Source organism: Mya arenaria, chromosome 6, assembly GCF_026914265.1.
Source record: "Mya arenaria isolate MELC-2E11 chromosome 6, ASM2691426v1".
NCBI lineage: Eukaryota > Metazoa > Mollusca > Bivalvia > Myida > Myidae > Mya > Mya arenaria.
Genome location: NC_069127.1, coordinates 16,535,389 through 16,679,567, shown reverse-complemented (window position 1 = coordinate 16,679,567; position 144,179 = coordinate 16,535,389). Strand labels below are relative to the sequence as shown.

At 38.1% G+C, this 144,179-nt stretch overlaps 9 protein-coding genes across 12 annotated transcripts; 5 read left to right on the top strand and 4 right to left on the bottom strand.

Annotated features, from left to right (window-relative positions):
* Positions 1 to 16,041: 16,041 nt before the first annotated feature.
* LOC128237587 (aerolysin-like protein) lies at positions 16,042 to 17,052 on the bottom strand. Its single transcript, XM_052953177.1, has one exon. The coding sequence runs from the start codon at positions 17,050 to 17,052 to the stop codon at positions 16,042 to 16,044; it is 1,011 nt and encodes a 336-aa protein (XP_052809137.1).
* A 30,505-nt stretch (positions 17,053 to 47,557) lies between these two features.
* On the bottom strand, positions 47,558 to 53,387 carry LOC128236870 (ATP synthase subunit O, mitochondrial-like). The gene is made up of 8 exons (XM_052952000.1): positions 53,310 to 53,387; positions 51,930 to 51,974; positions 51,461 to 51,571; positions 51,152 to 51,224; positions 50,742 to 50,801; positions 50,372 to 50,484; positions 48,807 to 48,893; positions 47,558 to 47,847 (listed from the first exon to the last, which is right to left on the bottom strand). The coding sequence occupies exons 1-8, from the start codon at positions 53,337 to 53,339 to the stop codon at positions 47,734 to 47,736; spliced, it is 633 nt and encodes a 210-aa protein (XP_052807960.1). The 5' UTR covers positions 53,340 to 53,387; the 3' UTR covers positions 47,558 to 47,733.
* Positions 53,388 to 55,077: 1,690 nt separating this feature from the next.
* LOC128237586 (bifunctional endo-1,4-beta-xylanase XylA-like) lies at positions 55,078 to 55,548 on the top strand. The gene has a single exon (XM_052953176.1). The coding sequence runs from the start codon at positions 55,078 to 55,080 to the stop codon at positions 55,546 to 55,548; it is 471 nt and encodes a 156-aa protein (XP_052809136.1).
* A 261-nt stretch (positions 55,549 to 55,809) lies between these two features.
* On the top strand, positions 55,810 to 57,081 carry LOC128237585 (bifunctional endo-1,4-beta-xylanase XylA-like). The gene is made up of 2 exons (XM_052953175.1): positions 55,810 to 56,515; positions 56,657 to 57,081. Exons 1-2 carry the CDS (start codon positions 55,810 to 55,812, stop codon positions 57,079 to 57,081), a joined length of 1,131 nt encoding a protein of 376 aa, XP_052809135.1.
* Positions 57,082 to 57,757: 676 nt separating this feature from the next.
* LOC128238439 (1-acyl-sn-glycerol-3-phosphate acyltransferase delta-like) lies at positions 57,758 to 76,155 on the bottom strand. Of its 2 annotated transcripts, XR_008261703.1 has the most exons (10): positions 76,085 to 76,155; positions 71,002 to 71,183; positions 70,024 to 70,193; positions 68,490 to 68,657; positions 67,673 to 67,826; positions 66,252 to 66,357; positions 65,417 to 65,492; positions 64,996 to 65,197; positions 60,645 to 64,882; positions 57,758 to 60,310 (listed from the first exon to the last, which is right to left on the bottom strand). XR_008261703.1 is itself a non-coding variant. In XM_052954361.1 (9 exons), the coding sequence occupies exons 2-9, from the start codon at positions 71,180 to 71,182 to the stop codon at positions 64,752 to 64,754; spliced, it is 1,188 nt and encodes a 395-aa protein (XP_052810321.1). In that variant the 5' UTR covers position 71,183; positions 76,085 to 76,155; the 3' UTR covers positions 57,758 to 64,751. The 2 variants fall into 2 exon arrangements, 1 of the variants encoding a protein (XP_052810321.1); XM_052954361.1 differs by having other exon boundaries at positions 57,758 to 64,882.
* Positions 76,156 to 78,045: 1,890 nt separating this feature from the next.
* On the top strand, positions 78,046 to 90,066 carry LOC128236403 (tyrosine--tRNA ligase, cytoplasmic-like). Its single transcript, XM_052951251.1, has 13 exons — positions 78,046 to 78,173; positions 78,360 to 78,422; positions 81,313 to 81,459; positions 81,857 to 82,032; positions 82,412 to 82,541; positions 83,360 to 83,440; positions 83,854 to 84,088; positions 84,533 to 84,618; positions 87,010 to 87,142; positions 87,570 to 87,673; positions 87,894 to 88,087; positions 89,034 to 89,172; positions 89,642 to 90,066. The coding sequence occupies exons 2-13, from the start codon at positions 78,360 to 78,362 to the stop codon at positions 89,750 to 89,752; spliced, it is 1,599 nt and encodes a 532-aa protein (XP_052807211.1). The 5' UTR covers positions 78,046 to 78,173; the 3' UTR covers positions 89,753 to 90,066.
* A 2,374-nt stretch (positions 90,067 to 92,440) lies between these two features.
* Positions 92,441 to 93,370, bottom strand: LOC128236450 (C1q-related factor-like). The gene is made up of 2 exons (XM_052951311.1): positions 93,155 to 93,370; positions 92,441 to 92,982 (listed from the first exon to the last, which is right to left on the bottom strand). The coding sequence occupies exons 1-2, from the start codon at positions 93,351 to 93,353 to the stop codon at positions 92,537 to 92,539; spliced, it is 645 nt and encodes a 214-aa protein (XP_052807271.1). The 5' UTR covers positions 93,354 to 93,370; the 3' UTR covers positions 92,441 to 92,536.
* Positions 93,371 to 96,365: 2,995 nt separating this feature from the next.
* LOC128237017 (uncharacterized) lies at positions 96,366 to 102,359 on the top strand. The gene is made up of 2 exons (XM_052952186.1): positions 96,366 to 96,559; positions 99,569 to 102,359. The coding sequence occupies exons 1-2, from the start codon at positions 96,555 to 96,557 to the stop codon at positions 102,093 to 102,095; spliced, it is 2,532 nt and encodes an 843-aa protein (XP_052808146.1). The 5' UTR covers positions 96,366 to 96,554; the 3' UTR covers positions 102,096 to 102,359.
* Positions 102,360 to 106,075: 3,716 nt separating this feature from the next.
* Positions 106,076 to 123,020, top strand: LOC128237020 (con-Ins Im2-like). 3 transcript variants are annotated; one of them, XM_052952194.1, is made up of 4 exons: positions 106,076 to 106,248; positions 117,810 to 118,077; positions 119,530 to 119,784; positions 122,858 to 123,020. In XM_052952194.1, the coding sequence occupies exons 2-3, from the start codon at positions 117,822 to 117,824 to the stop codon at positions 119,775 to 119,777; spliced, it is 504 nt and encodes a 167-aa protein (XP_052808154.1). In that variant the 5' UTR covers positions 106,076 to 106,248; positions 117,810 to 117,821; the 3' UTR covers positions 119,778 to 119,784; positions 122,858 to 123,020. The 3 variants fall into 3 exon arrangements, with proteins under 3 accessions (XP_052808154.1, XP_052808151.1, XP_052808152.1); XM_052952191.1 differs by lacking the exon at positions 122,858 to 123,020 and having other exon boundaries at positions 119,530 to 122,269; XM_052952192.1 differs by lacking the exons at positions 106,076 to 106,248; positions 122,858 to 123,020 and adding an exon at positions 114,420 to 114,650 and having other exon boundaries at positions 119,530 to 122,269.
* The last annotated feature ends 21,159 nt before the right edge of the window (positions 123,021 to 144,179 follow it).

The following is a 144,179-nucleotide window of genomic DNA, read 5'->3' as shown; positions in this document are numbered from 1 at the left end:
GCGGCTACTGGTGAGCAATACTGGTGACTACGTGTGTCACCCAGACTGGAGAGTATTGGTGTTTCTCATACTGACGACTACAGGTGTGCAATACTTGCGACTACGTGTGTCCCGCACACTGGAGAGTATTGGTGTTTCTTATAATGGCGGCTTCTGGTGTGCCATATTCGCGACTACGTGTGTCCCCCAGACTGGAGAGTATTGATGTTTCTTAACTGGCGGCTACTGGTGTGCCATATTGGCGACTACGTTTGTCCCACAGACTGGAGAGTATTGATGTTTCTCATACTGACGACTACAGGTGTGCAATACTGGCAACTACAGGTGTGCAATACTGGCGACAACGTGTGTCCCCCAAACTGGAGAATATTGGTGTCCCTCATACTGATGGCTACTGGTGTGCCATACGGGTGACTACGTGTTTCCCCCAGACTTGAGAGTATTGGTGTTTTTTATACTGGCAACTACTGCTGTGAAATGCTGGCGACTACGTGATTTCCCCCGACTGGAGAGTATTGGTGTTTCTTATACTGGCGGCTACTGGAGTGCAATACTGGCGACTACGTGTTTCCACCAGACTGGAGAGTATTAGTGTTTCTAATACTGACGGCTACTGGTGTGCGATACTGGCGACTACGTGTGTCCCCCAGACTGGAGAGTATTGGTGTTTCTCATACTGGCGACTACAGGTGTGCAATACTTGCGGCTAAGTGTGTCCCCAAGACTGGAGAGTATTGATGTTTCTCATACTGACGACTACTGGTGTGCAATACTTGCGACTAAGTGTGTCCCCCAGACTGGAGAGTATTGGTGTTTCTCATACTGGCGACTACAGGTGTGCAATACCTGCCACTAAGTGTGTCCCCCAGACTGGAGAGTATTGGTGTTTCTCATACTGACAGCTACTGGTGTGCAATACTGGCGACTACGTGTGTCCCACAGACTGGAGAGTATTGATGTTTCTCATACTGCCGAATACAGGTGTGCAATACTTGCCACTAAGTGTGTCCCACAGACTGGAGACTATTGGTGTTTCTCATACTGACGACTACTAGTGTGCAATATTGGCGACTACGTGTGTCCCCAAAACTGCAGAGTATTGTTGTTCATCATACTGATGGCTACTTGTGTGCAATACTTGCGACTACGTGTGTCCCCCAGACTGGAGAGTATTGGTGTTGCTCATACTGACGACTACTGGTGTGCAATATTGGCGACTACGTGTGTCCCCCAGACTGAAGAGTATTGTTGTTTCTCATACTGATGGCTACAGGTGTGCAATACTGGCGACTACGTGTGTCCCTCAGACTGGAGAGTATTGGTGTTACTCATACTGACGGCTACTGGTATGCCACATTTGCGACTACGTGTGTCCCACAAACTGGAGTGTATTGGTATTTCTCATACTGACGACTACTGATGTGCAATATTGGCGACTACGTGTGTCCCCCAGACTGGAGAGTATTGGTGTTTCTCATACTGACGGCTACAGGTGTGCAATATTGGCGACTACGTGTGTCCCCCAGACTGGAGAGTATTGGTGTTTCTCATACTGACGACTACTGGTGTGCAATATTGGCGACTAAGTGTGTCCCCCAACTGAAGAGTATTGTTGTTCCTCAAACTGATGGCTACTGGTGTGCCATACGGGCGACTAATAGTGTCCCCCAAACTGGGGAGTATTGGTGGTTCTCATACTGGCGACTACAGGTGTGCAATACTGGCGACTAAGTGAGTCCCCCAAACTGGAGAGTATTGGTGTCCCTCATACTGATGGCTACTGGTGTGCCATACGGGTGACTACGTGTTTCCCCCAGACTGGAGAGTATTGGTGTTTTTTATACTGGCAACTACTGCTGTGAAATGCTGGCGACTACGTGATTTCCCCCGACTGGAGAGTATTGGTGTTTCTTATACTGGCGGCTACTGGTGTGCAATACTGGCGACTACGTGTTTCCACCAGACTGGAGAGTATTAGTGTTTCTAATACTGACGGCTACTGGTGTGCGATACTTGCGACTACGTGTGTCCCACAGACTGGAGAGTATTGTTGTTTCTCATACTGACGGCTACTGGTGTGCAAAACTTGCGACTAAGTGTGTCCCACAGACTGGAGAGTATTGGTGTTCCTCACACTGGTGGCTACAGGTGTGCAATACTGGCGACTCAGTGTGTCCCACAGACTGGAGAGTATTGGTGTTTCTCATACTGACGGCTACTGGTGTGCAATACTGGCGACTACGTGTGTCCCACAGACTGGAGAGTATTGGTGTTTCTCATACTGACGGCTACTGGTGTGCAATATTGGCGACTAAGTGTGTCCCCCAGACTGGAGAGTATTGTTGTTCCTCATACTGATAGCTACTGGTGTGCAATACTTGCGACTACGTGTGTCCCACAGACTGGAGAGCATTGGTGTTTCTCATACTGACGGCTACTGGTGTGTAATATTGGCGACTAAGTGTGTCCCCCAGACTGGAGAGTATTGGTGTTTCTCATACTGACGGCTACTGGTGTGCAATACTGGCGACTACGTGTGTCCCACAGACTGGAGAGTATTGATGTTTCTCATACTGGCGACTACAGGTGTGCAATACTTGCGACTAAGTGTGTCCCCCAGACTGGAGAGTATTGATGTTTCTCATACTGACGACTACTGGTGTGCAATACTTGCGACTAAGTGTGTCCCCCAGACTGGAGAGTATTGGTGTTTCTCATACTGGCGACTACAGGTGTGCAATACCTGCCACTAAGTGTGTCCCCCAGACTGGAGAGTATTGGTGTTTCTCATACTGACAGCTACTGGTGTGCAATACTGGCGACTACGTGTGTCCCACAGACTGGAGAGTATTGATGTTTCTCATACTGCCGAATACAGGTGTGCAATACTTGCCACTAAGTGTGTCCCACAGACTGGAGACTATTGGTGTTTCTCATACTGACGAATACTAGTGTGCAATATTGGCGACTAAGTGTGTCCCCAAAATTGGAGAGTATTGTTGTTCCTCATACTGATGGCTAATGGTGTGCAATACTGGCGACTACGTGTGTCCCCCAGACTGGAGAGTATTGGTGTTTCTCATACTGACGACTACTGGTGTGCAATATTGGCGACTACGTGTGTCCCCCAGACTGGAGAGTATTGTTGTTTCTCATACTGATGGCTACAGGTGTGCAATACTGGCGACTACGTGTGTCCCTCAGACTGGAGAGTATTGGTGTTACTCATACTGACGGCTACTGGTATGCCACATTTGCGACTACGTGTGTCCCACAAACTGGAGTGTATTGGTATTTCTCATACTGACGACTACTGATGTGCAATATTGGCGACTACGTGTGTCCCCCAGACTGGAGAGTATTGGTGTTTCTCATACTGACGACTACAGGTGTGCAATATTGGCGACTACGTGTGTCCCCCAGACTGGAGAGTATTGGTGTTTCTCATACTGACGACTACTGGTGTGCAATATTGGCGACTAAGTGTGTCCCCCAACTGAAGAGTATTGTTGTTCCTCAAACTGATGGCTACTGGTGTGCCATACGGGCGACTAATAGTGTCCCCCAAACTGGGGAGTATTGTTGTTTCTCATACTGACGACTACAGGTGTGCAATATTGACGACTACGTGTGTCCCCCAGACTGGAGAGTATTGGTGTTTCTCATACTGACGACTACTGGTGTGCAATATTGGCGACTACGTGTGTCCCCCAGACTGGAGAGTATTAGTGTTTCTCATAGTAACGACTACATGTGTGCAATACTGGCGACTACGTGTGTCCCCCAGACTGGAGAGTATTGGTTGTCCTCATACTGACGACTACAGGTGTGCAATACTTGCAACTATGTGTGTCCGCCAGACTGGATAGAATTGGTGTTTCTCATACTGACAACTACATGTGTGCAATACTTGCGACTAAGTGTGTTCCCCTGACTGGATAGTATTGTTGTTTCTCATACTGACGGCTACTGGTGTTCCACATTTGCGACTACGTGTGTCCCACAGACTGGAGAGTATTGGTGTTTCTCATACTTACGGCTACGGGTGTGTAATACTGGCGAGAACGTGTGTCCCCAGACTGGAGAGTATTGGTGTTCCTCATACTGACGACTACAGGTGTGCAATACTTGCGACTATGTGTGTCCACCAGACTTGAGAGTATTGGTGTTTCTCATACTGACGACTACGTGTGTCCCCCAGACTGGAGAGTATTGATGTTTCTCATACTGACGACTACAGGTGTGCAATGCTTGCGACTAAGTGTGTCCCCCAGACTGGAGAGTATTGGTGTTTCTCATACTGGCGACTAAAGGTGTGCAATACCTGCCACTAAGTGTCTCCCCCAGACTGGAGAGTATTGGTGTTTCTAATACTGACAGCTACTGGTGTGCAATACTGGCGACTACGTGTGTCCCACAGACTGGAGAGTATTGATGTTTCTCATACCGCCGAATACAGGTGTGCAATACTTGCCACTAAGTGTGTCCCACAGACTGGAGACTATTGGTGTTTCTCATACTGACGAATACTAGTGTGCAATATTGGCGACTAAGTTTGTCCCCAAAATTGGAGAGTATTGTTGTTCCTCATACTGATGGCTACCTGTGTGCAATACTTGCGACTACGTGTGTCCCCCAGACTGGAGAGTATTGGTGTTGCTCATACTGACGACTACTGGTGTGTAATATTGGCGACTACGTGTGTCCCCCAGACTGAAGAGTATTGTTTTTTCTCATACTGATGGCTACAGGTGTGCAAAACTGGCGACTACGTGTGTCCCTCAGACTGGAGAGTATTGGTGTTACTCATACTGACGGCTACTGGTATGCCACATTTGCGACTACGTGTGTCCCACAAACTGGAGTGTATTGGTGTTTCTCATACTGACGACTACTGATGTGCAATATTGGCGACTACGTATGTCCCCCAGACTGGAGAGTATTGTTGTTTCTCATACTGACGACTACAGGTGTGCAATATTGACGACTACGTGTGTCCCCCAGACTGGAGAGTATTGGTGTTTCTCATACTGACGACTACTGGTGTGCAATATTGGCGACTAAGTGTGTCCCCCAACTGAAGAGTATTGTTGTTCCTCATACTGATGGCTACTGGTGTGCCATACGGGCGACCACGTGTGTCCCCCAAACTGGGGAGTATTGGTGGTTCTCATACTGGCGACTACAGGTGTGCAATACTGGCGACTAAGTGTGTCCCCCAAACTGGAGAGTATTGGTGTTTCTCATACTAATGAATACAGGTGTGCAATACTTGCGACTAAGTGTGTCCCCCAGACTGGAGAGAATTAGTGTTTCTCATAGTAACGACTACATGTGTGCAATACTGGCGACTACGTGTGTCCCCCAGACTGGAGAGTATTGGTTGTCCTCATACTGACGACTACATGTGTGCAATACTTGCGACTAAGTGTGTTTCCCTGACTGGATAGTATTGTTGTTTCTCATACTGACGGCTACTGGTGTTCCACATTGGCGACTACGTGTGTCCCACAGACTGGACAGTGTTGGTGTTTCTCATACTTACTGCTACGGGTGTGTAATACTGGCGACAACGTGTGTCCCCAGACTGGAGAGTATTGGTGTTCCTCATACTGACGACTACAGGTGTGCAATACTTGCGACTATGTGTGTCCGCCAGACTTGAGAGTATTGGTGTTTCTCATACTGACGACTACGTGTGTCCCCCAGACTGGAGAGTATTGATGTTTCTTATACTGACGACTACAGGTGTGCAATACTGGCGACTACGTGTGTCCCCCAGACTGGAGAGTATTGGTGTTTCTCATACCGAAGACTACTTGTTTGCAATATTGGCGACTACGTGTGTCCCACAGACTGGAGAGTATTGGTGTTTCTTATACTGACGGCTACTGGTGTGCCATATTGGCGACTACGTTTGTCCCACCGATTGGAGAGTATTGATGTTTCTCATACTAACGACTACAGGTGTGCAATACTGGCAACTACAGGTGCGCAATACTGGCGACAATGTGTGTCCCCAAAACTGGAGAGCATTGGTGTCCCTCATACTGACGGCTACTGGTGTGCCATACGGGTGACTACTTGTTTCCCCCAGGCTGGAGAGTATTGGTGTTTCTTATACTGGCGGCTACTGCTGTGCAATGCTGGCGACTACGTGATTCCCCCCGACTGGACAGTATTGGTGTTTCTTATACTGGCGGCTACTGGTGTGCAATACTGGCGACTACGTGTTTCCCCCAGACTGGAGAGTATTGGTGTTTCTAATACTGACGGCTACTGGTGTGCAATACTTGCGACTAAGTGTGTCCCACAAGCTGCAGAGTATTGTTGTTTCTCATACTGACGGCTACTGGTGTGCAATACTTGCGACTAAGTGTGTCCCACAGACTGTAGAGTATCGGTGTTTCTCATACTGACGACTACAGGTGTGCAATACTGGCGACTAAGTGTGTCCCCCAGACTGGGGAGTATTGGTGTTTCTCATACTGGCGGCTACTGGTGAGCAATACTGGTGACTACGTGTGTCACCCAGACTGGAGAGTATTGGTGTTTCTCATACTGACGACTACAGGTGTGCAATACTTGCGACTACGTGTGTCCCGCACACTGGAGAGTATTGGTGTTTCTTATAATGGCGGCTTCTGGTGTGCCATATTCGCGACTACGTGTGTCCCCCAGACTGGAGAGTATTGATGTTTCTTAACTGGCGGCTACTGGTGTGCCATATTGGCGACTACGTTTGTCCCACAGACTGGAGAGTATTGATGTTTCTCATACTGACGACTACAGGTGTGCAATACTGGCAACTACAGGTGTGCAATACTGGCGACTACGTGTGTCCCCCAAACTGGAGAATATTGGTGTCCCTCATACTGATGGCTACTGGTGTGCCATACGGGTGACTACGTGTTTCCCCCAGACTGGAGAGTATTGGTGTTTTTTATACTGGCAACTACTGCTGTGAAATGCTGGCGACTACGTGATTTCCCCCGACTGGAGAGTATTGGTGTTTCTTATACTGGCGGCTACTGGTGTGCAATACTGGCGACTACGTGTTTCCACCAGACTGGAGAGTATTAGTGTTTCTAATACTGACGGCTACTGGTGTGCGATACTTGCGACTACGTGTGTCCCACAGACTGGAGAGTATTGTTGTTTCTCATACTGACGGCTACTGGTGTGCAAAACTTGCGACTAAGTGTGTCCCCCAGACTGGAGAGTATTGGTGTTCCTCACACTGATGGCTACAGGTGTGCAATACTGGCGACTCAGTGTGTCCCCCAGACTGGGGAGTATTGGTGTTTCTTATACTGGCGGCTACTGGTGTGCAATACTGGTGACTAATTGTGTCCTCCAGACTGGAGAGATTTGGTGTTCCTCATACTGATGGCTACAGGTGTGCAAAACTGGCCACTACGTGTGTCCCCCAGACTGGAGAGTATTGGTGTTTCTTAAAATGGCGGCTACCTATGTGCCATATTGGCGACTACGTGTGTCCCACAGACTGGAGAGTATTGGTGTTTCTCATACTGACGACTATAGGTGTGCAATACTGGCGACTAAGTGTGACCCCAGACTGGAGAGTATTGATGTTTCTCATACTGACGACTACAGGTGTGCAATACTGGCGACTACGTGTGTCCCCCAGACTGGAGAGTATTGGTGTTCCTCATACTGACGACTACAGGTGTGCAATACTGGCGACTACGTGTGTCCCACAGACTGTAGAGTATTGGTGTTTCTTATAATGGCGGCTACTGATGTGCCATATTGGCGACTACGTGTGTCCCACAGACTGGAGAGTATTGGTGTTTCTCATACTGACGACTACAGGTGTGCAATACTTGCGACTACAGGTGTGCAATACTGGCGACAACGTGTGTCCCCCCAGACTGGAGAGTATTGGTGTTTCTCAAACTGGCGCCTACTGGTTTGCCATATTTGCGACTCCGTGTGTCTCCCAGACTGGAGTGTATTGTTGTTTCTCATACTGTCGGCTACTGGTGTGCAATACTGTCGCCTACGTGTGTCCCCTAGACTGGAGTGTATTGTTGTTTCTCATACTGATGGCTTCTGGTGTGCCATACGGGCGACCACGTGTGTCCAACAGACTGGAGAGTATTGGTGTTTCTCATACTGTCGGCTACTGGTGTGCAATACTGTCGCCTACGTGTGTCCCCCAAACTGGAGAGTATTGGTGTTTCTCATACTGGCGACTACAGGTGTGCAATACTTGCGACTACGTGTGTCCCCCAGACTGGAGAGTATTGGTGTTTCTCATACTGGCGACTACAGGTGTGCAATACTGGCGACTACGTGTGTCCGCCAAACTGGAGAGTATTGGTGTTTCTCATACTGGCGACTACAGGTGTGCAATTCTTGCGACTACTTGTGTCCGCCAGAGTATTGGTTTTGTGTTTGTCATACTGACGACTACAGGTGTGCCATATTTGCGCCTACGTGTGTCTCCCAGACTGGAGTTCGCTTACGTCCGATAATGGATGTTAGTTACTTAGACCTTACGAGTGTAAATACGAGTATATACACGATAAACAACTCGTATGAACAGGTACTGAACACTTTTTGACCTACGATGGAAAATTCAAATATTTGTTTCATCCCTGTGTTAAACACTTGATAAAAAGTATTACCATTTTGTGTCCATTCCCTGTTATCTCAATTTACAAAGCACCCAGAACGCAAACAACCAAGATATTGAGAACGATTAAATTGACATCAAGTATATGTGTGTTTGCTATTTGCTTGACAACACTAGATTTTACGGTCCAAATAATAGACACAAAAAAAGGAGAACTAGTTGTTATGGCAGAGATACTTGATATTTTTGACAGGTGCAAGTACTTATATTTTTCATATTTTTAAACAACCACTTGATTTCTTAAAAGACACAATACCTGTCATCTTGCAGACATACTTAATGTTTTCGACGACTGATGCATTTACACATATAATTAACAACCACTTTATTTCGTGAAGACGTCTTACTTGTCATCTAAATAGCAATTGTTCCCTGGTTTCTAGTTTGCATGCACTCGCAAGCGACATCATTCATTGATATAAGTACACGCTACTTGTTGTTTTAATAGCAATATTTCAATAAGGCATGGTGTTGTATAATATTGCTCTATATGCCCACAGTCACCTATAGCCTAGGTCCATCTCACAACCAGTGGCTGCAAGAAGTTTAAACAGGTTGCTGCAAGTCATTTACAGATCTCCTGATCTGATCAGTATTTTGACTAATAGCGTAACACAAGTCGACGAAAAGGAAATCTCTGTGCAAAAGTATGTTCAATAATACAATGAATATTATATAACAATCCCAGTAGAAACCATATAGTATAGAGAATTTGGGTTTGTTCCTCGGAGGACAAATTGCTGGATTGCTGTCAATTTTCTTTAAAAATATTACAACAATATCATTTGATATTATAACTGATTTTTTTATGTACTTTTGAAGAATAAAATAATACCAATATGTTTTACCTATATATTAAGTTTGATTTTCCAATCGCTGCACATACTTATTCTGTTGCCAAATATTTGCTTCATATCAAAAACGTCGTTTTAATAAAGTATTTGTTTAAAAAGTATTTTAGTATACACTGTCCGGTGATTTAGAGGGATTAACCAGTTATCAGTGAAATAAAATTTCACTGTTTCAAACAGTGACATTATCAATTTTCCGGTTTGAAATTTAAGCCAGTCATGCTATCCCAAACAAACATGAGCGCGCACAGGGCTGGGACACAAGACGTCATTTCCGAAATGACGTTACTTCCGCATGCAGTTGGGCGCTTTTTGAGTCATTTTTTAAATGATATCCTCCTAAGACTATAGTCCTTTGTGCGATATATACGACTATAACGAAGGTAATACTTGACATCCATGTACATTTCGTTACATTTATTTCCAAAATATCCAATAAAACAGAAAACATATTGTGATTTCATCAAAAACTAACCAGCATATATTTGAAATGTCTACATATTTTTGTTGACCCCCGATTGGCTGAAAAAAGCCCAGGGATGTCGACATGCATTCGGTTTACTGCAGGATTAAATTTCATTAAACACATGCCCTATTGGCCCCACAAGTTACCGACGCAGCGTCCAGCGACATAGGTCATTCATTACGAATACTACTCCTACTGATTTACCATCATACATCCGAGGCTAAATTGGATGGAAAATGGTGGAGTGGAGGTGTTCCGAATAGACTGATTCATGTCATGAGCTCTAGGCACAAGTTATGAAGCAACGATGATCGTTTTAATATATTTTTTATAAGATCTTCATAAGAATATTCTTAATTAATGCGTTAAGTTTATTATTTTAAACGGATATACGTTTGGGAGTCAATACAATTATTTACCAAGTCATGTTATTGTCTATTTCCATGCCAGTACGAAGAAGTCCAAGGCAGAAGTGAGGACAATGAAGAATCATTTTCGCAGACAAACCTTTTGATCACATTGTCGAAATGGGGATAGTATCTATTTATAAAGTCGCAAAGTGTGGATAATCATCAACACCAAATCCACCTTATTACGTCTGAATTGTAAACTTCTGAACAAAAACACGCTCTGACGTTTCATTAAATTCAAGAACAGAAACTTATAGAACATACGATGAATTGTGGGAGTGACTCCGAACACTTTCCGGTGTGAAACTCGCCATTTGTTTTGAACACAGAATATATCAATCTTAATGTGTTATTACCACAGTTAAACTTTTGTACGTAAAGATTAAACTTACATATTTTATCCTATGCGTTATTTCATATTTCCCGAATTGTGTTAGACAAAAATCAGAATTTACTGATTCGTTAATAACTTCATTTTAGGTATTTGCTATTTGTTAACGAACTTTTATGCAATATTATGTATCCATTTTTTTTTTAATTCAGTTGTTTCAAAGTTCAACTAAAATCTGAATTTATATAAATTAAAGTAACATTTAAAACAAAATTGAATGACGTCACGTAACTTTGACAATCATCACGTTATATGTTCGATAACAGTTACTACTGTACTGCAAATCATACTAGACAACGCATCCACAGCTCCAAAGCGCCATCATTGGAACAACAGCGCCACCACTATTTATTAATAGGTGCATATTTCATTAAGAAAGAGATCTGTGCACCGAATTGTCGTTAAAATTCTAACAGATATCATATATGCAAAAGTACCGATCGGGAGGAACACTCCTTGCATCACTTAATATCATTATATATCCTAGCCAACCTATAGATTAAGTGTTCTTACACGGTACCACATTCTCCGATGTTCGAAATACGTCCATGATATGAACAATATCAGTTAAAATATAAGTCATAGTCACTTGTGTACAAATAAACAGAAGACACAGCTGCACCACGGAAATGTCCACATCTCATTTTCTTTACACCACCGATAAGTGAGGGAGATTTACTTTAAAATAACCATTCATGCTAACGGTGTCCTGTTTTTAAACTTGTGTACTAATAATGTGTTGGTGTTGAGAAATGTACATGCAAACTATAAGGGCAATGGATATTTGTAAGTTCATTGAAGCTAGCCTGTTCAAAACTATTGGCTAGTTCAAAGAACGTAGTAACCAACTAAATAGTTGATGTTTTAAGAAATTCTTGTTGTCCTATGTTTCAGGTTTTCGATTGTTTGCTTTTGAGTTCTATGTCATTGGCGTCGACCCTGTGTCATTAAAAGAAGTTTATGATAAAACATTTGACTATTGGACTTGTTTCTGTAGTTTTTTATATAATCACTGCAAATAAAGAAGAATAAAGTAAAAAATAACATAAAAACGACCGGATGCAAACATCACATGTGAACAAATAAATCAATCAGGCGCTAAAGAACTAGCTCTTAAGAGGTACGATAAAGACTTTCAAAGACAACAAGCTGACTTAGCTCGCCTAAACAAGGTTTCGAATTATGTCTCCTTTAAGTCTAATTAGAAAAAAATCGTTAAGCAAACAAGGAGAAAACAAAAATATGAAACAAAAAATAGAAAAAGAAATATATAAATACTGTGTAAAAATCTTCGAAATACAAAACGAAATAAATTGAAAAATGCCAACATTCATCAGGAAGGCAACACACGTTTTGAATAATTTGAAATGGGGGATTTTTTTGGTAAACACTATCCATCAACTATATTTTTACAACCATTAAAAGACCAACGAAAATGAAAACAATAAAAGTTCGGTACTAAGCTATCCTAATATAAACAACATATGATATAAAAATTATCGATGATAAACTTTCAGATCTGCTCGGAGGACTGACGGCCTTCACACGAGCAGATCTCCCCTTCAAACACCTCAGTGGACGGCCTTCACACGAGCAGATCTCCCTTTCAAACACCTCAGTGGACGGCCTTCACACGAGCAGATCTCCCCTTCAAACACCTCAGTGGACGGCCTTCACACGAGCAGATCTCCCCTTCAAACACCTCAGTGGACGGCCTTCACACGAGCAGATCTCCCCTTCAAACACCTCAGTGGACGGCCTTCACACGAGCAGATCTCCCCTTCAAACACCTCAGTGACCTGGATATCGATCAACCTCAGTTATGCGAGAGGCATAATTGGTCTATGTTGTGCTCGTATTACAAACCGTCCATATCAGATACAGACTTTGAAAATCAAAGTTTTTGGACAAAATGAACATATCATCTGCATAGGCATTGGAATTATGACTTAATGAAAAAGAATTATGTAAACCTCTCAATAACATCTTTGATAATTTTAGCCTGGAAAATATTATCTCTGCACCTACGTGTTTCATGAAGAATTGCAGGCCAACACTTATTGATGTCATCCTCACCAATGTCTTTTATATGAAAAACTGTCAACTTTAATTGCGTCGAAAGTGATGGTCGCAGCCTCATAGCAATTAGTTTAAGAAATCAATGTGAACCATTAATTGAAACGAACTTCACTTCTATCCCTACAGGTCATACACACATTTTGACAACAAGACTCTCAGGAACATCTTTCCAATGTACCGTTTCATCTCGCCCACATTTTTGAGGACATGTATTATATATATTGGGCTCACGAACATCTATTAAAACAAGGCATTGACGAGCATGCCTCTGTAAAACAGGAAACACCAATAGGGAATCCACCATCTAACATGAACTCTATGTAACGTAAACATATTTGCAAGGTAAAAAACACATAAAAACAGAAATCATAACATGGCAAACTGGTCTTTAAACAAAGAACAAAAGAGAATCTATAGCTGTTTGTTTTCAATAACGATACCGTGGATGAACCAAATTTTAACATCTCTGACCGACAATTAAACATATTGTCTCACAGAACCATATAAATGAATAAGATGACCCAATAATACTCAAAGACAACATAGTATTTTGGTTTCTGACCAAAATCTGGTGTCGAATAAAATGAACTCATTTTTAGATCAAAATAGCCGATAATATTGGAATCTGCAAAAAGATAATTTTAATGTTCCCATTAGAAACATAGCCAATGAAATCATAAGATAATGATCATTTGAAAAAGGCTTAAGCTAGCGCGAGTTAACCCTATTTTCAAAAAATTATATGAAAGGTTCGTAAGTAAGCAACTGATCAGTCATTGTGATAATATTTTTCATCCTTTTCTGGCATTTTTCAGAATAATATATGGACATCAACCCTGTTAAGGCTTGTAGGACTAGAAATATCCCTCGATGAGAACAAATATATATTGGTGCAGTTCTAATGGACCTCTCAAAAGCAATCGAATGCCTGCCCCATGATCTCATCTTAGTCAAGCTTAATGCATATGGTCTCTCAGCTCCAGCATGTAAATATATGCACAGCTATCTTACAAACAGAAAACAACGGGTCAAACATGGTCAAACATGGTCAAATTACCAGTGGTTGGTTTGGATTTGGTTCTAAAAGGCGTGCCACAAGGATCAATATTAACGACTCCAGTCCAACATCCTTCTCATTGACTTATTCGACTTTATCAATAAGGCAGCCTAGTATAATTGTGCAGATGACAATACTCTGTGTGTGATAAAAATCCTGATTTTGTTAAGACCACTCTCAGATCTCAGTTGTCTCAAAGTATGTTTCAGAAATTAAACATTTTAATAGACTTAATCACATTATTGTTTGTGAAGAGCAAGTTAAACACTTAAAGACGTTGAGGTAGATAAAAAATACAACTGCATATCCTTCAAATCTAAGCAACGTTTTGTTAATCAATACTAACTAATTATCTTTAAATCAGATCTAATTTCAACAAATGTCCTGTTGTTTGGCATTCTTTTAGCACGACCAAAACAGAAAAATGAAAAATAACCAAAACAGAGCTTTAAAAGTTGTTTTAAAGGATTACATCTCAACTTACGAAAATCTTCGTCAGAGAGTTCATTTGCGCCAGTCAGAGAGTTTATTTGCGCCAAGATTACATATGAGCAGGGAAAGAGGCATCGCTATTGAAATTTACAAATGTATGTACGGTTTATACCAGAATATGTTCAAAACCTTAAGGTAATTAAGACATTTAATTTCATTCTCAAATACGAAAACTGAGTATTGGTATTGTGCCAATAGTAGGAACAACTTAACATGGGAAGAACTCCTTCCGTTTTGGGGCTAGTCAGATATGGAACAGCCTCCCAAAGGAAATAAGGTGTTTTCAAAACTACATGAGATTTAGGAGGCTGATCCGCTCTTGGACAAGCCCCTCTTGCAAATGCTCAATGTGCATATAATCTTTTATAACTTCAAAAATAAGAAAATAAATGAGAATTGTAAGGTATTTAACTGAAATTGTATTTATTTTCTTTATTTTATGGTTGGAAAAGGAGTTATGTTTTAAGTGGAACAGACTACACCCCTTGGGCAAGATGTGGCAATCAAATACTAGAATAAAAATATCAAATTAAATAACACGGGCTTATATATATTCATGAATGTTTCAGTATCATATTTCATTTAAATTTGTCATACACATTCAATTGCGTGTGTGGTCTTGTTAAGGTGTTACGATTTAGCATTTTCAATTGATATTCTTACACAGTTGAAGGTACTGGCCGAGCAGCGGTTTTGATGATTACCTGTAGGGATTGAACCAATCATAGAAACGTCTATGTCTCCGCACGTTTCTGTTTCTGACAATTTCTGACAATTTCAGCAAAAACTAATAGAATTTAAATTACATGATGAAATAAATACCTCATCTTAACAATATTTATAAAAGCGATAATGCCATTTGTACCAACGTAACATCACTGTACCATGCTGTAATTCCTGTGTACATAATGTTATTTACAATTTTCTGCTTTAAGCTTAACCAAATTTATACTCTTTAAGAACTGACCATTTAACAGTGATATGTCATCTATAGGAACCGTGTGCTTGTAGATTGCCCGTACATGCAGGAAAACTAGTTGATGTTACCATTGTATACAGTGCTCCAATAAGCTTACATAATGTTATGTTTTGCATGAATGTATTAAGAAACGGCTATTGTAAAAAAATGTTCAAATTTTGTACCGTCTTAAAACTATATGCTTTTATTTCCAGGTCACCAGCTCTCTGTTATGCTTTGATATGTTATCTGTTTGTTATTTATGTCGGAAAATAGCTCATTGAGCTAATTGCTCTTGTTAGCATATACCCAACTTAAAATAAAGATTCTTGTATTTTGTATCTTGCTACGGGATATGAGCGGAACGAATCGTGTATGGTGTTGACACGATATTTTTAGTCGCGTTTGCAAGAAAAAGTTGAAATTAAATATACAAGACAAGCTAGACATAATCACAGATATTTATTTCGTTGTTATCTAACAAACAAATACAACTTGTAAATAAAATGTTATATTTTGATCAGAGTATTCACATATTCAATTTCAAAGATAACAATAGAGAAAAGTTTGGTTAAATGGAAATCATATAAAATGAAACATACTTCATTAAGAGTTGAATTGTGCACTGTTATACATATCACGCCTATATGTTATATTTCGATTTCGATTTAACACCTAATTGCCTTGATATGGCCCTAGGTCATCAATTGTGACGTTCCCGGATCTGGCATTCAGCCCGTTGTAAACGCCATTTGCTTTGTATCGATAGGTATTCCCATTTGTCAACCGAAGCTCCATCTCGGCCTCGTACTCGGTGTCAATGTCGTCTGCGTACATTGTGGCATTTCCAAGGATTCTCTTATGCGGTGGGCAGACAAGCGGCCACTTCCAGGTCTTGGTTTCCGTATGGGATGTGGATACAGAATGCGTGGCCGATGAAGACACTGTCCAGCTGAATCCCTGCGTGGTTGAAGCGACTGCCGGTATTCCGGCTGTTACTTCAACGCTTAGGGTCATGGAGAGTGTGGCGGTCATGCTCCATTCTCTCTTCATTGTCACGCTCCTGGATCCACTCAATTCGAACGTTTGCTCACGATCTGTGCCGTTACTAAATACCTGATGCGCAACTGTTGTTGGTGTACTTGCAACAATCTCCATATCTAACTTTGGATAGTTCACGTTCGTCAAAGTCGCCCGAGAAATTGGACAAAGCATTGCAAAGCCCAAACGGTCAACGTCTTCACCTGCTGCGCCAAATATTCCACAGCAGATACCGGAGCCTACTTCCGGCCAATAACGACCGTCTTCCCTTAGATTGCTAGAAAATATTCCCCAGGATCTTTGTTTGTCGGTTTCAAGGAAAATCGCACCTAGTCGCCGGCGCCCTAAGACCGAAGAGTACGGGCCACTGGCTTGGATGTTGAGCTTCGTGATCAGTTCCCCAGTCCGGAAAGTGAATTCACCGGACGTGCCCCCACGCTTGCCGACCAATTTGCTGCTTCCATCGCTCATAGAAACCTCAACGCCTATAATGCGCCAATCATCTTTCCATGCTTTTATTTTAGTCAATACCGCTCCTTTGTCCAATTTAACGAAATCAAACTGAACTCCACCCTCACCACCGGAAGCATTGTTGTCCGTAAAATAATCCCTACTAATAGAACTCTCTGGAAAAACAAACGGCATCCTTGCTTTCAGACAGACCAATGTATAGTGAGGAGGGCTATCGTAATGGATGTAATCTTATATAAGTAAGGTCGCTGGGCACAACCAGGCGAACATGCAGTCGGAAAAGATAAAGTTTGTTCAAGTGGTTAGTATCAGGTATAGGACATGGATAACACTCTTAGCTTTCGAACAGCTGAAGTAGTTTTATAACACTAAAATGCTGACAAACATATTTTTTTTACTGACGGGAACGTTAGTTGTATTCAACATTGGTCTATTTATCATGATGAATATCATGTTCCCTTCTGAATTATTCTTTGAACAGACTGTTCAATTAAAATATTGTTAAATAAGCATGTACAACTTTTCAAAAAAGAATGAAAAAAAGCACTAAAATAAAACGTACAAAATGTATATCTGTAAATGATTTGTTGATGACGGTGGGTGATTCAGACGCTTGAGAGACAATAGCAGTATGTAACCTTTGAAATTTATTCTCGTTTTCGTTTCCAGAAATTTTAGTTCATGAGGTTGATTCAGGTGCTTAGATCCGTTTTTCTAACACTACCAGTAACATATCTTTCATATATAGGCTCAATAAACAAATCTCGGGAACGACTTGATGTCCGACGATGTTTTGTTGCATATTTTCATTCACATTATTTTGCCTACGTGTTTTTGACCAACATCTTAGCTTGAAATTTGCTGACAAAGAGAATACTTACAAAACAGATTTCATCATTCTATCACCGCTTTTTGATGTCTTACTTTCACGTGCCAATGTCCTTATTTAAGGTCATTATGATACTTGTCGACTGCATGATTGGTGTTTACTTGTAACCAGCGTGGTAATATAAACATAGGTGCAGGTCGATTGCAGATCATGATCCCTTAAAGTCCATATTACATTACTTTCATTTGGATATCAAATTATCGTTATAGACATCGATAGGAATTAACTGTCTGACACTCGGCCTAATAACTTCTTCTTAATGTAGCATTGGTTTGATGAGCATCGTTATATAGAAAGAAGGATGTTCAATGGCATGTTTATTAAGTCTGTTTAGATTAGATAAATCAGAGGAAAATATGACGCATATGGTTATTGCAAGATCTCAATTTGAAATATGTGTACATCAAAGAAAATTAAATTATGATTAAGAACCAAAAAATAAGTTAAATGAGTCTAGATTAAGAAATTGCAAAAATATTCTGGAATATGTTTAAAGGTTGGGCTAATATCAAGGCTACTAATATATCAATAGATACCTTTAAACATTATTTTAAGAGTGTGAATATATTTACTGAGCCTTTTCCAGCGTAGACGATAATGTTGTTGATTTAATATTTATATTTGAGAAAAATGTTAGCTTAATTGAATACGCCCCATATCATGATTTTTCAATAGATGCTATACCACCATTGAATACTAACAAAATTGGGGGCCCAGATATGCATAGAAATGAATTTCTCATTCATGGGAAATTCGTCTTGTTGCCACATGTTCTTACTTTGTTTAATAAGCTTTTTGAAATAGAGTTTATTCCACGGGCATGGTCTGAGGGTTTTGTTATACCATTGCATAAAAAGAGAAAAATCAATGATGAGAATAAGTAAAGAGCAATCACATTGCTCGGTAATATTGGTGATTTACTAAAGAGAATAATACACAATATATTGACTGTTTGAGCAGAAACATACACTGTATATATAGAAGCACAGGTGGATTTTGATCACGTTGTTTATAGATTATACAAAAGTCTTTGATTATGTAGTGAGAGATAATTTTTGGTAAATTGATAAAGCTTGGAATTTGGAGTAATATGTTGAATATAATTAAATCAATGTACGACTCGGTCAAATGACAGCTGACATATAATAAAGCGTTGGTTTAAATTGTCCTCTTAGTGTAAGACAAGGAGAAAGTATGTCGCCTGTCCTTTTCTCGATTTTCTGAATGACATTGTGTTTAGTAAAAAAGGATCCCTTTTGGATGCCCAAACTTTATTAGCAGGCCAAGCGCTTAAAGCGAATTTTTAAATGAATAAGTATCTTTATAGGGTCACCTGTCTATAAGTTAAGCATATAAGTGATGCATTCGACAAACTTATTGCCCAAATTTTGAATTATGCAGGAGAAGTTTTGGGTTTGTACAAGGTTATACATTTACGTTTCTGGCCACTTAGAGACACTAAGATCAAGCATAATCACCTTCCCGACGCATTTACCTTTTATTCATGTATTCATGCTTAGGGCGGTAAAAAAAATGTTTTATCTCAGATATTGCTCACACATAATGCGCAAGTGTATAACAAGCGCATTACTGAAACGAGTTGGTTTCTCGGCGCTCACATACCGAACATGTTCCATTTTGTTTCCATTCACAGACGATTTCGTTTTTCTAGATTATATGCATTAAGATAAAATATATCTCTGTCGATCAATTATTTTATAAGCCACCAATTCAGATATGGTTAGCTGTTCTATTATTATGACTTGTTTAATTCAGTCATCTGTTTTTCTTCAGTCAGAGCGAACTTATTTTACAGATGATGAGTCGTCACAAAACCATACCAAAAAAGGCAAAAGGGCGGCACGGATACTTCCGTTTCCAAATAACGTCATCTTTTGTGGTCAGCATAGACATGTCAGACCGTTCTGAAGTTGATTTGGACAGCGAACCTGATACTGCATATGTGTATATTTAGGCCTGTTCTCTGCTTTTCACCTGTCATTGGATAAAAACGATCAAACACGCATTCAGCTCATACAACGACTATCGAAAACACGAGTACATCGACGATAACAGAAATCAAAATGAGAGCGCTGACAGAGTTGAAGCTGTAGGAGCGACAATTTGTTCGCCATTCTGTTAACATGAAATAACAATCGAATCCAAACTTTCTTTTGAGTATTAACATAATTAAAAAGTCCTCCCTATTTTCCAGTCACCAGTCAAGGAAATGAATGTTCACGGACCTACAGTATTACATGAAATGACGTCACTGTCCTTTTCGACGGTGTCACAGAATAAGCCCTTTTGCCAATTTGTTCCTAACCAACAATTTGTTGGTGCCTGAACGTAGGTAATAAAATTAGAAGTTTATAACGATTCATTATAGGGGCATTCATGCTTTTTAAGCTTTTAAGCCTTGAAGGGCACATGTGAGCCTCATAATTAAGATTACAGATAAGCCGCCTATTAGATACCAGGGCCATGCCTAGTCATACGCCAGTACGCCCGTGTGTACAAAGCACACTAGAGACTACTAGTGCGCCTCTTAATGGTGACTACTTGTGTGCCTTATACTAGAGAAGACTAGTGTCCCCCATACTAGAGTCTACTGGTGTGCCTCATAACGGCGACTATTGGTGTGCATCATACTGCAGACTACTGTTGTGTCTTGTATTGCATACTACTAGTGCGCCTCGTACTGGAGAATAAGGGTGTGCATAATACTGGAGAATACCTTATGCCTCATACTAGAGACATTTCTGTGCCTTATCCTGCAGACTATTGGTATGCCTTATAATGGAGACAATTTGTGTGTCTCATACTTAAGACTACAGATGAGCCGCATATTAGAGACCAGGGGCATGCCTAGTCATACGCCAGTACGCCCGTGTGTACAAGGCACACTAGAGACTACAGTGCGCCTCCTAATGGTGACTACTTGTGTGCCTTATACTAGAGAAGACTAGTGTCCCCCATACTCGAGACAACTGGTGCGCCTCATAACGGCGACTATTGGTGTGCATCATACTGCAGACTACTGCTGTGTCTCGTATTGCATACTACTAGTGCGCCTCGTACTGGAGAGTAAGGGTGTGCATAATACTGGAGAATACTGGTATGCCTCATATTAGAGACTATTTCTGTGCCTTATCCTGCAGACTACTGGTATGCCTTATAATGGAGACAATTTGTGTGTCTCATACTAAAGACTACTGGTGTGTATCATGCTTGAGACTACTTGTGTGTCCTATACTAGAGACTGCTTGTGAGCCTCGTACTAGAGACTACTGGTGTACCTCATATCGGCAACTATTGGTGTGCATCATACTGCAGATTACTGTTGTGCCTCATACTGGAGAATACGGGTGTGCATAATACTGGAGAATACTCGTATGCCTCATACTAGAGACTACTGGTATGCCTCATAACGGCGACTATTGGTGTGCATCATACTGCAGATTACTGTTGTGCCTCATACTGCATACTTCTACTGTGCCTCATAATGGAGAATACTGGTTTGCATTATACTGAACAATACTGGTATGCCTCATACTGGAGACTAATTGTGTGTCTCATACTGGAGAATACTGGTGTGCATCATACTGGAGAATAAAGGTGTGCATCATGCTTAAGACTACTTGTGTGCCTCATATTTGAGATAAATGGTGTACCTCATAATGAAGACTCCTCGTGTACCTCATAATGGAGACTTCTGGTGTGCATCAAAAGGAAACTTACTGGAGAATGCCTTTATGGAGAAAGCCTCTTACTTATTACTACTTGTGTGTCTCATAATTAAGACTGCCGATGTGCCTCTTACTAGAGACTAGGTGTGTGTTTCAAATTGGAGACTACTTGTGTCCCTTAAAATAGAGACTGAGTATATGCCTCTTACTTGAGACAACTGGTGTGCCTCATGCTGGAAACTAGAAACTAGATGTTCATGCTAGAGACTATTGGTGTGTCTCATGTTAGAGACTACTGGTGTACCTTATTGGCACCAATGATGTGCCTAAAACTAGATGTTCATGCTAGAGACTACTGGTGTGTCTCATATTAGAGACTACTTGTGTACCTCATGGGCACCAATGAGGTGCCTAAAACTAGATGTTCAAGCTAAAGACTACTGGTGTGTCACATGTTAGAGACTACTGGTGTACCTCATGGGCACCAATGAGGTGCCTAAAACTAGATGTTCATGCTAGAAACTACTGGTGTGTCACATGTTAGAGACTACTGGTGTACCTCATTGGCACCAATGATGTGCCTAAAACTAGATGTTCATGTTAGAGACTACTGGTGTGTCTCATATTAGAGACTACTGGTGTACCTCATGGGCACCAATGATGTGCCTAAAACTAGATGTTCATGTTAGAGACTACTGGTGTGTCTCATATTAGAGACTACTGGTGTACCTCATGGGCACCAATGATGTGCCTAAAACTAGATGTTCAAGCTAGAGACTACTGGTGTGTCTCATATTAGAGACTACTGGTGTACCTCATGGGCACCAATGATGTGCCTAAAACTAGATGTTCATGCTAGAGACTACTGGTGTGTCTCATATAAGAGACTACTGGTGTACCTCATGGGCACCAATGATGTGCCTAAAACTAGATGATCATGCTAGAGACTACTGGTGTGTCTCATATTAGAGACTACTGGTGTACCTCATGGGCACCTATGATGTGCCTAAAACTAGATGATCATGCTAGAGACTACTGGTGTGTCTAGTACTAGAGACTATGGATGTGTCTCATACTGGTGACTAATGATGTGCATCATAATTGAGACGACTTGTGAGCTTTACCCTGGAGACTTATGGTGTCTTATACTGAAGACTAATTGTGTGCCTTATACTGGAGGCTACTTGTGTTTTTTTAATACTACTGGTGTGCCTAATAAATGAAACTACTTGTGGGACTCATATTTGAGCCTACTTGTGTGCCTCATATTTGAGCCTACTTGTGTGCCTCATATTGGAGACAACTTGTGTGCCTCATATTGGAGACTACTTGTGTGCCTCATATTTGAGCCTACTGAGGTGCCTCATACTTGAGACTACGGTTGTATCTAGGTCTGGAGATTCCTGCTGTGCCTCATTCTGGAGATTCCTGCTGTGCCTCATTCTGGAGATTCCTGATGTGCCTCATTCTGGGGATTACTGGTGTGCCTCATCCTGGAAACCACTGATGTGCATCATACCCGATACAACTGGTGTGCCTTATACTGCAAACTCCTGGTGTGCCTGATAGACAGCACTGGTGTGGCTCAAACTCGATACTACTGGTGTGGCTCATACTCGATACTAGTGGTGTGGCTCATACTCGATACTACTGGTGTGGCTCATACTCGATACTACTGGTGTGGCTCATACTCGATACTAGTGGTGTGGTTCATACTCGATACTAGTGTCGTGGCTCATACTCGATACTACTGGTGTGGCTCATACTCGATACTAGTGGTGTGGCTCATACTCGATACTAGTGGTGTGGCTCATACTCGATACTAGTGGTGTGGCTCATACTCGATACTAGTGGTGTGGCTCATATTCGATACTACTGGTGTGGCTCATACTCGATACTAGTTGTGTGGCTCATACTCGATACTAGTGGTGTGGCTCATACTCGATACTACTGGTGTGGCTCATACTCGATACTACTGGTGTGGCTCATACTCGATACTACTGGTGTGGCTCATATTCGATACTACTGGTGTGGCTCATATTCGATACTTGTGGTGTGGCTCATACTCGATACTAGTTGTGTGGCTCATACTCGATACTACTGGTGTGGCTCATACTCGACACTACTGGTGTGGCTCATACTCGATACTACTGGTGTGGCTCATACTCGATACTAGTGGTGTGGCTCATACTCGATACTTGTGGTGTGGCTCATACTCGATACTAGTGGTGTGGCTCATACTCGATACTAGTGGTGTGGCTCATACTCGATACTAAACGTGTGGCTCATACTCGATACTACTGGTGTGGCTCATACTCGATACTACTGGTGTGGCTCATACTCGATACTACTGGTGTGGCTCATACTCGATACTAGTGGTGTGGCTCATACTCGATACTAGTGGTGTGGCTCATACTCGATACTACTGGTGTGGCTCATACTCGATACTACTGGTGTGGCTCATACTCGATACTAGTGGTGTGGCTCATACTCGATACTAGTTGTGTGGCTCATACTCGATACTAGTTGTGTGGCTCATACTCGATACTACTGGTGTGGCTCATATTCGATACTTGTTGTGTGGCTCATACTCGATACTACTGGTGTGGCTCATACTCGATACTAGTTGTGTGGCTCATACTCGATACTAGTTGTGTGGCTCATACTCGATACTACTGGTGTGGCTCATACTCGATACTACTGGTGTGGCTCATACTCGATACTAGTGGTGTGGCTCATACTCGATACTAGTTGTGTGGCTCATACTCGATACTACTGGTGTGGCTCATACTCGATACTACTGGTGTGGCTCATACTCGATACTAGTTGTGTGGCTCATACTCGATACTAGTGGTGTGGCTCATACTCGATACTAGTGGCGTGGCTCATACTCGATACTACTGGTGTGGCTCATACTCGATACTAGTGGTGTGGCTCATACTCGATACTAGTGGTGTGGCTCATACTCGATACTACTGGTGTGGCTCATACTCGATACTACTGGTGTGGCTCATACTCGATACTAGTGGTGTGGCTCATACTCGATATTGCTGGTGTGGCTCATACTCGATACTAGTGGTGTGGCTCATACTCGATACTACTGGTGTGGCTCATACTCGATACTACTGGTGTGGCTCATACTCGATACTAGTGGTGTGGCTCATACTCGATACTAGTGGTGTGGCTCATACTCGATACTACTGATGTGGCTCATACTCGATACTACTGGTGTGGCTCATACTCGATACTAGTGGTGTGGCTCATACTCGATACTGCACGTGTGGCTCATACTCGATACTAGTGGTGTGGCTCATACTCGATACTACTGGTGTGGTTCATACTCGATACTAGTTGTGTGGCTCATACTCGATACAAGTGGTGTGGCTCATACTCGATACTACTGGTGTGGCTCATACTCGATACTACACGTGTGGCTCATACTCGATACTAGTGGTGTGGCTCATATTCGATACTTGTGGTGTGGCTCATACTCGATACTACACGTGTGCCTCATACTCGATACTACACGTGTGCCTCATACTCGATACTACTGGTGTGGCTCATACTCGATACTACTTGTGTGGCTCATACTCGATACTAGTGGTGTGGCTCATACTCGATACTAGTGGTGTGGGTCATACTCGATACTACTGGTGTGGCTCATACTCGATACTACACATGTGGCTCATACTCGATACTAGTGGTGTGACTCATACTCGATACTAGTGGTGTGGCTTATACTCGATACTAGTTGTGTGGCTCATACTCGATACTAGTTGTGTGGCTCATACTCGATACTACTGGTGTGGCTCATACTCGATACTACTGGTGTGGCTCATACTCGATACTACACGTGTGGCTCATACTCGATACTAGTGGTGTGGCTCATACTCGATACTACTGGTGTGGCTCATACTCGATACTACTGGTGTGGCTCATACTCGATACTAGTTGTGTGGCTCATACTCGATACTAGTGGTGTGGCTCATACTCGATACTAGTGGTGTGGCTCATACTCGATACTACTGGTGTGGCTCATACTCGATACTAGTGGTGTGGCTCATACTCGATACTAGTGGTGTGGCTCATACTCGATACTACTGGTGTGGCTCATACTCGATACTACTGGTGTGGCTCATACTCGATACTAGTTGTGTGGCTCATACTCGATACTACTGGTGTGGCTCATACTCGATACTAGTGGTGTGGCTCATACTCGATACTAGTGGTGTGGCTCAAACTCGATACTACACGTGTGGCTCATACTCGATACTACTGGTGTGGCTCATACTCGATACTACTGGTGTGGCTCATACTCGATACTACTGGTGTGGCTCATACTCGATACTACTGGTGTGGCTCATACTCGATACTAGTGGTGTGGCTCATACTCGATACTACTGATGTGGCTCATACTCGATACTACTGGTGTGGCTCATACTCGATACTAGTGGTGTGGCTCATACTCGATACTAGTGGTGTGGCTCATACTCGATACTAGTGGTGTGGCTCATACTCGATACTACTTGTGTGGCTCATACTCGATACTACTGGTGTGGCTCATACTCGATACTACTTGTGTGGCTCATACTCGATACTACACGTGTGGCTCATACTCGATACTAGTGGTGTGGCTCATACTCGATACTAGTGGTGTGGCTCATACTCGATACTAGTTGTGTGGCTCATACTCGATACTAGTGGTGTGGCTCATACTCGATACTACACGTGTGGCTCATACTCGATACTAGTGGTGTGGCTCATACTCGATACTACTGGTGTGGCTCATACTCGATACTACTGGTGTGGCTCATACTCGATACTACTGGTGTGGCTCATACTCGATACTAGTGGTGTGGCTCATACTCGATACTACACGTGTGGCTCATACTCGATACTAGTGGTGTGGCTCATACTCGATACTAGTGGTGTGGCTCATACTCGATACTAGTGGTGTGGCTCATACTCGATACTACACGTGTGGCTCATACTCGATACTACTGGTGTGGCTCATACTCGATACTAGTTGTGTGGCTCATACTCGATACTACACGTGTGGCTCATACTCGATACTACTGGTGTGGCTCATACTCGATACTACACGTGTGGCTCATACTCGATACTAGTGGTGTGGCTCATACTCGACACTACTGGTGTGGCTCATACTCGATACTACTGGTGTGGCTCATACTCGATACTACAGGTGTGGCTCATACTCGATACTACTGGTGTGGCTCATACTCGATACTACACGTGTGGCTCATACTCGATACTACTGGTGTGGCTCATACTCGATACTACACGTGTGGCTCATACTCGATACTAGTGGTGTGGCTCATACTCGATACTACTGGTGTGGCTCATACTCGATACTACTGGTGTGGCTCATACTCGATACTACACGTGTGGCTCATACTCGATACTACTGGTGTGGCTCATACTCGATACTAGTGGTGTGGCTCATACTCGATACTAGTGGTGTGGCTCATACTCGATACTAGTGGTGTGGCTCATACTCGATACTAGTGGTGTGGCTCATACTCGATATTAGTGGTGTGGCTCATACTCGATACTACAAGTGTGGCTCATACTCGATACTACACGTGTGGCTCATACTCGATAATACTGGTGTGGCTCATGCTCGATACTACTGGTGTGGCTAATACTCGATACTACTGGTGTGGCTCATACTCGATACTACTGGTGTGGCTCATACTCGATACTAGTTGTGTGGCTCATACTCGATACTACAGGTGTGGCTCATACTCGATACTACACGTGTGGCTCATACTCGATACTAGTGGTGTGGCTCATACTCGATACTACTGGTGTGGCTCATACTCGATACTACTGGTGTGGCTCATACTCGATACTAGTGGTGTGGTTCATACTCGATACTAGTGTCGTGGCTCATACTCGATACTACTGGTGTGGCTCATACTCGATACTAGTGGTGTGGCTCATACTCGATACTAGTGGTGTGGCTCATACTCGATACTAGTGGTGTGGCTCATACTCGATACTAGTGGTGTGGCTCATACTCGATACTACTGGTGTGGCTCATACTCGATACTAGTTGTGTGGCTCATACTCGATACTAGTGGTGTGGCTCATACTCGATACAAGTGGTGTGGCTCATACTCGATACTACTGGTGTGGCTCATACTCGATACTATTGGTGTGGCTCATATTCGATACTACTGGTGTGGCTCATATTCGATACTTGTGGTGTGGCTCATACTCGATACTAGTTTTGTGGCTCAAACTCGATACTACTGGTGTGGCTCATACTCGACACTACTGGTGTGGCTCATACTCGATACTACTGGTGTGGCTCATACTCGATACTAGTGGTGTGGCTCATACTCGATACTTGTGGTGTGGCTCATACTCGATACTAGTGGTGTGGCTCATACTCGATACTAAACGTGTGGCTCATACTCGATACTACTGGTGTGGCTCATACTCGATACTACTGGTGTGGCTCATACTCGATACTACTGGTGTGGCTCATACTCGATACTAGTGGTGTGGCTCATACTCGATACTACTGGTGTGGCTCATACTCGATACTACTGGTGTGGCTCATACTCGATACTAGTGGTGTGGCTCATACTCGATACTAGTTGTGTGGCTCATACTCGATACTAGTTGTGTGGCTCATACTCGATACTACTGGTGTGGCTCATATTCGATACTTGTTGTGTGGCTCATACTCGATACTACTGGTGTGGCTCATACTCGATACTAGTTGTGTGGCTCATACTCGATACTAGTTGTGTGGCTCATACTCGATACTACTGGTGTGGCTCATACTCGATACTACTGGTGTGGCTCATACTCGATACTAGTGGTGTGGCTCATACTCGATACTAGTTGTGTGGCTCATACTCGATACTACTGGTGTGGCTCATACTCGATACTACTGGTGTGGCTCATACTCGATACTAGTGGTGTGGCTCATACTCGATACTAGTGGTGTGGCTCATACTCGATACTAGTGGTGTGGCTCATACTCGATACTACACGTGTGGCTCATACTCGATACTACTGGTGTGGCTCATACTCGATACTACTGGTGTGGCTCATACTCGATACTACTGGTGTGGCTCATACTCGATACTACTGGTGTGGCTCATACTCGATACTAGTTGTGTGGCTCATACTCGATACTAGTTGTGTGGCTCATACTCGATACTACTGGTGTGGCTCATACTCGATACTACTGGTGTGGCTCATACTCGATACTAGTGGTGTGGCTCATACTCGATACTAGTTGTGTGGCTCATACTCGATACTACTGGTGTGGCTCATACTCGATACTACTGGTGTGGCTCATACTCGATACTAGTTGTGTGGCTCATACTCGATACTACTGGTGTGGCTCATACTCGATACTACTGGTGTGGCTCATACTCGATACTAGTGGTGTGGCTCATACTCGATACTAGTTGTGTGGCTCATACTCGATACTACTGGTGTGGCTCATACTCGATACTAGTTGTGTGGCTCATACTCGATACTAGTGGTGTGGCTCATACTCGATACTAGTGGTGTGGCTCATACTCGATACTAGTGGTGTGGCTCATACTCGATACTGCTGGTGTGGCTCATACTCGATACTTGTGGTGTGGCTCATACTCGATACTACTGGTGTGGCTCATACTCGATACTACTGGTGTGGCTCATACTCGATACTAGTGGTGTGGCTCATACTCGATACTAGTGGTGTGGCTCATACTCGATACTACTGGTGTGGCTCATACTCGATACTACTGGTGTGGCTCATACTCGATACTAGTGGTGTGGCTCATACTCGATACTGCACGTGTGGCTCATACTCGATACTAGTGGTGTGGCTCATACTCGATACTACTGGTGTGGCTCATACTCGATACTAGTTGTGTGGCTCATACTCGATACTAGTGGTGTGGCTCATACTCGATACAAGTGGTGTGGCTCATACTCGATACTACTGGTGTGGCTCATACTCGATACTACACGTGTGGCTCATACTCGATACTAGTGGTGTGGCTCATATTCGATACTTGTGGTGTGGCTCATACTCGATACTACACGTGTGCCTCATACTCGATACTACTGGTGTGGCTCATACTCGATACTACTTGTGTGGCTCATATTCGATACTAGTGGTGTGGCTCATACTCGATACTAGTGGTGTGGCTCATACTCGATACTACTGGTGTGGCTCATACTCGATACTACACATGTGGCTCATACTCGATACTAGTGGTGTGACTCATACTCGATACTAGTGGTGTGGCTTATACTCGATACTAGTTGTGTGGCTCACACTCGATACTAGTTGTGTGGCTCATACTCGATACTACTGGTGTGGCTCATACTCGATACTACTGGTGTGGCTCATACTCGATACTACACGTGTGGCTAATACTCGATACTAGTTGTATGGCTCATACTCGATACTACTGGTGTGGCTCATACTCGATACTACTGGTGTGGCTCATACTCGATACTAGTTGTGTGGCTCATACTCGATACTAGTGGTGTGGCTCATACTCGATACTAGTTGTGTGGCTCATACTCGATACTACTGGTGTGGCTCATACTCGATACTAGTGGTGTGGCTCATACTCGATACTAGTGGTGTGGCTCATACTCGATACTACTGGTGTGGCTCATACTCGATACTACTGGTGTGGCTCATACTCGATACTAGTTGTGTGGCTCATACTCGATACTACTGGTGTGGCTCATACTCGATACTAGTGGTGTGGCTCATACTCGATACTAGTGGTGTGGCTCATACTCGATACTACACGTGTGGCTCATACTCGATACTACTGGTGTGGCTCATACTCGATACTACTGGTGTGGCTCATACTCGATACTACTGGTGTGGCTCATACTCGATACTACTGGTGTGGCTCATACTCGATACTAGTTGTGTGGCTCATACTCGATACTAGTGGTGTGGCTCATACTCGATACTACTGGTGTGGCTCATACTCGATACTACACGTGTGGCTCATACTCGATACTAGTGGTGTGGCTCATACTCGATACTAGTGGTGTGGCTCATACTCGATACTAGTTGTGTGGCTCATACTCGATACTACTGGTGTGGCTCATACTCGATACTACTGGTGTGGCTCATACTCGATACTACTTGTGTGGCTCATACTCGATACTACACGTGTGGCCCATACTCGATACTAGTGGTGTGGCTCATACTCGATACTAGTGGTGTGGCTCATACTCGATACTAGTGGTGTGGCTCATACTCGATACTAGTGGTGTGGCTCATACTCGATACTACACGTGTGGCTCATACTCGATACTAGTGGTGTGGCTCATACTCGATACTACTGGTGTGGCTCATACTCGATACTACTGGTGTGGCTCATACTCGATACTACTGGTGTGGCTCATACTCGATACTAGTGGTGTGGCTCATACTCGATACTACACGTGTGGCTCATACTCGATACTAGTGGTGTGGCTCATACTCGATACTAGTTGTGTGGCTCATACTCGATACTAGTGGTGTGGCTCATACTCGATACTACACGTGTGGCTCATACTCGATACTACTGGTGTGGCTCATACTCGATACTAGTTGTGTGGCTCATACTCGATACTACACGTGTGGCTCATACTCGATACTACTGGTGTGGCTCATACTCGATACTACACGTGTGGCTCATACTCGATACTAGTGGTGTGGCTCATACTCGATACTACTGGTGTGGCTCATACTCGATACTACTGGTGTGGCTCATACTCGATACTACAGGTGTGGCTCATACTCGATACTACTGGTGTGGCTCATACTCGATACTACACGTGTGGCTCATACTCGATACTACTGGTGTGGCTCATACTCGATACTACACGTGTGGCTCATACTCGATACTAGTGGTGTGGCTCATACTCGATACTACTGGTGTGGCTCATACTCGATACTACTGGTGTGGCTCATACTCGATACTACACGTGTGGCTCATACTCGATACTACTGGTGTGGCTCATACTCGATACTAGTGGTGTGGCTCATACTCGATACTAGTGGTGTGGCTCATACTCGATACTAGTGGTGTGGCTCATACTCGATACTAGTGGTGTGGCTCATACTCGATATTAGTGGTGTGGCTCATACTCGATACTACAAGTGTGGCTCATACTCGATACTACACGTGTGGCTCATACTCGATAATACTGGTGTGGCTCATACTCGATACTAGTTGTGTGGCTCATACTCGAAACTACACGTGTGGCTCATACTCGATACTACTGGTGTGGCTCATACTCGATACTACACGTGTGGCTCATACTCGATACTAGTGGTGTGGCTCATACTCGATACTACTGGTGTGGCTCATACTCGATACTACTGGTGTGGCTCATACTCGATACTACAGGTGTGGCTCATACTCGATACTACTGGTGTGGCTCATACTCGATACTACACGTGTGGCTCATACTCGATACTACTGGTGTGGCTCATACTCGATACTACACGTGTGGCTCATACTCGATACTAGTGGTGTGGCTCATACTCGATACTACTGGTGTGGCTCATACTCGATACTACTGGTGTGGCTCATACTCGATACTACACGTGTGGCTCATACTCGATACTACTGGTGTGGCTCATACTCGATACTAGTGGTGTGGCTCATACTCGATACTAGTGGTGTGGCTCATACTCGATACTAGTGGTGTGGCTCATACTCGATACTAGTGGTGTGGCTCATACTCGATATTAGTGGTGTGGCTCATACTCGATACTACAAGTGTGGCTCATACTCGATACTACACGTGTGGCTCATACTCGATAATACTGGTGTGGCTCATACTCGATACTACTGGTGTGGCTCATACTCGATACTACTGGTTAGGCTCATACTCGATACTACTGGTGTGGCTCATACTCGATACTAGTTGTGTGGCTCATACTCGATACTACAGGTGTGGCTCATACTCGATACTACACGTGTGGCTCTTACTCGATACTAGTGGTGTGGCTCATATTCGATACTACTGGTGTGGCTCATACTCGATACTACACGTGTGGCTCATACTCGATACTAGTGGTGTGGTTCATACTCGATACTAGTGTCGTGGCTCATACTCGATACTACTGGTGTGGCTCATACTCGATACTAGTGGTGTGGCTCATACTCGATACTAGTGGTGTGGCTCATACTCGATACTAGTGGTGTGGCTCATACTCGATACTAGTGGTGTGGCTCTTACTCGATACTACTGGTGTGGCTCATACTCGATACTAGTTGTGTGGCTCATACTCGATACTAGTGGTGTGGCTCATACTCGATACAAGTGGTGTGGCTCATACTCGATACTACTGGTGTGGCTCATACTCGATACTACTGGTGTGGCTCATATTCGATACTACTGGTGTGGCTCATATTCGATACTTGTGGTGTGGCTCATACTCGATACTAGTTGTGTGATTCAAACTCGATACTACTGGTGTGGCTCATACTCGACACTACTGGTGTGGCTCATACTCGATACTACTGGTGTGGCTCATACTCGATACTAGTGGTGTGGCTCATACTCGATACTTGTGGTGTGGCTCATACTCGATACTACTGGTGTGGCTCATACTCGATACTAGTGGTGTGGCTCATACTCGATACTACACGTGTGGCTCATACTCGATACTACTGGTGTGGCTCATACTCGATACTACTGGTGTGGCTCATACTCGATACTACTGGTGTGGCTCATACTCGATACTACAGGTGTGGCTCATACTCGATACTACTGGTGTGGCTCATACTCGATACTACTGGTGTGGCTCATACTCGATACTACTGGTGTGGCTCATACTCGATACTAGTGGTGTGGCTCATACTCGATACTAGTTGTGTGGCTCATACTCGATACTAGTTGTGTGGCTCATACTCGATACTACTGGTGTGGCTCATATTCGATACTTGTTGTGTGGCTCATACTCGATACTACTGGTGTGGCTCATACTCGATAGTAGTTGTGTGGCTCATACTCGATACTAGTTGTGTGGCTCATACTCGATACTACTGGTGTGGCTCATACTCGATACTACACGTGTGGCTCATACTCGATACTAGTGGTGTGGCTCATACTCGATACTACAGGTGTGGCTCATACTCGATACTACACGTATGGCTCATACTCGATACTAGTGGTGTGGCTCATACTCGATACTAGTTGTGTGGCTCATACTCGATACTACACGTGTGGCTCATACTCGATACTAGTGGTGTGGCTCATACTCGATACTAGTGGTGTGGCTCATACTCGATACTAGTGGTGTGGCTCATACTCGATACTAGTGGTGTGGCTCATACTCGATACTACTGGTGTGGCTCATACTCGATACTACTGGTGTGGCTCATACTCGATACTAGTGGTGTGGCTCATACTCGATACTACTGGTGTGGCTCATACTCGATACTAGTGGTGTGGCTCATACTCGATACTACTGGTGTGGCTCATACTCGATACTACTGGTGTGGCTCATACTCGATACTAGTGGTGTGGCTCATACTCGATACTAGTGGTGTGGCTCATACTCGATACTACTGGTGTGGCTCATACTCGATACTACTGGTGTGGCTCATACTCGATACTAGTGGTGTGGCTCATACTCGATACTACTGGTGTGGCTCATACTCGATACTAGTGGTGTGGCTCATACTCGATACTAGTGGTGTGGCTCATACTCGATACTAGTGGTGTGGCTCATACTCGATACTACTGGTGTGGCTCATACTCGATACTAGTTGTGTGGCTCATACTCGATACTACTGGTGTGGCTCATACTCGATACTACTGGTGTGGCTCATACTCGATACTACACGTGTGGCTCATACTCGATACTAGTGGTGTGGCTCATACTCGATACTACTGGTGTGGCTCATACTCGATACTACTGGTGTGGCTCATACTCGATACTAGTTGTGTGGCTCATACTCGATACTAGTGGTGTGGCTCATACTCGATACTAGTGGTGTGGCTCATACTCGATACTACTGGTGTGGCTCATACTCGATACTAGTGGTGTGGCTCATACTCGATACTAGTGGTGTGGCTCATACTCGATACTACTGGTGTGGCTCATACTCGATACTACTGGTGTGGCTCATACTCGATACTAGTTGTGTGGCTCATACTCGATACTACTGGTGTGGCTCATACTCGATACTAGTTGTGTGGCTCATACTCGATACTAGTGGTGTGGCTCATACTCGATACTACACATGTGGCTCATACTCGATACTACTGGTGTGGCTCATACTCGATACTACTGGTGTGGCTCATACTCGATACTACTGGTGTGGCTCATACTCGATACTACTGGTGTGGCTCATACTCGATACTAGTTGTGTGGCTCATACTCGATACTAGTGGTGTGGCTCATACTCGATACTACTGGTGTGGCTCATACTCGATACTACACGTGTGGCTCATACTCGATACTAGTGGTGTGGCTCATACTCGATACTAGTGGTGTGGCTCATACTCGATACTAGTGGTGTGGCTCATACTCGATACTACTGGTGTGGCTCATACTCGATACTACTGGTGTGGCTCATACTCGATACTACTGGTGTGGCTCATACTCGATACTACTTGTGGGGCTCATACTCGATACTAGTGGTGTGGCTCATACTCTATACTACACGTGTGGCTCATACTCGATACTAGTGGTGTGGCTCATACTCGATACTAGTTGTGTGGCTCATACTCGATACTAGTGGTGTGGCTCATACTCGATACTACACGTGTGGCTCATACTCGATACTACTGGTGTGGCTCATACTCGATACTAGTTGTGTGGCTCATACTTGAAACTACACGTGTGGCTCATACTCGATACTACTGGTGTGGCTCATACTCGATACTACACGTGTGGCTCATACTCGATACTAGTGGTGTGACTCATACTCGATACTACAGGTGTGGCTCATACTCGATACTACTGGTGTGGCTCATACTCGATACTACAGGTGTGGCTCATACTCGATACTACTGGTGTGGCTCATACTCGAAACTACACGTGTGGCTCATACTCGATACTACTGGTGTGGCTCATACTCGATACTACACATGTGACTCATACTCGATACTAGTGGTGTGACTCATACTCGATACTAGTGGTGTGGCTCATACTCGATACTAGTGGTGTGGCTCATACTCGATATTAGTGGTGTGGCTCATACTCGATACTACAAGTGTGGCTCATACTCGATACTACACGTGTGGCTCATACTCGATAATACTGGTGTGGCTCATACTCGATACTACTGGTGTGGCTCATACTCGATACTACTGGTGTGGCTCATACTCGATACTACTGGTGTGGCTCATACTCGATACTAGTTGTGTGGCTCATACTCGATACTACAGGTGTGGCTCATACTCGATACTACACGTGTGGCTCATACTCGATAATACTGGTGTGGCTCATACTCGATACTACTGGTGTGGCTCATACTCGATACTACTGGTGTGGCTCATACTCGATACTACTGGTGTGGCTCATACTCGATACTAGTTGTGTGGCTCATACTCGATACCACAGGTGTGGCTCATACTCGATACTACTGATGTGGCTCATACTCGATACTAGTGGTGTGGCTCATACTCGATACTAGTGGTGTGGCTCATACTCGATACTACACGTGTGGCTCATACTCGATACTAGTGGTGTGGCTCATACTCGATACTACTGGTGTGGCTCATACTCGATACTACACGTGTGGCTCATACTCGATACTAGTGGTGTGGCTCATACTCGATACTACAGGTGTGGCTCATACTCGATACTACACGTATGGCTCATACTCGATACTAGTGGTGTGGCTCATACTCGATACTAGTTGTGTGGCTCATACTCGATACTACACGTGTGGCTCATACTCGATACTAGTGGTGTGGCTCATACTCGATACTAGTGGTGTGGCTCATACTGGATACTAGTGGTGTGGCTCATACTCGATACTAGTGGTGTGGCTCATACTCGATAATACTGGTGTGGCTCATACTCGATACTACTGGTGTGGCTCATACTCGATACTAGTGGTGTGGCTCATACTCGATACTGCTGGTGTGGCTCATACTCGATACTAGTGGTGTGGCTCATACTCGATACTACTGGTGTGGCTCATACTCGATACTACTGGTGTGGCTCATACTCGATACTAGTGGTGTGGCTCATACTCGATACTACTGGTGTGGCTCATACTCGATACTACTGGTGTGGCTCATACTCGATACTACTGGTGTGGCTCATACTCGATACTAGTGGTGTGGCTCGTACTCGATACTTGTGGTGTGGCTCATACTCGATACTACTGGTGTGGCTCATACTCGATACTAGTTCTGTGGCTCATACTCGATACTAGTGGTGTGGCTCATACTCGATACTACACGTGTGGCTCATACTCGATACTTGTGGTTTGCCTCACACTAGAGACCTCTTGTGTACCCCACCCTAAGAACTTCTGGTATGCCCAATACTCGATACTTATGTTTTGCCTAAAACTAGAGACTCCTTGTGTGCCTTATACTGGATATCTCACTTTGCTCTTTAGAAATATTAGCGATCAATATTTCCAAACTGCATGGGTATATCTTCATGAAAATATAAATCGATAACAATCAACACTTGAGGCTCGCATACAAAACCCGATGATTGAAATTTGCTATCTTTTCAACGAAGGCGTCGGCGGGGGCCTCTGTCACACTCCTGTGACAGTTATTGTGTTCGGTGTAATTGATTGTGAAATATAGCTAAATATGATGAAACGTTTTATTTTGATATATGCGAAAAACATTTCTCTAAATGATAATGTGGATAATGTGGCCACAAAGCTTAATTGACATTCATCGCATGCATGTGAAGTATGCTCTCATTTTTAACCTTCAAGCTTTACAGACAGAAACTTGATAAATATAAAGATTACGTGATGTTGTTGAATAGGTAGACCGGCAGTTACCATTCGCTCAAAATCGTTAATTAACTGAAGTATCTAAAACGCGAACAATTAAAATATTGAGAACATTGAAATTGATATCAAGTATACGTTTGGTTGCTATTTGCTTGATACCACTAGAAATGCACGGATATAGAACAGGATAGAGATAAACTAGACGAAGTTGTTATGACAGAGATGCTCGAGGTTATCCATGACAGGTTCATGCACACGTTCTCCCAAATTGTAGACAGTACAAAGTGCATATTTATGAAAACAAAATATGTTTCAATAGTTTTTTGAATATTTTTGGCGTTGTATTTTATTGTTTGGAATTATAAGATTTTTTTTATTTAAAAAAAAAAGAGCTTGAAAATCCGGTGCCAGTGGTTTTTAACAAATCCTTGATTTCTAGGATTGAGTTTGAGGTATTTGACGACAGGTGCGTACTGTTAAACAAACCCTTGATTTCGTTAATACGTTGGACCTATCTTCCAGATATACGTTGAGGTATTTGGCGGCAGGTGCATAATGTTAAACAAACACTTGATTTTGTGAAGACGTTACACCTGTCATCTTGATCGGACAATTGCATGGTCTCTGGTCTCGGTTGCATACGGCACGCAACGATAACCTGCACATTAAGTGTCAATCTCGTTTACCAATTTTTCAAAAAGCCAGACCACTATTCATTGTAATAAGTGCATGGTATTTGCTGATTTAATAGTAATATTTAAAACACGGCATAGTGTTGTGATATATTGCGCTATAACGCCACAGTCTCACATAGCCTATGAGCAACTCACAACTTGTGGTTACAATATAAGGTTTTTGCAAGTCATATAATACAGGTTATTAACAAGTTGGAAACTGGTTAAATCATGGAGATTTCTTATGCTGTAAGTGACAACCTTTGCCGACGGAAGTGGTCGCGAAATATATTTCTTTGGTATTGATTCGGTAAGCGATGGGTCACAGACTGGTTGCCAACTCTTCGCAAAATATTTGATAACCGATCACCGATCTTATTTCGTCAAAACAAGACATAATTATATATAAACAACAGTAAGTTATCAATCTACCGCAGAGTGCAGTTCAATATTACTGTAGCAATACAAACAACAGGGACAAGTAAGAAATTCAATTATAAACCCTGTGTAAAGGGACTGTACTCCGTATGGTAAAACAGCGAAAAAAAAGAGAGAAAATTGTCGAAAACTGACATAAACTTGGTATCGATGTGTACAATGCATTGAAACTTACTAACTGAAGTACCACATATTTATTTTAAGGTCTTTATGAAAATCAAACTTTCAAGTCTAGCCGTTAAGAGCTTAAAATACATAACATATACTTCAACGAACTGCTTTAAAATCTGCCAAGTCATGGACAAATTAAAGTGCAGGTCCCGTTTCAATTAGATATCTCAGTCGTACACATCACGCTTCTTAAGAGTGGTGAGGTACATCCATCATGTTACTGGCATAATAAATATCCTAAAAATATCTTTATTGAGTTTGACGGGATAACTTTTAAAAGAATTTTCATGGGGGAATGAAAGTTATTTCCAATGGTACAAATGGGTCCCAATGTGGCACGTAAAGCGGCTTATTGTGAGCCCTGAAAATTTACCCATATCTATCAAGTATTACTATGGCCTAAAGGAACTGGTATAACGCGGTTAACACCCTCATGGCATATTATCGTACAAATGTCGCTTTTTTAAAATCCACCAATAAAGAAGTCAAGCTTTTATCAATTTGTTTTGACCATTGACCTTTCGGCTGGGAATAACGCTGAAGCGTGGTCCCATTATCATCTGATTTTGATGCCGCCTATCGCCTTCGTCTTGTAATTTTTGCATTCAACATCGTTTTCAAATGCTCCCGTCATCGCTTCCAATGTCAGTAATTATAGATCCGTCGTCGTCGTTATAGTTCCAGTCGTAAAAAGTCATCGCTTCCATCGTCGATACTACGTATCCATCGTTAATGATCCCATTTCCAGACTGTTCATCTACCGTAAAGATTACATCAACGGCGTACGACCGTTTATGATAAATTACCATCATCAATCTCCCCCACTTCCACGTCAATAATTCACTGTATTTGTCGGTAGTGCATAAAAGTCGTCAATATCACACCGCCGACTTCGTTCTTCTAACCGTCGGAAAAACTACACTACACGGCGTTCTTGTTAATTGTCTAAATTACACAGATAACGTTATTGTTTCCGTCGTCAAAATTACACCGCCGACGTCGTTATTGTTACCGAAAATGTCCTCACTCGCATCGTCGATATTTCACCGCCGTTGTCATTATTGCTTCCGGCCTAATAATTAAACAGTTCTGTTATCGCTCAATCGTTAATAGTATAACAATGTTTCGTTATCGTTCATTCGCTAAAAGTGCAACAACGTTTCGTTATCGCTTAATCGTTAATAGTTAAACAACGTTTCCTTATCGCTCAATCGTTAATACATGTAGTATAACAACGTTTTGTTATCGCTTAATCGTTAATAGTATAACAACGTTTCGTTATCGCTCAATCGTTAATAGTGTAACAACGTTTCGTTATCGCTCAATCGTTAATACATGTAGTATAACAACGTTTCCTTATCGCTCAATCGTTAATAGTATAACAACGTTTCGTTATCGCTCAATCGTTAATAGTATAACAACGTTTCGTTATCGCTCAATCGTAAATAGTATAACAACATTTCGTTATCGCTCAATCGTTAATAGTGTAACAACGTTTCGTTATCGCTCAATCGTTAATAGTGTAACACCGTTTCGTTATCGCTCAATCGTTAATAGTATAACAACGTTTCGTTATCGCTCAATCGTTAATAGTATAACAACGTTTCGTTATCGCTCAATCGTTAATAGTATAACAACGTTTCGTTATCGCTCAATCGTTAATAGTATAACAACGTTTCGTTATCGCTCAATCGTTAATAGTATAACAACGTTTCGTTATCGCTCAATCGTTAATAGTATAACAACGTTGCATTATCGCTCAATCGTTAATAGTATAAAAACGTTTCGTTATCGCTCAATCGTTAATAGTATAACAACGTTTCGTTATCGCTCAATCGTTAATAGTGTAACAACGTTTCGTTATCGCTCAATCGTTAATAGTATAACAACGTTGCATTATCGCTCAATCGTTAATAGTATAACAACGTTTCGTTATCGCTCAATCGTTAATAGTATAACAACGTTTCCTTATCACTCAATCGTTAATAGTATAACAACGTTGCATTATCGCTCAATCGTTAATAGTATAATAACGTTTCGTTATCGCTCAATCGTTAATAGTATAACAACGTTTCGTTATCGCTCAATCGTTAATAGTATAACAACGTTTCGTTATCGCTCAATCGTTAATAGTGTAACAACGTTTCCTTATCGCTCAATCGTTAATAGTATAACAACGTTGCATTATCGCTCAATCGTTAATAGTATAACAACGTTTCGTTATCGCTCAATCGTTAATAGTATAACAACGTTTCCTTATCACTCAATCGTTAATAGTATAACAACGTTGCATTATCGCTCAATCGTTAATAGTATAATAACGTTTCGTTATCGCTCAATCGTTAATAGTATAACAACGTTTCGTTATCGCTCAATCGTTAATAGTATAACAACGTTGCATTATCGCTCAATCGTTAATAGTATAACAACGTTTCCCTATCGCTCAATCGTTAATAGTATAACAACGTTTCCTTATCGCTCAATCGTTAATAGTATAACAACGTTTCGTTATCGCTCAATCGTTAATAGTATAACAACGTTTCGTTATCGCTCAATCGTTAATAGTATAACAACGTTTCGTTATCGCTCAATCGTTAATAGTATAACAACGTTTCGTTATCGCTCAATCGTTAATAGTATAACAACATTTCCTTATCGCTCGCTCAATCGTTAATAGTATAACAACGTTGCGTTATCGCTCAATCGTTAATAGTATAACAACGTTTCGTTATCGCTCAATCGTTAATAGTATAACAACGTTTCGTTATCGCTCAATCGTTAATAGTATAACAACGTTTCGTTATCGCTCAATCGTTAATAGTATAACAACGTTTCCCTATCGCTCAATCGTTAATAGTATAACAACGTTTCGTTATCGCTCAATCGTTAATAGTATAACAACGTTTCGTTATCGCTCAATCGTTAATAGTATAACAACGTTTCGTTATCGCTCAATCGTTAATAGTATAACAACGTTGCATTATCGCTCAATCGTTAATAGTATAACAACGTTTCCTTATCGCTCAATCGTTAATAGTATAACAACGTTTCCTTATCGCTCAATCGTTAATAGTATAACAACGTTGCATTATCGCTCAATCGTTAATAGTATAACAACGTTTCGTTATCGCTCAATCGTTAATAGTATAACAACGTTTCCTTATCGCTCAATCGTTAATAGTATAACAACGTTTCCTTATCGCTCAGTCGTTAATAGTATAACAATGTTCCCTTATCGCTCAGTCGTTAATAGTATAACAACGTTTCCTTATCGCTCGATCGTTAATAGTATAACAACGTTTCCTTATCGCTCAATCGTTAATAGTATAACAACGTTTCGTTATCGCTCAATCGTTAATAGTATAACAACGTTTCGTTATCGCTCAATCGTTAATAGTATAACAACGTTTCCTTATCGCTCAATCGTTAATAGTATAACAACGTTTCCTTATCGCTCAATCGTTAATAGTATAACAACGTTTCGTTATCGCTCAATCGTTAATAGTATAACAACGTTTCCTTATCGCTCAATCGTTAATAGTATAACAACGTTTCGTTATCGCTCAATCGTTAATAGTATAACAACATTTCCCTATCGCTCAATCGTTAATAGTATAACAACGTTTCGTTATCGCTCAATCGTTAATAGTATAACAACGTTTCGTTATCGCTCAATCGTTAGTAGTATAACAACGTTTCGTTATCGCTCAATCGTTAGTAGTATAACAACCTTTCGTTATCGCTCAATCGTTAATAGTGTAACAACCTTTCGTTATCGCTCAATCGTTAATAGTATAACAACGTTTCGTTATCGCTCAATCGTTAATAGTGTAACAACGTTGCATTATCGCTCAATCGTTAATAGTGTAACAACGTTGCCTTATCGTTCAATCGTTAATAGTGTAACAACGTTTCCTTATCGCTCAATCGTTAATAGTGTAACAACGTTTCCTTATCGCTCAATCGTTAATAGTATAACAACGTTTCCTTATCGCTCAATCGTTAATAGTATAACAACCTTTCCCTATCGCTCAATCGTTAATAGTGTAACAAAGTTGCATTATCGCTCAATCGTTAATAGTGTAACAACGTTGCATTATCGCTCAATCGTTAATAGTATAACAACGTTGCATTATCGCTCAATCGTTAATAGTATAACAACGTTTCGTTATCGCTCAATCGTTAAAAGTATAACAACCTTTCCCTATCGCTCAATCGTTAATAGTGTAACAACCTTTCCCTATCGCTCAATCGTTAATAGTATAACAACGTTGCATTATCGCTCAATCGTTAATAGTATAACAACGTTGCATTATCGCTCAATCGTTAATAGTATAACAACGTTTCGTTATCGCTCAATCGTTAATAGTATAACAACGTTTCGTTATCGCTCAATCGTTAATAGTGTAACAACGTTTCGTTATCGCTCAATCGTTAATAGTATAACAACGTTTCGTTATCGCTCAATCGTTAATAGTGTAACAACGTTGCATTATCGCTCAATCGTTAATAGTGTAACAACGTTTCCCTATCGCTCAATCGTTAATAGTGTAACAACGTTTCCTTATCGCTCAATCGTTAATAGTGTAACAACGTTTCCTTATCGCTCAATCGTTAATAGTATAACAACATTTCCTTATCGCTCAATCGTTAAAAGTATAACAAGCTTTCCCTATCGCTCAATCGTTAATAGTGTAACAAAGTTGCATTATCGCTCAATCGTTAATAGTGTAACAACGTTGCATTATCGCTCAATCGTTAATAGTATAACAACGTTGCATTATCGCTCAATCGTTAATAGTATAACAACGTTTCGTTATCGCTCAATCGTTAATAGTATAACAACGTTTCCCTATCGCTCAATCGTTAATAGTATAACAACGTTTCCCTATCGCTCAATCGTTAATAGTATAACAACGTTGCATTATCGCTCAATCGTTAATAGTATAACAACGTTTCGTTATCGCTCAATCGTTAATAGTATAACAACGTTTCCTTATCGCTCAATCGTTAATAGTGTAACAACGTTTCGCGTTTCGTTATCGCTCAATCGTTAATAGTGTAACAACGTTGCATTATCGCTCAATCGTTAATAGTGTAACAACGTTGCATTATCGCTCAATCTTTGATAGTGTAACAACGTTGCATTATCGCTCAATCGTTAATAGTGTAACAACGTTGCATTATCGCTCAATCGTTAATAGTGTAACAACGTTGCATTATCGCTAAATCGTTAATAGTGTAACAACGTTTCCTTATCGCTCAATCGTTAATAGTATAACAACATTTCCCTATCGCTCAATCGTTAATAGTATAACAACATTTCCCTATCGCTCAATCGTTAATAGTATAACAACATTTCCCTATCGCTCAATCGTTAAAAGTATAACAACATTTCCCTATCGCTCAATCGTTAATAGTATAACAACGTTTCGTTATCGCTCAATCGTTAATAGTATAACAACGTTTCGTTATCGCTCAATCGTAAAAAGTATAACAACGTTTCGTTATCGCTCAATCGTTAATAGTATAACAAAGTTTCGTTATCGCTCAATCGTTAAAAGTATAACAACGTTGCATTATCGCTCAATCGTTAATAGTGTAACAACGTTGCATTATCGCTCAATCGTTAATAGTGTAACAACGTTGCATTATCGCTCAATCGTTAATGGTGTAACAACGTTGCATTATCGCTCAATCGTTAATGGTGTAACAACGTTTCCTTATCGCTCAATCGTTAATAGTATAACAACGTTTCGTTATCGCTCAATCGTAAATAGTATAACAACATTTCCTTATCGCTCAATCGTTAATAGTATAACAACGTTTCGTTATCGTTCAATCGTTAGTAGTATAACAACGTTTCGTTATCGCTCAATCGTTAGTAGTATAACAACGTTTCGTTATCGCTCAATCGTTAATAGTATAACAACGTTTCCTTATCGCTCAATCGTTAATAGTATAACAACGTTTCCTTATCGCTCAATCGTTAATAGTATAACAACGTTTCCTTATCGCTCAATCGTTAATAGTATAACAACGTTTCCTTATCGCTCAATCGTTAAAAGTATAACAACGTTTCCTTATCGCTCAATCGTTAATAGTATAACAACGTTTCGTTATCGCTCAATCGTTAATAGTATAACAACGTTTCCTTATCGCTCAATCGTTAATAGTATAACGTTTCCTTATCGCTCAATCGTTAATAGTATAACAACGTTTCCTTATCGCTCAATCGTTAAAAGTATAACAACGTTTCCCTATCGCTCAATCGTTAATAGTATAACAACGTTTCGTTATCGCTCAATCGTTAATAGTATAACAACGTTTCCTTATCGCTCAATCGTTAATTGTGTAACAACGTTTCCTTATCGCTCAATCGTTAATAGTATAACAACGATGCATTATCGCTCAATCGTTAATAGAATAACAACGTTTCCTTATCTCTCAATCGTTAATAGTGTAACAAAGTTGCCTTATCGCTCAATCGTTAATAGTGTAACAAAGTTGCATTATCGCTCAATCGTTAATAGTGTAACAACGTTGCATTATCGCTCAATCGTTAATAGTGTAACAACGTTGCATTATCGCTCAATCGTTAATAGTGTAACAACGTTGCATTATCGCTCAATCGTTAATAGTGTAACAACGTTGCATTATCGCTCAATCGTTAAAACGTTGCATTATCGCTCAATCGTTAATAGTGTAACAACGTTGCATTATCGCTCAATCGTTAATAGTGTAACAACGTTGCATTATCGCTCAATCGTTAATAGTGTAACAACGTTGCATTATCGCTCAATCGTTAATAGTGTAACAACGTTGCATTATCGCTCAATCGTTAATAGTATAACAACGTTGCATTATCGCTCAATCGTTAATAGTATAACAACGTTGCATTATCGCTCAATCGTTAATAGTATAACAACGTTTCCTTATCGCTCAATCGTTAATAGTATAACAACGTTTCCTTATCGCTCAATCGTTAATAGTATAACAACGTTTCGTTATCGCTCAATCGTTAATAGTATAACAACGTTTCGTTATCGCTCAATCGTTAATAGTATAACAACGTTTCGTTATCGCTCAATCGTTAATAGTATAACAACGTATCGTTATCGCTCAATCGTTAATAGTATAACAACGTTTCGTTATCGCTCAATCGTTAATAGTATAACAACGTTTCGTTATCGCTCAATCGTTAATAGTATAACAACGTTTCCTTATCGCTCAATCGTTAATAGTATAACAACGTTTCCTTATCGCTCAATCGTTAATAGTATAACAACGTTTCGTTATCGCTCAATCGTTAATAGTATAACAACGTTTCGTTATCGCTCAATCGTTAACAGTATAACAACCTTGCATTATCGCTCAATCGTTAATAGTATAACAACGTTGCATTATCGCTGCATTATCGCTCAATCGTTAATAGTATAACAACATTTCCTTATCGCTCAATCGTTAAAAGTATAACAACCTTTCCCTATCGCTCAATCGTTAATAGTGTAACAACGTTGCATTATCGCTCAATCGTTAATAGTATAACAACGTTGCATTATCGCTCAATCGTTAATAGTATAACAACGTTTCCTTATCGCTCAATCGTTAATAGTATAACAACGTTTCGTTATCGCTCCATCGTTAATAGTATAACAACGTTTCGTTATCGCTCAATCGTTAATAGTATAACAACGTTTCGTTATCGCTCAATCGTTAAAAGTATAACAACGTTGCGTTATCGCTCAATCGTTAATAGTATAACAACATTTCCCTATCGCTCAATCGTTAATAGTATAACAACGTTGCATTATCGCTCAATCGTTAATAGTATAACAACGTTGCATTATCGCTCAATCGTTAATAGTATAACAACGTTTCCTTATCGCTCAATCGTTAATAGTATAACAACGTTTCGTTATCGCTCAATCGTTAATAGTATAACAACGTTTCGTTATCGCTCAATCGTTAATAGTATAACAACGTTTCGTTATCGCTCAATCGTTAATAGTATAACAACCTTTCCTTATCGCTCAATCGTTAATAGTATAACAACCTTTCCCTATCGCTCAATCGTTAATAGTGTAACAACGTTTCCTTATCGCTCAATCGTTAATAGTATAACAACGATGCATTATCGCTCAATCGTTAATAGTATAACAACGTTTCCTTATCGCTCAATCGTTAATAGTATAACAACGTTGCATTATCGCTCAATCGTTAATAGTATAACAACATTTCCCTATCGCTCAATCGTTAATAGTATAACAACGTTTCCCTATCGCTCAATCGTTAATAGTATAACAACGTTGCATTATCGCTCAATCGTTAATAGTATAACAACGTTGCATTATCGCTCAATCGTTAATAGTATAACAACGGTGCATTATCGCTCAATCGTTAATAGTATAACAACGTTGCATTATCGCTCAATCGTTAATAGTATAACAACGTTTCGTTATCGCTCAATCGTTAATAGTATAACAACGTTTCCTTATCGCTCAATCGTTAATAGTGTAACAACGTTTCCTTATCGCTCAATCGTTAATATTTACATCTCAACTTCCATTCCTTAAATGAACTGCCTTGCGGCAATTGCATTCATCAATCGATGAACGCAACATCTTCGGATCGCAATTTCGCTTTCACCCCTCGAATCGTTAATAGTACGTCACTTCGTCAATATTACATCGCCGATTACATTCAAACGTCATCATTCCCTCCTTATTCCACCACAGTATTCACTATATATTTATTTACTTTTACAAAAGCTGAACTTGCCCCCATTAAGATGTAAATTAATGGTAAAGAACGGTCTCCAGTCACCGCTCTGGAATCCAACATCTAACACCTCATTTTCGCAGTTTAATATTGTTTTCTGGTTTTTAATCAATCACAATATCAGTCAAACCTTACATAGTAAATTACTAAACATCCAATGAGATAGCACATCCTAAATTTCAAAACAAAAACCATTGTCCTAAACAGTTTCTCTTGTGAGGTAGCAGCCCTGGATTCCCTGCAGCCTCTTGCTAATGTCAGGGCGGCTACGCAGACTCCTTTAGCACAGCCGTGTATTTCTTGATCTTCGAGGCAGTCGACATATCGATAAACTTTTCTCCAAAGTTCACAGTCATCCCACCCATAATGTCTGGGTCAACCTGTCACATAAAGAAATGGTGAGCATCTAATGCCAAATGAACCGTAGAAAGCTTATGAAATTACATTTTACACTCAGCCATTTTTATATTCACTGAATGAAGATATATGTTATGAATTGATGTATTTCCATATTTTCAAACAAGGAGTTGAGACTCTGAACAGTTTAAAAGTCCCCCAGATTTTCAACAGAATTTAAGTCCCCCTAGACTCTCAATAACAAATGAATCCTTAAAATTATAAATAATTTAAAGAGTCCACCAGACACTTGTTCATTTAAAAAACTCCCCAGACTCTCAAAAATTCAACATTACCCCAAAATTTCAATATTTAAACAGTCCCGCAGACTTTCAATAGTTTAACAATCTTCCAGACTACCTTTAGTTTAATAGTGCCCAAGAAATTCAATCATTTACAGCCCCCACACAAGAGTATGAGTTCTGGTTAAATACTAGTTTTCTCAGACATATTATACTTCTAATAAGGTTATAGAGTAAATGGTCACATATGATATCACAAAAACACAGCAGCAACAGGATAGGCTTTACAGTTATACAGTTATACATGAGGGCTTTGCAGTTATACATGAGGGCTTTACAGTTATACATGAGGGCTTTACAGTTATACATGAGGGCTTTACAGTTATACATGAGGGCTTTGCAGTTATACATGAGGGCTTTACAGTTATACATGAGGGCTTTACAGTTATACATGAGGGCTTTACAGTTATACATGAGGGCTTTACAGTTATACATGAGGGCTTTGCAGTTATACATGAGGGCTTTACAGTTATACATGAGGGCTTTACAGTTATACATGAGGGCTTTACAGTTATACATGAGGGCTTTACAGTTATACATGAGGGCTTTGCAGTTATACATGAGGGCTTTACAGTTATACATGAGGGCTTTACAGTTATACATGAGGGCTTTACAGTTATACATGAGGGCTTTGCAGTTACCTCAACAGTGAGATGGAGAGACTGTCCCTGCTGCAGGAATCCATTGAGAGCAGATGACAGCTCCTTCTGGCCAGCAGCATCCAGAGGCTGGAATTATAAATTACATGTTTATAGTCATGTAAAATAGTTTTAATTAATGCAGACCATAGTGCTATTTTGAAACGGTGTTTAATTTGTTTAAAAAATCTAAGAATTATATGCTCTTTCATGTACACTAGCATTACACAGATCAGTGTTTGATCTTTTTTAACAAGATGCCAATGCGGCAACGCCGCATTAAAGCCAGATTTTTTATTTGACAATGCAATTTTGCAAACCTTGGATTTGAGCTAGTGACCTAGTATTTTTTAAACAAAAAGACCCATATTTATACTTAACGGAGATATCGTTCATACAAATAACCTGATCAACAGAATATATTCCATTTGTGTAAGGAAAAATGAACATTTTAAAAATACATCAGCTTTTCCAATAAGATCTGTCCCAGAGACCTAGTTTTTGATCCTAGATGACACACTTTTTCAACTAAGATTTCATTTTTTTTAAGACATCGGGAAAATATTTCCTAAGATTTGACCTAGTGACCTAGTTTTTGATTTGAGGTGACCCATATTCACAAATGTTTAAGAAAACATGTAGACAAATTGAAATATTCTGACAAAGTTTCATAAAGATTTGACAAAAATCGATGAATTTTTATGACCGTGGAATTCTTTCTCCTAAGATTCGACCTTGTGACCTAGATTTTGACCGGGGATGACCCATATCAAAGAACTTTCAAGATATTATGCAGACAAATATTCTGACCAAGTCTCATCAAGATTTGACAAAAATTGTTGAATTTATGATGTGGCAAGATTTTCCTAAGATTTGACCTAGTGACCTAGAATTTGACCCAAAATGACCGATATAAAAAAATAAGCAAGATATCATGCAGACAAGCATTCTGACCATGTTTCATCGTAAAAATTGTTGAATTTATTACCGTGAAATATTTCTTCGAAAGATTTGACCTAGTTTTTGACCCAAGATGACCCATATTCATATATATTTAAGATAACATGCCGACAAATAGTCTGACCAAGTTTGATAACCATTGGATAATAACTCTTGATTTTATTACATAAAATGAAAACTTTAACGCAGAATTGTTAACGCACGCACGCCCGGTTTTCGCCATTCTACAACCCGTAATTTTTTTATGCAAAATCTGGCTAAAAAACAGTTCTGTTCAGTATTTCCACGATTTCAAGTGAAAGGATTTGATTATCTAAGTGCCAATTACAACTGTTTGACTCGTCTAAATTTGTTATTGAACATATCAAAATTTTAATAGGTGACAAAGAGGTGTCTCGTTAGAGGTGTTATTTTCAGGGAGATTTTACTGCAGCAATGCTTGCGATTCGCACAAGCCAAAAAGTAACTTCCCATTATTTATACACAGTCAAGCATGTATGATTTTTGGTGTGAGTTATATATAATAATATAAAAATCAAGCATTGTGCTTTAAACCCTTAATTTTATAGACCATTGCATGTACATGTATCAATATTCATATTTCTCACCGCAGCCACTGTGACAGTGCAGGTGACCTCCCCTCGGTGAGCAGCCATGATCTTGTTGAAGGCTGCAATCACACTGTCCGACATCGGCAATCTTCCATTATCAGATAACACTTCTACAGCACACAGAAATGCAGAATAGAGACATTATGTTTGTACAATCTGCAGATTTTCAATAGGGATATTCTGTTAGAGAGTCTGATAATAATTTGTTAGAACAATGAATATATACATGTAATTTCAATGCCAATGCATGGAATACTCAATAGGCAGGTTCTGTGGACTAGGTTTTTAATATAAACTAGTTTCACATGTGTGAAGGTACTGAAACCAATTTCAAAAAACTCAAATAATATAAAAGAAAACATGTTACCAAAGAAGTTACTGGTGATGTTGGAATACTTCAAAGATTTCACAACTGCAGTCATAGCACCTGAAATTGAATAAAATATCAATAATTTTCACTTCAAAAATACATTTAAGCTTGAAATACATCAGTTAAGGGCCATTACTTTGGTAACAATTCGTGAAAGCCCACCTTCTGTTGCACACCTTTTCACTGCTTTTTAATGTGAAATCCATAAAATTTTAATGTGAAATATAGAATTTGAGTTAGAAGCAGCAAGACATTGTGATTTATATCATTTTAAAGTAAAAAGCAAAAATTGGTAACCTTTTATCAAAGTAAGCCAATTATCAAGCCTCTTTGTCAGTTTTTATTAGAGTTTGTGATACTTTTACTTAATAAATTGTTAAAGACACTACCGTTCCCCAGATACTTACTGACTTTGGACTGTCTCTGCAGGGAAGGGTCTTTCAGAAAAGCAGCAAGGTTCGCATCTTTGCTAACAAGACCCTGTCCAAAAATATTATTCATGTTATTGAAACAAATACGACAAATCATCAACATTATAAGCCGCCATTTTTTTTTCTCGTTCCAAAGAATATGTATTTATATGGCTAAAAGCCTTTCATTTACATGAAAAAGCAACATGAAGGGCATAAGCAAAATGGTTTTAAATGACATCCTTAAGAAAGAAACACTTCGAAGTATTCTGTTTTTAAAACTCAAACTGTAGAAAGCAATGGTACCTGGAAAGCCTTGATTTCACTCTCCACCTGGTCCAGTTTGTTCTCCTTGGTTGCAGCAGTATACAGTGCAGTAGCGTACCGTCCCTCAAGACCATACAGGCGCAGGGGCAGCTACAATACACAAGATAAAACCATTGCTTTATCTTAAGTTATAAATAATGACAACATTGTGTAATATTATTTTTCATTCAACATCCAATAATTAAAGGTGTTCTGAATTCAGTATTCATAAAAAATGCTCTTTACCACTCTTCGGATGAGTTGTTTCTTCACTTCACTATTTTATAGCCACCAGTACCAGGTACACATTTTTATATTGAATAATCTACGATTATTTTGAGGATGGAATGATGAACGAGCATGGGCAAAACATATTTTATATTGTCAATAATAACATTATAATAACATTTTATTTCCAGAATATGTGCCACTATGACCGTTGCAACATACATATATATTTTTGTCTTACCTGTACTTGTTTATTTTTGACAGCTGATGTAGAAAACTTTCGGACCTTAAGGATAAAACAAAAACAGTTAGATAAGTTATTAGGTATGTGTTATCATCATACTTGAATAGAGGCAAGTTATAAATTGTAACATCTACATACAGTAAAAACAGTCTATTCAGGCAACCTATGAGAAAATGGTGTTAATAGTGAGTGGGATGGTCTTATAACTGAGTTTGTGCTGATTAGGTTTTTGAAATGTGAAGTGGTGGAATTCATAAGCTTTCCACTATGTACACACAGGGTTCGAATTTAACTTTGAGGAGCACTCGCAAAATTTTGCTTTTTGAAGCAACTCGCAAAATGAAAAATCAACTTGCAATTTTATTATTTGCTTTATTCCCTTATAAGATTGTCTAATTGCAGTAGAAATTTACACCTAAGACATATTATGAATATTAAAAAATATCAATCTTGAGTGACTCGACTACTAGAACTTTAAGATGGCTTATTCTTTTTGGGGGGTACGGAAAGCCTCATCAGATGCTGGCCGCATTTTTATAACAAAGCTGACCAATAATTTGACATTGTTCACTTTGTATATTTACCCACGCCATCGGGTAATACCCATTCGGCAAGCACGCTTCAGATTTCATTAAGTATATAAGTATTAAAAACAATAACATTATAAATTTAAAAGAAATAAAAGCAACAGTAAATGTAGCGTGGATGCTTTGGACCATGAAATATATCGATCGATGAAGTCTATTCACTTTGACAGTTGGGCGAAAATATATTCAAAGGTTGATGGGGTTTACATATAGTGCGCGAATACGCTAAATTTAGCCAATGATTGAGCTAGGTGATTATATCATTTGTATGCACTATGTATTATGCAGGCCTCGGGTGCCTTTTTTTCGGTGTTTACGGCCATTGTCAGTGTATTATAGAGGAAAGATCGGGACTGCAACACTCAACACCAAAAGATGGTTGGTTTTGAAAACGGAGTGGTTGTATATGGGGTTTTTACTGCAGAAAATGACAGACACACATTTTACTATTTTTGAAAGCAATGCGTCCTTGCAGAGACACACAACTTTAACATGACAAAATGAATCACAGCTTTTGTAGGCCTGTCCAGGTATAAGGCATGTCCTAGGATTAAAGTCAAGACGCAGTTTGCCTGTCAAAATGGTTGAACATAGAAGTAAAAAAAATGAAGTTACCAAGGACCATCCGTAAACTTATAGCATGTCCTTGTCAACAAAATGTAACAACTTTTCCATCACTACAACTACTTTACAGAAAAAATACAGATAAAACGCAAATTGATATGAATTAGTTGCTACGATATCTAGAGAGAAATGTCAATTTTACGATAACAGTGGTAATAATTCTTACAATTTGTCCGGCACCCCTGCAAGTTGCCATTTTGAAGGTCGAGCGGAAGTACTGAATGTAAATATTTTATCGAACAATATGGTCGCTTTCAGCAGTAGTGAAAAGATTACATACAACTATTACTGTTCATGGCGGGGTCGGTACCGGTAACAGGTTTTATAAATAACATACAGAATCACGGGTTAATTAAGGAAAGTACTGATAATCGAACTGAGCTTACTAAACTATGTGTTTGTAACTTTGTTTGTTAAAGACTCTCTTAATATAAGATCCTCTATTATTGACGTTTACCTTTTTTTTTGGTTACAAGAACTTTATATGGTAAAACAAAAGTATATCCATCCTCTGATTTAGATGGATTATAATAATAATAACAATCGTTAACCAATTTATTGCAACGTTTTAACTTTTTGAATATATACGCAGTGATACCCAATATCGGAGAGTCTTACATTATGAAATGAAATATCATAGTGAGTACAATTCAAATCATTCAAATTAGTATTATTATTCAAATACATTTATACGTCTACAAATATATATTTGATGGAATCCAGAAGATTGAGTGCAATCATATTAATTTAAATATCTAAACAAGTTATTGAACCAAATTTAATTTGTGTGCATTAAACTATTATATTGATTGATATTTCTTAAAACTGCTTCAAATTTGACCAAAGTGCAAATTTAGCCCAGAACGTATATGCAAAGCTGTTTTTTTGCTTCAATTGCTTTAAGTTTGAACTATTTGCTTAGACTGGACATTCACCATGAGTGTGTGTGGGTATAGAGATACACACTGTCGACTAGGTATGTAAGAAACCATCCCAGTGCACCACCTGCGCAGGGGATTTCACAAGTCAAGTTCCCAGTTAGCAATTATCTGATTGACTTACTCTTCCTTAATGAAATCTAGGAGACTGAAAGAAATCTATTTTACTTATCAAACACTATACAACATGATCGCGTCTGATCTGAGCGAGAATGAAGGAGTTGCCATCTTAGTGAGACGATTTGGGAACAGCTTCATGAATATAGTAAAAAAAAACAGTATACATACGTTTTATGACCACGGGGATTTAGATCTGATTGAAAAGGTTTCACGGTTCCAACTTTCCCACAATTATTATGTTTTTCCATATAATCATTATATTCTTGCATTTTTAATGATATGAACTTATATGAATTGCAATAAAAGTCAGCTCTATATCTATGTTATTTTATGAAATTTAAGAACAACTTTCTCAAAACTAGACACGCAACTTTTTCAGCACATTATAGCAATTTTCGCCAATTACCACCTATCAACTCGACTGGTACAACACACAATACCTCTCTCCAACCCCAACCTCAATTTCAATAGAAAAAATAGCGGTTGGGAAAGTGGGAACCAACCGATTTAAAACACCATTAAAATATAAGGGGTTACGTGTATCTGTATGTTTTACCCGGAGATAAACCGGAGTACCTGAAACTTTATACTGTGAAATTGAACTCCAAAAGCCACAGAAACAAGCTGATTCTCAACAACGTTGAGATTCTTTTGAATTATTACAATTTGGTGATTCATAATAAATCACAGCCAACAAGAAAACAATCAGATAATGTTGTAATAATTTTCTTCATCAAATCTTTTCAGTATGTGAAAACTTGTTCCACATTGTCACACAGAAAAGTCCGCACAGTTCAAATTGCAGTGCTTTTAGAATGTTACATTGGCAGTCAAACATCATGCACACCAACAGTGAATACTCAAGTTATCAACGAGATGAACTTGTCGAACTGGCTAGCAGGCAATGATCAAGCAATCAACAATGCTGACTGGTCGCACTGGCTTGCAGGCAATGATCAAGCAATCAACAATGTTGACTGGTCGCACTGGCTTGCAGGCAATGATCAAGCAATCAACAATGTTGACTGGTCGTACTGGCTTGAAGGCAATGGTCAAGCAATCAACAGTGTGGACTGGCCGCACTGGCTTGCAGGCACCGAACAAGCAATCAACAGTGTTGACTGGTCGCACTGGCTTGCAGGCACCGAACAAGCAATCAACAATGTTGACTGCTCGAACTGGCTTGCAGGCAACGGTCAAGCAATCGACAGTGTGGACTGGTCGCACTGGCTTGCAGGCACCGAACACGCAATCAACAGTGTGGACTGGTCGCACTGGCTTGCAGGCACCGAACAAGCAATCAACAATGTTGACTGGTCGCACCGGTCAAGCAATCAACAATGTTGACTGGTCGCACTGGCTAGCAGGCAATGATCAAGCAATCAACAATGTTGACTGGTCGCACTGGCTTGCAGGCACCGAACAAGCAATCAACAATGTTGACTGGTCGCACTGGCTTGCAGGCAGCGAACAAGCAATCAACAATGTTGACTGGTCGCACTGGCTTGCAGGCACCGGTCAAGCAATCAACAATGTTGACTGGTCGCACTGGCTTGCAGGCAGCGAACAAGCAATCAACAATGTTGACTGGTCGCACTGGCTTGCACAATGTTGAATGTTGACTGGTCGCACTGGCTTGCAGGCACCGGTCAAGCAATCAACAATGTTGACTGGTCGCACTGGCTTGCAGGCACCGGTCAAGCAATCAACAATGTTGACTGGTCGAACTGGCTTGCAGGCACCGAACAAGCAATCAAAAGTGTTGACTGGTCGCACTGGCTTGCAGGCACCGAACAAGCAATCAACAATGTTGACTGGTCGAACTGGCTTGCAGGCACTGGTCAAGCAATCAACAATGTTGACTGGTCGCACTGGCTTGCAGGCACCGAACAAGCTTTCAACAATGTTGACTGGTCGCACTGGCTTGCAGGCACCGAACAAGCAATCAACAGTGTTGACTGGTCGCACTGGCTTGCAGGCACCGGTCAAGCAATCAACAGTGTTGACTGGTCGCACTGGCTTAAAGGCACCGGTCAAGCAATCAACAGTGTTGACTGGTCGCAATGGCTTGCAGGCACCGGTCAAACAATCAACAGTGTGGACTGGTCGCACTGGCTTGCAGGCACTGGTCAAGCAATCAACAGTGTTGACTGGTCGCACTGGCTTGCAGGCACCGAGCAAGCAATCAACAATATTGACTGGTCGCACTGGCTTGCAGGCACCGAACAAGCAATCAACAATGTTGACTGGTCGCACTGGCTTGCAGGCACCGATCAAGCAATCAAAAAGGTAAACTGGTCGGACTGGATTGCAGGTACCGATCAAACAATGAACAAGGCCTGGTCGCACTGGCTTGCAGGCACTGGTGAAGCAACCAACAAGGTGATCTGGTCAGGCTGACTTGCAAGCACTGATCAAGCAATCAACAATGTGAACTGGTCGGACTGGCTTGCAGGCACCGATCAAACAATCAACAAGGTGAATTGGTCATACTGGCATGCAGGCACCGATCAAGCAATCAACAAGGTGAATTGGTCGGGCTGGCTTGCAGGCAGTGGTCAAGCAATCAACAAGGTGAATTGGTCATACTGGCAGGCAGGCACCGAACAAGCAATCAACAATGTTGACTGGTCGCACTGGCTTGCAGGCACCGATCAAGCAATCAACATGGTGAATTGGTCAGGCTGGCTTGCAGGCACTGGTCAAGCAATCAACATGGTGAATTGGTCGGGCTGGCTTGCAGGCACTGGTCAAGCAATCAACAAGGTGAATTGGTCGGGCTGGTTTGCAGGCACTGGTCAAGCAATCAACATGGTTAACTGGTCGGACTGGCTTGCAGGCACTGATCAAGCAATCAACATGGTTAACTGGTCGGACTAGCTTGCTGGCACCAATCAACAAGGTGAACTGGTCTGGCTTGCAGGCACCGATCAAGCAATCAATAAGGTGAACTGGTCGTACTGGCTTGCTGGCACCAATCAACAAAGTGAACTGGTTGGGCTGGCTTGCAGGCACCAATCAATCATTCAACAAGGTGAACTGGTGGTACTGGCTTGCAGGCAGTGATCAAGCAATCAACAAGCAATCAACAAGGTGAATTGGTCGGGCTTGCTTGCAGGCACTGGTCAAGCAATCAACAAGGTGAACTGGTCGGGGTGGCTTGCAGCCACTGGTCAAGCAATCAACAAGGTGAACTGGTCAGGGTGGCTTGCAGGCACTGGTCAAGCAATCAACGAGGTGAACTGGTCGGGGTGGCTTGCAGGCACCGATCAAGCAATCAACATGGTTAACTGGCCAGACTGGCTTGCAGGCACTGGTCAAGCTATCAACAAGATAAACTGGTTGGACTTGGGTGTCATGTTATCAGCGATTTCTTTCTTGAAATACGACCTAGCGAAGTGCACATTACTTTCACTTTACAATTTTCACCTAGCTCTTTTTGCATCTATTGAAATATCATTATTAAAAGACCTCTCCCAACTAGTTTCTTATTCGGGAAATAAAATTAAATGTTTGCGGTGACAACGATATCTAAATTTAAAACCAGCACAGAAGATTGGTTATGTTGAATACTGTGTTTCAGTCATTATGATTACAATAAAAGCACAGGTATCAGTAACATGTATGAAAGGTAAAATACAACAAGAGTGACACTCACAAAATACGCCCATCAATAATTTCTTGGATTCTAAGACAACTTACTGTCACATTGGCCCTTTGAGAAGCAAGCTTTTCAAGAAGCAAATAAATCATGCCCAAAGACGATCAACGTGTTCGGGATTTGAAAAACAACATTCATGTAAAAATCGTCTCCAAGAGATGATTCATCCTTAATCGTACCCAAGAGACAATCAGTGTGTACTTGGCAAAGCATTTATACCGGCAAACATTCTTGGTAAAGATTTTATAGCTACAAACATTTTCAGCAAGTTTGGTGAAGGTCAGATGAGAATTGTTCAAGTTAGAGAGTAGACAAAGCTTAAATGGCAAGGGCAGTAATCCTGAAGTGCTTCGGGGCATTTGGCTGATTATCATACTTGACCGATTTATTTTACCAACAAATATTTTCAGCAAGTTTGGTGAAGATCAGATGATAACTGTTCAAATTCGACAGTGGACAAAGCAAAAATGGCAAATTTTAACCAATTCAAGGGCCATAATCCTGAAGAGCCTGGCTGGTTATAGAACTTTGCCAAGAATATATACCAACAAACATTTATAGTAGCAAGTTTGGTGAAATTCGGATAAAAACTGTTCAAGTTTGAGAGTAGACAAAGCTAAAATGGCCAATTTTGATAAATTCAGGGGGCCATAACTCTGGAGTGCCTAAAGCGATTAGGCTGGTTATCGAACTTGACCTAGATATTTCACCAACAAACACTTTCATGAAGTTTGGTGGAAATTGGATGAGAAATGTTCAAGTTAGAGAGCGGACAAAGCTAAAATGGACAATTTTGACAAATTCAGGGGGCCATAACTCTGGAGTGCCTAAAGCGATTTGGCTGGTTATTGAACTTGACCGAGATATTTCACCAACAAACACTTTCATGACGTTTGGTGGAAATTGGATGAGAAATGATCAAGTTAGAGAGCGGACAAAGCTAAAATGGCCAATTTTGACAAATTCAGGGGGCCATAACTCTGGAGTGCCTAAAGCGATTTGGCTGGTTATCGAACTTGACCTAGATATTTCACCAACAAACACTTTCATGAAGTTTGGTGGAAATTGGATGAGAAATGTTCAAGTTAGAGAGCGGACAACATTGTGGAGCCGCCCGCCCGCCCGCCGCCCGCCCGCCATGGGTGTTCCCATAATACGGCCATCGTAAGATGGGCGTATAAAAAGTCAAGCTTATGGCAATACATGTATAAAGATAATGCACACTTGACATGAGTTGACTTCTGAATGTGCACATGTATCCGGTCTTGTGGGATTACAACTTTAAGAATACAATTGAATCAAAATAAACATTTAAAGGTAATCTTATCAAAGAGCATAAAACAAAATATGGCAGGATCGAGAATTTCAATTAAATATTCAGCGAGTGTCACAATTGCAAAATCAAATAAATTTCATCTAAACTGGCCAAAAAATGTTATTATTCTTGAAATAGGTATAACTACTCAGATACATAGTTAAAAAACAATCATACGACACGGGACACGACACGTGTGTTGAGTGGTTCAAATATCAGTACAATAAATGCTAACCTTCCAACTGAAATTGTTGTACACATGTATGCCACAAATTAAAAGCAAACACAGTCTAACTAAAAACGTCAGAAAATTAGAAATGACAATCATATAATTTACATATTTGCTTAGTCATATTTTCGTTAATTTGACACTTATTTTTGATTTGAACTTAAGCCTGTAATAAAGTTGAAACGCAATAATGGAAATGATTGGTGGCCCCGACACCGAGGGAAAATATATCTAACATTCACATTTGTTCCACTTTCATTATATGCTTTAATTAATGAAACAGTGTATGTACATCATGCAAAAAAAATGTGCCATGTCTGTCCGTTCAATAACCTGGTAAAGCTAAGGGGATTGTTGAAGTATTTGATTGGAAATTACTTTCAGTCACTTGATGCTGTACTTCATTGATTGTACTTCACATACAGCTACAGTAGTATAAGTAAATACAGTAGTATAATAAATCATGTAAACAATTGATGATTAAGAACATCCTATGTATCCTAAAATTACAATCATAACACATACACACAACATACGATCTTTACACTTTACACATACACTAACTGGGCAAGTACTCATAAAACATCCTACCGTAAGTAATTTTCTAATTTAGAGTGGGACTTCTATTTAAAATCATTACTGATACATGTATAACAAACATAATGTTTGAGTGTTAAAACTTGAACTACCTACTAAATAATGCATTTATATGAAATATTAATTAATGATAACATGATTGTAACCATGTATTTAATAGCTGAAAACAAACGCATGTAACAGATTTACAGTGATCAACTATATATCGTCTCAAAAGGTAGAAATATTGTGTTTTCTGCACCTTTTTTTCGAATTAAACTCGGTATCCTTCATAAGACCATTGTTTTCGATATATATTCATCCTGTTCTGTAAATTAAAACAATTGTATTAATTGTAGTACATCCTATTGGGAGTAAGAGCATCTTTAAGTATCTTACTGGTAAATATGATATAATAATTGACAATATGTATTATGACTATGTACACTTGTATGAGTCAAATAAAATGCATGTCTGTGTCTGTCTGTCTTCATAATTTTGCTTTTCTTTTAATTTGACCAGATTGTACCAGCCCAGATCACTGATGAAGGTAAACACAGTTCACAATAGAGTTGGAAGAGCCATCAATGTACAGATGTAATATTTGATCTTGATAAAAGTACAACGAATTGTTCATCATAAATGACAAAAGACACACTTACATTAGCTTTGACTATTCAGAGCCAATCGTCTCCGGATCTGACTCGGAATATTCTTCTGATAACCTGGAGTAGACACTGGATATAAATCCATAGTCGTTTTCCACAAAACGGCCCTTTTCAGAGCCAATCACATAACCCGAAAGGAGTTACCTTACAAATTGTCACATTCAAATTCAACATTAGCCCAGCACAAATCTGGCCCACATACACAACTTTTTATTCATCTAAATAAAGCCGAAATACGCCAAACCATGACCGACTGACTGTTATAGTGGCAATACATGTTTACTTCATAATGGTAGATACTTATAAACATTTCACATATTCTATTGCATTACACAGATAACATTTGATATTTCACAGTCACACATAAAAAGTTTCATTTTAAAACATAACAACATCTAAAACATCATATATTTCATATAATCTCATATATAACATATGATGTTCAATAAAACCACACATATAACATTTGATCTGCAATCTAAAACGCATATAACATTTTTACCTTTCATAAAAAAGACATTTGATCTTTGATAAAACCCCATTTATAACACGAGATCTTTTATAAATGTACACATATTTCATTTCTACAAACTTAAAACATATATAAAATACTACAAACAATTATCACAATATTGTCAATGACCGGATTTCCATTGCAGTCTTAATACAGATCACACATATTGTATCACCCATAGGGATATATATACACAGGGAAATAAGGGACAAAGCACTCGCGCACACATGCACGGACACACACACACACACACTCACACACACACTGAGTTTAGAAAGTTTTAAAGCCAATGTTATAGGCTCGATTATATCTTTTCCCCTCATCTAATGAATACAATCCACAAATAAGCTAGTTCTCGGATAGATAGTTCATTTACCATGTTACAAATTGATGGCTTGTGGAAGACCAATGGAATTTCGGTATCATTTGAAAGGGTATTGCTTCCCGAATACTTATATGTAAAATAAGTTACCAAACCTCATGTATAATGCAAAGTTATTGTAGATAGTATTTTTTTTATATTTCAACTTAGACACAACTAAAATCACATGTGAAATGATCTACATCTCATTTTTCCAAGGCTAAAGGCTGCTTTACTTTTAAAATTAGATTTATTTGTTTAATTTTTACTATTTCTGCACATAAAACCAACATGTGTGTGTGTCAGATTCATTATATTTAAGTAGTTATTTCAGTGAGTATTTTGGGCAATCCTCTTCCTGTTATCTTAGCTTTATACTCATTTATTTCAGCTCAATTGTGAAAACAGCTGAAAGCCGATACCAATCTCCCTCAAGCTCATACCCTTGTAGAAACCAGTACTGTGTCCTTTCTGAGAGGCCATGGTGGGCCTGGATCTCCTTGTGGCTTAGATCGGACAAAGTACTGTGTCCTTTTTAGGGGGCCAAGATAATGTTTCCCTGGTGGGGATTGAACCCAGAAACTGTAGAGTGAGTGGCAGACACCTTTACCACAATAACACTCTCTCCCCTTTTCTGCTATCTTTTGTTGCTCCATGCATGTTACAAAGATAATCATAAATGTATATCAATTACATCAACATTTGGGTACATAACTTCTCAATAGACACTAGTTTAATCCAGACATCAGCAAAGAATGGCATGTCAACCGAAGGTCTTCATGAAAGATAATACTTTAAACAACAGATAACAATATGCATATAAATAACTGCATACATGTAATATACAAAAACACTACTACATCTAAAACAAACTATGCAAGGGTTTTAACAGCTAATAAAATAAGAAGGGTAAGGGGGCTTAGAACCCTTTTAAAAGTGTTTCCAACATCATTTATATTCATTTCTAGGTACCAGTTCTTCTTGCAAATGTCTTAGCAAAAAAAATAATCTTTACAACTGTACAATAGTCTGAAATAAAAAAGCTCTAAATCCTGACCTCGGGATTAATCCTGAACTTAAGAACCCCTGAGTATGACATAAGTGTATGTAAAACCTGGTATATATAACTGTATGTAAAACCTGGTATATACACGACTATGTAAAGCCTGGTATATATACTATGTGATATAAAGCAATAAATGCAAAGCACACATCTTTGGGAAATAGTCTGTTTGGACTTGGATTGTTTCAAGAATATTCTAACAGAAAGATTTGAAATCTAAAAACCTACAACAAGCAACAAATACCAAACAAAATATATACATTAACAAAAGCTGTCACAGTATGTGACGAATGCCCCCGAACGTGACATTGACCTATGAACATGGTCAGTACAATGTCATGAAATGTTAAAGATCAAACAAATACATATGGCAAGTTATTTTAAATTGCCTCTGAACATAAAAAAACACCCATACTTGACAACCTACATTCTTATGTCCCTATTTTCGGCATTCCATTGTGAATAAACACTAAGTGTTTCTTTCACCTTAGAGGTAGGGACATGGGTCTTGCACGTGACACGTCTTCTTGGTATGTCGAACACATGTGGCAAGTTATTTGTAAATCTGTCCATACAAGAAAAAGTTACAGCCCGGACACGACAACCTATACTCTATGTCCTTATATGCAGCATTCCATTGTGAATAAACACTAAGTGTGACCTTGACCTAAGAGGTAGGGACACGGGTCTTGCACCCGACACGTCTTCTTGGTATGCCAAACACATGTGGCAAGTTATTTTAAAATCTGTCCATACAATGGAAAGTTACAGCCCAGACACGACAACCTATACTCTATGTCCTTATATGCAGCATTCCATTGTGAATAAACACTAAGTGTGACCTTGACCTAAGAGGTAGGGACACGGGTTTTGCATGCGACACGTCATCTTGGTATGCCGAACACATGTGGCAAGTTATTTTAAAATCTGTCCATACAAGGGAAAGTTACAGCCCGTAAAGGACAACCTATACTCTATGTCCTTATATGCAGCATTCCATTGTGAATAAACACCTAAGTGTGACCTTGACCTTAGAGGTAGGGACACGGTTCTTGCACGCGACACGTCTTCTTGGTATGTCGAACACATGTGGTAAGTTATTTTAAATTCTGTCCATACAAGGGAAAGTTACAGCCCGGACACGACAACCTATACTCTATGTCCTTATATGCAGCATTCCATTGTGAATAAATACTATGTGTGACCTTGACCTAAGAGGTAGGGACACGGGTCTTGCACCCGACACGTCTTCTTGGTATGCCAAACACATGTGGCAAGTTATTTTAAAATCTGTCCATACAATGGAAAGTTACAGCCCAGACACGACAACCTATACTCTATGTCCTTATATGCAGCATTCCATTGTGAATAAACACTAAGTGTGACCTTGACCTAAGAGGTAGGGACACGGGTTTTGCATGCGACACGTCATCTTGGTATGCCGAACACATGTGGCAAGTTATTTTAAAATCTGTCCATACAAGGGAAAGTTACAGCCCGTAAAGGACAACCTATACTCTATGTCCTTATATGCAGCATTCCATTGTGAATAAACACCTAAGTGTGACCTTGACCTTAGAGGTAGGGACACGGTTCTTGCACGCGACACGTCTTCTTGGTATGTCGAAAACATGTGGTAAGTTATTTTAAATTCTGTCCATACAAGGGAAAGTTACAGCCCGGACACGACAACCTATACTCTATGTCCTTATATGCAGCATTCCATTGTGAATAAATACTATGTGTGACCTTGACCTAAGAGGTAGGGACACGGGTTTTGCACGCAACATGTCGTCTTGGTATGCCGAACACATGTGGCAAGTTATTTTAAAATCTGTCCATACAAGGGAAAGTTACAGCCCGGACACGACAACCTATACTCTATATATATGTCCTTATATGCAGCATTCCATTGTGAATAAATTCCTAAGTGTGACCTTGACCTAAGAGGTAGGGACACAGGTCTTGCACGCGAAACGTCGTCTTGGTATGCCGAACACATGTGGCAAGTTATTTTAAAATCTGTCCATACAAGGGAAAGTTACAGCCCGGACACGAGTTATTGAGCTGGACACAAGGACGGACGGATAGTGCGATTTTAATATGCCCACCTTCGGGGGCATAAAAATAAATAAAATTAAACTCTATTAAGATACACAGAGGTTATTGAAGCTTTTTGTCCGAAGTGGTCTGAGTTTGTCCCTCCTGGTTGCTTGATTTCTTATGTTCGAGGCCATATGACGTGCCATGTTTCACTTCTGTGAAGCGTATCATCATTTTCATGAATGTCATCACTGCAAAAAACATTTTGCTTAGTTAATAAAGATAACCAAAACAACAACATGCTATTATAATTTATGGGTACGAAAGTTTAAGTACTCAAGTCCACATAGCTGCAGGTACTTACATGCCACAATGATGGCGGCCATGATCAGTTTGTGAACCATGGAGGCGGCAAGGATGACATAGGTCAGGTATTGGAATAGCGGCACGCACATGAATATGGTCCAGAATATATACCAGCATACATCGTAATAGCGACGTGGAATATCGATCACAGGCAAACCTTCAAACTCTCCTGTCTCCTTATAATGGATCAAATCATTGTCCTGAAATGGAAATAGGACTGCTGCTTATAGTTTTGCTAAAATGCATTCAAAATAATAAATATTTAAGTGCATGTTTTTGCTACTGACATTACAGAATGGTTTACTTTTTTGATACTAAGCTTAGTTCCTGTATAGGTAAAGACAGATTTTCAATGATATCTTAATTGTGGACAACTTTCTAAATTATTTGAGTAATTTTTCACATAGATTAAATTATACCTTTCTTTTGTATAAATCTCTGAGCCATTGGCCACACTCCTCCTCAGAAGACGGAATATCACTGATGGCGTATCGCCTACAATACGCAACAAACTTGCTTCAATATACAACAGATCAGGGCCACATGCTCAATATAAATTTAACCCTAACATACATGTCTGCTATTGGTAAGAACTTTATTGATGGTTAGAACTAATACTGTTTCTGAGCAACTTGGGTTAAAAACTCACTAAAGCATAAGGTGGCATGTGGCGTCATAATTATATAACATTTTAATGTTTTGTGGTAAAAACCACAGATTTAAAAATTTCTCCTTTTCCTAATATTTGTGGGTTTTTTTAATAAACAAGGATGTTCATGCATGTAGGAATTCATCGCTAAGACAGAGGGGTCTATCTCTCTGCCTGTCGGTTAAAGCCCGTTGCTATTGGTCCCCATTCTGGCTGACAAACACACTTCAATCTGACAGCATTGTGGGAACCAGTGGAATGATATGAGGATGATTATTTATAATCATAAAGAGGGGAATGGCATTACCATATGAGTGGGAGGTTCATCTCAGATTGTAAAATATTACCTTTTGTCTTTTGCAGTGATATCAATATGCAATATGGATTCTCTCCCTTGACAATCTCTGGCATTACATATGAATAATAATTTTGTATCTTTGCTATATTGACAATTCATATTGACTTTATAACACCAATAATGCATTAACAAATGCTGTGAATCGTGTGCATTGTTGTTCTTAAATATTATCATGAGTCTGGGCAACTTATATATACACATATTGAATGCAATGGTAACATACAAACCAAAAGCATCAGATTCCTACCTTGCAATCATAGAACATGTGACCTTCTTCCCCGCAACCACGTCCATGAATGTAGGCTCCGGCTGGTTAGCTGGAAATCCCACTGTCAAATCCACCACTGTTGGAACTGTCAACACATAAATACACATTACATTTTTTTTTTATATAAATAATACTTTGTGTGAATAGGGGCATATTAACAAGTCCCAAGTAACAGTAGTTCAAGGTCATCTTTTAAAAAGGGAACTAATGCAATTGCTTTGAGGTGTAAATAATGATAAAATACTTTATAAATTGCACACAGTGAATTTTATTGTAAATAAACAAGTACTTTTACCTATCTTCTTATAAATTATAAATATGCAAATTTATTGTGTGGTCTTTTGCAAGCATGAATTTAAATGTATATTGAATCAAAATGACCATGACCAATTGATCACTTAATCCTAAAAAATACTCTTACTAAGTTTGAGGACATGCTTTAATTACATAATTACGCATAAGGTATACCATACATATGTGGTGTCATAATTATATATTCATTTTTAATATTTAAGAGTATGATCTTTTACAAATATTACCCTTTTATAAAAAAAAAACCCACAGGTTTAAAAATTTCTTTTATTATCAATGAAACAAGGATATTCATGCATGTAGGAATTCATCGCTCAGACAGAGGAGTCTATCTCTCTGCCTGTCGGTTAAAGCCCGTTGCTATTGGTCCCCATTCTGGCTGACAAACACACTTCAATCTGACAGCATTGTTGGAACCGGCAGATTGATTTAATATCAGACTGATTATTTATAATCATGATACAAGGGAATGGCATTACCATGTATGATTGGGAGGTTCATCTCAGATTGTAAAGGATTAGCTTTTGTCTTTTACATACTTTCAACATGAAAAATTGATCTATTAATCCATTGGGGTCCTTTTCTGTTCATCAATATTCCTAGTAAATACTCTTACTTACATGTAGATGGAGGACATGTGTTAATTACAAATCATGTTTCTAGTAAAGGTCACAACAACCTTCAACTTGGATCTTCTGACCCAAAACTTGTTAGGGTCATCTACTGACCATGACCAATGTTAATTAAGTTTAAAGATTTTAAAACAGTTCATTTACAAGTTGATGACTGGGAGCTGGTTTTCAATTAAAGGCCTCTATACCCTATGACTAACTGACCTTAAAATACTGATCATGAAAAATGTTAAATTATAGTTTCAGAAGTCCTTCAGAAGTTAAAAATTAGAAACCATTTTTTTTAGTAAAAGTCACCATGACCTACCGGTACTCATCCCAAATTCAATGAATCAAAGTTCATGAAAAGTTTGAGGTTTCTTATGAAAGTCATTCACAAGTAAAGGAAAGTAAAGGAAAGAGTGGAGTTGAAGACAATGATGCTGGACGAAATGATCCCTAGGTGTCATATATTACTTTTTCCTTTCATTAGTTCCATGGAAAGAGCAAATCCCTTAGTTCTGGGCAGGAGCATGTGCTTGTATTCCGGGTAACCCTTCTCCTTGGCAATACGTTGACAGGCAGCATGCTTCTCTGGTGTCCAACGTGTGCCCTCGGGAAACAGCAGCAACTACAAAAATTAAAGGTGACTATGAGTATGCTTGTGCCCATAACAAACGTTTAATTATTGCTCAATCTTGAACTTGTATAAGGTTTGCTCAGTTATGCACTGGTATAAGGTTTATAAGGTTTGCTAAACCCTGCACTGGTATAAGGTTTGCTCAGTCATGCACTGGTATAAGGTTTGCTCAGTCATGCCCTGGTATAAGGTTTATAAGGTTTGCTCAACCCTGCACTGCTATAAGGTTTGCTCAGTTATGCACTGGTATAAGGTTTATAAGGTTTGCTAAACCCTGCACTGGTATTAGGTTTGCTCAGTCATGCACTGGTATAAGGTTTGCTCAGTCATGCCCTGGTATAAGGTTTGCTCAGTTATGCACTTGAATAAGGTCTGCTCAGTCATGCACTGGTTTAAGGTTTGCTAAACCAGTGGACCAGTTTAATGTTCACTTAATCCTGCACTGGTACAAGGTTTTCTCACTGTTTTGTACCATGTTATCACGGATCAAAATCATGCAGTGTAAATAAAAGCATTGTAATTTTTCTGAATAAGTTATTGTAAGGTTAACCTCCGTATTATTGTAACCAATCCTATATGGGAGTTACTGTGTACACGAAAACAAAAAACACATTCTTAAACATTATACAGCAATTGTAGTTTTAAGATACATACTGTAACCCAGAAATTGTCTGGGTAAGTGACAATTTCTCCGATAGATTTACAGAGAATCTCACGGTCTTTCTTCCAGTCGCGCATGAGAAAAATGCTTTCCGAGAAGTACCAGGTCCACCCAATCACTGGCACGTACCGTAGTATGTTCTTACCATAGACCTTTGTGTTCTGAAATCATAGACAAACATGTGCTTTATTATAAACAAGAGCTCTCGTAGGAAAATGGGCTTGACTTTACGCTGCTTTGTAATAGAAGTTAGTGCATTATTGATGTTATAAAGTCAAATAAAAAAGTAAAATAACAAGGGCTGAAGTAGGTGCCCGATCAACTATAAAACGGAAATTAATACAATAGTGATGTAATATGTGCCTGTCAAAAGCATTTAAAAGAAGTCAAATTAAAAAGTAAAGCTGCAATGCAATGAAACCAGGTTTTCAATGATTGACAAAAGAACGTCAGCCTTTGTTGTGAGATTTCGTTTTGACTGTTTTTTTCTATTTCTAGTATTATGTGATAGCGTGAAGTATGAAGTCTATCCATTGAACAGTATTGGATGTCTAAGTTAAAACCCAAGTTGCCTCAACCTTTAACCTGAGTCTTTAAGTTGACCAAGGGCTATAATTTGTATATTGGATAATATGGTATTATGTAACCATATATGTAAGTGATGACCATCAACAATTGTCATTCGTATCACCGCTTCCATTTTCCAAGGAAAGCAGATGAATGACGGTACATCAGTACAAGAAGTTCGCAAAAATTAAAATAATAGTGTATTTTGTACTAGTTCAAATCGATTGTCAGTGATGTGTATCTCATAAATAGTTATGATTCCCAAGTGTAAAGTCCTTAGGTTTAAGAGCTGTACTGAAATTACTTTGCAGCGTAGTTAAATGTGAAGATCTCTGCCATTGTAAACCGTCTATACACATCCGAGGTTGTCTTCGATGGAAAATGGCTGAGGTGTTCTGATTGCAACAATCGGGTGTAGGTCTGTAGATTGAAGCCATTTGAATGAAGGGTATAGAAGTTATTAGTGAAAATCCCTACTTACCCTAAAAAAAATAATCTGACACAATTTACCCTTTAACCAATCACAATGTATCCCAAAACTGTAATCAGGCACAATGTACCCTAAAACTTTTACGGGATGCCCTCATATGGGGTGAGTAGTATAGCCCTCCTAAGTCCTTATTCTTCGAAAAGTCAAGATAAAAATGAAGAATATTTTGTTAATGCCACATAAAGCTCCTTTATATAACATAATGGTGTATTTAGTGTATACAGGTATAATGAAGATGATTAAATTGCTATTCATGAAATAAATATATGACATGAAAGTGAGTCTGACAGCAACAAGTGGTATGTCTTATCTTCTTTTGAAAAAACATCTTACATCTGCAATGAACTTGCCTGGTTACCATACAAATTAAAATTAAAGTGGAAGTAGACATACTTTCTTGGAAAAAAATGAAATAAACATGAATGATAATATAACATAGAGAATGACACTGAAGGCTGTGTTAATTGTACCCCGAGCATGCCGTGTCGTTCTGCCATCATCCAGGCCATGAGCCAGTCAATCTCATATGTGTGGTTCACCATGCACACACAGTGTTCCTTCCCCAACATACGCTGGTCCTCAGGGGAAATGTACAGCTTGCAGTCTGCATTTGACCACCAGTGAGCAATGAATGAGAACTCTGTATAACATTATACAAAGTCATGTAAATATTGAATAACATATTTTTTGCCTTAGAAATATAAAATAAATCATTTTAATGACAAATGTAAGAGTTAAGGTACATGTTGTTCATGAACCTATATATGTCAACAGAGGCCCTTCATTATAAATCAATATGTTCCGGTGAAACCTTGATGTGCTCTTCAATTATACCATTTTTTACAAAATAAAACAAGTATTCTGATCAAGTTTCATAACTGAATCATGACAGGGATTTTCGTGTTCTTAGATTTCACCTAGTGACATTGAATTATGACAGGCATTTTTGTGTTCTTAGATTTCACCTAGTGACATAGTTTTTTACATGAGATGACTCATAATAATTATTCAAGACAATATGCAGACAAACATTCTGACAATGTTTAATAACAATTGGATAAAAACTAGTTTAGTTGAGTTTATTGATGAGAATTCTTTACTCCTAAAAATTGACCTAGTGACCTAGGTTTTTGACTTGAGATGACCCATATTCATAATTGTTCAAGACAACATACAATCAAGTATTCTGACCAAGTTTCAAATAAAACAAATAAAAACTATTGAACTTTTGAAATGGAAATAAACTCTAATGCAGAATTGTTATAAAGACAGCCGCCAACTTGCTTTTCACCATTCTATAATGCTAACTCTTCGTTCATAAATGGTGCCAATCTTTTTGTTCATAAATGGTGCAAAAACAAAAAATATATAAAAGACTGCCTATCAGGAGTCACCTTTTGCTTATTTTTTTGTAAACTTATTACAACAAAACATTTATGTGTACGTACGACTCCATTGTGCGTATGAGAGAAAGTAGACAAATTTGCGGTAGAGTGTCTTGCTGAAAGGCCAGATGACCATCCCTACAAGCATGAGGAAGCTGACCAGGATACCACTGGACAAATAGATGTAGCTCATGATCAGATGGACCACCGTCAGGCTCTTGAACCACGACCACCATCCCGCCATCCTGTATAAATAATACAAACAAAAAATTATATTAAAACTTCTTTTGTGAATTTTGGATGCCTGGTGAACCAAAATTATATTGGTATCTGTTCTATCATTTGAAAGTGTTCGATCAGTAGAAAGAGAATATGTAAAAAAAAATATCTAAATAAATCCTACAAACAAGCTTTTTGGCTTTAAAAGATTGTCAAGCAGGTCATTTAATTTTTTTGCGTGTCTGGCAATTATGCCTGAATTAGACGGTTTTGCAAATATCTAATATTTGGCTACAGTAAATTGCTATTATTCTTTTTCCCCTGCCGATTTTGCATATTTTCTGAAAATCAGGTGGTCAAACATGCGTTCAAACTTCATGGTTGAAGGCCTCAATCTTGCCTCGTTTTCTGCTTTTTTTAACCACCAAGTATTTTATGCTTGAAATAGATAATAAAGGTTTATATTCATATTATACCATGTAAGTGCAAAGATATTTTGCACAAAACAAGCATTAAATGCATTAAAAAACAGGATTTAAATTCCCTAAAAAGCAAAACTCGACTGACACAGGCAACAATTATGCCAATCGTAACTACTCGACTATCTCCAGCAAGCTTCAAGATAGACCGAGTAAATAGAATCTTAACAACTCGGCCATGGCCGAAGTGTTCCGATTGTTGTAAAACTGTGAACCCCAGCCTAGCAGGTGCCCTTCATGAATACATCGTTATGTTTTGACAGTATGAACTGAAGAAAAATACATCAAACTCATAATAATTTTTGGATATTTGTTTTTGTGTATGGTACTATTATAAAAAAGCATTATCTGGTAATATTTCTAGTCCAAATAATTGTACGTTGACGGATTTTTTTTAGATTTTTGATATGGCAAATCCTTCACGTACAAATTGTTTAGTATCAAAAGTGGGAGTTGTTCCGATCAGGATTCTGGGTTAAAGCATATAGCGTCTATAATATATCATAAAAACAAAAAATATTACCAGATAATGTTATTTTATATTAGTTCCGTACACAAAAAAATAAATATCCAACTTATAATTATGAGTTTGACGGCTTTTCTTCATTTCATTCTGTCAAAACATAACGATAGATACATGAAGGGCACCTGCAAGGCTTCAGGGCACAGTTTTAAATCGCTCGGAACATTTCGGCCATGGCCGAGTTGTTACGATTGTATAATGAGGTCTATCTCGAAGCTTTGTCGGAGGAGGCCGAGTTATTACGATTGTATCGAGTTGTTCCCCTTCGCATAATTGTTTTCTGTATCAGTCAACTTTCGTTTTATTGGAAAGGTAAACAACTTGTTTTAATGCATTAAATGCTTGTTTAGTGCAAAATAGCATTTCACTTACATGGTAAAATATGAATATAACTCTTTATGATCAATTTCAACCATAAAATACTTCACTTAAAACAATTTCAATATTTTTAAAACACCCCTGTTTTTTGCACATTCCCGTTTAGACGTTAGGGATTGGAAGAATCCCGTATAACACGTCTAATATTTTAGACTAGTAATATTTCTTGTTTTAATGATATTTTATTAACGCAATATTTTTTAATCCTGACTCCTAATCGGAATAACTACCCACTTTTAGTACAAAACAATTTGTAAGTGAAGGATTAGCTACAATAATGAGCGATCAGGGATACTTTTTTATTATTTTGACATTTCATGTGTATCCCTGTAACGCTACAACTCTCTACCATTTAACACTGGGCGAAAGAATATATAGTAATATCATGCATCGATGTTGAATAATAATGATATAATTGTTCGAAATGTACCTGAAAGTGATCTTAACTGGGTTGGATTTGTCGTTAGAGTCGTTATTTTCACATAAATATACTCTGGGTCACGAAATGAGCGTAGCAGTCCACCATTTTTTATACATGTTGATTTTTATCGAATAAATTTGTACCCATCCGTCAATGATTGTTAACCCTGTGCACAGTCACAGTTATCCTCGCTTTTCTATGTATTTGTGCAGAGCAACGCAACAGTGTTCAAAAATGGTGATACCTAATCATCATCATCATCATCATCATCATCATCATCACGAACATTATCATCATCAACTTCTCCCAACTTGACCCATTAAACACGTTAGCTTTCAGCGCATTGAAATGGTTGCATTTTTAATAGTGTTATTTGGGTCCCTAGACTTACCGAAATACGATTATTTACCGAAAGACGGATAAAATTACCGAAATACGCATGAAAGTTACCGAAAGACGCCTTCTAATGCATTTTATTTTTAATAATCTTGTATATATAATGATTATACGCATTGTAGCCAAAAATTATAAAAAAATATTTAGAAATAATGACTTTATTGACAAAAGAATTTCCCTTTTTTAGTCAAATAGAGTTATCTCCCGTCGTCAACCGAAATACGATTTATGGATATGGTTAAACTGGAGTAAACATGATAGAAATTTACCGAAAGACGCTTGCTATTGTATTTATTTTTAATATTCATATATATTTGATGATTTTACACATTGTAGCCAAAAATTATAAAATAATATCTAGAAATAATGAGTTTTTTGACAAAAGAATTTCCTGTATTTAGCCAATAAGAGTATTCTCCTGTTCTCAACCGAAATACGATTTATTGATATGTTTTTGGTGAAGTAAGAACATGACAAATATATACAGTTAACTTAATACTGAATTTTTATTTTATTTTTCATAATTTCTCTACATACATGACATATACATTTGATTAACATCGAACATGGAAGGCTGCATAAAACATAATTCATACACATAATAAAATTACATGAAATATTGAACGCTGCAAATACAAAATAAAATGATTAACTTACACTATGTATTTAAACTATTGACAAAGACATATACATGTTAATGACAAAAGCTATGGTAAATGTACATTGAAAATTCACCTTGTGTTACAAACAAATGTGTCAGACATACAAACAATAAAATTGAGATTGAGTTATAAGAACCCAATTCCTACAATTTGAACAATGTATGCATTGATCACTACTACAGTCAACAGCACATATAGCACAAGGAAACTCATTCATCATAAATGATCCCAGAGTGTAAAGTTCTATTAATTTGGACTTCTTTAATACTTACAGCAATAACTTACCTTTTTACTCGCGATTGTTATTTATGAATCTTCAAATGAAGCCGTCAATTTGTGTGAAAATCACCCGCAATTATAAATGTACACGTAATGCGGTCCTTTAATGCGTAATTATTATGGTATTTACTCAACACGTGTCACAGAGCCGAAAAGGGTTTACCCAAATTAACACACTTTCAATAATACCAAACTGTCCCCCAAAAAACGTGCCGCTACTTTGTGGGGTGTCATATACCGGGTGATAATTATGTTGTTTTAAACATCGCCTGATTTTGTGTATTTGGTGTGGTCTGGTTAATAGTGTCCATAAGTAGGCTAATTTATCTGATGATGAGAACTTCGCTGTTTTAAAAACTTCTTTTTTCAAATTTCGTATAAATAAAAATTAAAATTTGAAAGCCCTGAAATATAGAATAGATCTAAGATCTAAGTTAGTTTAAAAGAAAATGATTTTAGCGACATTTTCGACCTATTTCAAAGGCAATCTTTCAAATATATCCCAAAATACTTTCAAATGCTGTATATTGATCTAACATTTCCATAAGAATATAAATGCTATTATTTGAATCCAAATTCATAATCATTTTCATAATACAACAACTAATAAGTTATCTTTACCTGCGTTAAATCGTCTTTCGGTTGGCGAAGGGAGACAACTATTTCACTGACATATTGTTTTTATTCAATTGAACAATTAGTAAATATTTTCATGAACTTTTTCATTTTTATGAGTGTGTTTTAGTTATATGAATATTATGAGATCATCATTAATTGGAATAATTGATTATTATGGAAGCTTTTATCTGTCTTTCGGTTGGCGAGTCGGCAAGCGGAATTCGATCTCGAACACTGAAATTTCAACTGCCTATTACATCATTATATTTTAATATTTTTCTCTAAAATTTGGTTTGGTAATGTATTTGTATAACATTAATATAAAAACAATAAAATAAATGCATTAGAAGGCGTATTTCGGTAACTTTCATGCGTATTTCGGTAATTTTATCCGTCTTTCGGTAAATAATCGTATTTCGGTAAGTCTAGGGACCGGTGTTATTTAACCGAGCCTATTAACGACCAAAATATTCGAAATCCTCTACCCCGTTTCATACATGTACACAACCTGTCAGATTTGTCCTAGATTTACAGATTAATGGATACAATCGATGCATGTAAGTGCATTATGGTATCTGAACATGTTTTTTCGGCATAATGACATAAATAAATGTGTGTTTGATAGTAGGCAATGATATTTTCGTAGAAATTTGAATTTATAACAAAGATAATTTAAAAATTGTGGCCGCGAGGATCCTCTGCGCAAGGCCCGTTTGCTACTTTTTGCTGGGATGGTGGACGTCACCAGTCTGCCATAGTCTAAAAATCGTCAAAAGACTGGTTGACGGCCATTTAGGTGGACTAAGTGAAGGATTTGCCATATCAAAATTTGTAAAATAAGATCTGTCAACATAAAATTATTTGGACTAAGAGTCCATCTAAATTAACGATCTAAGGGTCTTTTGATGATTTTCATACTTGACGGAATCAAGACAGGGATAGATAAAAAAATGCGAAAATTATTAAACACTATCAACGAAAGGCTCATTATTCTGGATATTCCCCCTAAGCCTAAAGCCAGTGGTTGGGGGTGGGGTCTAAGAAGATTAATATTGATACATTGTGATATTGTCATAGAAATATTTAAGGCTTGCGATGGAATAATATGGCTGCCTCTAATCTGATGCCTTTATTGATAAGTACAGCATGTAAAAATAAACAGAGATTTTACCCAAAACGGTTCAAAGTACGAGAAAAACAAAAGACAAATAGAAGAGCTAGCGAGCGTCCAGAGATATGATACGTTGGTTAAAACGGCAAATACATAATCGGTGTGCCATAAATACTGCACCTCGGATCTAATTCGGTGCATCATTACTTCCCCATTCATGCAGATATTCGATATATCAAATGGTGATGGTATAATGATCTATAAATGGAGAATTTAAACGTATATTTCACACTCTTTCTTGAATGTATGAATGAACATTACGGAAAAACAAGCAAATAAGTCTTGACGAGAGCGTAATATAGCGTTCATGAATTCATGTGTTGACAAAAAATAAAAAGGTAACAAATAAAAACAAACATTAAACACAGATACTTAAGTGTCGGAGATGTCGAAACATTTGCTTCTAACTGTATCTAATCTGTACCTAGAAATACATAATAATAATAATAAATAAGCCCTGTTTTGGGGTACAAGACAAAAAAGGCTCCAAACTTGACTAGCAGCTAGGAATTCAAACAACATAAAATGTGAGTCCCGGGAGACAATTTACTGAACATAAATTTTTCTCATGGCAAATTTAACTGAAATACTGGATTATATATTTTTTATTGATTGTAAATTGCATTTTGTGCATATTTCATTCCATTGCTTTAAATGACTATTATATTTGTTTCTTGAAAATATAACTGTTATCACTGGATTATATATTTATTGTTGATTGCGAATGCACTTTGTGCATATTTCATTCCATTGCTTTAAATGACTGTTTAATTTACTTCTTGAAAAATCAAAACAATACAACTTTGAAACATGTTATTTAATTCCTTTTCTATCATTATATAATAAATCATATCAGATTATAAAAAAAATACAATATTCAGCGAATGCGAATCATTGACAATACAAGTCGTAAGTTTTCTTCATTGTTTATATCGTGCGTAGTATTCACACCCCTTCTTTGTTTATGTCGTCCTCTAATTGGACCGCAATTCAGTGCGAACCAGATTTATCACATGGTTTATCGTCATGTGACTTACAATTCGAACATTCTCGACCATTTCCGAGCTATACATGAAATTGTCAATAGAAAAAAAAATCACATATAATTTAATGAATTAGGGAAATATGTTTGGAAAACGTTGGTTCGTTTAATACTCTTTATTGTCGCATTTCAAAAATAAGTTAACATTATATGCATCCATACATAATGTTCTGAAAATAAAAAGATAAAACATTGCTTAGTACAAGACATTTGGCTATTCTTGTCATATGAAAGTAATCTTATAACATGTATGCTACAATTGACATTACGCATAAACGTCAAGTAGTTGTCTAGTGGCGTTAAAAGTATAAATTACATACACTGACAAAACAATACACACATATTATAAAAGAACAAACACTCAGACATAGTTCACATTTATCCCCTACAAAGCCTAACGGCCTGAACTCCACGCTCTCTCACTGACTGAAAACCCAAAACCATGAATGCAACATTAAATATAAAAAACAATTAGCAAATTATGTTATTATTGAAATCAATCCTCAAAAGTCTCATATCACTGAAAAAAACTCATTCCAGCAAATCAACCAAATGCAAGTTTACACCTCCAACACATTGCAAACACAAAAAGAATAGTTAAAACAACAAATGCAAGCAATACTGACAGTATTTGCTTCCTAAACATGGCCATATAAAAGGAAAGCTTCCACTTAACATCTCAGACTTTCCTACTCCGAGTTGAAATCAATGATAGCTATTCAGATTAGCGATGCAATGAAACACTGCTGTAAGGAGCTAACTGAGACTGAAGAGTGATTGGAATAAACCTCCAATTTAATATAAGAAACGATGACGAAGAGAGCCCATATACCCTTACACGATGTCAATATAATAACGACAGCGGAGATGACTTCGTAAGAGTTACTGCTTTCCCGTTTTATTAAGAGACGATTGGATAGGTCAATGTCGTAAAATATTGCGAACAGTTCTCGATATTTACATGCCGCATTTCCGGGTGATGCAAACATATGTCAAAACATAAATCTAAGTCACTTTGCTGAGATTTCAACGGTATTTAGATATCAGGTCACAAAAATTGTGTTGTCTGTAGAGTGTATTTCTTTTAACCTCAAGTTATAAAAATGAGCAGTCCTATGTCGATTCGATTGAAAATGTGTACAGTATTTTAAGAAATTGAAGTGTGGACATTTTCTTTGCAAATGAGATGTGATTTCACCATGCTAACAATATATCATAGTATTTTCATTGCAGATGGCGGAAAACGGAGTTATGACCGCGGAGGAAAAATGTTCCTTAATAACAAGAAACTTGCAGGTAAAATCAGGCAGCAATATTTCTTAGTCCCCCTAAATGGTCGTCAACGAGTCTTTTGATTTTTTTTTTTACTATGGCAGACTCCTGATGTCCACCATTCAAGCAAAAAGTAGAAATCGGTCCTTGCGCAGAGAATCCTTGCAGCCACAATTTTATAATTATCTCCGTTATAAATTCAAATTTCAAGGATAATATTATTGCCTACTATTAAACACATATATATTTATGTCATTATGCTAAAAAAACATGTTCAGATGTCATAAAACATATGTTGATTGTTTATCAAGTATCAGGACAGGGCTTTTTCTATAGTACCCATGGGTCGGACTATCGGACCCATTCCCAAAGCAAAAATATGATATTTTTCCCAATCTTCAGAAAAAAAATCCCAATCAAAAGTTTTTTATCAAGGTCGTTTTACCTGTACTGGTTCATTCAGCATCCTTTTAATAAATTATGTGATTTTAAGTTTTGGGATACTTGAATTCAGACTCAGAATATATTTATGTGAACATATAACAACTCTAATGAGAATTTCAATCCAGTTTAGATCACTGTCTGATATTGAACAATTCTGTCATAATTATTCAACATCGAAGCATAATATTACTATACATTCTTTCGCCCGGTGTTAAATGGTAGAGAGTTGTTACCAGCTGTAACCAAAACCACATATATTTGTATATGGAAAGAGGCTAAAAGAATATCTTGATTTTCGATTTAAATACAAAATTTGCTTATGTCACGAAAATACATGACAAAACTAATTAAATGCAGCTTAATGAAATAATGATCATTCCAATAAATTGCTAAAGCAAGACAAACAGAAAAAAAAGACAAAAATGCAAATCAATACTAACCAGAAGTGTATGACTTTTCCAGTCAAACAATGAAAAAAGTAAATTAAACCAACACGTCTGTAGAATTCAACATCACACTACACCACAATCAAGCTTGAGATTTCCAAATTCTTTAACACTTTCCATTCTAAATCTCCCGAATGTCTCATTTCGTGCCAAAAGTTGTGTATTAATTCATTCAGTGGACATTATTACCATATATATTAAATGTATGATTATTATGTATATTGCCTCTGTATTTCGGTCACTTATGTCTATATTATACCAAAAACGCATCTTTTTTTCTGATTCCGATGAATAAATGAAACATTTCCCATATAGTGTTGGTGTCTTCATCAATGTAAACAGGTTGGAGGCATTATAATTGAAGTTACAGGGTAAGTACATGTATATGAACCAATTTGGAATATTTGGGGCAAAGGTAACCATATCTGTTTCCTTTGCCCCATATATTCCATATCAGGTCACCTATTAACAGTAATGAAAGGTTCAAAATGTTACCCATTTCAGGTCTGTTTACATTTATTGCATACTTATTGCATACATTTAACAACAATTTGTTTACAAAATTCTTCACATTCTTAGGCACCCTTCTGGCTTGAGTTCAATGCAAAATACTATCAAATATTTCTTTTGTTATGATCTAAACTTAGTATATGATTTTAAGTACATTCAAACTACATAGTTGGCAGTTAAAAACTAAGATTACTAAAAGAGGCTGTACACCGTATGATAAAATAGCGGAAAAAAAAGAAAATTGTCGAAAACTGATATAAACTTGGCATCGATGTGTACAATGCATTGAAACTTACTAGCTGAAGTACCACATAGTTTACAATTTATTTAAGTTTAGTAGATATTTCGTATTTTTCCATTAAAAAAGATTACTGGGTAATATGTCTACCAGGATTGGCTAGTCGGTGTTATCACGTGATATTACCGAGGTAGGTGTATTAGCTTAATTATGTCACCCAATACGAGTAAGCTGTTCTAGCTCAGTGGATATGACGCTGGACTGCAATTTTGGCGACACAGGTTCGAACCTGGTCATGACACAATTTTTTTTTTACATTTTGGTACTTTTTTTTTACAATTATGATATCAAAGCGTAACACATTCTATTAATAATTGTCCTGAGATTCGTTACAGAAAAACTTTTTTTGGTGCCAATCTAGTGTACAGTCCCTTTAAACACTGTTAGCATTTTGTGACAATGTTAATTATGTTCAAGTTCTTCACCAATTTCTGAATATTCTTTAAAGCAAAGATAGACTTCCTATAAAAATAAAATATGTCATATTTCCGAATTTCAATGGCAGGAGTTCAAGCTTCAACATTTTAATGGAAACCCGTCACTTAAGTAAATTGTGTATCACTAGAAAGCAAGTTTTCTTACTTTTCAAATGATGTACAATTTGCCCCAAATATATTTTAAACAATTAAAAAAGTTATGGTTTATTGTGTCGCGCTAATTGAGCTTTAATTTGATACTAGGCAGCTGTTAATCACTTAGGCATGCATTGAATATTATGGGCATTTTATATCAGAACCAGCGAGAACATCAAGTTGCTTACTGTTGGTTTGTTGCACCAAATCATAAATGTACAGTGATGCTAAAACAGTATACGTTGCACTCTATGTTTGTTTCTTCGGGATTAACATGTACATTAAATGAAGCAAAATTCGAGATCTGAAATCACTTGATTCTCTTATAACTCATGTTTAAGATTACGGAATCACTCTTATGTTTATAGCGAAATCAAATTCATGAAAATATTTTAATCAAGAATTTTCCATAAAGCCCTTCAGCTAACTGTGGGTTAAATTTAATAGTCATCAATACAAAGTGAATGAACATGTTAAGATATATATGTTATTCAAAATGTGCATTTTCAGCTCTCATTTGTTCAGTGCTGTACCAAAAGTATATATTATAAACATGTAATGTTGATTAGGACAGTGCATGGAACTTAACTCAAACAAGTCCAATACATTATTGAACAAAGTAATGTTTCTTTTTCATGATACAGGAGACGCTAGGTGAGGACAAGATTAAAGCAGTGTTGAAGGAGCGTGATCTGAAGGTGTACTGGGGAACGGCCACTACAGGCAAGCCACATGTCGGCTACTTTGTCCCCATGTGCAAGATCTCGGACTTTCTTCGGGCAGGTTGTGAGGTATGTGGCTGCAGTCAATAGTTTTAAGAACTTGTTACTTCAAAGACAGAGGTAGAGTCTAATATTACCAAGAAAATGTCAATTCATCTCTTTAAAGATATGAAATATAAGATCATACAGTTTTAAGTTGTAGGCTATGTTTGGTCTTCAAGTTTCAATTATAAACAAGTTTAAAATATTTGTTATTTTCAAATGATATGCATATTTGCAAATAAAGATTATTACCCTAATTTCAAATACTTTGTATTTTTGAATCCTTTTTCTTAAATTTAAACAGCCATTGGAAATTGTATATTTTCTGACTGTGCCAGAGATGGTATGCTTTCTGATTTTTAGGCCGTTATGTGTCATTGCGATGGGGTTTATTTCTGTCAATATGATGTGTTAATCTTGTTAGGTGACCATTCTGTTTGCGGACCTGCATGCCTACCTGGATAACATGAAGGCTCCCTGGTCCCTGCTCGCCAAGCGCACAGAGTACTACGAACACATTATCAAAGCCATGCTCAAGTCCATAGATGTTCCGCTTGAAAAACTCAAGTTTGTCAAAGGCACAGACTACCAGCTTAGCAAGTATGGCTTGTCCCTGTAGTTTTCATTGTATTATTTTATAGAATGTTACCTGTTGCTTAAAAATTACTAAAGTGTTCTAAATGTCTTTAGGTTGGGAGGTTTATAAGTAGTACACAATGTTTTAAATAAAATATGCCAGTTTCTGATCAAATACTGACACAGCATGAGGTTCTGAGGAAGTGTCCATTTTGAGTCTAAAGTCCCTCAATTAGATTATTACTTTCTTTAATATTTCGTTTCTGGTGTTTTTAGAGGATAATTTCAAAATGATGTTATTTCTTTATGTCCATTAATATTTCCAATACATGTATGATCATGTTGTACCATACATAATGCATATCATAATGTTGGAATTGGCAATCTGGTTTTCTGTCTATAGAGAGTACACGCTGGACGTGTACCGACTGACGTCCTTGGTGACGGAGCATGACGCCCGGAAGGCAGGGGCAGAGGTTGTGAAGCAGGTGTCCAGTCCCCTACTCAGTGGGCTGCTTTACCCAGGATTGCAGGTTTGTACAATGACAACAACACATGTCTTCAAAGCTCTCTCTTTTAACATGTTATGTTATGTTTCCATAAGATCTTGTGTTTATCTAAAGTTATTGTACCTACACTGGTGAAACTTCTTTAATAGGTATGATGTTCAGCATGCTGAGCACCTGCCATTTCTGTCACATTTCACTCATTCCAAAAAGAGTTATCGCTTTTCACTTATATTCTCTTTTATTCCACTTTCCAGTGATTTAACATATGATATAAGTGACATGGCATACAATGTAGTTAATAATATAAATAATACATAGTTGTATGATTATTTACAAATGATTGGTTATAATGATTGAACCAATCTTTCAAAATTTGCTTTCAATATGTACACGCATGCATACTGTATATTTACCCGTCATATAACTAAGAGTTTATCGAAAACGAAAAATAAGCATTTAGTGGCAGGTTTAAGATGTGTATGTTAGGGTACTTATGCAACAAAATGCAAGCAATATTTTATCACACTTACATAATAAAAGATGGTAGGAAAAGTATAGTGTCACATGTTGTTCAAAAAGAATAATTGATACACATAATTATTTATTCTGTGATAGCTCTAGTTTTGTAGCAGTTTGTTTCAAAGTGATACTATTAAAAATTACAACAGTTTTCAGGTAAACATTGAGATGACATGTTTGAAATTTCCTTGTGTATATAAACATTTCATACAATCATGAAAGCACTTAAGATTGGAACATAGTGATTATGGACTCCAGTCTGAGTCCCTTGTAACAAGACCAGGCCGAGTTTAGGCGCAGCTCATATGCATACTTTTTTTCAGGCCTTGGATGAGGAATACCTTAAGGTTGATGCCCAGTTTGGTGGCGTGGATCAGCGTAAGATCTTCACATTTGCTAAGAAGGTATGCATACCACTTGGGCTGATCTTGATGCTAGATGCATAAGTAGATACAAAAGTAGTTAAGAAATTTAACTTATTCATGAACAAATATATAGATATATGTGTAAAAATCTCAAATTATATGAATTATGCAGTTGTATACATAAACTGGGTATCCGCATAAGAAACTAATAAAAGCATCAAAGTGACAAAGCATTTCAGGATAGAAGTTTCTACCCCTAGATTATCGGACATGAAGCCAACTGGCTCTGGTTTTAAATACTTTTAAAACCAATGAATATATGTAACAGCACTGGACAAACGAATGCACATACACTTGGAATGAATTGGTTCCTATGTTGACCATCATTTTATTACAGATAACATACTTGATCATTTTTCATCGTCATGCCAATTCCTGTGTGTTTTTTCTAGTATTTGCCTCACCTTGGGTACAAAGAGCGTTCCCATCTGATGAACCCGATGGTCCCTGGGCTCACGGGCGGCAAGATGAGCTCCTCAGAGGAGGACTCCAAGATTGACCTGCTTGACTCAGCCGCCCAGCTTAAGAAGAAATTGAAGAAGGCATTCTGTGAACCAGGAAACACGGCGGAGAATGGCGTCCTGGGGTTCTGCAAATCTGTGCTCTTTCCACTCTCCAGTACTGGAGGTAAGATCTGTCTTCCAGGTGAAAATGGTAGTTTGCTACTTTTTGTTACATATCCGCAGAGTTTTAAGTAGATTTGTTAAATAAAATTGCTATAAAAAAATAAGGCAAGATTTTAAAGAAAGAAAATAGTTTGCCTCGAATTTAATCTTTTAAAAAAAATAATTCTATTTTATTAAATATGGGCTCAGTCCATAAAAAATATCACTTTCACTGATTGAATAGAAGACCTTAAATATTAAATATTCAATATATTAAATGTTAAGAAAAATAATCTTTCCACTAATTTCATCTGCCATATTAATCCATCTTTAATCCGTAGCCAAGAGGATTTTTATATTGATTTTTTAAATGCATAGAATGAAAAAAATAACAATGTTATGTTAGTCTTATTCCATGTTGCATACATGTTACCTTACAACAATTATAAATCATTTTTTCATTCAGAGTTTGTTGTGGAGCGTCCTGAGGAATATGGAGGTCGCACTGTGTACAAGTCTTATGAGGAGCTTGAGCAGGCATTTGCTAGTCAGGTAAGGGCCAGGATCACTATCACTCTAGTGACTCAAGCCTTGCTGTAGGACTGGGTGAATCTGGATTGGTGCCATAATATCAGACTAATAGCGGTGTTATTGGTATAAGGCTAGCACAAGTTCCAATCAACAAACACCAGTTGTATAGAAATCTTTTAGAAAGGTGACCAAGGATTTGAATATACAAACATACGTAGGTTCCTGATAGGTTCTTTCAAAGAATAAGGAGAGCTATTCTACTCACCTTGTTTAAAGCTGCACTCTCACAGATTGACCGTTTTGACCACTTCTTATAATTTTTATCTTCGAATGAGCCATTATTTTGTGTAAATGTCCGCAAACCATTGATACAAGACTGCTGACAAAAGATCAGATCACAGATTTTCACATTTACATCTGAAAATTGATGGTTTATGGCTTGAAGCGTTACTAACGCTTTTAGAAAAAAGATATTTTTTGGCAGTTTTTCAAACAATTGAGATCTGTGTATTGATTTATTCTATATGACTGAATTGAGGGCATTGATACCAAATTCATCTGATTTTGAGACAAAAACTAAAATATAGTCAAAACTGTCAATCTGTGAGAGTTCAGCTTAAAGTTGTGCAAGTACTTTTCAGTCAATATACCTACTAATTCAAGCATGTTGGGTTACTCCAGGATGAATTTATGCTAATTAGGGCCGTTTCACCAAGATATTACCTTGATTAGAAATCAAGTAAAGTAAGTGATTTGATAACTGTATCATGCATGGTGATCAGTTAAATATTTAATAGACAAAGTGGCATCTAGTTGAGTGCACTGTCTCAAACTTTATTTGTTTTTTTGGCCATAGCATGGTATTTAAATGAAACTTTGTACACATGTTGCCAGAGACAATACACATGTTATATCTATAGCAAGGCCCGTAAGCCTGGATTAAATAATTGTTCAGATGTCTCCCTTGGTTGACTGGATAAAAACTCCAACAAGTGTTAGCGTTCACTTGTCAGTGCTATGGTTTATTTTTGTGGCAAAGCGACAGTCCGCAAAAGTAACCGTATTTCAAAAGTTTTTAATAAGTTCCACATTGTTTCAGACCAACTGAACCGCAATTATTTTTTAAAAAATCGCTTTAATAACTTAGATTTAACAAATTGAAAATTGCCGAAAGTTGCTATTTTTAGACGGCAAAAGAGAAAGTAGGTCTACGGTTTTTCCGACTACTCTTGGGGGCGATACTATTTCCCGGTCCCGGTCTCATCCGGTCCCGGTCTCCTCCGGTCTCTGTTTTATAGTAGCTATCGGGCGTGATCAAAAAGGTGTTAATGACCGCGGGGGGTAATAGGATTACAAAAGATTACAGTTGATTAAAACATTAGATATTTGATGATAATTATGTCACTATTTATTTCAAATTTTATATCAATAAAACATAAAATAAATTTAGGCAAAGATAAAAACATGAAATATGCACATGTACTGAAATTAATGTCATGAATAACAAACACATTGAGTGCGTGTTTTGTTCATATTAAATTCAGTTATAAGTATACTATTGATAATAGTAATACAAAAAATAACAATGCTTGACTACATGTAAATCAGATATGAGTCGGATATGCAAACATGGAATTTTTCGATTGTAATCATTTATGATTAAAAAAATTTATGTCGGGGGGGGGGGGGGGTAAACATAAAATGAAGAACAATACCATAACATAACATAATTTAAAAGGTGCAATTCTAAGTTATTTCATACTCTAGCCGTCCTCAATCTTTTATGCAAAAAACATGAGCATTTGTACTGCATCGCATCTTTCTCTACACCTTTAACACGAATTGCATAAATAGTGTATACCTATAACAAATTGCATAAATTAAGACATAATGTTTATATATTTTATACCATTTTGTTACATATAAAAACAAATAAGATTGTCAAAATCGTGTTATAAACATCAGCAACACAATCCGTTGCCTGGGGCCATAAGTTATGAACCGGGAATTATGAGACCGGATGAGACCGGATTTTACGAGGAGAGACCGGGAAATAGTATCGCCCTGCGCACGCGCAAGAACTTTGGAATCCCACTGTTTTTTTTCTATTTATATAACCGTTAACTCTCGGGGGCCGATAGTTAAGAAGAGATATTGAAAATGACACGAAAAACTCATTTCTAGGTCGATTTGAACCAAAATTTTTTTGGATTCGTCAGTCAGGAATGCTTATCAACACATAGATGAATTTTATTTTTTTTTCATGGCTAATTTGCCCGATTTGCGGACTGTCGCTTTAAATAAATATTAGTTTTACCTTTACCTTCAATATAAAGATCTCCCTTTGGCTTTTACTTTTAATACTTAAACCTGTTCTTTATTAATCTTAAAATGAATCTTTCCATCCCTCAGACGTTGCACCCAGGGGACCTGAAGGGGGCTGTAGAGGGGTACCTGAACAACCTGCTCCAGCCGATCAGAAAGGAGTTTGAATCCCCAGCTCTAAAAAAACTCACATCAGAGGCTTACCCCGTTGAGAAGAAAAGTAGGTTTGCTTTGAAACTTGTGGTGTGGATTCTTGAACTTGTGTTGTTCTGGTTAACATGTATGTGAGCCTTTGTTTATGCATGCACAATTAATAGACTATAACATAAGTATATGGTAGTATGATATTCAGTTGTCCATATTCTTCATCTGTTTAACCTCAGCACAATAATTCCAGACTGACCTGTGCTGCTTTTAAGGATTCTGACCAACAAACTGCTTTTCAATGATTAATTATCCAGCAAGTGTTAGGGCCCAGGGCGACCGATCTAGGGGTTTAGACTTAATTTCTACTGCGATGGACTACTTTGAGAGCATTTTTCGTCCTTTAATCTTTTTTTTATGCAGTGATATTTAGATCAGATTCATACATTTGTTTTTCTGTTCCAATGCATGTTTTCAAATGAATGCAATTCTAACCCCTCTAGAGGGAGGAGGAGGTGGAGGGGCCAAGGGAGGTAATCAACCAGAACCAGAGTTGTCCCCTGCCAGACTGGATCTCCGTGTGGGCAAAATTGTCTCTGTTGGACAGGTAAGACCTGTTATTTGTTTTAATCAAAATGAAAGTTCATATCAGTTAATATATCAGTAAGTATATTATGAAATAAGACCTTATCAGATGGTGTAACAAAAAACAACAATTTAAATAGATGATGTTTCATCAGTACACACCTCACACTAGGCTGCACAATACAGTACAGATACTTTTATCATGTGTGCACTTGAAAGTCAATCTCCTTCTCATACCACAGCACCCAGATGCAGAGTCACTGTTTGTGGAGTCTGTCGACATTGGTGAGCCCGAGCCCCGCACGGTGGTCAGCGGACTGGTTGGTCTATACCCTGAGGAGAAACTAAATGGTAGACTAGGCATCTTCCTGTGTAACCTGAAACCAGTCAAGATGAGGGGCGTCCTCTCCACCGCCATGCTTATGTGTGCCTCCAGGTGGGTCCCTTTCTTGTTTATACATTGTTCTACATTCTTCTACAGTCAATTCATCTTGAATTGTAAAAACAGTTTGAAATGGTTGGTGTTTGTTTGGTCTTTTATGAGAAGAAGTGGAGTTTCTCTGTTTTATGGAGAGGGAAATGGACACGTCCAAATGTTAGTGAAAAATTTGCAAGTTATTGTTAAGAAAATTGACACTATTAGTGTATAAGCTTTGATAAAAGCCATCAGAAATGTTCTTTATGTGGTCAGAAAAATATATGTCGTAATATACAATTTTGCAACCACATCAGTGTTTAGTCTGACTATTTTAAGAATAAGAAGAGTTATACTACTCACCCTGGTGTCGGTTTCGGCGTCACACCTTGTTTCAGATTTTGCATGTACCCCGGTTAAAGCACCCTGAAGTCATTATCTCAGCAAATACATAATGTATTACATTGAAACTTTCAACATGTATTCCCTTACTATCTAACCTACTTAATTAATGGAGTTAGATAACACTCATTTGCAAATAATACAAATTGTGGGCCTTCATATTCATCTCGTCAGGCTTTTATAATTAGACTAAAAATTTCTGGTTAAGGTTTTGGATGTAAGCAGATATAACCCAAACCTCGGCAACTACTTTGTGTATTGCATTGATATATCTTGCATATAATGCAACCCCTTTATTACTTGACTAGAAATTCTGGTTAATGTTTTGCATTTAATCTAATTTTGCAGTGATCCATGCATGTATCACTACAAATTTGCAATTCTTAAACCTTGTAGGTGGAATAGTCTAGCACTATCTCTGCGACAGTTCTTGTTCCTATATATATTTCCATGCATCGTGACCGGAGAACATTACAGTGCATTTAGGTTAAATTAAGATTTAGGCATCATTCTGTTTTCAATATTTCTGCACCATATACATGTGTACCATGTGTTATAATCCCAGAGCGGATCCACGGACAGTGGAGCCCCTGAATGTGCCCGAGGGCAATTTACCAGGAGACCGGGTCTTCTTCGAGGGTCACAGTGAAGGCAAGCCTGATGAACAACTCAATCCGAAGAAAAAAGTCTGGGAAAAACTAGCCGTAAGTGGCCACCACTTATATAGATATACTTGTGGCTGATGATGTTTGTTGGAATATAGATTCTAACAATTAATTCTAATAGTAACCAGGGGAGAGTTTTATTAAAGATTTTTGTCGTATTAAAGCGAAATTGTTTTAACGTCATATTTTCATTATTATGCTATTTGCTATCAGCAAGAATTGAAGTATAAAACACCGTTGAGAAAATAAAATGATTTTATTTATTGCCATTGTTGGTGTTTCTACATATTTACAACTGTTAGAAGTTAAGACCAGTACCATTTAATGGAACAGGCCCAAGTATCTTGGTATTGGCTATTTTACACTTACGGTATAACTGCAAGCATATATGGCCTTGCAAGACAGTTCCTGAGTTCCTTTAGTATAAAAATAAGTGCAGCTTCAACTTGTTCTTAATATCACAAGGCTGTTTATTAACTGGTAATCCACGATGCCCTTGACCTTGCAGGTTGACATGCAGACTAACAGCAAGTGTGTGGCGGAATGGCAGGGCAGCAATATGGTGACAAAACTGGGCACCGTCACATGTGACTCGTTAAAGTCTGTACCGATATGTTGACCCCCGCCAGGGGCCGGATAGTCACCGTGCTAATTGTTATTTATTGGTGATATGGGAAGTGTTCAATCAAGTTGATGTACTGTGATGAAAACACAGTATTATTATTGTGCTTTTTTATGATAGATCTGTGGAAATTATTTACAATCAGTCGCACTTTGCAAGCTCCAAGGATGTGCCCGATGTGGTTGAAAAAGTTTACATTATTTTGTGATCCCAATAGCTATTCAATATTCTTAGCTGTTATTTCAACTTTCATTTCGGTGTGTATGCAGTTGTGGATGCAATAAACTTGAAAATAAAGTCTAAGAAAGATGTGCCGGTTTTGTTTTCTTACATAAATATTTATAAGTCTGACCCACAAATATGATAATTTTGAATGTTCAGTGACTCCATATTTATTTTGATATCATTTTAAAAAGGTCCTTCAAAGATTACAAAAATGTATGTCTCATTTCAGTTTAAATAAAGAGTATAAATACAAACTGTGATAAGAAATGTTTGCAGAAAATTCTTGGCCAGATGTTTGACACATTAAAATGATGGCTGATTCAGTTCCAAACTGAAATAATTGATCACATCACATTGTCAAAATCAGCTGGTAATTCCCTTGGTGATGATGTTAATTATGTTTGTTTATTTGAGTTTATCAAGGTCTGCCCTCGCCTATTTGCTGCATTATGGCTTGACGCCGCCATGGTGCCATCACGGATTAACTTGTATTCAAATGCCATAAGTAACATGAGATGGATGTGACTGTAATTCCCAGGTCAAATCAAGATCTTAGATGAGTTGAAGAAACAGAGTGAGGTTCATGTACAAGAAACATGGGTGAGATACCCTAGCTCTTGGTGAAGAGACGTCTTGGTTCTTTAACGCGCTTGATGTAAATTCACATGAAGTAACTTCCGTGGGTTTAACCAGTAACTGGTACCATATTTTAACGTCTTTAAATTTGACGACGTTCCACACCCGAAGCGGGGTGGTAATGTTAAATATTGATGCCTTGAGACCCTATATAGTGTTCGTACAATTGGAAAAGGCACTGCTCGCAGTCTTTCGAATTGATATATCTCCGGCTGGGTGTCTTTTTAATGAAATATTTTATATTTGACTTGATATGTGTTAATCTAGACGCCCAGTTTACAAATACTGTTTTAACATTCTAGTTATTATTTTTGAATGTATGATTTTTTATTAAGCCTGAAAACCACATAATTATGACAAATCCAGTGTAATACGATTGTGAACTGCGGCAGTCGTGTTCTGAATATCATTTAGTAATTGAAACATCCTCACATATCTTGGCGTTGAAGGCACTCATTTTACATAATTAAAAAAATGGTTAAGCACGTCTTCTTAAATGTTTCAAATGTTTGAATTGATTAACTACAGGTTAATTTTTTAACAACAGGTTAATTTTTTATCATCAAAAGATATATGAATAAGTTCGTTGACATTTAACATGCCAATTCTGACAATGTCCACGTGTCTCTATATCATACGGGCTATAATAATACCAATTCAAATGGGGATTCCATCCGAGTTTTTAGCTCTACTGGCCAAAGGCCAGAAGAGCTTATGCGATGGTAATGTGTACGTAGTATGTGCGTCCGTGCGTTCGTGCGTCTGTTAACAATTGCTTGTGAACACGATACAGTCTTCAGTTTTGATTGTATCTCGATGAAACTTATACAGTATCTAGATAATGCTTTCTATTTTTAGCAAGGTCTGCATGAGCGAATACTATTTTTAGCCAAGTAAATTCAAGTCTAGAGTTAAGGGAGACAATTTGCAAGTCTAGGATTTTGAGAGACAATTTGCTTTTTGCTTCTGCAGTTGATTTTGTGAATTACTCTGCCTTGTTCTTGTTGAAAGCCCAAAGGCCATTTTTTAGCTTTAAGTTCTGTAGTTTGCGCATTCATCTTAACAAAATTGGTTGTGAATGTTTAAGTTATGCACCTGGTGTCATTAATGGCCACACCCAGGGTTCACAGGTTTGGTAAACATAAATCTGGAAAGGTTTGAAAATCTTTTTGTGTGTTCGTGCATCCATCTCAGCACAATTGATTGTGAATGTTTGTTCAAATTGATCAATGTTGTCCTAGGATGCCCTTGACTTTGACCTTTTGACCAACTTTTTTAACTTTTAAAACTACAGAAAATTTTACTATGAGTACAGTTTTGAAAGCATTTTTTTTGTCAGATGACTTTTACTTGGCACATATTAAAATAGCTCTTGCAACTAATCTGCTTACAATACTTTCTGGGCTCAGATGTTGAACGTGCTACGTTTTCAGGTAACCCAAACACAAAACATAAACTATATGTCTGTTGCCTTTCTCATACATACATGCTCTGGATTGATGTGACCACAAAAGCCATGCCAGTACAGCATAGGCCCTTTTGGGCCTCTTGTTTTTTTATAGTGCTTTCGATTGCCCAACCAACGTTTTGGGATGCGCCGGCTGGGCTTGACCTATTTCGAAACGCTGTTCATATCATTTAAAATAACCCTTTGAGTTCATTGAAAGTAATACACTTTACGTGACTTGACAGCCCGAAAATGAACAATACTGTAGATTGTTCACTACATAAATATCAACATTGAATTTCAGGACACCGCCCTCACTGTGAGTGCTTTAATAAAACAATAGTTTTAAGAAAAACAAACACAACGTTTCACAACATTTACTATTTGTCCTAGCTTACAAATCACACATTTCTGATTCTAAAATAAACTGACAACAGACCAGCGTCCAGCACCTGGTCACTTATGACATGGTGTCAATCCGCGCCGACGAGGAAACCCGAAATGTGTGAATGGAAGTCGCCGGCGCCCTCCGCATAGTGGTTAAGATTGCCCGTAATATGAGAGTCGCTAATGCAGACCATCCATATCTCGTCCCCCGCCGCCATGTGGGTTAACACGGTAGTCGACCTTTCTACCCACATATTTATCGGATCTGCGTACAAGTACGATATCTCATTGGTTGCTACGTTCTGGACAAAGGCAACGTGGTATGAAAAGTTTGGTGGCCTTGACAGAGTTGTGGTAAAGGCGTAGGATCCAGCGACCGAAGCCCTAAATATTCCATGTCTGTTGTCGTAGCCATTTCCGATATTTAGCTTGACATCCTCGAAGATGACGGCCTGATTCTTTGTGCAATGTTCCAAGCTGTTCGCCATTGTTGCCATAAAAGCTGAGTGAACTGCTACACTACCTTTGCAACCTGTAGCATGAAATAACAAATAAGACGAAATGACCCGGTAGGCATTACATGGGTGGAAAATGGCGTTGTATTCGAATTAGAAAATGCGATGTGAACATAACGCCAGAATTGATACAAACAAACACAATGTGGTACAGTACTCCATAAAACACATACACGAACGTACACTTACCACACTCGGACTGGAACGCCTCCAGTGCAGCAAGACGGCCGTCCACACCGACCAACATGGACTCCAGGTCCTGCACGCGTGCCTGTAGTGTCGTATTAGCTCCATCCATAACAAATCCTTCAGCCAAGGACATACAAGCGACCATCAGGAGAACCATTTGCAGGAATCTAACGCCCAATGTGAAAGTTATTGTAGTCATCTTGTCTATAAAACTGACAAGTTAAACTAATGAAAGGATAGAGCAAAAGATAAAGGTTTATACTTTACATTTATGTGACATACTACTAAACTACCCTGGTATTTAGCTAGTCCATGGGTAGCTTCAACATGGCCCGATATCCGTATTTAAACAGTATTAATGATCTCCTCCTCCTCCAATCACCTCCTTCTCCTCTTCCTCCTCCTCCTAATCATCATCATCATCATCATCACCATCATCATAATCATATTCATTATTCCATGTACAATGAACGTATATGATGTAAAAAGTTGGAAAATCATCGACGTTTAGTTCTGTAGGTTTCCTAATAAGTCAAACCGCATGAAATGGTGAATATTACTTCTCAACGGAATTTTGCAAAATGGCATATGAAATAGAGATATTTAACTCGTACTCAATAAAACGGACCAGGCAGCTATAGAATACATGTAGTCCATTATCAATCGGATCGTGAACAACCTGTTGCTATACAGTCAAATAAAAAACGTATCAAACCGAAAATCTTCGCTTCAACTTAGGCCACCGAAACTGCTCGAAGTACTCGGAGCAAATTATCTCGGATAAAAGCATAGCAAAATACTTCGGGCAGTTGCTGCTTCTGTCAGTGCAGCATGCCAATGCTCTTGAGCTAACACAGCCCTTTCCCGTTGGTCCTTGCTCTTTAGCATCTGAACAGAATGCCTGTCAAAACCGACAAGGCAAAATTGATGTATTTACTCGAACCAACACCTCATCGGTGCCTGATACAGCTGAAGAGCTGGCTGAGTCTTGTCTTCAATCAGCTTCCCAAACAGGGTATTGTTGACTTTGTAATCGATACCTATAACTCAAAGTCAATCAAGTCATTTGAACGCAAAAAGGGGGTCTACGCTTATAGTGTTGATATCTGGCCCAAAAACAAGAACTCCTTAGAACTGGAGGGCTTTTATGGGCAACAATGACATCAAAACCCAACTGCTACATCTACTGTTCTGCCAGCTGAAAACTGACTGATATGCAGAAAAGCTTCGAGCTCGCTGTCTACTATATCCTTGGAGATAAATGTATTATAGTCGCACACTACTTGACTGTTTTGAAATATTTAAATAATTCCCAATTGAGGCGGGGGGGGGGGGGGTTAATCCCAAGAAGTGGCAAACACTCAAATTATATTACACTGTATGCACATCAGAGATAAAGATACGGACACAACCAAGACCATTGTAAGATCTCCAAACACCGTCCTAGTGCTGCTAAAGAAGTATTCCAGTGATATTAGCAGAACTGTTGTATTTAATATTGGAGTAGGTAGCAAGCGGCGGCGACTCCTCAATGTTGATGAGATTGCTCAAAACAAAGGAGAAGACATTCAGTATTATCAGCCATTAATCGCTTCACATGGTGACCTACAAAAAATGCATTTGTTAGGAAAGGAAATTTGCCCCCATTTAATTCCTAGAAAAGAACCAAGATCACATTGCTTCACTGGCTAAACTAACACGAATACACTGACAACCTCGTTGAAGGAATCGGACGCTTTGTTTGCGGTATGAGAATAGTAAAACAAACTATATACCGATGAACAAATTGGGATATGTCACATTCTGTAAAAAGACGTGGTAACATTCTAGACTCGGATAACAGTGTCGACATTAGTTCACTGTCGCCATTAAGGGCATCCCTTGAATGTTCGCCGGGTGAACAAGTGAAGGTCTGGCTTAACTCTCATAAAATTACCCACGACTTCCAGAGTTGGAAAATAGGGTCAAGTGGTATCGAATACGAATAAAGAAATTGTTGACATATTGTGTACCAGAAGATGTTAATTCCAGAAACTCTGAAGACGATGGAAAAGCCATTTCTCCCGAATGCTCTATTATGTTACGTTATACTATATATGTATACATCTATACAAATGACAAGTCGCCAGTTAAAGCTTTGCCCCGCCCACATGTTTGTTTAGGTTTTGTTTCGTCGCATTATCAGGTAATCCTTGATTAAAAAATAATGTTATACTAATTACTCATGAAATAAAATCCTATTAAAAGTGAACTGATTGACTTGTCATGTCCACAAGTGGACTATCCAATATTGTCAGCACCTTTGCTGTGACTGGAGCCCATCACATTCTTAAATAACCATTGAATCACTTGATGATTTTCGAAATAAAAAGCTGTTTGTCAGGCCCATGTTAACCATTTCACGGGAAGATAACTTAATGTCCTCTACTCCATGTCTTGAAAGGGGTACATTTATTGTTTTTTGCTGTCTTTCAGCCTTTGCTATATATCAAGTATTATTTCGTAAAATTTGATCTAGTCCTTATTTTTGAACCATTCTAATTTTAAGCCCCCCCCCCCGACCCACTTAAGCACTGTATTGCAATAAGTGAAATATATCCTACACTATGCAACCATAGTGACCTTACAACGGCTTGTATGTCGAAACTCGTCTATTTAGATATATATGTACTACATGTAGTATATATCTTTATTTGTTTGTTTGTCGGAGCAGAGTGATGTTGTTATGCATGTCCGTCGGCAAGGTTCTATTCTATCTTGTACATACTGAATCACAAACGTGATATGAATGATTGAATAAACACTACATGGATCCAACGAAAACAATTATAAAAAAGAAAATTAGTGCTACGACTGTGATTTAATACAAAAAATGATTTCACATAATTTAATTAGCCTGTCAAGGTGCTTGACAGAGATCCAAGTCATTTAGCCGCTCTCAATATCTCAGATCAAGGACCATTCTTTCATTTCTTTAAAACGATTGCGAAGTGATTACAATTGCCACATAATAAACTTAAAAACGAAACCATATCTATTACATTTAAATGTAAATGGATTTCACTTTCTTTTGTTTACATTCATTGATTTCAAAACGAAAGGCTTTTATCCCGTTAGCTGCATGGTTGCTTAAACTGTATTGGAGAAATTACTGAACAAGATTTTAATAATCGACGGTTAATATCCATTGTGTCTTATATAATGACTCCGTGATCTAACTTCTGATCGTGAAGTGTGTTCACTAATCCAGTTTTATTAATATAAGCTAAGCAAACACACTGTACCCGATTGGATTAATCACAAAAGTGCATCATCTAAGAACCCATAAATAACCGGTACCCAATATGTTTGGATCGGTATTTACCATTATAGCCGTGTGAATTGGATGTAAATGTTTTGAATGATGTAAGTATGGTATAAGAAAGATTTAGTTTTTTAATTGATTTGATTTTAAAGCGTTTATTTGGTGTTTATATCTTAAACATGCTACTATACTCTACATTGTACTCTATATAGTTTGTCATTACTATGTTTTAAAATACGTATTCTCAGAAATATTTAGATATACACTAAGGGAGTGGCAATAGGCCCACTGAATCAAATCATAACATTTAAGAAAGAAATCCATTCTATGAACATTGCTTAAAATGATCGTTTTATAGGAGAGATGTTGAAAAATTACAGGGGATATGCCTTAAAATTCAATTATAAACATTCTATTTGAAATTGTGAGTAATTCAATATCCTTTTCATCCGTTAAATATCAGAGAGAATAGGCGAACATCGAAATATAAGGATATGTAATATACGTTTATATTAAAATACAAATATACCATTTTTGTCAACAGTTGACAAAGACTGCTATTTACATGTCCATATATGCCAGACGATAGAGAATCAACTTTCTTTTTCATAACTTATCATTTTATAAGTTTTAATTGTTATGCAGAGACTTGGCAGTCTATGTTACGTACAGAATCTATGAATTAATTGTTTGCATGATTTAGAATAGATTTACGGCTTCATTTGTACACAACAATACCAGGGTATTGATGAACGGTAGCTTGTTTGTTTTGGCAGCAACGAAACATTAGCGGGCACTTTTGTATGAAACGATTTTAATTGTTTCCTTTCCATCGGCGTATAGAATTATTTTGTCAAATAATTGAAAACTTTATGCTGTATTGAAATCGGTAATGAATTATCAAAATCATAAAATTTATCAGCCGAGTGCTCTGTCAACATACCCGGCGCTTCTTCCCCTAATAGCTGTTCTAACAGCCACCATTACATGGGTTCAAGTGTCAACGAAGTAAGTGTTTAAGAACAGCTATTTAAAGATCATCTATATAGTTTGTGTCTTAGGTTCTAATCACAATTATGTTTCTATTTAAAACATACAAGAGTGAAATATTTGGATTAAATACAGGTAGGTCATTATTTATAGTTTTACACGAATCAGTCTGTTTTTTGAATTATGTGCAAATTACTTTTCGACGGAGGAATTAAAGGAATATATACTGTTTGACAAACGAGCCCATAACGCAGTTTTAACGAAGAGATTTGTTCATAAATGCATTAAATATTTACACCTGGAAAAGAATTGATCTTCAAAACAACAACATGTACGATTTATCGTATCGATTGTAAACAAATTCATTTGGTTTCAAGATTAAATTATATTTAAAGTGACACTCTTATTTAAAACCAGTACATGTACAACAAACATTAATTTTGAGTCCATAAACTCCTTACTAAATAAAATATTACTTACTGATAACAAGATTATAGCCGTGTATTTAATAGCGGAAAACCCACAAATATTAAATGATTGGTGAGTGCTAAAATATTTACAGCGATTAATTATAGTTTCACAAGGTAGGAATTCCGTGTTTTCTGCACCTATCTTACAAGTTAAACACAGTACCCTCATCAGAACCACTGTTTTCGATATTTATTTAACATTTTGGGTTAATTAAAACTTGTATTAATTGTGGTACATCTTATTTGGGAGTAAGAGTGCACCTTTAAACGATTAATTCCTTGTAAATAATGGCCTCTTCGGCATTCGCAAATATCACTTGATATGTGTACGCACGCAGGAGAAATATCTAAAAAAATGCAATAACATTAAGTTTAATCTCAGGTTTGAATTTAGATTGCTTGGATTGTTAATGTTTTGGTCAATTAGAATGAATCCATGTTGCCTTATATTTTTATTTTTTGTTAATATATAAATCAAGATCAGCTTTTTATTAAAGAATCACACATCGGTCTTAACTTCAATAACGAAAAATAACAGTGACTCCAGACAATGTAAGAGTCATTGTTTACTTGGCTTTACTAGACCATTTAATGGGAATAAGCCAGGCGCAGCTTATATAGCTAATAACTATCTAAGTGTTTGGCGCGAATGCCTCTATACTAGCCACTGCGCATGCGTGAACGACCACCTAATAAAACACTACGTGGAAGTTGGCGAAACTTTCCTAATAATTAAATCATAATACATCGTAGAACCCTTTGGCGAAGGCATTTGCGTTAACAATGAATCGCCTTAGTAACTAAGGACAATCTTTTTCCGATTTGTAAAGACGATGAAAAAATGGCAAGAAACATCAATTCCTGATAGAAGCATATAAGATAAAAGTTTGATACACTTTGTAACATATTCAGCTAATACAAGTGCAAGTCCACCATTTTGTTCAATATTAATGAAACCGATGCAACTCTAAATGTTAAGTAAAATTAAATTATATATAGAGTTTAAATGATATCAATATTTCTTTATAAAACACTGATTAACCATACAATATTCCATTGTGGATAACTAAACGAATATCCATATTATTCAGAACAAGTGCAAATATTAGTGTTGCTCTTTGGACCACTTGAAGGCCGAAAAATGACCTTTGGATTAACCGATTAACGTGATTGCGTTCGCGGTTTGCACCATCCAATGTTTCACACGCAACTCTCCAATACACAATTTACTTTCATAACAGACCAGTTTAATAGTTCGACTGATAATTATAGTAAAGTATTGCAATATATGTTAAGCGTAAATTTAATTGCGTTTTGCTACAATAGGAACTCGTTAATAGTTTGTAAATGCACTTTTTACGATTTTTTTTATTACGAAATAATTTGCGGCAAATCATTAGGAGTGATGAATATAATATACTGAGGGCTGGAACCCTTTAACAAATGTTGATATATTATCAGATATTGTCTTTAAAGTCCACACTTTTAAAATGCGTTACTAACGCATTCAACATAAGGTTGAAATGTTCTTTTTTAAAACCAACTCACATTTACGGAAATGTAAATTCTAGAAATATGTTTTTTGCATTATTTCTCAATCTCAATAATAATTCGAGTGCCGTATCAAAGTAATATTTAATTTCATTTCAGGGCGCTGACCGTGGGCCCCAAGTCCAGACATGTAGATCGCGTTGCCCCTCAGCCGCAAACGCAATCGTCACTTCCGGCCACGGACATTGACTTTGACCTGCTGGTAAAGCGAGTTGAGAACACAATCATGACTGACAAGGGGCGCCAAACTGTGGGTATTACTCCACAGGAACTACTTGCGCGTAGCAACCCCGGCCTGTTTACGCACGATATTGAAAGCACGGCCCGTGACCTTACAAATCCACGCGAAATGTATAATATACTGTCACATAGAACAAAATCAATCGAGGATTTAGCGGTCAGACTTAAGCAGGAGCTAGCAAGAGCTTCCAAAACAACTGGACATTTTCCAAATCTACCGAGAACATTAAGTATGAACGATATAGATCAAACAAAAACTGGCAGATTCGGACATAAAGCTCAGCCTGTGTCGAACATGCAAAATGGGGATCGAAAACTTGACGTCATTCTACTAAATAGGCATAACACAAGCATTGACGACTTCCGAGCTTGTTCACAGAAGTTGAGAGAACAGGAAAATAATGTGAATTTACCTCGGCTGCCCACTGCGGGGACTGGACATCCTGACAAGGATGGTGATACTCGTGATAAGGAGAAACTGGAGCTGCCGGACCTTACAGAGAAACACAAGGACGGGGGCGAATTAAAGGAACCGCCAGTTAACACGGACAAACTCGGCAAAAATTTATTACGCATTAACGAGGAGTTATCAACATCAGATTCAAAGTTGGATAAGTGGTTTTCAGAAATGCCCAATGAAGTCTTTGATAAAGCACAGCGCGCTTTAATGGAAAACACCATAAGGGAAAGGTTAAACGAGTTTCAAAGAAGACGAAATCGCAAAGTCAACTTTCCTAATCAAAGTGTTAATGTGTTTCTAGGTTCTAAAATGACTCGAATACCAAACACATATTTAGAATTAAGAGTAGATTCATTCGGGAAGCATTTGCAGTACGACAAGGACCGATACAAAATGCACCTGAAGTCCGTTCACCACCTGAAGACCCGGGAGTTGTCGGACGTAGAGCGGCCGTCACGGGAGGATGAACTGCCACGCATGGCGCTCCAGCACCGCTCCCTTACCACTCTAGCCCTCACCAAGGCCAAGCCTAGACTAGATGCCGATAAACGGGCTAGGTCCAGGAAACATTATATTGAGATCCCGACGGCAAAGGGAATGAAAACCGTGTACATGAATGATAGTTTTGACGCGTATGAGCGTGAGCACGGGTCGAGACTGAGACAAAGTGGGATAAGTAATTATGAAGAGTATACAGAACGGCTTAACATGATGCGCGAGGCGAGCGACATTATCCACATGAGGAACAACTCACCAATCATATTTTCCGAAGGTGATCCTGAACAGGACGCCGAAGCGTCCAGTGGCGACCGTGAAACAACCAAAGCCGCAATAGTTAACCTAGCTCTAGCTAAGTCAGCCCCGAAAAGTAGAAAACCAACGCACCTTAAGAAAACTTTGATGGAGATTGAACGTCATGAGAAGTTAGGACATACTAATGGGGATATTGTGCATGGTGACAGTGACGGTGATGTTGATTTAGATGTAATGGATGGTATGATTGCTGGAGAAAAACACGAACCAATAGTAACGAAAATACCCACCGCGCAATCAAGTCGGACTTCCGACACTAAATCCTCGAATTCGTCTGTAATGAGCAACAAAACACCACTTAAAAGGTTCAATACTTTAGAAGTGTTTGCCGAATTCGGGAGAATTCCGGAAGCCCCGACAATAAATAACTTACGGCAGCAACGCACACGCACAGAGGGATTACGAGGTATACCGCTGCCGTCTTCCATCAAGTTAGACACAAAACACCAGCCTCACCCGCCGGCGAATCCACCCAGACACGACGTCTTCTTCCGCGAACGGGAGGCGAAGAAACCGGATGTTACGTTCAGGTTTGAGCCCGGTGCAGTACACATTTACAAAAACAATCCCTACCAGCTCCAGAATCACACTAGATCAAGCGAGCGCGCCCGGGTCATCTACGGTAAAATAAATAAGGAACCACCGGTGAGGCGAGACCCAGGCCACGGCCGTCGTAAAGATGATACCAGGGACGGCAACTCTATGGCAACGATGAGTACAAAACTAGACGCGTATCGGTCAGAGTTAGCTCGCTTTGAAAACCGTGCACTCGATGAGAGTTTTTGCTCGATGTCCTCGCGCCACGATGATGGCGCCAAGAACACCATGCTTGTTATCGGGAACGAGGCCAGCAAACGGCTTCACGGAATTTCTACCGCACCAAAGGCCGTCAGCAAACGTGACGTTGCTGTTGAGACTGATATAATCGGTTCGCAGCACTCATCCGAAGCGAACTCGCCCGAACATTCGGCACGTAAGTCCCTAGACCGCGCCCTTTCGGCGGCGCAGAGTGGGTCGGGGCTTAGTGACTTTATTGTTGACAATAACGACGGAGAGAGCTTGAGTAGCGACGGAGATGAGGACATGCAGCCTACAGACAGTCAGAGTGTGTAATCAACTAACTAGAACGTGTTGATTTCTTTACATGTGTGGAAATGTCCGATGTTATAACATCATTTCAGTGTGTGCGCTTACGAATCCACCAAAGGGAAACTACTGCAAATTCTGCAAAGACTAAATATTAACAAAGTGACGTTCAAAATGTCACTGTAATAATCTTGTGTATGTATGCTTTCAATAGATAGAGAGCCACATTTTTCAGATTTTTATGTATTAATTGGTGCGTTATCATTTTACAAATAAAAGTATTTATTCACATACTTATCGTAATCGTTTATTACTGACTTTAACCTTTTAATGAAATGTTATTTTTATAGAGATTTTCTAGGGAAACATTGCTTGAGATTTAACATATTACTGGTTGATTTTACTTGTACATTCGTTCGACGTATCTATACTACTACTTATACTACTGTCTCAGTCACAATTGCAGCGGCGGCCGGACGGGCTACAATATCTACGCACAATATTGATTATATGGCATTATTCCCTCGGGCACAAAACAATCCCTGCAGCAGTCACAAGCGCTATACGGAAGACGAACGGCGTATTTTGGAGACTGAAACTGCCTTTGAATTGATGACGCTCGGTCGCATAGGGCCGTCCTCCGGCGACCGTAGTTTTTGACTACTGATACCAGGGCACACGCAAGGTATCTGCATGAAAAAAATGGTTTATATACCTGCTCCACGCACGGCGCAGACTGTCACGGGGGCCGTACGGATGGCGTTCAGCGAAGGTACGGGAGCCGTGTGGCAAACGCAAGGCCACCGTTCGCCGCCCGAAGTATGGTTACCGTGTGATTGCTTTATGGCATGGCTACGGCATGTCTAATTGCCACAGCGAAACCTAGAAATAAAAATGTTGTAACTCCGCTCTATAATCCTACGGCAAAACCAAACGGTCTGTTAAAAAGGAATACATCGTAGAGTGAAACTAAGACCACCGCAAATCCTCTGCTGCCGCCGCACGTATCTCTCGAACTCGTGGCCACCGCATCGTATCCGTAGAGCAAATGTGACGTAGGCATAAGCTAACATGAATCAGTAAGTATAGTAATAGCGGTACTCAACAATCAGATGCAGAGCCTGGATTGGACGTACAATGGGCGCACTTCAGGGGCGCAACTTCGGTAGTGCATCCCAATCCATAGGAACCCCAAAATGAGTACCAAACATCGCGAGACGGCTTTAGGATTCTTCACCGAGGAACATAATATATGCATATTAATTTTCTTCTACCATGTTAAAATGAAATGTTCTTTTGGATAAATACATTAGAGGGAGTTGCGATGGTTGCATTTTAACAACAATGTGTTCCCGTGCAGTTCATTCAGTACGTTAAACAACCATCGTTATCCACGTGCAATTAGTTCGGTACGATAAATGACATTCGATCCCGCGGTCAGTTACTCAGTACGTTTTAACAACCATCATTTTCGCGTTCAGTTCAATCAGACAACTACAGTGTTCACGTGCAGTTCATTTTGTACGTTAAACAACCATGGTTTCCACGTGCAGCAAATTAGGGACAATAAACAACCATGGTTTCCGCGATCAGTTCAATTGGTCTGTTCAACAACCATGGTTTTCACATGCAGTATGTTTTGTACGATAAACAACCATCCTTTTCGCGTTCAATTTATTCGGTACGTTAATCAACCATCATGGTTTCCATTTGCAGTTCGTTCGGTTGGTTTCTACAGTCAGTCTATTTGTGCGTGAACAACTATAATTTTCAGATTATTCAATACGATTAACACCATGGTTACCACATGCAGGTTTCCACGTTCAGTTTATTCGGCATGATAAACACAATGGTTACCACATGCAGGTTTCCACGTTCAGTTTATTCGGCATGATAAACACAATGGTTACCACATGCAGGTTTCCACGTTCAGTTTATTCGGCATGATAAACACAATGGTTACCACGTGCAGGTTTCCACGTTCAGTTTATTCGGCATGATAAACACAATGGTTACCACATGCAGGTTTCCACGTTCAGTTTATTCGGCATGATAAACACAATGGTTACCACATGCAGGTTTCCACGTTCAGTTTATTCGGCATGATAAACACAATGGTAACCACATGCAGGTTTCCACGTTCAGCTTATTCGGCATGATAAACACAATGGTTACCACGTGCAGGTTTCCACGTTCAGCTTATTCGGCATGATAAACACAATGGTTACCACGTGCAGGTTTCCACGTTCAGTTTATTTGGTACGATAAACACCATGGTTACCAAGTGCAGGTTTCCATGTTAAGTTTATTCGGCATGATAAACACAATGGTTACCAAGTGCAGGATTCCACGTTAAGTTTATTCGGCATGATAAACACAATGGTTACCAAGTGCAGGTTTCCACGTTCAGTTTATTCGGCATGATAAACACAATGGTTACCACATGCAGGTTTCCACGTTCAGTTTATTCGGCATGATAAACACAATGGTTACCAAGTGCAGGTTTCCACGTTAAGTTTATTCGGCATGATAAACACAATGGTTACCACGTGCAGGTTTCCACGTTCAGCTTATTCGGCATGATAAACACAATGGTTACCAAGTGCAGGTTTCCACGTTCAGCTTATTCGGCATGATAAACACAATGGTTACCACGTGCAGGTTTCCACGTTCAGTTTATTTGGTACGATAAACACCATGGTTACCACGTGCAGGTTTCCACGTTCAGTTTATTCGGCATGATAAACAAAATGGTTACCAAGTGCAGGTTTCCACGTTCAGTTTATTCGGCATGATAAACACAATTGTTACCAAGTGCAGGTTTCCACGTGCAGTTTATTTGGTACGATAAACACCATGGTTACCAAGTGCAGGTTTCCACGTTCAGTTTATTTGGTACGATAAACACCATGGTTACCAAGTGCAGGTTTCCACGTGCAGTTTATTTGGTACGATAAACACCATGGTTACCAAGTGCAGCTTTCCATGTGCAGTGTATTCGCTACGATAAACACCATGGTTACCACATGCAGGTTTCCACGTGCAGTTTATTTGGTACGATAAACACCATGGTTACCACATGCAGATTTAAACGTGTGGTTAATTCAGTACGAGAAACTACTATGGTTTTTACGTGCAGTTCATTTTATACGTTAAACAGTTATTTTCCATGAGCAGTTCATTTGGTGCGATAAACAACCGTGGTTTTCACTAGCAGTTTATCGTTACGTTAAACAGCTTTAATTTAGCGCTTGCAGTTCATTTGGTACGATAAACAGCAGTGGTTTCCACGTGTAGTTCATTTAAGTTTTTTTTTGTAAAATACACTGATTAAATCATTCCTGCTTGGTATAAGAGCCACTATATCGGCAAATATAATTAAACTGAAGACCATTTTCTCGTACAATATTTAGTAAAAGACAACAACAAATATTAACGCTTTTCATGGGCATGTTTGATTTACATAAATTGTTGTTTTTATGTTCATCATTCGTAATGAACAAAAAAAACATTTGACTAAGTAGAATGCGCAATAGTTTGTCATGCAGACGACAATTATACTGACCAAGGTGATGATGTAGATATAGATACAATCTGACCAATTCAGAAAATGAAATAAAAAAACACGGTATTTGTTTAATTATAGCGTTGTTGTTACCTGAAACAAACGCTATACACCGTATATAACACATGGTATGTGGGAATGATGCGTGTCCGGCGGTGGTCATTATCTCGTCAATCAACTGATCCGGGTCGATCGCAGTCCAGATATCGATACAAGCCGGTGCACCCGCACCCACGAATTAACAACGCGATAAACAATAACTGATTATAAAGTACATACAGGCTTTTAGCGTCAACTGACCGCGATGTGCATACATGTATATACAAGACATTGTAAGCTACTGTACAAGATCAAACCTTATGTTTAGTAACTCGAACACCGCGAGCAGGTAAATAGTTTTAGCAGGCCGCGCGCTCCTATAAGAAACAAGGCCGCAGTAGCTTTCATGCGACGCACTGGGGCGGAAGCATGTTTGCGTTTTGGCGTCTCGCAGTCAAAGCTCCCTGCGCCTGAACGCAGGGGGACGGCGCTTCCGGTGGTTAAAAAAGTGGGCGACTGGAATGCCGACAAATTTCTTTGTGATTTTGTGGATTTACATGCACCCGCTTTTTTGAGGTAAGTCGCGCCTTGTTTCCCTTAATGATATAAACAAACTTGATCCTGATTGTTTTTTTCTTCTTCCGGGCGTGAAGCACTTTGACCACGTCTGACAGCAACATTTACACGTGCACATTTTTTACAAGATAACAATTTACATGTACTTCTACCTCATTCTGATTAATCCTCAAATCGTAACTAATTTCCCAGAAGTAGGACATTCTATAGGTAATGTAAATAAAGATTTGGCAGGAACATTGCTGACCGCTCCAAAACCGCTGGTAAGTATAATTCACCAGGGCGGTCAGAACAGGAAGGTCTATAATTACAATAAAACGTGTATAAATAGCGTGTTCCCGTGTATGTTGATATTGAATGTATTTTGTTAATAGAGCAAATTAATCAAGACACAGGAGTGATGTGGACCACGAATGATAGCATATTCCAAAGGGATGAAATTTGAAGGCATTTTATTAAATATAATATGTCATTAATTACATAACTTGTCATATAAGAGGCCGTATTATTACTGTAAGCAAGTCAAGGAGGTTTGAACTTAATATCTTGGGCGGGTTTTAAGTTATTAACAAAGCTTTACAATATGTCATAAAGTATACAAAGTCCGTAAATCTGACAGTATTTTAGCATTTGTTACAGAACTTGTCACAAAAGAGCGCATTGTTACTGTGAAGAAGTTTAGAAAGTATGAATTTAATGTCTCCAATAGCTTCGATGTCCTAATTACACTTCTGTTCAAAGATATTTCTTTTACATTGAAGTCTATATTGTAAAAATATACATTAACTATTAATATTTTATTCACGTCTTCTGTAATTATACTATTGCCATCTTCTGTAACTGTTTTTACATCACCTGTAAACATGTTATTGTCGTCTTCTGTAAAAAGACTAATGATGTCTTCAGTAAATATTTTATTGAAGTATTCTGTTACCATCTTATTGACAACATCAGTAACTATTTTATTGACGTCTTCAGTAACTATTTCATTGATATATTCTTTAACTATTTTATTGAAGTCTTCTGATACACTGCCGGCGTACCGTCCTTGTTTTTACTTCTCCGTTTTGTCAATGCATACATGTTCAAAAGAAAAAAAGGTTTTGTTTTGTTAAATACAGTGAGTTGACTTTGGCGTCGGTGATAAATTGAACAATATTTTGATACCGACTTTGACAAATGCTAGAAGAACACATGTCAGAAAACCTCACACGCACACGTTCTCGTGCAGTTGTATCAATGATAATGACTATCAGTTTTAAAATCAAATGAACGTCCCCTTGTTGATGTTCCGCGTTGGTCAGTGAACCCCGGCCGCTGCTGTAAAGAGTTCAAAGTGAAGGTGATTGCCCCCTCCCGGCGGACCAGGGGTTTAAGACAGCTAGCGATGCCGGACTGCTAATGAGGCGTGACTGATTGTTCTTGTTCCTCTACACACACACCCAAGGTTCTAACGCCATTATAATTGACTAGGTATATTTTCTTAATAATTTACTCAAAACCACGAAAACTTAGATTTATGGTCTGAATACAATATTTATATAAACCGTGATCGCACTTTTCTACTTGTACCCTATTAGCCATGTGGTAAAAAAAATATTCGATTTTCGAGAATTTTGACTTCCTGCTTTTACTAGCAATCTTTCAAATGCTGTGGGGTTTTCCAAAAAAATATTGTTTTGTATTACAGTTTTCCATAAAATGGTGAGAATGGAACAATTGAAAAGAGCATGTCCGTCGATTAAAGGGACTAGACACCAGATGGTCCCAAATTCGGCAAACACAGTATTTTCTCAAAACAAGCCTAGAATTATCAATTAGGAACTAGTATGACGCCGTTAAAAAATATCATTTTACATGATAAAAAATATTTCGTCGATGTCTCAGCTGAGCTTACCCGTTTAAAAATAGCGCAGTTTATAGTGTGCATTTTTAGCATGTGAAAGTCACGTGATTAGTACAGAAACATACACCGACGCCATTTTTTAATTTAACTGGAATTTACGAGGTAGGCAAACCCAGTATATTTCGAATTGGAAAAATACGCAAAAACTGCGAAAGATGCGTGTGTCGTAATCAGTGTGATGCACCAGTAAGTACGAATCAATGCTCTGTACACGCTGATATCATTTTTTTATGTAAGTTTTTGACATTTTTCTGCTCTGTTGCAATGCTATCATCTGGTGTCTAGTCCCTTTAAAGAGGATCGAAGTGCATCTCCAAGATCATGACAAAAGTGTAATTTTTAGAGCAAGTAAAACTGGATTTTCTCGTAGATATAATTAACCTTTCATAGACCGGAAGTTGAACCGAAAGTATTAGCGACCTTCGTTTCGACACCAATTAAGACTTTTTAATGGCAGGAAACATAAGCCATTATCGCTTCTCAGTAGATCAGTATAATGAAACAAATAGCACATCTCATAAATGTTTCTATTTTATCTATCTTGTACTAAGATGTATATGTGAAGTTCGATATTTTATAATATACCTGGCGGTCAACACAATCAGAAGAGGTCACGCACGATACTGGCCATACAGTCCGTTGCGAAAATAGTGCTTACAATATTAGTACATGTAACATAATTCAGTTGTTATATGTTTTTTGTTTTTGATTTCTACTTGTTGAACAAGTCGTTAATGAAACCTTGAAATACAACTGAATAAATATGCCCCAATTTGGGCGTCATTCGAAACCAAGCAAACCACAAGTGATGAAATAGAACTTTCGGTTAGTGTACACCCTTTATGTGTACCCATTTGCATTGTAATAACTTAACACCCAATTGAAAATAAGCACTCACGTTTGATTTCCCTTGTACATGGAAGCATTTCAACAAATCTTTGATACAAGTATAATATTCCTTTGTTAGATGTGATTACATCGATTACACACATCTATAAACGATATATGGCTTACCATAGTTTAAACAGTATTCATTTCATAAAAATACATTTAAATACACATGATACATGAACCATCGTAATTACCTATTTGGCCGTTTCCCTTGCCCTCGCACTTTGTTTTACCATTTTTCTCTATATTTTGAAACACTAAATGTTGCCATTCTCCACACGTATTGTGTTGTGTTGACGAAAATTCTTAATTTGTTACTGGCAACCATTCTTGGTTGCGTTCCATTTTTTATTCTAGTGTTAGGTGAACAGAAAAAAAAACCCATATTGTATTACAATTAGAATGTATTAGAACGGTAATCATAAAGTGTAGATTTGACCGTGTAATAAGTGTGGATAAATTACAGCGGTATTCCGGAATATACACGCATCCCTATTGTACGGATAGTACCAATATGGTCCCAAACACTGACTAGACCATTTTCCTTTAGGATTTTAAGCTTCACTCTCACAGATATACCATTTTTGCAATTTTAAAAAAAAAAAAATTGTCTTGGAAAGAGCAATATTTTGCGTAAATATCTGCAAACCAATGATATAAGATTGCTGACAAAAAATCAGATCATAGATTTTCATATTTCCGTTCGAATGTTTTTTATGGCTTACTTATGGTATAAACAAGTGCATTAAAAATCAATTTTTGAACTTCAATACAAATATCTGCGATCCATTTTTGTCAGCCGTCTTATATAACTGGTTTCCATAGATTTTCGCAAAAACTGGCTCGTTCCAAGACAAAATAAAATAAAAAAAGTTGTCAAAACGTTCAATCTGTGAGAGTGCAGCTTTAAGATGAAATATGGAGTTTTTATCTGTGTTTTTTTTCAGTGAAATAACAGCAGTGCTATCGATATTTTCACTACAAATCAAAGTACTTTTAAAATCAATTGTTAGTAGTAGTTTCCCTTTGCGCTCATTGTGTAATGATAGTTCTGTTTATCGGGAAGTGGGACTGCAGTAACTAAAACAAATATATTATAAACTGTTTGTCATTTCATCCAAACGAAGTGATACCAAAGCCGTGCTTTAAATACACGCTGAACTCTCATGCTGTCCCTTTAGTCTGTCCGTAGCTGTTGAGGTAGAGTGTCCATTGCCACACCCACCACTTTTATTTTATGTTGTCTATGATAACAAATGTGCACTGTTTTGTTTACAAACAGTAGATGCATACTGCGAGAAGTCGTTGACCTTGCATGTTATGATGAAACTAAATTTAAAGATTACAGAAAAAACACAGATTTGTACGGAATGCCGTAAGGGCCATCGCCTGTGAATGTGCTCATATAAATCGCGTTACTCGAAAGTACGATGATTAAACCGCGAAATCACGAAACTACGATGGTGAAAACGCGACAGTACAATGATGAAAACGCAACATTATGATAACGAAAACCGGACAATACGACAGTACGATGATGATAATGCGATAAACTATAGTGTTTTTACCATTGTATTGTCGCGTTATCACTATCGTAGTTTCGTGAGTTCGCGTTTTCAACATCGTAGTATCGTACTGTCGTGTTTTCGTCATCGTACTGTCGCGTTTTCATCATCGTACTGTAGTGTTTTCATCATCGTACTATCTCGTTTTCATCATCGTGCTGTCGCGTTTTCATCATCGTACTGTCGTGGTTTCATCATCGTACTTTCGCCTTCCGGTGCGCATGTGCAGAGAAGACTTTGCCTCCATATGACAGAATGTCGGTTTCAGGGGTGCTTCTATTAGTCATTGAATCATGTCTTCAACTGAAGTTTTTACCACGTATTATCGCGTTTTCGTTATCATACTGTCGCGTTTTCATCATCGTGCTGTCGCGTGTCACCATCGTAGATTCGTGAGTTCGCGTTTTCACCATCGTACTATCGAGTATCGCGTTTCAGATCAACACATTCATAGGCGATGGCCCTAACGGCATTCTGTAGATTGTTGATTACACTACCTTAAGTTCAACGGACGCAGAGAAAACATTTCCCCTCATGATTTGTTATTATCAGTCATATAATAGATTTTACAAATATACGATCAAGTTATACGTATTTTGCAGTTCCAGTGTGTACTAACTAAAACAACTTTTCAAATTATACCAAGATTATACGAGGTTAAAAGGATGGAATACATGAATACTTTTCATTGCAATTCCTGACCCTGACCGATATGCATATATAAATATGGTGACATAATTGTAACGTTCGTATAATTCATTTCTGAATCATGTCATTAGGCGTGTTCGGACATAAAAAGGCCGATTATCGGCTACATTTTCTATACGACACATTATCTGTCCTACTGCTACTACTCAGCTCCTTCTGCTGCTGTAACGTCTGCTGCTACTGATCTTGCTGCTGCTACTGCTACTGCTGCTATTAAAACTACTACTACTGCTTCTGCTACTGCTACTGCTTCTGCTACTGCTGCTGCTGCTGCTACTACTACTACTGCTGCTGCTGCTGCTGCTGCTGCTGCTGCTGCTGCTGCTGCTGCTGCTGCTGCTGCTACTACTACTACTACTACTACTACTACTACTACTACTACTACTACTACTACTACTACTACTACTACTACTACTACTACTTCTACTACTACTACTACTCATACTACTACTACTACTACTACTACTACTACTACTACTACTACTACTACTACTACTACTACTACTACTACTACTACTACTACTACTACTACTACTACTACTACTACTACTACTACTACTACTCATACTACTACTACTACTACTACTACTACTACTACTACTACTACTACTACTACTACTACTACTACTACTACTACTACTACTACTACTACTACTACTACTACTCATACTACTACTACTACTACTACTACTACTACTACTACTACTACTACTACTACTACTACTACTACTACTACTACTACTACTACTACTACTACTACTACGACTACTACTACTATGACTACTATGACTACTACGACAACAGCACCAGCGACAACAACTATTTCTACTTATCTGTGTACTTTTCAATTAATTAAACACCATAATTCAATTTTGTCTTTCTTGATTCTCGTTGTTTGGTTGGTCCTGATAACGGACGGAGCGGTCAATTCGCTGACCATGTACCTTTGACCGACACACATTTGTGCGGACTAGGACAACCAGACGCGATTTGGCGTGATAGTGATGTATAGTAGTTTTCGATAAATAAATTATTTATTAAGCAATTTATAAAAAAAAAAATACGCATCAAATTAGTGTCAATCTCTGAATTGTTTTATGGTTATATGATATATCGATTCAAAGTCTTTTAAGGTTTATATACAATTGACCTCCTTTACAATTGGACTTAATATGACATACACAAGGATTACTATTTTTAAGTTTCTTGTTTTAACTATTTTGTAGTGCTCAATGTTCTAGTGGTGTGTATCATGGCCCTCGTACCCAAAATGCTCCCGCCATGACTCGTAAGAAAATAGTAATTCCCGAAATGCGGCTGTTGTCTGTGGATTTTAAGGAGCATTTCTGGAGTTCTGATTAATGTTCTCCTCAAGTGGATTTCGCGGAATATCTCACTCAGTGTTGGACGTGTTTATTATGTAATTCACAGGTTTACACTGTATAATGAGAACCATGAATGAATCAGGGAGAGCTGTTGAACCGATTATGATTTATTGAATTAAACCAACTGGATAAAATATCTTACACATTCCAGCTCTAAGAGCAGCCTTTGAAGGCATGAACTTTCCCTCAGGTACAGCCTTTAAATAATTTTTCATCGTCTATAAAAATATATATTATCTTAAATAATAGCCAATCTAACTGAATAATAAGCTTTCGTGTTGTCTGGTATTACTGTCTCGATACTAGACAGCGCGCACCTGCCAAGCGGTAAATAACTCACTAAATAACACCAATTAATGACAAAATGGAAGTTTGGCGGATGTTTTTGTGAAGGGGTTGCTATCCTATTGGAGGAGACAGGATCGTTAACACTTATTGTGGGTTAATTCATTTTAAAACTTTAACAGTGTTTTATTAATATTACAATGTCCTTTCGACAACTTTTCGTTGTACCTTTTTCAATTCAGTGCATCAATGGTTACATTACTCTGATGAAGTTGCGCAAGTAACAAAATCAAACTGGAAAGAGTTAGATACTCACTAAGTTATGACTAATCAGTTTGATTTTTAGAACAAACTCAACACATTTCACAATAAGCAGTATTTCATGTAAAAAAATAAATTAATCCGTTTACGAAGAGGAGTCAAAAGCTTACAAGAGCTTTTTTTTTAAAATAAAATCCGACAGGTTTGAATTAATTCGATAAAAAAGAGGGAGAGATTTATATTGAAAGGGAAAACATGAACTATCCAAATGACGCGTTGACATTTCAGAGTTCATATTATCGATATGTTGCCAGCAAATATAGTACATGTATTTGACTTTATTTATAGATGATTATTATTTTAAATATTTATACTCCTGTAAGGTAGCAGACCAATTAACTTATAAACTCACACAATAAATCTATCATTTGAAAATGAGCCCCAGATCTTTAAGTTCGTAAATTATATTGAAGCACAGATATTTGAACTTCAACATATACGCGTTTTTAAAAGTACAGTGGCTGGTTATGTCACTTATAAAAGTCAACTCCGTTTAAATGATGACTTTTATATATCGCATCAAAATGAAATAAAATGTTTTAAATGAAATATATCCTAACGGCGGATGTTATACCTTAAACAATAACGGTATAAAGAAATTAATTTGTTAAACAAAACTTGAAATAAAGGTTAATGTTTTATTGCACTCACATCAACTGAAGAGTAAGCTGCTTTCTAAAATACTGACTTCTATATTCCTTATCTTATTTTGTATGTGTTATCATTTCATTTCACCGAAAATGAAACAAAATTCCTGTGGTTTTCATAAAAAATAAATATATCTCTCTTTGTATCGATGATGAATGAGCATCTCTATCCAAAATTAGTTTGACAGATAAGTTATCGCGCTGTGTAGAGATTAGTAACAGCTTCACCACCGGGGTGGCGGGAGGGGTTCCGAGTCATTTCTTTGACAGCGCTGCTCGGCGCGCCGTTATTAGGTAACTCGAGTGCAATCCCGTCATCCATTCTCTGCAACTGTTCGCTGCTCCTGTACTCAAGTCATTTGACAGATACAACTGTGTGTGTGTGTATGATTTATGAGTACGCGTAGTCATTTTCGCTAATATCAAATCCTGTTCATATCGACGATAAGATGCTGGCATGGTTTTTTTTTCTGTCTGAGACAAATATATTGACGATGATTGGACAATCACCCTTTATCCTCAGCAAGTAAATACAGGTCTTACTACCAAAGTCATGTTATTATTTTATAAACAATGCGTTGTTTTAAGTTGAGAGAGGAAGGTGTTTTCAGTGTGTGTTTTGTTTTAATATTACATTAATTATACTTACTTTAAATAGTGCTGTAGAATAAACTCGGAATACAATCTTACTAGGGTATGTATATACTTTTTAATACCTAAACAAATGTGATTTGCAACCGTAAAGAAAGAAAAAGGTGCTATGTGATTATTTATCTGGGAGGTATCCCCTTAAAATGTATTACTTTTATTACTTTAGTTTCCTATTGTTTTGCAGAATATCCTTGAATAGTATTGTGTATGGTGAAACATTCCTAATAGGTTTAACCATATGCTTCTAATACTATATAAAATACGATATGAGTTTAGGCTACAACGGTGTTTATGACACTGTACAATATTTATACGGAATACCATGCTAGTTCAATTCAGTTAAACATGTGTTGTTGTTTTTTTACAATTAAAATATTTTAAAACATGTGTAGACTAGTTCCTAAAACAATACATTCGTGTAAAATGAAAATTGATGGAAGGGTGTAACGTATCATTACTGATGAAGTGATCATGTCATCTTGTCGGTTGTATGTCGACTGGACGAGTCATAACATGACATGCTACCAAGGTAATGTTGTCGACTGGTTGTATGTCGACTTGACGAGTTATAACACGACATGTTACCAAGGTAATGCTGTCGACTGGTTGTATGTCGACTAGCCGAGTTATAACACGACATGTTACCAAGGTAATGCTGTCGACTGGTTGTATAACGACTAGCCGAGTTATAACACGACATGTTACCAAGGTAATGCTGTCGACTGGTTGTATGTCGACTTGACGAGTTATAACACGACATGTTACCAAGGTAATGCTGTCGACTGGTTGTATGTTGACTTGACGAGTTATAACACGACATGTTACCAAGGTAATGCTGTCGACTGGTTGTATGTTGACTTGACGAGTTATAACACGACATGTTACCAAGGTAATGCTGTCGACTGGTTGTATGTCGACTTGACGAGTTATAACACGACATGTTACCAAGGTAATGCTGTCGACTGGTTGTATGACGACTAGCCGAGTTATAACACGACATGTTACCAAGGTAATGCTGTCGACTGGTTGTATGTCGACTTGACGAGTTATAACACGACATGTTACCAAGGTAATGCTGTCGACTGGTTGTATATCGACTAGCCGAGTTATAACACGACATGTTACCAAGGTAATGTTGTCGACTGGTTGTATATCGACTAGCCGAGTTATAACACGACATGCTCCCTCGTAACGCAACATGTTGCCAAAGTTATATCCACTTTCTGTTTGTCGACTTGACGTGTTCTTATACGACATGTTGCCAAAATTATGTATTAGTTGTTGGTCGACTTGACGAACTAAACGATGAGTTTATGCCAAAGTTATGTCGACTTGGTGGGTGTATGTCGATTTGACGAGTTCTTATACGACATGCTACCAAAGTTATGTCGACTTGGTGTATTTCGACTTGACGAGTTATGAGACGACATGCTACCAAGGTAATGATGTCGACTTGTTGCATGTCGAATTGACGATGTATAACACGACATGTTACCAGAGATATGTCGACTTGTTATATGTCTACTTGACGAGTTATGAGACGCAATGTCGCCAGAGTTATGTCGACTTGTTGTATGTCGACTGGACGAGTTATAACACGACATGTCGCAAGAGTTATGTCCACTTGTTATATGTCTACTTGACGAGTTATGAGACGCAATGTCGCCAGAGTTATGTCGACTTGTTGTATGTCGACTGGACGAGTTATAACACGACATGTCGCCAGAGTTATGTCGACTTGTTGTATGTCGACTTGACGAGTTACGAGACGACATGTTGCCAGAGTTATGTCGACTTGTTGTATGTCGACTTGACGAGTTATCACACGACATGTCGCCAGAGTTATGTCGACTTGTTATATGTCGACTTGACGAGTTATGACACGACCTAAGTTATGTCGACCTGTCCACTTATGAGGTTGATATGTCATCGTATTATTATCGAAAAAACTAGCTGTACAGCTACGTCGACTTAATTAATTAATGTTGCATTTCTGAAGCCTAATGATAATGTGAACACTTACAAGAATACAGTTTAAATAATTGTGTATTTTATTTTTTACCCAATAGAGTTTGTTTTTCAACTAAAACAATTTGTCTAGTCACAATTTTGCACATTCATTAAATGTTATCAATGTAAAACGCTGTGCAGATGTATGCAATACTAATATGCCATGTTGACATTATATTAAACATTTAAGGTATACGATGTACAATATTGCAGATTTTGGATGCCTGATGGCCCAATATTATGTTTGTATCCCATGAGCTGGTTTTACAAGTAGATTAGAAATAACTTACACATATTTAAGGAGTGAGGTGCGGGGGTGGTGTTATTATCGGGGTATGAACGCGGCGGTTGGGCTGGTTAAAGTGTGTGGAGGGACTCCACGCGTACATTAACCAGCCCAACTGCGTTCATATCCCCGATAATGATATCAATCACGCAATTAATTAATTATAATTACACCAATAACTCATTTTGCTTTAAAAAATGTTTAAAAATACTTCATTTCATTTAATAAACTTACAGTAATTCTTTCTCACCCATTCTGTACTAAGAACCACTACTTTACTTTTCAACTTAAAATTGAAACGCTAATAACAACAATATATTTAACATAAATTACCACATTCTAACATGATGATTTATTTTTTCGTGAGTTTTTGGCAGTATAGCAAGATGAAACTTTTCAATTTTTATGTATATTAATATGCAATGATTCCCGATCCGAACATATCCGAAGATGTTGCGTTTATCGGAAAATATTCGCAATTGCCGAAAAGCAGTTCATTTAAGGAATGGAATTTGAGGTGTAAACATACCGAAATAAACACTGTAAGCACGCCATGTTTGGCCTGGAAAGATGGCAAATAGGAACTTTCACGCTCGATTTCAGTTGAAATAACGAACAAAAATATCATAAACTACATGTGCGCATGGTAACATGTTGTCGTGCGATTCCTTGTCAAAGGTAAAATTTGAGACCCGACCGGACGCACAATCCAACCATCGACCTAGAAACTTAATTGACAACCAAGTTCTGATTAACCAAGTAACCAACCGGACAACTAACCTTCAATAATTAATTCATATGAAAATGATGCTACTCTCTTTATACAGATCTTTCTTAAACAATCACATACATATCATACTTTGTCAATACATGACATTTAAGAATCTTCATTGTTATATATTGCAGGCGCGCACTAAAATGTACCGTGTCTACCACTCGCCCTCGCTTCTCGTGCTTCTGAGTCTGGTAATGTCGCTGCTGCGGGCCGTGTGTGCCGACTGGGAGCGCGTGTGTACGCCCTTCACGCGGAGTTTCGGTGCGCATCCGGGCGGTATCTGCGGCCACCGGCTGGATGAGATGCTGGACGTTCTGTGCGTGGACGGCTACAACCAGTACCCATCACAGTCTTCCGGATACGGAGGTTATTTCCGCCGGAAACGTCACACAAAAACAGGTAGCCCAACTCATACAAACGCTTATAACCATTAAAAGCTTCAATAAGATTATATTTGTGCACGTCGTTTTCTTATGCAAAGTAGGAATTAAATGTTAAGTTGGGCCTACACCCAAACGAATTCCCTACCATTTGCATTTGCCCCGGTTTTGCGAGCGCGTTGATATCTTACACCCTTGTGCCGGTGCAGTACACGTTTCACGCGTTGAAATCATTGTATTATCATAACATTACACTATCTGGAATGCAGCCACTTATCTCTTTACAACCTTTGATTAAAATGTCTTCGCGATGATGCAACGAATCTACAGTATACGCCTCTTCTATGATAACTACTTTACTTCGGAAACATGTTAGGAATGTCGCGGTTTCGTCGCTGGCTTCTGACATTGCCAAATACAAAACTACAATCTTACTTCAGCACATTCTCGCAACAATTTTTCGTTCAGTTAAAACAGTCAACCTCAAAATAAAAAAAATATGATATTCTATTTTCACTTCCGCGCATCGTTTTCTGTTGAATTACATCGCTAAGTTTCTTTCCATAAGAAACGCGAGTTTCCATCGCGAGTTTATAATATCGCTTTCTTTTAATGGACTTTGAGGTGACAGTTTTTTGGCTTTCTGTATAAACTGAGAAAAGCAAGATGCGAGAATGTCAAATAAATGTCGCTCTTCCTTCTTTGGCAATCTCAGAAACTATACCGCTTTATCCCTTTATACAGGAATCCCTTACAGGATCCAGTAGTTTATAACAATGAAATCACAAAAATTAACATCTTAATAACGTTATCTCTATTTAGGGGCTGTAATTAATCACAACGCCTCTGTTCGTATTCCTTACCTATAATAAGCCCACGTACAACATACTAGTTTTCAACTTACTAGTTCATACTTTCTTACTGTTCCCAAGCTTCTTACTGTTAGGGTAAAAGCATCTGTTTTGTGGCGGCTTTTCGAGTGTCTTGCTTTGTAATTATCATATATAGTTTACTGTTCTATTGCAAATAAATGCCATCATTTTAGTTCAAGCATTGTAACAGACTTGGTGTCGGCGTCATACAAAAAACGTTAACCGTGTAACATAATTTAATACACTTAAGTCGAATTCCTAAACATTTCAAAGTCAAATTATTTTTTTTATTTTTTAAAAACTTTATATTTTTATCAAATCATCAAAAAATGAAGTATTTCAGATAGTATAAAGTCGTTATATCATGTGATCAGTGAAATACTTACCTTAAGAAAATGACATATTCATAAGTTAAGAAATTACTTAAGATCTTTTATGAATATCGGCCCTGCAGATGTTCACTACAGAAATGTCAATGTATACATGTTTAGCAAGTCCTATAACTCTTTCTAAAATGGTTCGAAAACTTCACTTTTATTGACTGAAATGACCTTTTCTTGTGAAGCTCCCAATTTCTCAAATTGACGTGATACTTTCAGATGACGGTCCCAGTTTGAGAGATATAGTTATACCTAAATCTGAGGCCAACGCCTATTTATCCCGCCAAAAACGTTCCAGCTACTATAACCGCGGGATTGTGTGTGAATGCTGCTTCCATCGCTGTGATATCATGGAACTCCTGTCCTATTGCCGAACTAGTGGCCCGGACTATTTTGGGCTCTTTAAAAGAAGCGCAGACAAACAGACGGATTTTCGTCGTCATCAAAGAAAAATGGAAAATGATTAGTGCTTTTGTTAGTTATAGTTTTATTATTATTATCACCACACCCCGTAAAGCAAAGTATATCCGAGTTACTTTCGCTGTCTACACGTATTTTTCGTTAACATTGACCATGATGTATAAAATAAATAAATGCCATTGGAATATGTTCCTATTCGACATATTATCGGTGTTCTTAAGGTTATCTTAATTGAATATGACATGTCTATTACATACACCACAAACGATTTTCTACAGTGCTTTCTGCCCATTTGGAACACATCGGCCGTTTTTCATCGGAAAGAACCTCGGATGTATATGAACGTTTTACAATGTCAGAAATCTTTACATTTAACTACGCTGCAAGTAGATCGCGTAATATTTTCAATTAAGCAGATAAACTTTATGAATTTACTCTTGGGAATCTTAAATATTTATGCAATGATTTATTTAGTACACTTCACTGACAGTCCATTTAAACTTAGTAATACAAAATGCACGTTAAAACTCTACAATTAATTAATACTAGTATTTAAAGTTTTACGAACTACTTCTAATGGTGTACAAGCGTACATCCAAGGTTGATTTCGATGGAAATTGGCTGAGGTGTACCGAATGGTGGACTACCTACAGTAACTGTTTTGCTCGTTGAATTTAACCTCGTCATACAAGAGTTTTGTACCTTGTAATTTTCACAATCCTCTTTGGGTGACCACTAAGTATCTATTTATAGTTTGCCCTTGAATGACTCCCTTATTGGTATAGGGAATCAATATATATGAGAGTACGTGAGCGTCAAACTGGTGTTAATATTGGCATTGGCATGTTAGAACGTAGCGATCATATAGTTCATACTAGTCATGCACTTTTACATTTCAATAGAATTATTCCTTATATAACATGTACTTATAAGATATTTCTGTTGAGCTAAATATGACAAGCCAATTTTGACAATTCAGAGCTATTGACCTAAGTAACAATACTTGGACCTCGTGAAAACATCATTCTAGTCTTTACAGCTAACATCATGAACATCCAGAGTGACAAGTGGACTTGAACATTTCAGGTATCCGACATACAAATACAATGTTCGATTTATCGTGCAATTAGCCGTTATGTTAAATGTTGATGCCCGTTGAACCTATGTAATTTTGGTATTACTTGAAGGGGTATTTCTTACTGATTACTAATATGTAAAATAAATGACTGAACTTCCTTACAGATAAAGTTATTACAATTTATATTTTTTATTTTATCTGGAGTGGGAAGAAATTGACCTATTTTGCAATCTTTCAAGGTCAAAAGAGCGTGTTTGTAATTAAAATATCGGTTTAATTTTTACATATCCGTTATCTCCATATATAATCATTTCAATTGATAGCAAACCAATATTGGGTCACCGGGTTTCAAGATGTCACACTATTGTACATTGGATATATTGAGCGAGTTATCAGTAAGTAAGATGTGGTTATATTACCTGGTACCAGTGGACATGAAGAACGGCATGGCGTATTCATATGTCCTTATACAGCTATTTATCCTGGGTTTTATGCCCTTGACGGGGCGGCGTATATTGATCCCATTGTCCTTTTTTGGTTATTCCGTCTGTCCGTCCATTAACACATAGTATCCGCTGTATTTGTTTATCTTTGATTGGGAATTCATCAAAACTTCCAAGCATTGTGGAGTGCAAGTTATAGGTATGTCGGGAATACAATATGTTGCCTCTTCTCGAAGGTCAAGGTCAAATTTGGAGGTAAATGTTTGTATGTATTTCATAGCGATGGTTCATGTCTCAGCCATAGCGTCGTAAGTAATGATGGGATCTAAATCAGACCTCCACATAATTGTAGATCCCCACAGAAGGTTGTGTCGCGCATACAATTTATACTCTCATCACAAAGGTTAAGATCACACGTGGCGGTCAATGTTACCCAATCATCTGTAGTTTTGTAAAACTCAATATTTATTGTGTTATAAAAGAGCACTGACTCAAATAGCGTTTATGTGTTCAGCTGAAAGTTCAAGGTCACGCTTAGAAATCAATGTTACTAATTAGGAATTCATGTATCAGCCATAACTCAAAACTCTTCATGATATGTCAGTCTAACTTAACATACTTCAAAACATCATGGGCAAATGTGTCAAATAAACATTCAGGCCTTTTGCTGAAAGGCAATGTCAAGCCTTCAGCAAGAAAGTGCTGTTTATAATAGCAATTGTTTGTTTATAACTGTGTTGTGATACATTTTATTAAGCATACATGCTAAATTCAAATAGCTTTCCGTCCGACAATGCCCATTAGGGGGCATTTGTCACGTTCCTTTGACAGCTCTTGTTGAAATATATTTGAATGTTGTTGTTATCTTGTTATCATTTTATTAGGCTCTTGCTTATAGATAATCATATATCAATGTGTTATCCGGGGGTAATCATCACTTCTGTAAAATCCTAGTACTCATTTGAAATTCATGGCATTTGGTATGGTTGATTCCCACCTTTGTTAAAGTTCTGACATAATTCATGCCTTTCAATAAATGTGAGGTACACCTAGTTGGACTGGCGCCTATGATTGTTTTTATTCCATGTTTAGTTAGTACCGTCCTATGAAATACATGCTCCCTCCGAGAAAATTAAAAGTTGCAGATATAAGTACGAGCGTTTTCGGACATATTGCAAACTGAAAATACCATATTTGAAAAGCTCTTAGATCGCAGAGGATAGCTTAAGTGGTGTATTTATATAACATTTTAAACACCACGAAAGAAAAGTACTCCAGTGATTGATTCCGCCCAGTAACATTTAGGTGCGCAACCTACATTTTGATGTCGCAGAGGTGGAAATGTTCTTCACTCGTTGCATCGGTCGCACTTAATCACTAACAGAATTCTCACAAACAATCACAAACCAGAAACATGGAACAACAACACAAAAATCCACAAACAACACAGTACACATATACTATAGAAAACCTAGGTTTGCTTATCAAGGATTGTTAGATATCGCAATTCCTATAATAAGTGCCCTTACTAGTACTAGTAAAATAAAGATGTTATTATTATTATTATTATACCTAGCTTGTCTGAGCATGGCATTCTCGGTTTCAGCTGAACAACCGGAACGTTAAAACCAATGATCCACGGAGCGTAACGTCCGATTTTGACGTTGACAGCTTGTCGTTCCGCTTGACTATCCTACAGTTGTGACTGAACGCTAAATCACAGGACACGTCGAATTGAAGTCATGAGTGGAGTTTGAATGAAGACTGTTTTGTGGGACTAAATGAAGGCATGAGAAACATACCTGTCTTAAGCTGGGCTTGTCCGACGTAAACCATAGAACTACAATTTATCTTTTGTTACTTTTCATTCATTCCCTGGGCCGTTGTTTGTTTGAATATTAATTCATGAATTCCATCAAAACCTCGTCCGTTCATTCATCCGTCAATCTATACAGGCCGGTACAGGCAAGAACAAATAGAAAACAGTCCCCTTCACACTCGGCCTCGAGGGCTTATACACAGCTGATGTATATTTAAACCCTTCCCTGAATACCATTCTATAACCTCCTATAGAAAACAACAAAATCAATACTTTTCAATGGTATTATTTTGGAAGTCACAGTGAGTGAAGCACCCTCCTTCTGGGGGAAAACCCAGAAACCTCTGCCCGTTTGTTATCTAGATTTAAAGGATTTGTCTCGTACCACTAGATGTCGGGCCTCATCACCCATAAGCTCTTTAACAAAGATGTATAGAAAACATATAATTTTATGATTCATATATACGTATCAATCCATACAAATGTGCATTACATGATTATGTTCTTTGAAGAAAAATGAAAAACATATTTATCATTCATATGATGAAATTGCATAGTAACTGAAAACCTTTCACAATAAACATTTTCTTGTAAAATTTAACAATCAATTGAATCGATGTGAACGGATCGGTTCCCCAAACCTGAATGCCTTTACATTCATATTCGCACGAATTCCTCGTGCTTATCAATCGCCACCTGGCGGTTATTACATTATAAACAAGGGAAATTAATTTCCTTCTAATTCGTTTTACTCAAACGTAGGAAATTATATTTCCCTGAATACCATTCTATAACCTCCTATAGAAAACAACAAAATCAATGCTTTTCAATGGTATTATTTTGGAAGTCACAGTGAGTGAAGCACTTGGGAAACCGATGAAGTTCAAAGAACGGGTATGAGGATATAATAAACCAAATATTCTTAATATCATGATCTTTTCCAAATATACTCATAACTGACATGGAAATTTAATCTTCCGTTTACAAACTAAATACCGATTTCAAACAATAAAGAAACCTTTACACGTGTTTTTGTTTAATAGATTCACTTAATTAACACCATGTTTTTGACATTCTGTCCTTAACTCCATTGTTGAACACACTTGTTTCTCCAGCAGGTCTTAATCAATGTTCACTGCTTTTAATATCGTCAATGTCAGGAGCAATTTGTCCGAAAAATTTCATCTCATATATCCGTATAATATATCAATAAACAGCATATCATGTATAGTCAGTATACATTTCGGATAAAATCATCCTTCATTTCAAATCAATTGAATCTTTTTTCAACTGTTGAAATTGACACAAGCTGGAATGAGTTCTAGCTATGTTAATTATCGAACTGTCTCTTATGGGCTTACTATATAGATTTATACCAAATACATATCATTCATGAATACTGTACTTAAACCAATACAGTTGCAAGAGCGAAAGTCGCAAAACACTTTAGGCACTTCAACCTTATGAAAATGAATATATTGTAATAGTAAAAATTTTAGCAGGCGAAATATCCCTTCTCCCTAAACCGTAAATTGATTCCTACTTTTCCAACTGAATGAATAACTTTCGTTCGAGAATAATACTTTTGGCCATCCACTTCTTTAGCAGTTCCGGGAGAAGATCCACCTTGCCCGCCAAGCCTTCTAGTAAACCATCTGGTAAAATGACATCCTTATGCATCTGCAAAAATAGACGTTTACACGAAAATGTTTCTGCAAAACCATCATTTATAACTTATTCACATAAATTAGTTCAGTTAACAATCATGGCTTATAACTGATGCTATAACAATATGTTTCAACATATAATAACTGTACTGGTGAAGCCACCGTTTACTACAATTCATTCATTTCTGGCGAAGCCGCCTATGAATGTCTCTCAAGGCGAAGCCGCCGTAGCTCAGCGAAGCCGCTTTTGTACATTTATGCAAAGGGAGGTTATAAAATCCATATTAGTTTTCATCTACAGAATATTCTCCCTTAAAATCAATCAACAATATTTGACATAAATATCCCATTTGAACAATAATGGCCAAAACATAGCTGACTTCCAATAAAGAACTACCAAAACTCCCTTTACTCGATCATTTTTTTAGTTTGCGTATGACTCTAAAAAAGGCATCCGTCCCTGTTGAAGACGGATTCCAAGACCTAGAGAAAAATACTGTCAATTTAGCATCGTGTTCTGATGCAAACCAGTCTACATCTTATATGCCAAACCTCTGAATAACTACGTCCAAAATTTCAAACGAGATACCCCAATCATAATAATCACTATTCTAGATAAGAAGTCTGCCCTTTCATTTTGGGATCTCGGTATCCATTCTAACTCAAGCGAGATTGAATTTTTCATACACACTTTGAAGATACTAATAGCTATATCCTGGAGAATTATTACATTCATATAAATCAACAAACATCAATATTTACATATAAACTAGTACTGGTGAAACCACCGTGTACTATAATCATTCATTTCTGACGATCCCGCCATGAATCAGGGATGCCATTTTAAATAACTTCATAACAGTATCTATATATTAACTAGTACTGGTGATTCCACCGTGTACTATAATCATTCATTTCTGACGATCCCGCCATGAATCAGTGGATGACGTTTTAAATAACTTCATAACAGTATCTATATATTAACTAGTACTGGTGATTCCACCGTGTACTAAAATGATTCATCTCTGGTGATTCCGCCATGAATCAGCGATGCCGCTTATTATAACTTCATATGTTTCACATCCGGCCATTCTGTCGTTAAATCATCAATGTTGAATCATCAATGTTGAATCATCAATGTTGAATCATCAATGTTGAAACATCAATGTTGAATCATCAATGTTGCTTTTATAACTTTATAACAATATTTACATAAAAACTATTACTGGTAAAACCACCGTGTACTACAACAAGTAAGCTCTTTCGATTCCTCCATGAATCATAAATGTTGATTTTACACATTTAAAACAATATTTACATGTATATACTATATCTGGTATTACCACCGTGTTCTAAAACGAATCAGCTTTTTGACGATTCCGTAATGACTCTTCAATATCGTTTGTTAAAAACTTTCTAACAATAATTACATATAAACTGTTACTGATGATGCCACCGTGTACTATAACAAAACATCTCTGATGATGCTTCCGTAAATCAGCAATGCTGGTTTTTATACGTTTATAACAATATTTGCATATTAACAAGTACCTGTATCATGACAATCAGCCACTCCAGACAAAGTACCACTTCATCATACATGTGTTCTCCATACTATTAAATATCTTTCAAAACCAAAAACTCTTTTTGTAAACAATGTAATTGTTTTACGAAAAAATATTAAATCTGAACATAACAAATTAGCCCTTGCAATCTTTCATGACATTTTGCGAGCAGTTTTATTTAAAAACTTACTACTTTTGATAATCCTTGCGTATAACATAGAAATGCCTTTCCTACCGAATTTGAAATATTGTGAAAATTAATGTATATACACTTTTATATACAGTAAGTACTTGAATATGTCGGTAGTATCACACCAATTACAAACTGAATATTAAATAATAAGTATATGAATTCCTTTTATATCGAACACATTTTACTGACATACACACGGACATAATTATCATAATTTGTAATGCTTTGCAGATTTAACAGCATTGCTTAAAATCTTTCTCTTTCAATTCAGAGCTGATTGAATTTTATTTATAATACTTATCTTTTATGTTGCCTGTATGGCCACAACTATGGGTGACGCTGTCTGGTGATATTATAACAGAAAACCCCAACAGTCGAGGGAAATACACCGGAAGCGTGGCACGTGAACAGGCGATGACATCAACCCAAAAAAGTTGTCACGAGATGACCAGCTTGACCAGCTCATGCGTTCACACCCACGTGGTTGAACCGCGAAATCCTGTAGCCCCGACTTCTTTGTTTTGCATCATTCTCCAACGTGTAGCTCGCAAAACAGAAATAAAATGTCACCTAAATCTTTAATAATATGTCAACGAAAAACACTTTATAAGTAAAACTCGAAGCACTAAATATGAAAATAGCGGAAATATTTTCTCTAGAACAAATTTATCGATGCTTTTAAAAACAAAAGAACATTTTCTCACTAGTAACACAGTACATATGAACTGAATAAATTTCATAATTTCTGAATTTTTCACTTTTCTACTACGTATATTGAATAATTATGATCATACATGTAATTCGTAATATCATATATATCCAACAAACATATTTTCAATACGACTTACCCTCTGCACGAGGATTTAAACCATGCTTTATACGGCCTATTCAGTAAACACGGACTGCTGCATACTGCCCGGTACGACCTCAAATTTAACAATCAATTGAATCGATGTGAACGGATCGAATGCCTTTACATTCATATTCGCACGAATTCCTCGTGCTTATCAATCGCCACCTGGCGGTTATTACATTATAAACAACGGAAATTAATTTCCTTCTAATTCGTTTTACTCAAACGTAGGAAATTATATTTATCGAATACACTAGAAACATTACGTGATAATATCCATCAACCAATTACGCTGCAATAAATTTCTGAAATGAGCTACTAACGGTATTCAAAATTGTGGTATTCATAGACAATATTTGAGCAAATATCAACATTGGTTGAAGGGTTGTCAGCTGTTAATATCTAAGTTTTGACATTCCTTCTTGATTTGCCACACTTTATAACGTAATATTTATTTTTTTTCGTAAAAAGTGCACTTTACAAACTATGAGCGAGTCTTTAAACAATGAGGTACTATCTCTTAAATACATATACATGTAATAATAGTAAAAAGTGGTGATTTCGGCTGAAAAAATAAAATAAGTGAATTGTTGCAGTTTAGTACCATCATAAAGTAAGTGTAATATAGTTTAGAAATTTGGTACAGTGGGACATTTGTTTCCTCACAAGACAAGGTGACTGGTTATCCACTTTTATATTTACTATGTACATTGATGATTTAGTGGAATAACTTATACTCAACGGTTTTCAGGGAATAAATTTAAATACATTAAAACTCTTGTTACTGCTTGAGGTGGACGACATTGTGGTATTTGCAAATTCGGAAGTAGAATTACTAAACGGACTAAATATACTTAAAAAATTCTGTAAAACCAGGAACTTGATGTAAATACCAATATAACTTAGGTCATGGTATTCCGGAAAGCCGGGCCAAAGGCGAGGAATTGGGGCCAGAAGATTACGAAATAATATCAAATTCGTTTACGAATATTATGAAATTGAGATTGTAAACAATTTCACATATTTATGAATTACATTTTCTGCCGGCGGTTAATCTAGTAAAACATTTTAAGCTCTCACTTGGAGGTCAATATCTAAAAGCTATTTTAAAATTATTGAAATATTTATCGAAATTCAACTACATCAAAATAGGCTACATCGTTTCACTAATCAATACCATTATATTACCTTCTATCAATTATGGATCCGAAGTATGGGGAATATTAAGAGCAGATTCACTAGAAAAATACATCTTCCTGTCTTTAAAAACTTATTTATGGAGAATTCGGAAGAACCCTTCTCTTAGTTCATCGAATGACGTCTATCATCAGCTACTGGTTAATATTGATAATGTCGAATGACTGAAAATACATAAAACTCAATGATATCAGATATACGAAACAATATTGGCCACCTCAATTGGGCATATAGCGTAAAAGTATGCTAGAATCAACAGGGTTCAACGACTTTTGTCTAAATCACGGCGTTGACAACATTAAATACTTCTAATATATTTTCGAACAAAAAGCGAGAGATATATTAATAAAAGGATGCAATGAATAATTAAAAGTTTGTTTGAGTGCTTGTTCCTATGTATTATTTTCAAACTTTGATTTCAACTAAACAATATCCAGAATAAACACCACAGGTACGCTCTATCAAGGGTAAGGGTATCTTCCCATAGACTAAAAATAGAAATGGAACGATGGCACATAACCACACATAAATCCATGAAACAAAAGATGTCAACTTTGTACTTAATAACACTCTGGAGGACGACATTTCTCTTTGAATGTCCATAACATATCATCACTTACGTAAATCATATATAAATCGATATTATTTGCGTAGTCCAAATATAATGAAATTCACTGTGTTTCCGTCAACGTATAACATAAATACTATGAACAAGTTATCGTGCTATATACTTATATTTTTTTTAAATACGGCAAAATAAATACTATCATTAATTAGTTTCTTCAAATGTAACATGTGAAGATATATAGAATATTATTTTAAAATTCATCTAATAAGGCAATACATTTATAAATTATTATTGAACGGAATACAATGGTTCACTTGTCATTTTATTATTGAAAATAGTATATTCCGTTGATAATTATATTTGATTGCATTTTGTGATTCTTCTCACATCTAAATGTTAATCGTTTAAAAATATTTATTTGTCTGATATATGAAAAATGTATAAGATAAGTATTATTATTTTGGATAGCGGAAATGTTATTTTTTGTATTATTGTTTGAAATAGGTATTAGTCATGGGCCGTAAACTTCTAGTGGATACACTAGCTATCTATCTATAGAGAAGTGTGTAAGCACTAACACTCGACAAACAATCAAATCCGTACTCTAAGTTACACTCACCAGTAACAAATGGTTATGAAATATACAAAGAAATATACAAAGGTACATTATATTGGATGGCTCGGAGTACAAACCATGGGTATACAATAGTGGTCATTCCCCTTACCATCTGTTCAAGTATTAAAAATCGAACATCATTAAATGATCATTTGAAAAACATATTATTCACAATGCTGCCAATGTTGGTCGATTTTCAAACCCATTGACCTTAATGTACTGCGAAAAACACTTTCAAGTCTATCACCAAGTGGATTTGTACGTCGATAACATTGTGGAGCTGTGTCTATGACCTTGTGGAGCTGTGTGTCTATATCCGTTTAGAGCTGTGTGTCTATTACCGTTTAGAGTTGTGTGTCTTTACCCGTTTAGAGCTGTGTGTCTATACCCGTTTAGATCTGTGTGTCTATACCCGTTTAGATCTGTGTGTCTATACACGTTTAGAGTTGTGTGTCTATACCCGTTTAGAGCTGTGTGTCTATACCCGTTTAGAGCTGTGTGTCTATACCCGTTTAGAGCTGTGTGTCTATAACCGTTTAGAGCTGTGTGTCTATATCCGTTTAGAGCTGTATGTCAATACCCTTTTGGAGCTGTGTGTCTATAACCGTTTAGAGTGGTGTGTCTATAACCGCGTGGAGTTGTGTGTCTATACCCGTTTAGAGCTGTGTGTCTATAACCGTTTAGAGCTGTGTGTTATAGTTTAGAGCTATGTGTCTATAACCGTGTGGAGTTGTGTGTCTATACCCGTTTAGAGCTGTGTGTCTATAACCGTTTAGAGCTGTGTGTTATAGTTTAGAGCTGTGTGTCTATAACCGTTTAGAGTGGTGTGTCTATAACCGTGTGGGGTTATGTGTCTATACCCGTTTAGAGCTGTGTGTCTATAACCGTTTAGAGCTGTGTGTCTATAACCGTTTAGAGCTGTGTGTCTATAACCGTTTAGAGCTGTGTGTCTATAACCGTTTAGAGCTGTGTGTCTATAACCGTGTGGAGTTGTGTGTCTATACCCGTTTAGAGTTGTGTGTCTATAACCGTGTGGAGTTGTGTGTCTATACCCGTTTAGAGCTGTGTGTCTATACCCGTTTAGAGCTGTGTGTCTATAACCGTTTAGAGTGGTGTGTCTATAACCGTGTGGAGTTGTGTGTCTATACCCGTTTAGAGCTGTGTGTCTATAACCGTTTAGAGCTGTGTGTCTATACCCGTTTAGATTTGTGTGTCTATACCCGTTTAGAGCTGTGTGTCTATACCCGTTTAGAGCTGTGTGTCTATACCCGTTAAGAGCTGTGTGTCTATACCCGTTTAGAGCTGTGTGTCTATACCCGTTTAGGTTTTTGTGTCTATACCCGTTTAGAGCTGTGTGTCTATACCCGTTTAGAGTTGTGTGTCTATAACCGATTAGAGCTGTGTGTCTATAACCGATTAGAGCTGTGTGTCTATATCCATTTAGAGCTGTGTGTCTATACCCGTTTAGAGCTGTGTGTCTATAAACGTTTAGAGCTGTGTGTCTATAACCGTTTAGAGCTGTGTGTCTATAACCGTTTAGAGCTGTGTGTCTATATCCATTTAGAGTTGTGTGTCTATAACCGTTTAGAGCTGTGTGTCTATATCCATTTAGAGTTGTGTGTCTATACCCGTTTAGAGTTGTGTGTCTATACCCGTTTAGAGCTGTATGTCTATATCCGTTTAGAGCTGTGTGTCTATACCCGTTTAGAGCTGTGTGTCTATACCCGTTTAGAGCTGTGTGTCTATACCCGTTTAGAGCTGTGTGTCTATAACCGATTAGAGCTGTGTGTCTATATCCATTTAGAGCTGTGTGTCTATACCCGTTTAGAGCTGTATGTCTATAAACGTTTAGAGCTGTGTGTCTATAAACGTTTAGAGCTGTGTGTCTATACCCTTTTAGAGCTGTGTGTCTATACCCGTTTAGAGTTGTGTGTCTATAACCGTTTAGAGATGTGTGTCTATATCCGTTTAGAGCTGTGTGTCTATACCCGTTTAGAGCTGTGTGTCTATAACCGTTTAGAGTTGTGTGTCTATAACCGTTTAGAGCTGTGTGTCTATATCCGTTTAGAGCTGTGTGTCTATACCCGTTTAGAGCTGTGTGTCTATAACCGTTTAGAGCTGTGTGTCTATAACCGTTTAGAGTTGTGTGTCTATACCCTTTTAGAGCTGTGTGTCTATACCCGTTTAGAGTTGTGTGTCTATAACCGTTTAGAGCTGTGTGACAATATCCGTTTAGAGCTGTGTGTCTATACCCGTTTAGAGCTGTGTGTCTATAACCGTTTAGAGTTGTGTGTCTATAACCGTTTAGAGTTGTGTGTCTATAACCGTGTGGAGTTGTGTGTCTGTAACCATGTGGAGTTGTGTGTCAATAACCTTGTGGAGCTGTGTGCAAAAAACCCTGTGCTGTTTTGTTTCTATAACCGTTTGGAGTTGTGTATCTATAACATTGTAGAGCTGTGTGTCTATAACCTTGTGAAATTGTGTGTCTATAACATTGTAGAGCTGTGTGTGTGTGTGTGTCTATAACCTTGTGAAATTGTGTGTCTATAACATTGTAGAGCTGTGTGTGTGTGTGTCTATAACCTTGTGAAATTGTTTGTCTATAACATTGTAGAGCTGTGTGTGTGTGTGTCTATAACCTTGTGAAATTGTTTGTCTATAACATTGTAGAGCTGTGTGTCTGTAACCGTGTGAGGTTTTGTGTCTATAACCCTGTGAAGTTGTGTGTCTATAACCGTTTAGAGCTGTGTGACAATAACCGTTTAGAGCTGTGTGTCTATACCCGTTTAGAGCTGTGTGTCTATAACCGTTTAGAGTTGTGTGTCTATAACCGTTTAGAGTTGTGTGTCTATAACCGTGTGGAGTTGTGTGTCTGTAACCATGTGGAGTTGTGTGTCAATAACCTTGTGGAGCTGTGTGCAAAAAACCCTGTGCTGTTTTGTTTCTATAACCGTTTGGAGTTGTGTATCTATAACATTGTAGAGCTGTGTGTCTATAACCTTGTGAAATTGTGTGTCTATAACATTGTAGAGCTGTGTGTGTGTGTGTGTCTATAACCTTGTGAAATTGTGTGTCTATAACATTGTAGAGCTGTGTGTGTGTGTGTGTCTATAACCTTGTGAAATTGTGTGTCTATAACATTGTAGAGCTGTGTGTGTGTGTGTCTATAACCTTGTGAAATTGTTTGTCTATAACATTGTAGAGCTGTGTGTCTGTAACCGTGTGAGGTTTTGTGTCTATAACCCTGTGAAGTTGTGTGTCTATAACATTGTAGAGTTGTGTGTCTATAACCATGTGGAGTTGTGTGTCTGTAACCGTGTAGAGGTGTGTGTCAATAACCTTGTGGAGCTGTGTGCATATAACCTGTGCAGTCGTGTGTCTTTAACCGTGTGGAGTTATGTGTCTATAACATTATAGAGCTGTGTGTCTATAACCTTGTGGAGTTGTGTGTCTGTAACCGTGTAGAGGTATGTGTCTATAACATTGTAGAGCTGTGTGCATATAACCTTTGCAGTCGTGTGTCTTTAACAGTGTGGAGTTGTGTGTCTATAACCTTGTGGAATTGTGTGTCTATAACATTGTAAAGCTGTGTGTCTATTACCCTGTGCAGTTGTGTGTCTATAACCTTGTTGAGCTGTGTGTCTATAACCTTGCCGAGTTGTGTGTCTATGACCTTGCGGAGCTGTATGTCTATGACCTTGTTGAGCTGTGTGTCTATGACCTTGTTGAGCTGTGTGTCTATAACCTTGCGGAGCTGTGTGTCTATAACCTTGTTAAGTTGTGTGTCTATAACCTTGCGGAGTTGTGTGTCTATAACATTGGAAGCTGTGTGTCTATGACCTTGTGGAGCCGTGTGTCTGTAACATTGGGAGCTGTGTGTCTATGACCTTGTTGAACTATGTGTCTATAACCTTGTTGAGCCGTGTGTCTATAACCGTACGGAGCTGTGTGTCTATATCCTTACGGAGCTGTGTGTCTATAACTTGCGGAGCTGTGTGTCTATAAACTTGTGGAGCGGCGTGTCTATAAACTTGTTCAACTGTGTGTCTATAACCTTGTGGAGCTGTGCGTCTATTACCCTTTGGAGTTGTGTGTCCAAAACATTTTGGAGTTGTGTGTCTATAAAAGTTTGGAGTTGTGTGTCTATAACGGTGTTGAGTTGTGTGTCTATAACAGTGTGGAGTTGTGTGTCTATAACAGTGTGGAATTGTGTGTCTATAACATTGCAATACTCTGTAATACTGTGCATGGTTATGCTATTTCTATCAAAACACAGCACTGACAAAGGAAATACCCAATATCAACTAAAGCAAAAACAATAGTTATTACATGTCATACATTCAAACCATTTCGACACTAGTTCATCCCGAGTATCTTTTGTAAAGATATTTCTGGTTTTGAATGAAGTGTGCGTTTGCGTCCGAGTATGGTCTTTTTGTTGATAAATGTTTTATGTATAAGAGGTTGTTTGCACGTGTTTGGAATAATTTAGGATTAGTATGTAGCAAGGACTATCCGAATACAATTCTACATAATATATATATTTACTTATGTTTTCCCCGTTTTTTGAATAATTGAACAATTATCGTTGCCTAACGAAATCGTTTTTGATAAAATTGAATTGTTAAATTCGAACGAATCATAAACCCCAATTTCAACTATGGGGATTACCCATAAAGCATACAACCAATCACTGGCATCCATGGATTAAAACGGTATGACGTCACCATTATGTCATATATGTTTCCGTTGTGTTGAAAATTCTCATTAAATAATGTTTTTTTTATGACTGATGGACATGTTTTTACGTGCTCAATACACCGTAAAAAATAAATGTCATTATTCTCGAAATGTTTATACCTTGAGTATATTCTTGCTTGAATTTTCGGCTATGCCGCTTTTGTAATTACTACATGGAATTTCGAGCAGGCTGGAAAGGCCGCATAACTCATCTCAAAGTTTCTCAGTTTGAGGCCAAGTAGTTGTCTAAGCCATGAAGGATGTGTACATAAATTATGGTTGTTCTTGTTTAAATTTTCATTGACAGTGTTTACTATCAATAAATGTTGAATGATCTTAATATTTTTTTCATATAAATTTAATGTACTAGTTACGCACAAATTAAAACGAATATAACCCTCCACGCCTTTATCAAAAGCCAAATGAATTCTTTAGGTTAAGTGAATTGTGAATACATCTGAAAAATAGTTTCCAAAATAAAGGTTGTCGAAACATTAACCGTTGAAACGTAATTTGTGTAATGATGTTCGAATTTTAGACAATTCGACAAATTGAACACTTTTTAACGTCAGAGACTTTCGGTATTTCAAGTCATGTGGCTAACAATGAATGCGTTCACCAATCAAATGGTGGAAGAATTACATACAGTTAGTGAACAAACATGTGACGTCTGTTATCAAAACAACATCACCTTCAGTTTAAATCAGGAAATTACCATATATGTCATATAAAACGAGAAGGACGCGCTAACATAGAACCATTTTTCCCCTTTCAGCATTTTTTTTAAATACTCTAAATTCGAGTCAAAAACTTATACCGTATCAGTATCCGCTGCATCATAGCTGTATACATACCATGTTGTGTAACTTGTGTATCTCAATAAAATAGTCCACTGAATACATGGCTTCAATATATCAATCAATGCACAACTTACGACATTTTTTTTATGGCAACCGTCAAATGTATACAATAGGGATTTTTTTCACATATACATGACGTACTAATTTATTTAAGCTCGATAGTGATGAAAACTGACAGCTTATAGAATCACTCTCGAGTCCGTTTCTTGTGCAAAAACCAGTACTGTGTCCTTTTTGAGAGGCATGAGAATGTACCCCAGGTGAGATCGAACCAACGACCTCTTGTGTGAGAGGCGGACACTGATACTAAACCACTCTCGCCTCTCCAAGTTTTATTAGGGCATGGTTTTTATATTAAACCGGATATTTTCGGCATGTAGATATTTTGATTTACGACATATCAGTACAGCAACCCATCAGGAAATTCCGATGAATATGTGTGCAAAGGGCAAATGTGTGATAATATCAGACACGACCCAATATAGAGTGATCTACAAATATTCTTCGTCTGTATCACTCAAACTACGCTTACAAATAAAACTTATCAAGTAGCGGCCGGTTTGAATCATTGCAAAACAAGCCTGGAATATTAAGTGATGGAAGAAGCTGTCAAGCCAATTTCGCCATCCTTGACATTGTTTTAGCGTCACATTTTGCACTTCGTTTTTTAACAATCAACCCCGTAGCATCCATTCTTTGCAACGTTGTATATCTTTACATTAAAGTCTACTCTAATCTGCTTGTAATCGATTTGTACAACCTCTAATCAAGCAATTTGTGGACATTCTTACAGTACACAAGTTCAAATCCCCATTACACATCATGTTTACAGTTGTAGGTTTATTTTGACGGTATATACATGTTTTTGTTTTCTTCCAGCAAATGTTTGGCAAGAGGAATTGTGTTCGGATACTTATGCAGTAAATACCTTTAAAAAGTTTCTTCTCTGATACCGCAAGGCGCAGACCTGATATAAGGTACGGTATGAAGCCACATGTATACTTCTGTAGTATATATTCAAAAATATTCTCTTAAACTTCATGCTTCAGACCAGCTTCATGTAGTGGCTCTTACCAAAATTTTACGAATAGAGTCAAAGCTGAATAGGCCCCTGTGCTGGTATTCATAAAATATCTTATGACCATTAGTATACTTTACTTTGAAATGACATATGAAAGGAAATGACTGATTTTTTTTCATGAATACCAGACCAGGGATCCAAGGTTTTCTATATACTTATTTCTCCTCTTAACCCGCAAGGCCAAGACCTTTGATATTGGTATGTTGTGCTTAGTAACTTATATCATCCATAGCAACTAATGACTTTCTTAGCAACCAGTGACTTTCTTAGCAGTTAATAATTTCCCTATCAACCACTTACTTAAAAAGCATCCAATGATTTCCTTAGCAACCAATGACTTCCATAGCAACAACTTTCTTCTTTAATAACCAGCGACCTCCTTAGCAACCAGTGACTTCCTTAGCAACCAAACACTTCCTTACCAACCATTAACTAACTAAGCAACCACTTTCTTCCTAAGCAACCAACGGCCCAATACGCAACTAAAATCTTCTTTAGCAATCACTTACTTCCTAAGCAACTGTTGAGCTCCTTGGCAACCAATAACTTACTTAACAACTTATGACTTTCTGAGCAACCACTTACTTTCTAAGTAACTTATCAACTTCTTGGTAACCAATTTCTTCCTTAGCATGAATTTCTGAGCAACCATTTACTTCCTAAGTAACTTCTGAACTTCTTGGTAACGAATTTCTTCCTTAGCATGAATTTCTGAGCAACCACTTACTTCCTTAGTAATCATGAACTTCTTGGTAACCAATTTCTTCCTAAGCATGACTTTCTGAGCAATCACTTACTTCCTAAGCAGCTACATTCATTGCAACTAACCACTACCTTAGGTACAAATGATAATCGGTGCAACAACCTAAATTTATAGCATTTATTGACCTCCTTAGCAACCAGTGACTTCCTTAATGAATTGAAATTCTGATGTTGCAATTTGAACCAAAGGTTTTCAAGTTTTTGGTTTCAAGGCAATGTTGTTTTCGCTTTTAGTCAACAAAACATCGATATCACCAAGGCATTGCCTTATTCGACACTTTCAGTGCTTTGATTAGCATTTAGAGTAGAGATTAAAGCATTTACTGATGCTCTAAAGTTGAGACAGAACTAAAATGGCGAACCGTGCAATTTCTCCCTTTTTATTGGCTTAAAATGTAATGTTTAGCTTGTACTTAAAGAATATTTAGCTATCACAGTCTGCATTTGCTCGGTTTAACTGCTAAAATTAAATTACTACTCGATTTGCTTGCAGCGTAGCTAAATGTAAACAATTCTGACACCGTAAACCGTCTGTATTCATCCGATGTTGTTTTCGATAGGAAATGGCCGATTGGAGATAACGGAGTAAAATTGTCCCTTGAAAAGATATAAACATTTTTTTAACTTTCAACGAATTTTAAGGAAAATGTCAAGAACTTAAACCCTTCGCAAACTTGGTAGCATTTTAAAAGCTGAAAAATGTCTGCACATGCAAAAGGCCATAACTTTGTGGAATATATAAACATTTATGTAGATCGTATTAAAAAGTCGAGCGAATTAAAATTTCAAAGCTGTTGAAAATGCCATTTATTTTTCTTTAAAAAACGATACCTTACAATTTTTTTAAAACATGTCGCAATTATCATGGTATATACCATTTTCTTTTCATTTTGATATGTGGTTTAAGTTTTTATTTAGACCTAAACTATTGATATTACATTGTGGCGGATTTCATAGATGTTTGACATGTTCAGGTCTATAAACAACTGTTGTGTTACTGAAAATTCCTCTTGTTAAATGACACAAAAATAATTAATATATTCTTATATACTGTGTCCTTTAAATGTCGTCGTTTTTCAGCTCCAATATAATTTTGGTTAAGCTAAATTAAATTGAATTGTCTTCGATGTCTGATGCCTCCTTCTTGAAACACAAAAATGATCCATACAGAAATAAACGTCAAGGTAAGCCCCAAGTGACATTCTGCCATTCGACTTTTTGCCGTAAGGCCACACCAAATTGATATTTCGTTCCGCGGATTTACCGCTCCTATTTTTTTGAAAATGTAAAAAAAATATTTTTATTTTTTTTGTGCACCCGCACCTCCATTTTGATCGCCAAGCAGATTTTTTTCAGGTAATAATTTATTAAAAGGCTAAAAATAATCAAGTTTAATTTTTCTACGCTAGTTTTCGTGTTTTTGTAAAGGGAAGTTACCGATGCGTAGTGTTTTTATACTGTATATCGATCGGTTTAGCATGGGTTCAATAAATTCAATCAAAATGGCCGCTTCCGGTATAAATAATGTGGCTCGAAGTTTGGAAATTAAATCTTATTTTTGACAATAAATATGTTTTGAGCATGCTTGAAGTCATTGTTGATCGTCTCATGCACTAAAGGATCATTATTTAAAGCAATCATTATGCATCTGAGACTGGTAGCGATTATATTGCGTAATTAGTGACTCGTTTTGAATGGAAATCGGAATGATCAACTTAGTACCATTTTATTCAAGTCATAATACAAGGGACCAACATCATACCTCGTTACGACGATGTTGAAGATGTCACAGGTCAACTTAACTGGAACATGAGTCATTATTTGGTCCAAATTGATGTATCAAGCTCATTTTTGATCAAATTCTGACAAAGCAACAGTTTTGAACAAATATCTTTTCACAAATAGCGATATAAACACTGGTCTGGATATACCTCAACATAAGTAAGCCTAAATTTATCACCTTATATTTTGTTTTTATTTGCAACATAATCCGGGATTGTAATGCACTTGTCAATTGTAACCACTGCCCCGCCCACCCCTTGCCCTTGTTCCAGGGGTATACCAGGGACAGCAGAGGCATATTGAAAATTCTCGGGAATGGGCCTCACATAGGTATTCGGGGTTGTGGGGCCATTTGGCAAGGATTTTACCAGCAGTGTGTCCCTGTAGGTCGGGTATTTTACCCGGGTTTTGAGAGACCTGAAGTCAAAGTCCCCGCTGTTCTGGACTTAGGGGGGGGGGGGGGGAGCATATACAATTGGCTGGTGCATAAAAAACATCTAAATAACCAAAATAAGTACTCTGAAAAATACCCTTGTTCTTTTTGTTTTAATAAGCACATGTCATTGCATTTCCTGTGATAATAAAAACAAAATTTAGTGTATGTTATATGGAGTCTGATGTTTGATGATGCCAGTGTGTAAGTGATCATTTTTTACAAATCCAAAATCAATCTTAAGTTATGTCTAAATACAGTTGCATATTATGTTAAACTGATTCAGGTAGATTTATATAAGTCGTTTCAAACTTTACTAAAAGCAGGGTTATTTATTATTATGAATGATCGTCATATTAAAGTACGTTTTAATTATATAAGAAATTAGATTTATCCATATAATGTTTGTACTAAACACGGATGAATAAATAGTATGTATTCCGACATTTTCCCAATGTCCATCAGAGGTTCAGTTCAAGATGGCATTAAAATGGGTTTAAGGGCCATTATTTTGAACAATCTTTCTTATTTATATTGAATATAAGGAAAAATATATTTTTCGCTCTTCGCTCGCTTCGGTTTTTATGAAAACTGACAATTTTTTTTTATTTTTTTTTCGCTCGCTCGCTCCAATTTTTTTTGGCAAAAATCCGAGGAACTAAACATTAATTTGGTGTGGCCTAAGAATCACAGTGAGTTTTCTTGTGGATTGTAGAATTATTAAACAACTCCGAAGGTAACATTTAACACATTACGAATTTGTGTGAGGAGTCATCCATATGGCAAAGGCCGCCATTAGAGTCCAATAAGGTGATAAAAATGTCCTTGATTGATATGCATTGCAAGTTGAATCTTTGAAACTTTCTAATCAATTGTTAAAAAAGTTGTCCAAGTCAGTGGATAGCAGAAAGGCACGCGATTAAGATATCCCATTGTTTTGAAGGATTCAAAGTGCTCGAATTTAGAGATCTAATAGTGGGATGTTTGCTTTGCTTTTATGATGCTTCCTCCCTAAAAACAACTGAATGGATGCACTCTCTGATAGCGGAGTGTTTTTTCTATAATATCCATCTAGTATGCAGTGGTGATATGATTAAAGTTCTGAAGCACGCAAAACAGGTACTACTCAGATATCTCTTACGATTTTTTCTACAACATTGTAACAATTTTTCAGTTTAGGTTTTGGTTATTTTCTACTAATTTACAGGGTATGGGTAATAATACAGTCTTGGCGTTCCTAGCTTTCTTCTGAACTGGAGTGTCTGTTATATGGATGACCTCCGACAACAATGCTAGTTGTGGGTAAGTTTTATGTCTTGGATGATTCTTTCACTGAAGTGATTTGTTTCTTTGCTAGCATAATGTGCGACTTTTCAGGTGTTTTCTCATTATTCATATTAGGATAAAGCGGTGGTCTTGTAATTTGGGATCTGCTCAGGGAATGTATTCCAGTTATTCTGATGATGAAATTCGAGTGGCAGGATGACATGACATTTATGTCCAGCAAACAACACAACTGGATGGACACTAGTGGGTACATGGTTCAGATAGTGCGACTCCTAATACTTCAAACGACCAGATTTCGACATTGTCCCAGCGTTAACAGAGGTGACCCCATCTAACCTTCTTAATAATCTTTAAAAAAAACTCTTCCTGAACTAAAACATACGTTGAAATTGGGACAGTGATCCTTTGCTGCGCTACCGCATCCTATGATTGTCTTACTCATGCCTCTATTTTTTTCAAAGAGCTCGGCTTTTGTCTCTTTTTATCGAGTCGGTTCCATCTGCAACCCAGTTGCTTCGACATTTCACATTCTTTCTGGCTGTCAAATAGATAATTGCATTTTAACACCTTTTAACTCAGTAAAGAATGTTTTATACGTCCGTAATTTAAGTGCACGATAGTTAAATACTTTAATCATCTGCATGTAATATCCACCAATCATTAATTATGAAAGAAATCCTGTGTACAGGCACAAGGCAAGAGCTTAAAAGACAATGAAATAGAGTCAGGAACGCATAAACACCACATATAAATACAAAAATACCAGGCAATGCTGAAGGAACCTAAAAGAAGCTAAACCGATGATTTTATAATGTGCCACCGCCGATGGAGCTATAGAATGATACCGTTGCGCTGACGTTGTACTATCGATGCACGGTATTATTACGGTATCACATCGCTAAGAAAAATAGTACATCGTTAGTACAACGGCAGTACTACGGTTTCACTTATGTACCGGAACTGTACAAATTGAGGCCACCGGAGAACCGCCCATCCATTACGGGCCCTTGACGTGCTCTATCGACATTAACGATGCCACACCGTAGTACTGCCATAAGGTTGCAGTTGTTATTTCGTTGCCCGCTCCGACAGCGCACCTGTAGAAAGTTCTGAGCATGTTCAAACAAATTTATACCGTCGCCTGCCGCTTTTTTCGCCGGTGTTCTAATTAGGTCCTGGCAATGTACTGCCGTACTTAGCGATGCTATACCGTTGCACTGCCGTTCTAGCTCCGGTGAGCCAAATCGACTAGTTAGGACAGGTTCTTAATATCACAGTAGATCTTAAATTTGTTGATTGACATCAGATGTTTTTGAAATGCGAAAAATATATGTTCGAATACTTAGCGCGTTCTTTTATCACTATTTAACCTTTAGTGTTCGTTAATGTCTGTTTCATAGAAGTGAATTACTGTTTAAGTTTTTCACATTACAAATTTGAATTTTCAAAATCACTTTTGCTTCATTTCCCCTCATTATCAACTTTATATGCACTCATTATCAACCTTATATAACATGCAATCAAACAACAATGCAAGGTTTCATTTCTAATGGCATTTTAAAATTGATTTCAAAACTGTTCTAGCAATACTTAATAATTTGTAAGCCAACAATTTGGTGTCAAGAACTTCAGATTATGAGTTATATTTAACGAATAAGTATGTTACAATGATAACGAGAGCTATTATAAGATGCATATTTACAAATAAACATTTACGTTTAGTATGAGTTTGAAGTTATACATCCAATATGTATAGCGTTGAAAAGCTTCATGAGCAGTGTTCTAGAATGGAAATTCATACTCTATATAAATTGCATTAAACTCACAATTTAGTTAAATTAGTGTTTTTAAGCTGTTTCGTCATCGGCGTAGCTCCAATAAGAACGGTAAGCCCGGGCCTATACTTCGTTTCTAAAAATAAAAAAATAAAAAACGTCCAAATCTGCTATAAAAACTGAAAGGTAAGGGGGTAACAGCTTAAGCCTACTTTACACTCAAGTTAACACTCCATGTTTTTGAAGACAGTCGAACCGTTTAACAAATCGATTTGATAATATTTTTACAGCAACCGGCAAGCGCATAATTTCAATGAGCGTCTGTTAAACTAGGTTTCGTTTACAAATATAAGTTGCGGAGCGGGAGTATACTTTGAATGTCATTTAACATATTATCCCCTTACCCCGACCCTGGAGATTCCGATGGATCGTGGAATGATGACTTTAAACTTTTATCACAGAAGTGGAAGTTGGTCAGTGATTTCAAATTTACATTGAGGAACGTGTGGGTGACAGATGTTTAATGGGAAAAGTTTCGGAAATTGCGGACAAAAATAAAGTATTCTTATCTTAGTTTATCATAAAACAAATGGTAGCAATCAAATACATTATAACCTTAATATTTAATATTTTGCATTTTCCTGCTGTATGTAATTAACTTTTATGACCCCGTTAAATAGGATGTCCTTTATCAAGGAGCTGTGACCTTAGCTGACGAGTTCCAGGTACATGTGTAAACATATTACTTGCATTTGCATGTTTATTTCATGTGGTTGCCGATGAATATATGCATTGATCTACTGGTGCATATAGCAAAGCGTCTTAACGCAACAATTAAAAGATTACTGTCTTCTACGTTTCTGTTGTCCATCTGCTTCAAGAAATGGATACTCGTATCCTGAAGAATGATAGAGCGCTTCCAAGCTCAGTGGTTAATTCCGACAAAATTTGAAGGCCTCCAGCTGGCCAGTGTGGACAGGATCTACCTGGCCTATGAACCAGACCTGCTCAAGACTCGGCAAGAGTTCAGCGAGTAAGTAAGGAGGTGGAATTTGCGATGGCAGCTGCATGATGCAAAGCCTTCGACACTGCTGGCGACACGGAACAATACATCGGAGGCAGCTTATCCCTGCATATACACTATACTGCAGATACTGCTAACCATGCGTGCCACATCCGCCTCGTGTGAGTGCTCCTTCAGTTCCATGAGGCGTACCAATACATACCTTCGTTCTACAATGACCTGCGAGAGGCTATCCTCACTTGGCGTCCACCATATTCATCGCGATGTTTCATGGGAAAGACATTACTAATGTTGTTAGAAATAGTGTCTAACTGACTAAAAAGGCGCCAGATATACGCCAAATCGCACCACATGAAACTCCCCGAACCCCCTTACCATGTGGGCCTATATTTCTAAATAATCCTAGCTACGCCCCTCCGTAAATTTTACTCATTTACTTCAAATATGGTAAAATATACATCTAATCGTCGCTGCATTCATATCCAACTACTTATAACTGCCCCAACCCAGAATTGTCTCCATTCAGGGATATTCAGCACGACCAATCAGGGCTCAGTGAAAAAAAGACACTAGAAGTATTTCATTTAAACCAACCACCCTACCCTCTTGTTTTCTCTTTCATCCTCTTTAACTTTCTTATTTTGTTCGAAATCAGAATCAACGACTTTTGTATTCGATTAGTGAAAATAAACTAAAATTACTTTAG

Excerpts from the sequence above, each read along its gene's own strand:
- LOC128236450 (XM_052951311.1), bottom strand. The coding sequence starts at position 93,353 with ATGACTACAATAACTTTCACATTGGGCGTTAGATTCCTGCAAATGGTT. Across the intron at positions 92,983-93,154 it reads GGCGTTCCAGTCCGAGTGTG|GTTGCAAAGGTAGTGTAGCA; the intron begins GTAAGTGTACGT and ends TTCATGCTACAG.
- LOC128237587 (XM_052953177.1), bottom strand. The coding sequence starts at position 17,052 with ATGCCGTTTGTTTTTCCAGAGAGTTCTATTAGTAGGGATTATTTTACG.
- LOC128237585 (XM_052953175.1), top strand. The coding sequence starts at position 55,810 with ATGTTGAATGTTGACTGGTCGCACTGGCTTGCAGGCACCGGTCAAGCA. Across the intron at positions 56,516-56,656 it reads CTGGTCGGACTGGATTGCAG|GCACCGATCAAACAATCAAC; the intron begins GTACCGATCAAA and ends ACTGGCTTGCAG.
- LOC128237586 (XM_052953176.1), top strand. The coding sequence starts at position 55,078 with ATGAACTTGTCGAACTGGCTAGCAGGCAATGATCAAGCAATCAACAAT.
- LOC128238439 (XM_052954361.1), bottom strand. The coding sequence starts at position 71,182 with ATGGCGGGATGGTGGTCGTGGTTCAAGAGCCTGACGGTGGTCCATCTG. Across the intron at positions 66,358-67,672 it reads GGAACTAATGAAAGGAAAAA|TTCCAACAGTGGTGGATTTG; the intron begins GTAATATATGAC and ends ATGTGTTGACAG. Across the intron at positions 64,883-64,995 it reads GGCCGCCATCATTGTGGCAT|TGATGACATTCATGAAAATG; the intron begins GTAAGTACCTGC and ends TGTTTTTTGCAG.
- LOC128236870 (XM_052952000.1), bottom strand. The coding sequence starts at position 53,339 with ATGGCAACTTGCAGGGGTGCCGGACAAATT. Across the intron at positions 51,975-53,309 it reads GCAGGGGTGCCGGACAAATT|GTCCGAAAGTTTTCTACATC; the intron begins GTAAGAATTATT and ends TTTATCCTTAAG. Across the intron at positions 50,485-50,741 it reads CATCACCAGTAACTTCTTTG|AAGTGTTATCTGATAATGGA; the intron begins GTAACATGTTTT and ends TGTGTGCTGTAG.
- LOC128237020 (XM_052952194.1), top strand. The coding sequence starts at position 117,822 with ATGTACCGTGTCTACCACTCGCCCTCGCTTCTCGTGCTTCTGAGTCTG. Across the intron at positions 118,078-119,529 it reads GAAACGTCACACAAAAACAG|ATGACGGTCCCAGTTTGAGA; the intron begins GTAGCCCAACTC and ends TGATACTTTCAG.
- LOC128236403 (XM_052951251.1), top strand. The coding sequence starts at position 78,360 with ATGGCGGAAAACGGAGTTATGACCGCGGAGGAAAAATGTTCCTTAATA. Across the intron at positions 81,460-81,856 it reads TTCTTCGGGCAGGTTGTGAG|GTGACCATTCTGTTTGCGGA; the intron begins GTATGTGGCTGC and ends TAATCTTGTTAG. Across the intron at positions 88,088-89,033 it reads ATGCTTATGTGTGCCTCCAG|AGCGGATCCACGGACAGTGG; the intron begins GTGGGTCCCTTT and ends TTATAATCCCAG.